The following is a 144,179-nucleotide window of genomic DNA, read 5'->3' as shown; positions in this document are numbered from 1 at the left end:
AGAAGATGCTCCACTCTGCGGACACACACACAATAGTGCTGCAAGAAACAATGCCCAGGACGCCCCGGGTCTGGGTGGACTATTGATCGCATGAGTTAATGACCCTGTGACAATGAGCCCTCTAATCAGGGCCCGCTGGCAGAAATACCACCCAGGCCTCCTGAGAAATACCGGTGACCCGTGCTTACTTACGTGAGATTTCTCGATTCATATTCGCAACCTCCAATGCAGTTTCAACAAAGGAACTTTCAAGTTCTTTAAGATTCGCCAGTCAGGACGCAGGCTTAGGTGGAGTCAGGGGAAGATGAAGTGAGGACAGGAGACACACAGGTGGGGGACAGAGTGACTGCGGAAATTAACAAGCTGGACAAGCCACGGAACCTCTGCTGGTCACAGCTCAGTGCCATCTCAGGGCCAAACCCGCACGGCCCTTCGCTCCTGAACCTCAGGAGGCTGCTCCTCAGTGAGCAGCTCCTCACCCGGGACCCAGTGCAGATCACCTTCCAGGCCCACAGCCTGTGTCCAGCCGTCTTCACCTGGTGCCAGGGACTCCGTTTCAATCACCTGGGTCGCCTGGCCTCGAGACTGGGTTGACACCCTGGGCTGCTGGTCTGGCCTCCCCTTGCAGAGGACTGATGGCCTCTGGGGTGACCCCACTTCCTGGTTGCTACCAGTCACTTTAACTGAACTTGATGCTTTAATTAAATACTACTCAGTGGCTTCTGGGTACAAACAGCCTACATTCCTGCGTTCCTGCAACCTAAAGTAGATTTTTGACACTGTACTTGTTGCTTATAGTCGAGTTTTCTCTGTGTAAGTTACTTAAGGTCTGTGGCCACTCCCCAGTGCGCCCCGCATAGGTTCCTGTCTGCTGTGCGGTGAGCTGTTTGCACATGACCAATAAGACCAAGTAGAGGTGGCCCACTCTAGACTCTGGAAGTCGTATTGCAACTTCGCGGAGTTCACTAGTCCCATAACCGCCCTGATCTAAGACGGCCCGAGACCAGGCACTGCGACCCTCCCTCAGGCAGAGCTCCCTTTGCTGACCTGCTGACCACTCCCCTGTACCCCAAGCCTTTCTGCTGCTCTAGTTTACCTAGGACTCCTTGGCCAGCATTTCGGTCAGCTGTGACCAAAAGACCGATGTGAACAATTAGGGGAGGAAATGTCTACTTTGGTTCATGGTCTCAGAGGTTCTGTCCATGACCAACTGGCTCCAAAGCTCTGGGTCCGAAGTGGGGCAGAGCATCATGGTGGAAGGGCAAGAAGAAGCCCACAGTGTGGCAACCAGGAAGTAGGAGAGCTGGACTTACAGGGACAAAACATAAACCCCAAAGTCACAGCCCCAGTGACCAGCCCCCTCCAGCCACACCACACCTGCCGACAGCTACCACCCCGTTAATCCACATCAGTCGATTAGTCTACTGGTTAGGTTACAAGTCTCATAACCCAAGTGTTTCACCTACGAAAATTCACACATTGTCTCACACTGAGCACCTGGAGACACCTCATCCCTAAACCACAACACCAGCTCTGTCTTAAGTTTTGGTGGTTGTGTTGTTTTCTTCTCCATGTGAAACGTGATCATGAGGCTTAAACCTACACACGTAGATATTCTAGAGCAGACAAAGAAAGAAGCTGCAAATCAACGGCCCTCGGAAGGAGGTTTTTGGTGAACTATTGAGGAGTTCCGCCTCCTAGACACGTCCGCTCCCTCATGCCCTGGGGAAATCATGGCATATGCCTTCCCCGACCCCATTTCTTAGTTCCCGGGTGGTAGCTGGGCAAGGTGATCCAGAGCTTTCTGTTGCTGGCAGTGGCCTTGAGATGGCCTTCCAAGGACACTAGCCATGCGGGAGTGGATAATGTGATTAGGTCAGCCCAGAACTGAACACCTGCAGCGGCCACAGCAGAATGGAGAACTTGGTGTGGTCCTGAATGGTCTCCCCAACGCTCAGTCTCAGCCTACTCGTTCCTGAAAGGGACCCAAGTCCCTGCCCATGGTCTTTTGAGAACATCCAGTGTGAGCACCGAGGTGGCTTGGGAGTGCTGTGGTACCAAGTAACCCTGGCCAGGCAGAACCAGAGGCACAACAAAGGGCTCCTCCTGGGTTGTCCAGCCGCCCTGATAGATCCACAGCTTCAGTACGGCAGCTGCCAAGTGGCCTGGCTAGCAATGGGAGGGTGTGGGCAGAGGAAGCCAGGTCCCTCTGCTGTGGACTGTGAGTCCAGCTCTGAACACGACGGGCTTCCTGGAGGACGTGGGGCCAGGTCAAGGTGCAGAGCACAGCCTCTATCACAGGCTGGCTACCTGAGTTAGCTGCCTGCATCCGTTTGTCCATCAGCACTCAAGGGCTAGCGATTTCTGAGTTGAATAAAAAGGGGAAACATGCATTTGTTTTTCTTGCTCCGCACAATAAAAGTACAGCAGAGAGGAGGTGATAGGCCACTCATGTGCAATTTGGGGAGAGAGTGCTTTAGAGAATGGAGGGAATAAATAAATGACTTCTAACTCAAAGGAAGGTGGCGAAGCCCTGGCCTGTGCTGGGCTGAAACCCGGCCCGGGCAGCACTGCGGGGAGGTTTTGTTTGCTGCTTTCCCTTCTCAGTCTCTCCTGTTCTGGATATCTCCCAGTGGATCGCAGAAGGAAATTGCTTGTGCTTGTCAGTTGATTGGGCAGTGACGGGATGGCGGACCACAGCTGCAGATCTCTATCCCAGCCTGGAGATTGCGAGCCTGCCACCGAACACGGGCTCAGAGCGCCCTGACCTTCTGCTCGACCTTGACCCGTGAGGGAAGATGAGGTGCACGGGCCAGGTGTGCTGCGCTCCACCTGTCTGGGACCCCTGCCCGGCTCCAGGCCTCACCGGGCCTGCTCCCCCTCTCCAGGGGACGGGGCACTGCCCAGTGTGACTCAGCATTTCCAAGGGCCCCCGGGGCCCACTGCTTGGATTCTGTTTGGCTTTTTGATTAGATAAAGCTCCTCTCTCCAGGGACCTAGGAAGGCTTGCCTTGGAACAAAATGAAAGGTCAAGCAGCCTACGCTGTTGCTACCCAGGAAGAAACACGAGAGCGAAGCGCCGGCGGACAGCGGGGCCAGGGCGGGCGTTGGCCGTGGTTCTGCGACTTTGGTGCATCCCTGGTGGCAGCGTGCCTTGGCGTCCATCCAAGTACACGTAGCGGATTCCTAAAGATCGATTTTCAGGTAAAATGACCAAAATGTAGCATGGCAGACCATCAGTGAGGTTTTTCTGCCAGAAGACAAAAGATTTGTTGCCAGAATCACACAATAGGTGAATGGGAGACAGGGTCCTGGGCCCTTCAGGTGGAGCACGTCACCTCCTTAAGACAAAATGCTCTTTCTGGTGGCTCCAGCCTGAACACCACCCCTCTAATGCCCAGTGTCACGCCACCTGACACGGCCTGTGGCATCTGGCGGCTCAGGAGTGGACAGTTTCTGAAGAGGTAAGAGAGCGAGCAGTTCTCTCGTGCTGTCTTCATGTGGGAGATGGCGAATGGGGTCTGTTTGGGTGACACGGGCCGTGGGGTGGAGACAGGCCGCTCCTGTGTAGAGCACCTCTTCTGCAGTGCCAGGAACACAGGACGGGACCTCTGTGGACACAGGGCATCGGCTCCACGGGTCAGAGGGCACACACAATCCCAGGTGGATCCGGGATCTCAGGGGCACCCGACACGGGCCCCACCGGGCTGGGACCCAGTTTCAGAGTGAACTACAGACTTGGCACAAGGTGGTTGGGGAGCAGTTTGAGAAGCACTCCTTTATAATTCTTTTATTAAATCGGAGTCCCCTAAAGGAACCCCAGATAGAGCAGGGTGCCATGTATAGAGTTCTCAGGGAGTGGAGACGAACAGAAATCTCTGCGATGGCAGGATCTCCAGAGACAGGACACTTCGGAGCAGGGCCTTGGCTGGGGACGACAGGACCCCGCTGGGAGGGCCGGGGCAGCAGGCTGCGGGTCCCAGCGCAGGGACGTCCCAGCCCACCCATCTCCCGCTCCTGGCCTTGCCTGGCTCCTTCTCACCTCCTCTCTGCCACTTTGCATGTTCCTGACTTGCGGGGCCAGAGCCTTCTGGTGCCATGCTGACAGTTACTCCAGCTGCATCCTGCATGCAGCAGGCACGTGGCTGGCTCATCGCACTGGGTCCATTTGGACAGGGTTTGCATTCTGGGGCAATTGGTCACTTCCCCCACAGGTGGGTGCCCTGGGGGAGGAGCTGGGCAGGCGCCTGGGTGGCACAGGACACAGCTCTGGGGCTCCTCTTGCAGCCGGAGCCTTCAGGAAGCATCCACGCATGGCCACGCCGAGGAGGAAGCAGCAAACGAGCCTCACTGGAAAGTCTGAAGTCGTAAGAATCAAAGTCCTTCTGCCCTCTCGATGCCGATCCGCTCCCTGTTCTGGTAGATTCTCTCATTCTCCAGCTGGTCTTTCTCCCTGTCCATCGGCCCCATGAAGCTTAGCTCCGTTCTTCTGTTTGGTTGATCACGTGTCACTGACCTAAGCACCTCTGCCCAGCTGCCCTGTAATCCACGTTCTGGGGCAGCGCTGAGCTCTGGATGAAGGGGACACGCCTTCCCTGAGTGGCCTGAACTCAGTGAGCCGCTCGTGACGATCACCCCGCTACTGGTGTCCTGGAAACGTGTGGCCTTCCCAGCCACCTTTGCTGCATGACTCCGTGGTCTGCGTTCTGCCAACCGGGCCCTCTGCTCTCCCCTCAGCTTCCAGACGTGACTCCATGTGAGATTTCCAGGGACGGTGCTGCACAGGACCAGGACCGTGCTCCTCCCGGCCCTCAGGAGATGCATCGCGTGGCCTCCAGCCCGGCCCCGGGCTCTCCCAGTGCCCCAGGAAGGCGGCTCCGCCCGGGTCGGGTGCCGGCCGCCCCAGGCTCTGCTGTCCGAGGTCTCGGTGGCACTCGCCCACACCGCTCACACGGCACCCCGCTACCAGGCAAGAACCACCGCTGCCGAGGCCACAGTGCAAGGACTTCCACGTGGCTGACGGCACGGCATTGGCCCTCGCCCCCGCTGCCCAGCCGCTCGGCACAGGGCTCCTGCGTCCCTCCTGCCTCAGTCCCGGCGCCATCGCCGCTGCCGCCCCGGGCCCCTCTCTGACTCTGCTCCACGCACCTGCTTCCTTTGGTGGCCCAGCTTCCTTCGGCCCCCTCCCCTGCAGCCACTCACCCAGCTCAGGACACGCCCAGCCAGAGCTCCCTGAGGAGCTGCAGGTTCACTTATTAACCATCTGCTCAGGACCTTTACTTTGTTGCTCACAGAATAATTTAGGAAAATTGAAATACATGACCCTCTCTGTGGGCAATATGGCTAATGTGTAGACACCACCACCTGTTCAGCAAGGTGGAAGATTATGTGGCTAGGAAGAAAGTTAGTGAATGACCAACACACAGGACCCCAGAGGCCAGAAACAGTGTGTGGAGAAAGGGAGCCCGAGGTGAGATCTTCCTGAGGTCTCTGACCGCCTTGTGACTCGGTCACCTTGGTCAGGCACCAGGAAGAGGGAGGAGCAGGGCTGCCTCTCCAGGCTTGGGTGGAGGCCAGCCTTCAGACTCCAGTGCAAAACCACGACCCTGAAATGCAAGAGCCTCAGTCCTTGGACTAGAACAGTCCTGGAGAAGAGGGAAAGGCATCTGCCCCTGAGCCTGGCTATAGGCTGGGAGCAAAGAAAGAAGGAAGAAAGAAGAAAGGGAGGAAAGAGGGAGGGAACAAAAGAGAGAAGGAGGGAAGGAGGGAGGACCAGTGGGAGAGAGGAAAGAGGAAAGGAGGAAGGGAGGAAAGGAGGGAGGGAGGGAGGGAAGGAGAGAGGGAAGGAGGGAGGGAGGGAGGGAGGGAGGGAGGGAGGAGGCCAGCCGGACCTACCTGCAGTTCTGATCCCACGAGAGACCAGACCCGCCTGGCCTTCTGTGGACCTGCACCAGGCAGATCCCCCGGGCAGTGTCACAGGATGAAAAGTCTGACGACGTGGACAGACCCAGCAAAGCAAAGTGTGCCTCCAGGTGTGAAGACAGCAGGAAAACTAGAGCAGGAACAGCCCTGGATCCGTGGGGTGCAGGCATCACGTGTGTGCACACATTACACTCTGAGCCACACGTACATCAGCACACTAAACAGTGTTTAAAAAGGCAGACGAGTGATTTTTTAAAAAGACTAACAAAATAACTGAAGAGATTGGTAAGGAATGTAATAGGTAAAGAAGTGGCGATTTAGAAATCTCCCAACTCATTTAAAATGCCAAGCCACAGATCCCAATAGATCTCAAATGGAAAAAAAAAAAGAAAAAAAATCACAATGAGAAAAATCATATGAAGTTATGTGTTAGTATGTTTTTGATGCTGTGGCAGAAGACTGAGTGCTGGGTACTTTACAAGAAAAGGAGGTTTATTTAGCTCACATTTTTGGAGACACAAAGTCCAAGATCAGGAGTCCCAGCTGTTTGGCCTCTGGTGAGGGTCTCCTGGCTGCTTCCTAACATGCAGAGTTCGAGGGGCCCGGAGGCATGCACAAGGACCCGCGCATGTGAGCTGAACTTCCTTTAAAACAGCCCCAGAGACCAGCTACTGCCCTTTCCAGGACCCCACTGCCTGCACTGGGCCTGCCTCCTGAAGATTCCCCCAACACCTGGGCCTCAGGGACACTCTTGAACCTCATCCTAGCCACAGCAAGTCTCAAGCACAAAGGGCACAGGGGGATTTAAGAGGAGCTGATGGCCTGGAAGTTGATCTCCATTAGCCAACAGAACAGCAGAAAGAAGAGGGTCTGAAGGGAAGACTGTCAGACTGCAGCAGAACATCTGGGGAGGGGCTCTTCAGGAGCTTCTGCATCCACGGTCCCTGCTGTGGCGATGTCCTGTAAGGCACAGGTAGAACTCAGGCAAAAAAATCATCAACTACTAGACTAGCGAGTAAATCTGCATATGTTTTAGAGAACTATGCATCACGGATGCCACGACAGACCCCAGCACAGGACAGGTGAAAATCACTGATCAAAATACAACATTTGCATGAAAAGCTAAAGCTCAGTTTCAAACACAGGTGCACACACATACTCTGGAATGTGGGTTGTCAAGAGCAATTGGAGTTGAAGTCGGAAGTAGGTGGAATGGAAAGGTAATCAACACTACTCATCAGAACGTGCACTGAATGTGTTACACACATAATTCTGGATAAAACAAAGGAAGCAGAAATGAAATCATAGAGTGCAGAAGTTAATAGTTCAATGATTCACAACAACAACGAGATGGAAAAATTTCTCCAAGATACATGACTTGTGAAAACTGCCTCAAGATAAAGTGAAGGGTGTGAGTCGTGGGCAGATAAGAAGCTGAACCAGAGGAGTACATGCTTCCTGCCCAGACAGCCTTCCAAGGCAGTCCGATCAAGCAAATGACTCTGGGCTCACTCAAGGCCATGCAGGAAACAGAAAATGAGGGCTCACCTCCATGCTCAACCCTGGGAAGCTAAGCCACCAGCACTCAGTAGAGGCAACCAAGAACCCAAACAGAAAGCAGTCAGCGTGCTGCACAAATGACCACTACGTCCCCTCAATGAGAACATTTCCAGAAAGGTTTAGAAAGTCTGAAATCTGGTCTACAATACAGAGACCATGACTAAATGCTGACTCTATTCCATGGGTGCCAGATGGGTTCAATGAGAAAATATACTAATTTCATTCACTAAGTCAATGGATCTTAGCAAAAACACAAACCTAAAATAATCTCTGTAATAGCAATTTCAGACACAAAGAACATGCCCAAAATCTTATCCATCATATTTTTCTATCATTAGGGAAGTAAAAATATAAAAAATTTCACAGAGTATTTCGCAAAGTTTACAATCACTCAAAACCTCAGAGATGGCAAAATGCTGCCTCCTGACAGAATTTTCATTCAAAGTTCACAGAGCTTCTTGCTAATGAAATATAAAATAGTAATTATAAAATTTGAAAAGAGAGAAACAAGTTAGTGATCACTTACCTATTAAAACCAAGATGCTGTAGATTAATTCCTAAAATTGGTAAGATGGTTTGAAGTTGATGTAAGACTACATTAACATACTTTTGTCAGTTGTCAGCGAATAGAAAAGTTAATTCCTGTTTCAAATAGCTACAAAATACTAAGAGGGCTAAGAATAGGCATGGTGAAGGGCAACGCCCAGGTGTGGCCTCCTGCAGGTGTAGCTGGGAACCACTTAAGAAGACAAACCAACAACAAAGCCTCTCCTATGGGAAAACCACCCTCATGAAGGACTGAGTTTTTCTCACATCTATTTGCAGAATCAACCCAATTCAGATGAAAATCCCAACTTTGGGGTTAAGAGTTAGCAAGGCTATTTCACAATTAAAAACTAAAAATCTTCAAGTTATTTACTTTTTATAATATGTTAGTACATTTCAAGACATCAGGAAAATACAAGGTGCTAAGACAAGAATTTAAACACATAGAACAAAAGTGAAATTAGATTCCGACCTCATACCTTAAGCAAAGAGCAACTCAGGGTGGATTAAGATTCTGATGGAACGTCACAACTCTGAGCCTTTCAGATAAATACCGCACCCCAGATGAAAAAGAGGAGTTATTCCTCAAGCCGACTCAAATGCAAATCGCAAAGGAAAAGAATGATGAATGTCCCTGCAGAAAAGAAAGGACCTCTGGCTAGTCACAGGCACCTCAGGGTAACGGGGAAGGTGCCTGGGAACCAGCAGGACACGCCACACGTGAGCACAGACAAGCTGCCTCCAGAGGGCACACAGGAGCCCGTGCATGGAAGAAAACTTAAAGGCCCAACTAAAAAGCGAGCAAGACAACAGAGACGATCGCTGGAAGAGTAAATTCATAGCCACCAGCCTACGAAAGGCGCTCAGTTGATTTTGAAACAAGGAAGTGGAAAATACAAAACTTCATTTCACGTCTCTCCCAGATCCACGCGTCTGGAATAGCAGGAATCCAGGAGAGTGGACGGGCCTGCGCGGCTGGTCGGCATGTGCACGCAGTGTTCTCCGGCCTGACCCCCACTTCCCACCGGCTGGGTCGGACCTGCCTCCGGGGGCCAACATCTCCCTTTAAGTGGAGAACGAGAGACTCTCTGGCCAGCGTCACCACAGGACTTGGTCCCTTGGCCATGGCCAAGGTCTGTGAGCGCTGCGATGCCCACCTGTGCTGGGAACAGGTGAGCTGTGATTCCTGCAGTGCCATCGCATGCACACGGCCGCAGGGAGCGTGGCTAAACACTGTGCACCTCCCCAGGAGTGAGCAAGAGCCCTGGTGCTGAGAACCAGACCGGGAGGCTGTGCACGGGCCAGGTCTACGGGGCTGGGTATTAAATGCCCTCACAACGGTGCCCTGCAGTATCGAAAGCTGTGTGTACCCGAAGCAAAACTTTGAAGATGTTAATCGATTTCCAACAGGGCATTCCAGGTGGAGCTCAGGGCTGAGGAGGAGCCAGAGGAAGCAGGAGCGCAGGCCCTCGGGCACCGGGGTGCGGCGGGGTTTCAGCTGTGCCCAGGCCTGGGCCGTATTCTAGAGGCAGCCCTCTCTCTCTCTTTTCAGTCACCTACTTATTGATTCTGGCTCCTGGATATCTGAGTCTGACCTCTGATCTCTGCTTCGTAGCCCCTGACCCAGCCAAGGGTCACCCTCCCTCCAGCCACACGAGTCCCCCTGGCCGGGCTCCCTCCATCTCCAGGGGCCCCTCTGCAGCAGTCCCTCGGGCTGCGGCTGGAGCGCTCTGAGGCAGGCGTCACGGCAGCCCCCCCGACCCAGCGCCCAGCTTGCCAGGGTGCGGCCTAAAGTGCCTTCGTGGCCTCCAGCCTGCCTTTCTCCTCCTGGCTGTAACTTGTCACCTACACAGCCCTTTCTAAAGTTCTTGAAAAGACCTGCTCATCCTTCCAGGCCTCCATCCTTTTCTGTGACTGTTTTTCTCTTGGCCTAACTAATTTTGGCTCATTATTCAGGTCCAGATTAAACATCACTTCTGCAGGAAAGCCTTTCCTTAATCTCCAGTGTAATTTAGATCAACCTGATATCAGGTCTTATAACATCCTACACTTGTTCCCAGGAACCCTCTTGACAACTGTAATTACCCATTAGACTGCCTTTCCCATTAGATGGCCACCCATATCTCACCTGAACCAGTCCAATAAGTGCCCAGATGCAATCCCTCCTGCACGGCTGCCTCTTGCAACACGCCCACAGCAACCAGGTTGCCCCAGCACAAGTGGAAAGTACAGCCGATCGCCATGGATGTCCACCCTTATGCAGAGGACCAAGTCCACGGTCCTCACATCTCTGCAGAGCTGTTCTTGCTGGCTCCTCCTGCATTGCCCACCCAAGCCCAGTCTCCCCACCACGTTCTAGGCCTCCTGGCTCCTTGGGATACCCTCAACCCCAAGCCACAGCTGGATGCCTCCCTGTGCCCATGAGCCTTCATGTGAGTGCAACATGCTCCAGTCCTGGTCTCACGTGTGCTTAGGAGCTTCCTGGGCCACCTTTTCTTCCAACAATTACTGACTGGAAGGCCCAAGAGTCCAGTGCCTCAGCTTCCTTGTTCACCACTGCTTACACAGTCTTTAAAAGTACCCAGAACGCATGGCCAGGGGTGGTTTTCCTGAAGAACGTGAGTCAGAGGAGTGCGGTGGGAATCTCATGGAATGTCAGAAGCTGCCCTGGCTCAGTCTGAAGCTTTACACAGGAGGACACTGAAGAAGAGCGGAGCCAGATGACTGGGTGTGGTAGTCAGATTTTCATCACTCTGGCCAAAACACCTGACAAGAACAACTTAGAGGAGAAAGGACGCATGGGCTCATGGGTCAGAGATTCAGTTCACGGTCAGTCAGCGCCACTGCTCTGGACTGAAGCAGAGACAGAGCATCATGGAGAAGGGCATGGTATAAGAAAGCTGCCCAGTTCACAGCAGCTGGTAAGCAGAGGGAGAGGAGGAGACGGGGACAGATTATAGTCCCCCATTGACATACTTCCTCCTAGGTCCTACCACCCAGCTCTCCAGCCTTGGGCGGATCAATCCACTGATGGGATCAGAGCCCAAAAGCCCTGCCTCTGAACACAAGTGACTTTGGGACACATTCTGGTCCAAACCACCTTTCTTGGTATAGCCAGATTACGAGTAAAATTGACCTATTTTCACTCACAGTTTGACAATCATCTTGAACTGAAACAGTAGGATCTTAGCTGAAGCACCAGGCAGCGTTCAGAGCACCAGGACGAGGGGATGAGGCGCTAGCTTGGAGGCAGTGGGATGTATTTGCCGTGAGAAAGTCAGGAGCCCATGTTAATTGAGTTAAGCTGCAAAAAGAACAAGGTGGAAAAGACAATAAAAGAACCAGGCTGCATGGTGGCCGACTCCGGGTGGGTGATACAGGAAGGGAATCAGCACGACTTTGGTCTTTGACTGAGGGAACTGCACTGTGAGTGGTTCCAGGGGTGGCACGATTTGGAGGAAGACAGGTTGAGTGTCGTTTTCCATATGTCATGGTGGATGCGACTGTGGGGCATGTCAACAGCCATGACGGGAAATTGAGGCATGCTTATAGCCTGTAGGAGGAGACCCACCCAAAGACCAAACATGCAGGTTGAGACAGATGGGTGGATTGCACGAACAGCAGATCAGAAGACTGTCATCTTCAGCAGAGCATCAGGACCCATGGGATCCAGAGTTCAAGTCAAAGTTACCCAACAACATGCGGACTCCTCATCTCTCCCTGCAGCCCCCCCACGGCCAGAAGAGTGGCAGCCGTGTGGCTCTGAGGCAGACTCTGTGCCCACTCCGCAGAGTGCAAACATGCACAGCGGCTGTGGTACTTCCTCCAGGGTCAGGGCACGGGGGGCTAATGCATGTGAGGACAGAAGGGCTTGGCCGTGGTCAGTGTTCAGGGACGACTAGCTGCTCTGGTCATGGACTCACTGCTCAAGCATATTAACCCCTCCACAGAAAACTCCACTTCAGCTCAAGAAGGGATTTTTTTTCCGTATGATAAATATTTTGAAGACACTGATACACATATTGGGAAATTCCCCTTAAGAAAACTGCACAGGAACAAAGTTCTCACCAGTAACAAATGAATGTACTCATCCCTGGTCATCATCAGTCTCCTGTATTGCTGGGTATTACAGTTTTTAAGATTTTTAAGTGTATATATGTGGCACAGTCTTAATTATGTAACTTCAATAAATCTTAAAATTGGATACATGGGTAATTTACCTATTCCTTTAGAAATTTGTTTTAGCCATTCTAGTTCCTCTGCAAAACTTTTTAAAAATTCTGTCTACATCTACAATGTTTCTTTCTGGGGTTTTAATTGGAATTGCCTTAGATTTGTGTATGAATTTTAAATGGAGCTGACATATTTGCTTTGTTGAGTCTTTCGGCCCATGAACATAGATTCTCTATTTATTTACTTATTTATTTATTCTTTGTATGTGTGTGCTACTGGGCACTGAACTCAAGACTTTTGTATGCTAGGCAGTTGACCACTGAGCCACATCCCAGCCCAAAATTCATGTATTTTTCAGTTTTCCACATAGATATGCTATGTCAGATTTGCCCTGTGGTATTATAGTATAACAAAAAGTATTCATTTGGTGTTCCTCTCTGATTCCTGTCACCAAGTTCCTAAAACCCCTGTCGTTTCCTTTGTGACGTGAGCATCATTTGATATCATGTTTGTTCTTTTTCCTGGGTTCTTAGTACATAACTCCTGAACTCCTGAAATTCCGGGAGGTAAGAGAGTCTTTTTGCAACCTAATGAGATGACAGGCAGCTGGATGCCCCTGATAGTGTTTGCATGGGCACTGGCAACCAGAAACACCTGGGAATGACTGAGGGTGGGCCTCCGCTCCACCCCTGGACCTCTGGGGAGAAGAAAGTGGCAAGGGGTAGAATTAAGTACCACAGGTCAAGGGTCTGACCGGTCATGCCCACATAATTGGACCTTTGTCAGAACCCTAACCCGTGGTTCACAGAGCTGCCAGCGGAGAGGGCCGGGAGCTCCTTGCCCCTGAACCCATGCCTCACCGTACGCCTTGGTTCTATTGGGTTGTTCCTGAGTTGCATCCTTAGGTAAACTAGTACTAGTAGGTAAACTAGTACTAGTAGGTGAACTAGTACTAGTAGGTTCTTCTAAGGTCTATGAGCCATTCCAGCAAATCGTGTCCTTCTAAGAAAGGGCGTGGAGACCCATGATTCATTGCTGTTTGAGAAGAAACGTGGGGGCCTGAGACTTCCCTTCAGCCTCAGAAGTGGGAGAGTCTGCGGGGCTGCCTCTACAGGGTCTGGTGCTCAGTAGAGTTAGTGTCAGAATTCAGCTGAACTGTGGGTCGCCGTTAGGGCCTGCACGTGTGCAAACCTCAGAAAGTCACATGTCGAGCCTCTGATGCACAGTAAGACAGTGTCATGAAGTGGGGCCTTGGGGAGTGCTAGGCACGAGGGCAGGCTCCCCACAGAGGTGCCAGCGACCTCCTACAGAGAAGAGAGCTAGCCTCTCTCAGCCCCCTGAGGATGCAAGGAGAGGTGGGCCGCCAGCAGGCTGGAAGAGGGCCCTGGCCGGACCCCGCGCGGCTGGCGTCTCGGTCTCAAACCTAGGGTCTCAGCATGTGGGCCTTCAGTCTCTGCTGCCCGCGGGACAACTCTCTGGTTCTTTGTTCTTGCAGCCTGAGCTAGGACAGATACCACGGTGGTGTGGGGAAAACACCCACGCACTGGGTGCCAAAAGCGTCTGAGTGAAGACACTTCAGCTCCTATCCCTTTGTCTCCTTTGCGACTTAGTACATGTTATTTTATTTTCAATTTTGGTGTCCACGTGTTCATGGCTACATGTAGAAATACAACTGACTTCTGTGTGTTTATCTTGTGTCTTACAACCTTACAGAATTCAGTTACTGGTTTAAGAAGGTTTTGTAGATCTTTGGAATTCACTAACTTAGGCTCTACAAAAACTGCAGAAAGGACAGGGTTTTTCTTCCTTCCTCCTCGGTGTGCTTTTACCTATTCATCTTCCATTTCCTTCTTGCAATGCACAGTGTTGAATGGCACACTGGGAACCTGCCTTCTGGCTTGTTCTCGACTGCAAGGGGAACCACCGAATCTCTTACTGTTCAGTCTGATGCTTGCCATGGGATTTTTGTTGATGTTCTTTGTCAGTTTGGTGAAGTTATCCCTCTATTTCTTTTACCTCATTTTTTGGAGTTTTCTTTTTTACCACAAATAGATGTTAAAATTGTTCAAATACTTTCTGTGCATCAACTGATAGGTCCTGGTGATTTTACTTGTAAATTTGCAAGTAACATATTTAGAAACAGAAAGATTCAAGAAAAACACAATTTTTATTTAATATATGTTGGTAAATATTATTTTGAAAACCTTTAAAATCATGTAACATTTTCATGGTTCAATCAACATATTTCTACAAAATGACATTTTAATGGCTGCATAATGATCCATAATTATTATAGAAAAAAGTCTCTCTTAATTAGACATCTAAATGACTCAGACTTTATATTTTTTCTAACTAACGCTTTAATTTACTATTTAAATGTCTCTAATATGTCTCTAAAGGGAATTTCTAGGTGTGGAATTCTATGAGAAAAAAACCCATATATTTTTCAATATTTTTTAGTTGTAGACAAACACAATATCTTTATTTATTTATTTATTTTTATGTGGTGCTGAGGATCAAATGCAAGCATTTTACCACTGAGCTACAGCCCCAGCCCCTCTAAAAATCCACATTTTTAAAAACTTATGACAGGTTGACATATTTGTGTACCTTAAATATGGTCCTTAATGATCAATCACGTTATTATTGAGCATGGAACATGAAACTGCTTCGCGTTCAGTGACCGTGGAATACGATAGTCGCCTTAGCCGGTTTCTGTGCTTACAGATTCACATCGGCGCAAGGCCTCTGGCCACCTGCTTTCCTGCTGCACGATGAGGTTGGTGGACATAGACCTGCCCGCTCACCTCTGCATCTTCAGTAACTAGTCCACTGCTTGAAACATGTCAGGGCACACACGAACGACTTTCTTAAAACTCACGTGTTTAAATACTCAGGAAATCAACAGATATTCCTAACGGAAAACACGGTTACAAGTTAACATTTAAATTACCTAAAAGCGACTCCTGAAAAGAGACCCTGGAGCGGCGTGGTGCGTCCTGGGCTGCTTCTGGTACGTGTAACAGGCACAGGAGATCAGCAGAGACGCAGAGGGAAGGGCGACCCGGGGCCTGCACGTGGGCCTGGGCACACCTGCAAGGTCCTGTCAAGGCCCCGCCAGGCTCGGTGTCTGCAGTCGGGGGCGCGCCGGGCCCTGCTCCTGCGACGGAGGTGGTCCTTTCAGAACGAAGTCTCCACAAACCCACCCCATTTGAGCATGCGTGGGGCTTCAGACACGCGCGATCCCTCCCACGGGAGGCCACACCCCTCAGCAGTACCGCTGGTGGCAGCTACTGAGACCGCCGGTGGGGGCTCTTGTCACCCACAGGCAGCTTTCTGCTGGTGGAGGTTATTTCTACTTGTGGCTCACGTGCATATTTATTTTGCTGATTTTTTTCAAAGGATGTGATTTTTAAGTTTAAGAGAGCGAAGCTCCCCGACTTGGCTCTACACTTGGCCCTGTGCTGTCCAGCAATGCCTCTCCTACAGGCCCAAGTCCTCAGGGACCGTCAGATTCACTGAGTCTTACATTAGAAAATGTAAGCTACAGTCTGATTTTTCTAAGTAGAACATGACCCCACTTGGGAATTTGCATGGTATGAAGGCAAGGCTATAAATAGATATCTATATTTAAATATTGCTTAATATTTATAAAGTTAAAAATGGCATAATTTGTGAATAACTGTGAATTCTTATAAGTTAAGAGCAATTTTAAGTTGGTTAAAGATGTTCTTGCTTGGTTTTCTCATTGCTGTAAACCTGTTACCTAAACAGCATCTGGCACCCATTGGACATTAAATGTATATCAATTTCACTAGGGAATTGGTGAGCTTAGAGATTGTCAGAGAAGGCTTCTGGAATGGGCCAGGTTTGGTCTGGTTTGTAAGGATAGGTAGAGTCATAGCACATTCACAGAAAGCAGCATATTCTGGATGCAAGGAAGGTAATTACGAGCTTTGAGGGGAAGTGGGTGTGCCTACTTAGGATGGACCAGGTAATCATGGCAGCTCATGAGCAGGAAGAAATGTGAAAGACCTCACATCTTTCACAGGAACTGATCGGCAACTACGCAGGAAACCTCATTTAATGAGGAACATAAGATAAAGATTCTATTTTTAAAGCAAATGGGCTATTTTGCAAGGATGTTCAGAGTGGTCCTAGAGGTTAATTTTAGTAGGCATTCAAGAGACTTTGTAAATTCAAGACCAGAAATGTTGTTAGTAAATGTTGCAGGTTAGAGGTAGGACCAGAAAAAAGGAAGGAAAAACACATAAACTCAGATAAAGGATGGTTCGCGATTCAGTGTCTTGTAAGGAGATCATCGATTTAAAGAAATCGTAATGCAATGTGAACTGGATAGGATAAGGAAATCCTGAGCACCTGGGGCTTTCCCTCGGGAGTTCTCCAGGGAAATTTCCAGAGGAATGTGTCACCTGATTCTGAGGTTGCTGCCAACTTGACGGCCTTGTCCAGGGGAGTGTCTCTCCATCAGCTTCATGTCCAGAGACAGGCGGCCGGCACACTCCCAGCTCCACGGACCTGACCTTTATTCCCGTAAGAGAAAGCAGTGGACTTTCTCCATCAGGCTATATTTGAACACCTCATGGAGAAATGTCCAGCATTCTTTCTTCATGTTTTTTTTTCTTTTTTAAACATTTTGGGGAGTGAATTTGCTCTTTAAATTAGTCTTTTGAAGGGTAGTATTTAATTCTGTACAGTTTAAGTCATGGGAAAGGGAAGGCCCACAAGGATGCTGACCAAAGGCACAGCCCCGCCCTCCCTGCCTTGGAAGGACTCTTGGTCCCCAGGGAGCTTGGGCAGACCAGCGCCCTCTGGGGGCCTGGGAAGGAAGCAGGGGTTATGTAGATGTTAGTGAGGTCGTTCTTCACCTTGTACCCGACTGAGGTCCTTTTGACCCACTTCCCCTTCTGCTTATGATTTTAGATCTCACGATGCTACTTTGTAGTTTTGAGTCATAGCAGCAGCCACTTAGGATCACTGTACTGACATGATTTACTTAGTGTAAAACCTACGCTGTTCTCCCAATAGCTATTTTGGGTGTTTGTTATGTGAGACAGCTGGCCAGCCAATAAAGACTCTCAAATTTGGACTTCTCAGTGGTGATTGGTCTGTTCTTAAGTTGCGCCCCACAACATCTGGAGGCCTTGGGAAGACCGGCGCCCTCTGGAGACCCTGGGCCCAGCTCCTGAGCACTCCTGCCGGCAGCGCCCGGCCTTCTCCTAGGCCTCTTCACTTTGGACACGTGTGGAACCTAGCTCTTGTGCTCATGTCTGCCACTGCCCCGTCCTCAGAATGTCAGCTCTGCTAGGTGGAGGCCTCTGCATGATTTACCCTGCAAGTAGCCCCCAGACTCGAGTTGTTCTGCATGCAGTAGGTGCACAATAATAACCAAATAAAGAAGCCTGGTTGCAGTATTGGCCATTTTCCCACTTTCCCGAGGACAAGCTCCCTGTCTCTCATAAGGACAGCCATCGCTGCCCTAGGTGCCCCAGGGGAAAGTGCCGCACAGTATGGGCCACAGGCCATGCTGCTGAGGGCCAGAGAAGCAGAGTGTGTCCACTCATAGCTGGCCTGGCTCCAGGAAACGTGGCACCAGCTCAGCATAGGCACAGAGAATCGTCCTTCCTGTGTGTTTGCAGAGCGACTGAAAGAAGCCAGGGTTCCGGGTGTCACTGGCACCTTGGGTGGTCTGTTTGCTGCCACTGTATTGTCCCACCAGAAATAGGGATGTGAACCAGGGGCTTAGCTCTGTGCGGGGAGTTTGATGATGCTTTCCCCTGCTCTGTGTGTGCACACACACGTACGTGAGTGTGTGTGTGTGTGTGAGAGAGAGAGAGAGAGAGCTTTAATTTATCTCCATCGACCCCAAGTGAGCAGAGTGGTGTGCAGTCTGGGAGAAGGGCAGGCCTGTTAAAATCAGGTGCCCAAATTTTCTCTTTTTTAACATTTCAAGTAAATAGAAGAACAAAAGGTTTTGGGTTTAACTGAGACCACAGGATGTGGCGGGGAACAATAGCCCTCTTTCTGGGGACATTTGTGCACCCCTCCCCTGCCTCCTCACTCCTCCCCTCTTCTCTGAGCACCTGCCTCCTGGGCTCTTTGCCTGGGCATGTGGAGCCCAGCTGGAAAACAACAAGGCAGAGGCGCCCCAACAGCTGGAAAGAACTTTTAGGCTCCTGAACACTTTCAAATTTTAAATCCTTTTATTAAAATAGAAATGCCACCCCTGACATTGTTGTTCACCATGTGCTGATCTGAAGGTAGAGCCCTAGAGCTCAGGGGTAGGAAGCAGTGGATCCACCAGTCCTAGCAGGAGCCGAGTCCTCCAGCCCATGTGTGTCCCCTCTGAATATCGTCCAGGGACTGAGGTCAGCACGCTCAATCACAGAAAGCACAGGGGAACCGAGGCTGCGGGACACACTCCGGCTGGGAGCAGCTTCCTCCTGTGCGTGAACCAGGGGTGGGCTGTACAGATTCCACCTGCTGAGGACACAGCTAACCTAGGACTAGGGGAGCCAGTCAGTGACACATGGAACCACTCTGCAGAGAGAGCCGAGGGGTGAAGGTGGGTCCCAGGCTCTCAGTGACATCACACCTCACCGCCTCCTCCTCTAACGAGGTCTCAGACCAAGTGGGGGACAAGGTGGACAACATATGGGAACTATTTTTAATTTCATAAATCAAAGCAAGTTTGACCTGAGCCGCCACTCATCGAGGTTGAAGAGAAGCTCAACCATGTTCTAGGAATCCATCCCAGGGCCCCCAGCTTCTGCAGGATGGCGTTCCTGAGGATCCTCCCCATCCTCTGCAGCGTCGGGAGATGGAAGTCTCTGACAGAGCACCAACCTCCCCCGTACAAGGGTCAGTCCTAGTTTCTTCTCTCTGGGAACTGAAGTGGTTAGACACAGGGCTGAGGGCTCACACTGGAACTATTCACCTGTCTCTTTTCCTCTGGGTGGAAGACCCAGCTTATGGGGCTGGTGGCTGTCCCCTGCACCACCCCTCCTAACAGCCTCCTTTTTTTTTTTTTTAGATATTTTTTAGTTGTTGATGGACCTTTATTTTATGCATTTATTAATATGTGGTGCTGAGAATTGAACCCAGTACCTCACACATGCTAAGCAAGCCTCTACCACTGAACCACAACCCCAGCCCATAGCCTCTTTCTTTAAAATCAAATCGACAAGGGTAAAAAAATTATCCCTTGGGATGGTTCATCCCTATCTGACTGGAAACCCCAAATTGCAGCTCTGGGTCCCTCATGCAAAGGAACCCAGGACTCAGCAAGCCGTGAGCCTCACTGACCTTCCATGGAGACCAGGGAGATCATTGCTTATTCATCATTCTGTTGACACTGCATAAATTACCAAGTTTCTCAGCCATCTTCTGCTATAAACACAGGTATTCGAGATACTTTCTATATTCATCATTTGAACTGTCAAATCAAGTCCTTCCAAGTCAAGGAGATGTCAAATCCTCCTCATTTATCTGCAGAGTGTGGGCATATCCTTGCATCCCCAGCTATAAGCCAATGGCAAGGGTCACCTCCTTTGCCCAGCTGCCACCTCTGAGAGACTGGGGAGGAGGGCTGGTGTGGCTCAGCCTCCCGAGATTCACACTTGCAGTCTGCACTGGAGTCTGAGTGGGAGACACCTGAGAGAGGAACGTAGAGAGGTTCCTGGTCTCCCAACCTCTCACCCTCGGCTCGAGCCAGCATGATCACGTCAGCACCCTTTATGAATTCCCACTACGTTATGCACACCTACAAAATGAATTTAATAGGGGATGACTTGCAAAGTTGTAAGAAGATTTGCCTCATTTGAGATAGTAAAAATAAATTTCCTGCACAGCGCCTTTAATAGTAGGCACCTGGGTAATTAGCACCTCTCTGCGCAGAAGTGGGAACATGACCCGCTGGGAGGGAGAAGGCGCCGAGCCAGGAGGTGGAGCCAAGCAGGAGGAAGCAGGCCGGCAGAGCAGGGCCCACGCGGCCTGCGGGGCAAGGCCCAGAGAGCCAGCCCAGGCCCACCTCCTGCACCCGAGAAACACCCAGCCCACACTGAGAGCCCAGGCTGGGAGAACGAGTCCAACCCCGTGCTTCGAGGGCCTGCTGTAGGCTGGGCAGCAGGAGGGTTGCAGCAGGATAGACTGGCAGGTCTTTTCTTTTCTTTTTTCTCTTTTTATTGGTTCTTTTTAATTATACAAGATGTTAGGACTCATTTTGACAAAATCATAAAAGCTCGGAATATGATTTGCTCTGATTCAGCCCCCGTGACCTCCCCTCTCCCTCCGCTCCTACACCCCTGTTCTCTGCCCGCTACTCTGCAGAACAGCCAGACTGTTCAGAAACCCTGCAGTTCTTTAGGCAGAGCTGTTTCCCTAGCTCCTTGCTGTGTGCCTTTGGGTCTGGGTGTAAGGAGACTGAGAACGCTTTGAAGAGCAGTTAATTCCAAAGCTGCCACAGGGCTAAGGCGGAGGCACTAGACTGTCCGAGAGACACAGTAGGAGGTGTCCATGCACATGCTGATGGTCACGCACAGCTTTCCAGAACTCAGGCAGGGCAGAGAGAATCGGCAGGACCCGGCCCCCCTCCCTGACCCTAGCCCTCCAGGATCGGAGGGCTCACTTTCCCAGTCCAGGAAGGCCAGGTTCACATTCTACTGTGTGTCCATGACTAGGTCCTCTGTGTTTCCTTCATGGTTTGAAAGGTGAAGAATGTCATTCACTTTACACTCTGTATCTGGTGTCCTTAGTGCCAGCAGGAACACCACCAAGGAACATGGATCAAGAGGAGGTCGGCACTAAGAGTAACCGGGAAGACTCCATTTCCTAAACAATGGGGAAGGTCTCCCCCGTCCCCCGAGACTACTCAACGCCACGGGTGCTGTGAGGACCAGGTTGGGAGCACCCAGAGGAGGGCGGGGAGTGGGGCTGGGAGGTGGAGCTCGAGAAGCACCCAGCAGACAGTTGCCGGGCTTCTCTTTTTGCTCCTATGTCCAGACAGGTGGCAGGAGGAAAGCACAGGACATGGCTCAGTCAGAGCGAGCGAGGTTCACAGGACTCGAGGATTAGGCCGTGGCCAGAGGAAACTCCACAGGAAGACTGCGCAGCACCCGCCCCTCCGTGTCTTGCTTCTTTCACTTAATATAACCTCCTGCAGGTGCAGCCACGTTGCGGCAAATGATGGAAAAGAAGTCGACAAACCTGAAAACAGAAAAAATTCAAAAAACAGTAGGTGAAATCAGGGACATAACGGTTCTCTGAAAAGATCGATGATTGGTTGACTTCTAGATAAAACTGACAGAGGAACAAGGAAAGCAGACGTGGCTGCTGACATCAGGGAGCAGTGAGGAGCACCCCACAGGACCTGCAGACCAGCCGCAAGCCTGCCCCCAGCCAGCTCCTCAGAACACACACGGGGTCTCTCCAGGACAGAGGAGAACGCCCGCGACTTCAGAGCTCCCGGGAGGGAGGTCTCCAGATGAAGACGAGCCTACAGGAGAATTTTAACATCAATTCTGATTTCTTCCAAAAGGTAGGAGTGGTGGAATTTTTTTTTTAATGACCCTAGTATTACCCTGATACCAAAAGAGAGATATTACAAAAGATAAAACTGCAAGTCAATTACCAATGATCTTCATGATATGATTGCAGAAATCCTTAGACAATGTCATCAGAAAGAACTCAGCAATAGGTAAAAAAAATTATATACCATGAGCACACACGGTTTATCCAGGGGGTTTAAGGCAGCGTCAGCACTGGGAAATCAGTCGATGTGAAGTCAGTCGATGTGATCCACCATATTAGCAGGCTAAAGGAGGAAAAGCTCATGATTATATCAATCACTAAACTCATGTGTCAACACTGAACTTGCATTTGTGGTAAAACTCTGAGGAAAAGTAGGAACACACAGGAACTGTTTCAATCTGATAAAGGATATCTTAAAAACCTACAGCTAATATTAAGCATTTTTGCTTATTCTCTAAAACTGAAAAACGGCAAGAATGTTTACTCTTTTCACTCTCAGCTTATTAGAAGTTCTTCCAGTACCAAAACCCGATAAAAGAAAATAGATGACATGCAGATGAGAAAGAAAGGACCCTGCTCCCAAGGGTCCATCCTGGTCTACACAGAAATATTAGGACAGCACCAGAAACATCCAGAACCGACAAGTGGGCTGAGCAATGTCACAGGATACCAGACCCACGTCGAAAATGAATTTATTTTTATTGAGTATCATGTGAATATCTACATTTACAATAAAATAGCATTTATTCTCATTCCAAAATTACTTTGTATCCAATATAACAAGTAGAGTACCTGTATCTGAAAACTACAAATGTTGATGACAGAATAAGAGAGGATCCACGCCAGTGTGGAGACAGCTATCCGTGGATCAAAGACTGCCTTGCTACAGCCCCTGGTCTCCCCCAACTGATATCATGGTTAGCATTGTTCCCAGCAATGATTTTTGTAGGTGTGCACCCGATTATTTTAAAATTTGCATGGAAGGGCAGAGGAAATCAAATAATCATATAAAATTATTTTAAAAGAAAAGAAATTGGGAGGCATCACTATAACTACAAGATTACTGTATAACCACAGTAATCAAGATGGTATTATTGGTGGAGTGATAGATGACCAACTAATGGATGTAAAGCAATTTAATCAAGAAAAAATTACCTGTTTAACAAATAGTGTTAGAAACTGAGTATCCTTAAGAAAAATGAGCCTTGACCTAGGTCTCACACCTACTTATTAAAAAAAATTAAAATTATTTAATATTAAAAATATTAAAAAAGAATGAATCATGGACATAACACAAAACATAAAACTATAAAACTTGTAGAAATACCATGAGAGAAAGTCTTCATGATCTAGGGCTAGCAAAGTGTTCCTAGACTTGACACCTGAAGTATAATCTATGAAATAAAAATGTGGCAATTTGGGCATGATCAAAAGGTAAACAGTGCTCTGCAAAGGACTCTCCGGAAGGACGAGAGAGAGGGACAGCCGCAGACACACGGAGGGCGAATCTGGCTTCTGTCTCCAGAAGGCAGAAAGCAACAGAAACGATCCCTTCAGAGCACGGGCCAAAGACCTGCAGACAATCTGCCAGAGGAGAGGGGCAGATTGCAAGCTCGCATGTGCAAACATGCTCACCACCACCAACTTTTAGGGAAATGCAAATCGAAATCATGAGACACCACCATGTACTTATCAAAATGACTAAAAAATAAATGGAAATCACTAAATGCCTGTGAAGAGGGAGAGAAACTGGACCACTCAGACATCACGGGTGAGAATATAAAATGGTATATAAAAACCAAATTGAATATTAAAAAAGAATAACTAAACCTTCACGAATAGACGATCCAACAATTGCAACTGAGCTTTCATTACAGAGAAATGAAAACCTCTATTGACAAACACTTGTTTGTAAATGTTTACTGCAGCTTTTTTGGTAATAGCCCAAAACTGGCAACAACAGAAGTCTCCTACCTCAGGACAAGGCATGGTGTGTCCACACCGTGGAACGTTACTCAGCAAGGACAAGGAGCAGACGATAGAGACCCCAACAGCTTTGGTGACCGGAAGAGCATCATGCCAACTGGACCTTCACCTGCAGTGGGTTGGATACTGTGTGGTTCCTTTTACAGTCACTCCTGGAGTAAGGAGGTGGAAGGTGGACAGTAGGCCATGAGACTTCCACTGTGGAGAGGCAGGGAGGAGAACTGGCGTGGGTGGGGTGGCCTCTCCTGTGGTGAGTGATCACACCATGTGGGCACCACGCCAGCCTCTGGGTTCAGGTGTCCCATGGTCCTTACCCAGGATGTGTCCAGTGCAGGAAAAGACCTCCCTGTGCCACCTTCATAACTTCTGTGAATCTATAATCATGTCTCAACTGAAAAAATTAACCAACAGAAAAAATAAATATTGTCAGAGGAAAGACAGGGAGGAGAAAGGGCCAGGCGTGGCCGTATTAGAGCTGTCTTGACCCTGCAGGAGGCCAGAGCAGAATGTCTGGAGATGAGGTGGGAGTCAGGCCACACCCAGAGAGCTCAGCAGGACTGGCTCCTAACTCTGGCCTCCAGGCGGGTCCCAGGTGAGGCACCTGGTCTCCTCGGGCACCCTTCAGTGTTACTCGCCTCTTAAACCTGTGTAGACACACGACCTTTCCAAAGAAGGTAAGAAAGGGGCTTCTGAGGGGTGTGCACCTGCCTCCAGGCGGCTGAGACCTGCTGCCATCCTGGTGCTGACGTCCCCGGGCCAGGGCCCTGCTCAGACAGAGCCGGGGCACTTTGCCTGTACTGCCATCCTGGTCTGTAGGTGGACACGTAGGGCTACGGACTTAACTTCCTTTCTGGTTTCCCCCATATTTCCTGGTCTTTGAGAAACCTCTTGTGCGTGTTTATAATGGAACGGAGTTGCGTTTGGGATCTCTCGTACTCATAGTTGAGTCTCCCTTTCCATATGCTGGGAGGACTCAGAATCACATTTACAATTGACTAAATTGCCTGAACCTCTGTTTCTTTTCAGTTTTCTTCTGGCCTTTGAGTTGTGAGCCGGCCTAATCTCACGGCTGGTAACACTTTAACCTGTCTAGTTCCACCCAAATTAATTTATAGACAGGGGAAATGAACAGAGTCCCAATTAGGCTGGAGGTCCGAGTAATTCCGGGCAGACACCTATTCAATTATCTAAGGTCGGGGACAAGCACAGGCTTACCAAGAGCAGTGAAGAGTTTGAGATTGGTTTCCGTCTCAGTTGTGCCAGCTTCATAGTTTTAGGGGAAGAACAGGGTGTGTTGTGAATCAGATTTTCAAAAGCCTTAAATCACCCCAAAGGCAGAGCTTCAAAATGGGAAGCGGGCAAGGTGGGCGCGGACGGGCACTGCCCAAAAGTCAGCCCCCACTTCAGAACCTGCTTAGATTAGGGATAAAAGCCTTTCCACGTGGGAAGATGGAAGCTGAGTATGGAGGACTGAATTTGAGAACATGGAACGTTTTGTAGACATGAGATGGCCCACACAAGTTGTATACTCGAATTTGCCAAATGAGTAGGTCTTAAGTGTCCTCTGCATGAAAAGGAAACAGTAACGACATGGAGAGATGGATGTGTTCACTATCCTGACTGCAGAAGTCTGCTCCTGTGTGCATGTGTGCAAAACGCCACACTGAACCCGTTAAATGTACACAACTATAAAGATGTAACAAAGATTTAAGTAAATAAGCTCAATAAATCACTTGGAAGAAATCATTCTTGATAGCTGTCAGTCCAGGTATTTGTCATTTAATTTCTATACCTTATCTTTATTTTTATTTAACTGAGGTTCATTTTTTTTTTTTTTTTTTTTTTTTTTTGGTTACCTGCTGGCTGCATAGCCACAGGCTTGGAATAGCACGTGAAATCACGAGCCTGGTGAATATTTGTGCATCCTAGTGGAACATTTCATAGATTGTGCTTTATGTGTTGATCTCAGAATGCTTCGCCTAGCCCTAGACATGAGGACTCCCTCTCTTGGTTTTTCTGAAGCTTTTATAGTTTTATGTGTTGTGCTATGTCTATGATTCATTCTGAGGAACGTTTAGAGTAGGTGTGAGACCTAGGTCAAGGCTCATTTTTTTTTTTTTTTTTACAGATACTCAATTACTATTGCTATTTCTTAAACAGGTCATTCCTCAATTAAATTTCTTTTACTTTGTAACACAATGAGTTAGGCATATTTCCGAGTTTCTAGTCTGTGTTCCTATTTTGTCCCTCTGATCTCTCTATCGCTCCATCAGTAACGCTGTCTTGAACACTAGGAGATTTTATTTTGATTCTCATACTTTTTAGTTATCTAAGTTCCATATGGGTCAGTTTACAAAAATGCAATGCACCCACTTAGATTTGGGTCTAGAATCTAGTCTTTTTATCATTTTAATTAAAATGTCTAAGACTCACGAGATTTTCCACATTCTCGAATCTGTCCAGCCAGCCCTTCCTCTGAAGCCCACCTCGACTCCGGGTGGAGCTGGCGTCAGAGTTGGACCCTAGCAATGCTCTCTACCTCCTGCCCTTTTCAGGAGAATGGGGCCTAGAAGTCTCTCCATTCAACCTCAGGAATCACTTCTATCAAGAAATTCACTGTTTGGAGATAAGTTCTGAGAGATTTCGGGGTACAAGTGACCGTTCCCTGGACTCGAAGACCATCACAGGAGTCACCTGTCACTGACCCCAGGAGAAGGAGCTTGAACCCAGGGACAAGGGACATCATCCTCCACCACCAGTCAAGTACTCAGCAGCCCACAGGTCTTGGGGTGACTGTGTACTGGTCAAAATAAAGTAAAAGTGATGTGTTTGATTAGCTTAATTTTCCGTGAAACATCACCTCAGAATCACAGAAGAGCAGAGGTCAGCGGTCAGATCACCTGAGTGAGGTGTCATCCACTTACTACAGAAGGGTTGGCTTTACTTTCAACCCAAGGACGGAGCTGCTGACTGAGTTGTGCCGGCTGAGTTGTCCACATTGACCTTTGGCATCCAGACAAGCCAATGCATAGTGCTGCACCCTTGTTACTTCATGTCATTACTTTTTAAATCATTTGCCTCTTGAACATAAGCTATTTCATCTCCCATCACGTGGAAGTCACGTCTTCCTGCCAGGAGGGGCGTCCACATGAGAGGTCTGTGTGGAGTAGGGGACTGTCCCAGGCCCTGGTGCCTCCCTTGGAGGCCACTGTGCTGAATCAGGCTTTTTGCTGTAAGTCAGGGTGGACATGGTCAGACATGGTCCATGGCTGTGCTCACCGCCCCTTGCCTCCTGGGCCAGGCTCCAGAATGCTAGCGTCTGGAACTCAGGCCTGTCCTCTTACACAGGACACCACTTACAAGGTGCTCAGCGTCGTTGGATCCAAAAGCATCTTCAGGAGAGGGGATAAACAGTCCAGACTCCAAGGCAGAAGCCAAGACTTTGAGACCAGTGGGCACGGACTCTCCTGTCCCTGACATGCCCTCTGAATACAGCAGAACCCTCAGAATGTTCAGCAGAGGGTCACTGGATCAGGAGAAGTGGAGGAGCACCCTGACCAGGCTGAGGGCGCCGGGAGCCAGGGCAGAGTGCTCTCCGGGCCTCCCTTGACTCTGCAGCTGGTGCTGGAGAGACGAGAACACAAGACACCACTGTGCAAACACCAAAGCCAGGAGAGCCTGCCTCTGACTGAAGATGGACCCTCCAGGGCAGCCCCTGGTGTCTGCCCCATGGTGCACACATAATCGAAGACCCACAGGGACAGCAGCAGTGCCAAAGACCCAGCCAGGGCCCTGTGGTGTCCCCAGCCCAACGCAGTGGGGACCTGCCTGCCCAGAGTCAGGCACAGCTGAGCATGAGTGGAGACACCTGCCCCTCCCAGGGTGAGGTGGCCCCATCTGCTGCCCCTGTGGCACCAGCAGACCAGAATCCTACAAACTGAAGCCAAGGACAGGAAGTGACCTGGGCCCAGTGCAGCCTTAACCTGACAGCCACCAGAACCAGCAGCTAGGCAAAGCATCACAGTTGCTGGGACCCAGAGGATCAGAGTGAAGCCGACCAGATTTACATCGAGGAACTCTGCAAATCATGCAGAACGCTTAATGGAAGGACAGGCCTTGGAGCAAGCCAGGGACTATAAGCTCAGCCCCAGCGGGGTGCATATGTGCAAGAGCAGAAGGTTGAACTGGAGTCCAGGACTCCGAGCATGACCGAAGTCCTTGGGAGTTGGGCAACCAGGCACGATCCAAGGGAACTGGAAACTATAACCCGAGTGACAGGAAATCCCACAGACCTTCCCAACATCAAGATGAATCAAATGCTAGTTGGTCCAGTGTGGATTGGAGCCTCTGACTAGACTCCTGTCGATTCTCTTAAAAAGTAAAAAGTAGCAAATATCATCAAACACACTTTATGAATTGACCCATGTGGAAATTATACAACTAAAAAATATAAAAATCAAAATTAAAACACTCATGGACTGGTCTCCATGGTGCAGTGGACAGGCAAGGTAGAGTCAGCTCACATGAGGACAGACCATGAAGCTCACCCAAGGGCAGCAGAGAGAAGACACCACAGGAGAGGGAAAAGGGCAGAGTCTGTCTCTCTGCTGGGCGAACTCGCACCTGTGCCATCCGGAGCCCGGGAGAGCAGGGATTGCCAGGCCACAGGTGCCTTGAAAGGATTCGAGAGCCACCGTGGATTACATGACAATACAGGACAACTGGACACTTCCCTAATGGGGTGAAAGACGTAGCTGTCTGTGGCCCAGAAGCCTAATGAATCACAAACCCAAGGGGAATTGGAACCAGCACAATAGCTAAAGTTTTGATATTTGAAGACAAAGACAGGTTTTAAAAAGCAGCTGGAGAAATGGCTCCTTTCTATGAAGGAAAGGGGTCTGCATCTAACAGACCACCCTGCAGGGGAAGGAAGCATTGCAGCGTCCTCACTGAAGGGACATTAGGAGAGATTGTCTCTAGCAGACCTATGCAAGACCATGGTCGCAGAAGGTGACTTCGGGCTACAGGAAGAAAACAGCAGCCACACACAGGAAGCACACCTCCAGTGGCATGGAGGATCATGTCCAACGACCTCTAGCACCCAATAACATTAGGCACAAAGGTGATACTATGAATCATTTGGTCCTGAAGCAAAAACCATACCACCACTAGCTGAGGTACTGAATGCACTGAGACTAAATTCTTAGCCATGTTAGAGAAGCTGACAGGGTGAGTGAGGACTGAATTAGAAGTAAGGCTGTGATACTTCAAGGAAAGGGGGACCTGGCCAGCACGCTGGGATGCATGTGTACACCCGGTGCCGAGAGCAGTAAGGGAGGAAGGCCTACAAAGCCACACCCTACAGCATCCGTCAATCAAATGGGATTCTAAAGCATGTCCAATGTCCCATGGGGAGTCAAGGTAATAAGAATCAGAGGAATAAGAAGCCGAAGCTACAAGACACAAAGTCAATACAATTATATTAATATCAGATACCCCAGACATTAGAGCAGGAAAATCACTAGGGCTGAAAGCAGGCATTGGATGATGAGGAACGGCTCGACCCCCGAGAAGACTCCTGAACTCCAGAGCTCCACACCCGGGAAGAAACAGGACCACAGAGGTGGACAGCCTGTGGACAGAAACCCAGCAAGACAGGGAGACACTGAGCAGCACCACCTGCAGAGGCCACTGGACGCTGGGCCAGATGCCCACAGAAACCAAGTATATGTGCCATGCAAGCACCCAGGGCACTTTTCCCGGGATAGAGACCACGTCCTAGAACACAAACCAAACCTTAGAGAGAAGGCGGGGGGACCAGAGCAGTCCTCCAACAATAGTGAAATTGAACTTGTGCTGAATAATGGACAGTGAACAGGAGCTGGTAAATTAGACAACACTCTTCTAAACAATCCACACGCCAAACAGAACCTCAAGGGTATGCGCCACACCACACATTCAGCAGGCTCAGGACGGAGACCGCATGCCAGGTCCGTGTGATGAAGCTCCAGTGCCAAGTGCTGACGTGGGGGAGAGCTGGGGTCCTGCAGGCATGCCAAATGTCCCTTCCTTGGGGACTGGAGGAAAGGAGCAAAGAGCAAAGCAAGTCCAGGGGAATGGCACAGGAAGGCAGAACTCCGTGCATTTGGAAACAGAGCCATAGAAAATCACTGAAGCAAAATGGTGGTTCTTTGGAGAAAAAAAAAAAAAAAAATGTTAAATCGACTAAACTCCAGCAAAATGATGAAGTTAAAAGAGAGAAGACATAAACCACCAATATCAGGACTGGACCAAAGGATATCCATACAGATTCTACAGCCAACAAGGAAAAATGAGGGATTTCTGTGAACAAAGTTATGCTCATGGGTAATAGCTTAGAAGAAAATGACCTATATTTTGTAATTAATTATCAAATCTCAGTCAAGGAGAAATAAATAACAAGAATAGTCCTGTAAGCAAGAAAAAATTGGGTTGCAATTAAAGGTTTCTTGAAGAAAAATCTCCAGACCCATGGGATTTCACTGGAAATTTTAACCAAATCTATAAAGATGAATTCATACCCCCACAAGATAGAGGAAATAGAGAAAATCACAGACGAGTCTATGTCAGGATCTTAGATACAAATCTTTCAATAAAGTAGCAGATTCAATCCAGCAGTATATATGAAGTAAGCACACAGCAGGCAAGTGAGTCACACTTTTAAGTACACAGGGCTGGTTCAGCCCTTGAAGTTCAAACTCGGTGACGTGTCCTAGAACTGAAGGAGAGAAACTGGGGTCATCAGAGCAAGTGACTCAGAGGCAACGGTAGACAAAATTCAACACTCAGAGTAGAAAACAATCTCAGCATACTAGATATAGAAGGAGCATGACTCCTACAAAACCTGCAGCTAACCTCACACTTGATACTGGAGGGCTGAACACATGTATTCTCAGATCAGGAATGAGGCCAGAATGTCCACACTCACCACCGCAGTTCCAGAGGACTGGAAGCTTCCGCCAGTACAGTAAGACAAAGAAAACCAGCAAGAGACCAATAGACCAGAAAGAAAGACACCCAATTGTATTAAGACTTAATTTTTCATGTAAAAAAAATCAAGGAATTTACAACAAACTTCCCAGAACTAGTGCATTCAGCAAGGTTAGAAGATACAAAAATCAACACAAAACTGCCAAATGCATTTTTATATACTAAGAGTGAATAAGTACAAACCAAAATTGAAAGCATGATTTTGTTGAATATACTACACAGGAATTTAGGCATAAATGTATCAAAACAGGACAGATGTCTATCCTCAAAGGTACAAAATGCAAATGAGAAAAAATAAAAGAACACCTAAATAAACAGAAATACATACTGTGTCCACAGATTAGAAGTGTCTAACTAGTAAACGTCTATACTCTTTCCAAGTTATTTCATAAGTTTATAGCAATTTTTATCAAAATCCAAGAAATGTGATTTTTAATTATACACATATTTATTCAAGCATTATTGGGAAAGAAAAGGCTCTAGAACATCCAGATAATTTGCAGAGGAATTATGCTTCTGATGTTAAGGCTTGCTCTGTAGCTGCACTAATCGAGACAGTGCGGCCAAAGGACAGACACATGGATCAATGAAACAGAAGAGAGAGCCCAGAAATAGACCATACAAACATGCCCAACTGATTTTTGACAAAGATAAAAAAGCAATTCAAAGGATGAAGGCCAGCTTTTAAATAAATGATGCTGTAGCAATTGGACTTCTATGGGCTAAACCACCAGCCTTGACCTAGACCTTATATTTAATAGAAAAGTAATTCGAGATGGACCATGGACTGAGAAAAGGTGTTCAGTGTTACTCACTTTCTCTGACTCACCTGCACAGTGCGGAGGAAAGACACTGACCCCATTGTACCTGGGCCTCCCTCACCAACTGTCCTATTTCCAGAACTGGCATGGTTTCTGCTACTCGGGTTTTCCTTTTGTCTCCCTAGCACTGTAGGGAGGAAGGCCAGCCCCAGGTGAGGCGGGAGGGCCCAACCCAGGTGCTACCCTGGGATCCCCTGGAAGCATGCTGTGCCCCCAGTCTGGCACCCTGAGCTGGGGCCTTGCCTTTCACCCCTTCCCTCAGCACTGCCGAGCAGCTGGCACCTAGCATGTGCAGCCACGTTGTCTGAGCTGACTTATACAATTCGCACAAATTTTAAATGACCTCTCCATGTTTGCTTGGAATTAAATGATTTCATTTTGAGGTAAATTAATATAAAGTCCAACAATAAGACTGAAAACTGAGATTCTAATAACTGAGAGCCACTAGCAGTTAAGCAGTAGTTTTGAGTCAGAGAGACCTGAGTTTTGATCCTGTCTCCAAAATCTGGTACATGGATGACCTTGAACAGTCTTAAGTTTTCCTTGGCCTTCATAGTTAAACCTTTAAAAAGGGGTAATAAGAGTATCTCCTTCCTCGGATAAAATTAAGTGAAATTCAATAATATTATCCATTAATCGATTCTATTATGACCATGTTGTTCCATCATTGGGAAGAATAGATCTCTCAAATGCTCTGGCTACATAGAATGATAGGTTTGGATCTTTGTTTACTGTTCATATTTGTATAAGATGGTAATTTTTGGACAAAGATTCTCAGATGTATTTTGTAGGCTTGTATGTGATATGTATGACTTGTGCATGTTTTAAAAATAAACCAACACCCATTCATGTGTAAAGGTGAATGTTGATTATCATAGATATCTCTGGAGAAGCTGATCTAGAAATTATGGTCCCCTGTTCATTGACGCATGTGCAATGTATCCTTGAGTTGATTTTGGAAGATTAGATTTGATACTTGGTATGATACTGGCTTTTAATTTAAGGTTAATACAAAGTGTTTGCCACCACCAAAGTAATGACATTTGTTAGGACTGTGAAGCCGTGAAGCTGGCCTGGGTTAAGCCCCACTACTCACCAGCCTCTCCTGTCACACAGACTGCTGGGCCCTTCCAGTTCAGATGCCACCTTCGACGGGCACTCCTTGTCATGTTCTTTCTACTAAGCTTACATCTGCTTGTTTTCTTTCCCACAATGAACACATTCCCTGGAACCAATAGACTGTCTTCAGTCTATATATGATTTTCTATTATTAATCATGTCTTATCACTTATGCACTAGTGAGTTAGACTCAAGAAGGCAGAAGAGGTCCTGGGATTAGAGATGTTTTCTCCAATGAGGGAAAGGTTAGAAGTTATAGCAGTCTATGTTCATAGACTTTGAGAAACTCCTAGGGCTTTGATTTTAAGATCTTGCTCTAGGACAAAGGATCTTACCCATCCTTCAAAGACAAGGTATGATCTATGCATTCATGAATTTGTCTCTCAAGTTGATGTTTCAGGGGCAAGGAGAGTGTTTTTTTTTTTTTTTTATATTTATGCTGTCCTTAATAAACTATATACAATAGTAACAAAACACTTTATAAATTGCTGATTCTAGACCCATTCATGCTCAGCATAATTTAAACTATTCCATCCTGTTTTATATACAATATAAGTTCATAGTATGTAAAGGTAAGTCCAACATAAATCCTTAAGATAAGTGGTATATTCTGCCCTTTTTAAATCCCTATGAAAGGAATTTTCCAGAACAAGAATAAGGAATTTCCTTTATCTCAAGGTGGCTATGGAATTAGGTACCTTTTTCTTTTTTCTTCACTCCTGACAACGCTGTATTGCTGCATTTGGATTCTATGAGTGAAGATTTATTGATCTCAGTTCCCCTGATGCTGATATTTTTTCCTAATAACACGAAATGCTTAACTACATGCTGGAGGTGTGTGGAGGTGAGCCTGGGTCTCCCTGCCTGGAGAAGAGGCATTTCCCTCTTCTCCAGCAGCACTCTGGTGTCATTGTAAAGAGAAGCACTGGAGGTGGGGCAGCAGGTGCAACGGAGAGGGTTTGGGGAACGTTGGAGTCCCGAGCACATCCATCTGCAGCTGTTTCTGAGAGGTGAACGGGATGTGAGATCCTGCATTCTGTCACCCTTACTGGGCGCTAAGCTGTCTCTGACAGCATGTACTGGGGAGAGTTCAGTGAGACCTGACGGGGACCAAGCCAGCACACTACAGAGCACAGTCTGCTTTACTCAGAGTCCACTGATTTAAGTCAATCACAAACTGGGTGCCGTGGTGCATGTGTGGAATCCCAGTGACTCATGGGGCTGAAACAGGAAGATCTCAAGTTCAAAGCCAGACTCAGCAATGTATCAAGACCCTAAACAACTTAGTGAGACCCTGTCTCAAAATAAAAAAATAGAAGCAGCTGGTATGTGACTCAGCAGTTGAGCACCCCGGCTTCAATCCCCGGTACCCACAGAAAGAAGAGAACATCTTCACAGCAGCATCTAGATTTGCTTTAGACAGAAATCAGGCTCCACAGCCACGCTGGCACAGAGAGTTTATCCTCAGTCTCCTAAGGTTCGAAACATGCATTTCTGAGCTTCCAGGTGAAGCCGAATAGTCCACAGGCCAGCGGAGATGTGCAGAGTGGAAGCAGACCTGGCCTCTCCCAGAGGAGAACCTGAAGGCCCATCACAAGGGTGAAGAAGGCAGGAAGTGGGCCCTGCTCGGCTATCTGCCCGTCCAACTCACAGAAGCTAGCTGCCCACGCCCGCACCTGCACTCAAGCCCCCGTGTCCCGCAGGCGTCTGTCGAAGCAGGGCTGCCCGCCTGCCCACGTAACCTCGCTGCCAGCAGCCTGGAGCTGCACCCACCCTGCTGGCCTTGAAAGTGCATGGAGCCCATTTATCAACCTGTGAGAGTCCCTTTGCTTTTATCTAAACATGTTCTCCACACATATTTATTATCTTTTTCAAGTACATCAACACTTTCTTGGTTAATAAAATGCATATCAATTTGCAGAAATATTAATTTTGGTGTAGTTTCTTGTCATTTTTATATGTTTTTGCAAGGAGTTGATATGCACCCAAGTGCCGTTTGTGAACCTGTTGGTGTTTTAGGGCCTCCTTATAGTGAACAAGGGGCAGAGGATTACTAGGAACTAGAAAGTGCGCAAATAATTTTAAATAATCTTTAAAAAAGAAGAGGAAAAGAAAAATGATCTAAATTCCACCTCTGCTACACGTTATGATTTGGGGCAGGATATGTACCTCCTGATCCTTGTTATTTCACACGTAAAATCAAACTCACAGTTCCTCCCATGAAAGCTGCGGTGTTGGTGTGAGCAGGAAGCATGTGCCCGTGCCGCAGTGGGTTCCTTCTGTGCTCGCAGCCCACGGCCACTCTAGAGGGGACGGTTCCCCCTGCTGCCCTGTGTGCTGAGGCAACAAGACCCCCATTACCTTAGGGAGTCTACAGGGACAGTGCTTCCCTGTGGATTGTGTTGTCACAGCCTCCCGCCAGGGGTCTGAGGCCCCGGTGGATGCGGGCAGCCTGAGGGGAGCCAGCGGTGCTGTGACCATGCGCAGGTGAGGTCCGTGCAGCCTGCAGGGGAGGAGAGGCTGACTCCACAGGAAGGGAGGGGGCCTCTCCTTCTAACTCAAAGCTGCCAAGCAAGTGATGGGCTCTCCACCTGCCATCCCCCAGGGTCTCCTCTGAGTGGAGAGCGGAAAGCCTGCAGTCAGCCCTGTGCCATCCTCTGGCCCATCCTCTGCTCCAGTCCCTGCTGACCTGGTTGTCCCTGTGCCTGGCCTTGGAGGCCTCAAACCTTCATAGACGAATTGCGGGTGGGCACTGCAAGCCCAGTATCTTCGTTTACTAAGACTTTCCAAGATATTACGGAGTCAGAGTCCCGTAGCCTTAGTCTTCCTAGTCCAGTACTGACCAGTGACCTGCCTCCCCTGAGAACACTGCTACCACTGCACCCATGTGTCCTTCCATTTGCATCGTGCCCTGACTTACCACGGGCAGCGTGCTAGCAACGGTCATGCAGCCTACCACAGCAGCTGTCCTACTGCCTGACCATCGGCAGTGGGTCCCGAGTGGATACCTCAGACCCCAGTCTACCTCTGAGGTCTGCTTCCCACGGTTAAGTCTCCAGGGCTGGGCCACGTCACAGACTCCTTAGTGCTGCTGCTACTGCCTGGGGTGCAAGCCCAGGGCACAGGGGCAAGGAAAGGGCCTAGGGCACCTGAGCCTGCACCTTGAGCTGGCCCAGCTCAGCAGTCCCAGGTGGTGACCTGGAGGGTAATCCAAAGGCCTCCTCCGAGCTGTCTGCCTGGGGAAGACTGACAAGCACTAGGCCTGTGCAGGACCCCACGTTCCAGGCAGTGTACATTCAGAGACCCTACCTGCCTCTCCTGCCCCTGTGCCACTGTGCAACCCGAAACAGGAGGCGCGGGCTCAGCTTGCGTCTGTGCTCACAGGGAAAGGCCTACCAGAGACTTGCTTCCTGCCCTCTGAGCTGGTACTTACAGGCCACAGAGCCAGGGCGTGTGGGGGTCCGAGGCTCCCTGGGATGCACTAAGGGAGTGGGCATCTCTGGTGTGGGCTTCCTAGTACTCGCAGGGCCTGGGTAATCGTCCTTCATTCAGCAAGTGATTTGGGGATGAGGGGCAGTTGCGGAGTCTTTTGTCTGAAGGCCACTCATCACTCCATGATTTTCCTCTCAGTGCGGACCCTGAGTGTGGCTCAGGACTGTACAGGGTCATTGGAAAGGGTGAGAGGAACGCGAGACAGGGACGTGCTTTCTGCCCGCCCACTTTGTCATCAAGGAGTGTGGGTGCCATGTGTCTGCTTGGCATGGGGGAGAGGCCACCTGCGTGTTGTGGGGGCCACTAACCTAATTTGCCAGGCCAAAGGATAGGCCCTGTGATCTAATTCTCAATCTACCACAGCACTGAGATGAGGACCAAATCATCTTAGAGGATCTGATAATCTTGTTTCGATCGATTGGCTTCTTAGGCAGTATCCTTGGGTTGAGGCTCTTCAGATGAGTAAAGAAAATGAGGTCACAAGGAGAACGCTTCCTCCACCGAGCGGCGCGCAGGCCGCCTTCAGCCTGGGGCCTCCGCCCGGCCCCTCCGGGCTGCAGGGCCCACCGAGGGCCGTTACTGTACTCCCGCAAAGCCCTCCGCGGCGCGGCTCAGTGGATAAAGCGCTGCCGTTTCTCCCATTGACTGCCTGAAATAAAATAATCTATGATGCATGAACAAGTCTAAATGAAATAATAATATCCTTAGCAGTGAAAAACGGATTGGTAATACAGTAATTGAGCAGATTTATTGCCATCTCCTTGAGCTAGCCTGCTGAAACAGCCGGCTATTTTATTTAATCTCATATCAGAGGAATTACTGGCTGGTAATCCATTGTTAAACATCATTTAGAATGATGGATGGAAATGTCAGCTTTTCCAACATAATCAATTCATATCTCATTAGCACATATTATTTATGATTCTCATAATGGGACCTGCAGGGGTCTCCAGGGGGAGATGGAGACCTCAGCTGTTGTCGAAATGAGATGAGGTATACTGTAGCTTATGAGTTAATAACTGCATATAAAAAACACTCCTCCGCAGTATCGATTGTTCTTGCCATTTCACGAATGGATCCAGGGACTGGCCGCCCCTCGTGCTAGGTGCTGCTCTCTGGCAGCATTTTCTTCTGTGATTTTTTAGGTTCATAATTTAGCTGAAAATATTCTAGAAATAATAATCAGGGTCCCATCCCAGAAGAACTTCCTCAGACCAGGGAAGTGAGCCCTTGAATGTCAAGCGCCAAGAAACACCTCTCTGCTGTGCGGCTGCCTGTTAAGGACCAGGCGCTCCTTCCCAGCACCTATGAAGATAAATCGACGCATTTCTGCGGCTCCAGCCCGGTTGCTTCTTAAGGACACTCCACCGTGTGCTACCTCCAAGACCAATGAAAAGCAAACCTTGATTCATGGTCCTCAGGCCGCGGGTGGCACATCAGTAATCATGGTTACAGTGTCAACTGCTGTCTCAATTAAACCACATTTGAGAATCATTTTATGCTTCAGCTCATAAACATCAATAAAGGAAAATGAGTAATAAATGACTGTCGAGAGTACAAAGGACCAGCTCATATTTCAGATGAAAATGAAGACAAAATGTAGCTTTTATTTGCCTGTGGAATTCCCATTAACTGCATCACTGACAAGAGAGGGCTGGATCAATAGCTGGCCGGCCACAGAAAACCGTTTCTGGCTGTTGAGCAGCCAGTGCGAAAGGAAAGCTGTCATATTGTGATCTTTATCAGGTAATCTTCATTACAGCAGAGCAGTGATATATGTATATGCTGGTCAGCTCGGGGCACTTCTAATTCTTGGACCTATTTGTGGTTTGAGTGGAGAGCGATCACAAATTATTTGTTTACGGCGATGAAAAATCTCCAATGTTCGTCCCTTTTATTCTTTTTATAGGTAATCTGTATCCAGGAACTTTCTCCCAAGACTACTTTATTCACCCAGGGTTTTTAGGAAAGTATTATATCAAACCTCACCTTCCCGCCCCTCCGAGTGAAGAAGAGCCCGTCAAGACGGTTATGGGAGCTCCATGTGCGATCCATAAGCTCCCTCTCCCAGGGCTTGACAGAAATTTTGTTTTCTTTGTGAGTTGCTGATCTCTCTTTAATTGAATGGGAAGCGCTGCTGGCTGTGGGGGAGAGATAGGAACGCTTCCTGAGACAGCCCACGCGAGGACCCCTTCCTCCTGGGAGGGACGCGGGAGAAGGGAGGCGCGCGCTGCCAAGAGGGACAGGGCCAGCCCCTCCGGGAGGGCCTTTCTCACCAGGGTCCTACCAGGGAGGAATTCTGAGCCAATCCTCAAAACAGGCTCAGGCAGGAAGACGTCCCAGGGAAAGACCGCGTGGGGCGGGAGCACAGCTCTCCACGGTTGCGAGGACGCAGCCCCAGTGTTGCCAGCTGCCGGACACCCCTGGTTCCGGGATCCCAGCGTGCTTCACGAATTCTGTTATATCCTCCGGAATCTTCCCAGGGGACCTTAACCGGATGACCATTCATTCAGACTTCTCCCCAGCTTTGATTTCCAGAACCAGATGGGGAAGACCCCAGGCCCCTGGCCCATCGGGAAATTGGTTGAGGTCTAGGTCATCACCGCATTCGAAGGGAGCACTCCGCTCTCGCACTAAAGGGCCTTTTGTGCAGATCCCTCTCTCTGTCACCACCCATGGCCACGTCCCATCTTACTGAACTAACATCAACGTGACCCAGCTGTCAGGCTCCCTGGAAGGTGAAATGTGGAGCTCCAAGGGCCAGGAGCACAGGGACCTGTTAGCTCAGGATGGCCTGAGAAGGCCACACTTAGTGGGGGATTTGCCAGCAGAGAGCCTGCCTGGGACTCTCCCAGGGTGTTTCAGGGTCAGCTCTCCGTTTTATTTTAATGCCCCATGGTGCTGGGATGGAATTGGGGGCTCCAGCTGCTAGGCAAGCGTCCACACTGAGCTGCCCCCAGCCCCAGCCCTCCCTACCTCTCATTCAGAGGTGTAAGAACAGAGGTAGATGTGGTGTCCGAACCCAGAGTATCGCCTCTGCGCTCTCAGGGAAGTATCACTAAAGGGGGGCATTTAATAATTTTTAAATGTAGCTTCTGTGACCTCAAAGACTACCAGAAGGACTTTGATGGCTTTTCCTGTCTTTTTTCTTTTTTGGCAGGAACAGTGATTACTAAATAAAGGGAATGCTGCTTCCTATAATGGGACTGCCTTGCCCCACCTGCAGGGTCAACTACCCTAAAGCCCAGAGCATGGCATCCAGAGCCCGGGTCACGAGCCAGGGCCGGACCCGAGAGGGTCTCTCACTGCACTCGTGCATGAATCCCACGCCTAAGATGAGCCGATGGACCTGACCAGCACTGTCATTTCCAAGGGACCTTGGAGAATCACCAGGCCTACTGTTTCCACTGCTGTTCTTAGATAAGCAACTTCTCAATTAGTTGAATATTCAAAAAAAAAAAAAAAAACAAGACCATTTGCATTTGTCAAAAAAAGTCAATGAAACCAAAGGCAAAGAGCGAAGCAGAGATCCTCAGCCTTGCAGGCAGGACCGTGAACTGGGTGGCTTCCTGGGAAACAGTCCGGCGTTTCTCAGCCTGTTAAACCCAGAGCTGCGTTCCCGCCATCACACTCACATGTAGGCCCAGGAGGAGGGGAGACCCGTGCACATCACAGCGGCCTTCTTCACAGCGGTCAGATGTCCACCTGCTGAGGGACAGGTGGCAAAGGTCCATGTGTCTTAGCACACCATTATTCAGCAATGAAAAGCAACCAGGGAACCGTACCGGTAGGATAGGGTGATCCTTGAAGACGCTATGCTGAGTGAAAGAAGCCAGTCACAGGGCCTCGGGTAACAGGCTGCCATCAGGAAGTGTCCAAAACAGACAGGCAGCAAGGCAGAAGGCAGCCAGGTGGAGGACGGAGAGCGAGGGGTAAGGGCTAATGTGGCTTCTTTGGAGACGAGGAGTAGGTTCTGGATTCACTGGCAGTACCTGCAGATCATTGCAGCTGAGAATGTGCTAAAGGCTGTGAAGCCACAGGAGAGCCAGGTGTGAAGGATCCGAATCTCAATAAAGCCGTAAATAAAAGCAACCAAGGACAAAGTCGGCCATTCAGTGACATGGGATGAAACGTAGGTGTGAATACCATCCAGTGCAACTGGAGGCGTTCCTTACTTTTCTACCATGACACAAATATTCCAGGAAAAATGTTCCTGCAACCTCCAAATTCAGGTTTCAGTGTTAAGTAGTCAGTTAGCTGGTCATTCTGTCAGCCAACAGGAAGTATCTTTGGTGCTGTCTCTGAGTACATAGAATTCAGATGGGCACTACTGACAGCGTGTCACAGGGACTGACTGTGATCAATCTGTGCAGCTAATGTGATCTGGAAGGCAGGTAGGCGGAACCCGCCCACCCTGACCTCTTGTGTGGTGGGTAGTAACGTGACTTCACGGAAGTCCACAGCAAGGGAGGTTGAGCACATGCCCACCAAGAAAGGCTAACCGAGGCTCTGTGCACACAAGGTGGCCAGGAGCAGAGGTGCCGGGTCCCAAGGGGGCGATGCCTGGAACACACTGCTGGGCCACTTACTCTAGCTAAATTGCCTTTCATGCACATGCTTTCAGTAAATGAGCACCTAATAGGCACCTGCTGTGTGCAGAGTTGTAGGCTGCACATGAGAAGGAGGAGTGTGTTTAGACCCTGGCTGGAGAGACTCGCGATGGGCTGACTGTGTTCAGAATGTGGGTCTGCACTGCCGGCTGAGGCCCTACTGTGCCCTTCACCAGTTGCACCCAGAGAATTCAGCTCCTGAACTTCTCTAAGCCCCAATTTTCTCATTATTTATAAAGAGGAGCTAATGTTATCTGTCCTGCTTATCTCCATAGAAGCAGTCTCATGGCCAAGTGAGATAATGCATGAGGATTAATTTTATTAGTGAAACAAAATACGCAACCAGAGGCATTTCCTTTGGAATCCAGAGGTAATGGCTTTCGGGAAGGTGATAAGAGATGTGATCCACAACTTGAAGGATGGTGTGATGTTTCCACCAAAAGAGGAAAAAGAACACGTTCTACGGGCGGGAGGAAGAGTAACAGCGAGCAGAGGGAAAGTGAAGTCAGGTGTCGGTTGCAAGGACACCGATCTCAGCCTGTGGAGGAGCCACCGCTCTGCTCAAGCCCAGCTCAGCCCAGAGCTGGCGGGACTCTGCTCTGTGCACTTGGGACCTCCAGAGCCCACCTTCCTCCCTGGATCCACGTGCCTCCGCCTAAGGCCCAGCCAAGTCCAATCCTGCTTCAGACCCAACTTCTGCTGCTCTCTGACTTTCTTTCTGCCTCTACTTTTGGGCTCACCCTGACAATCCAGCACCATCTCACTATTTTAATGTCTCCTGATAAGTAACCTCCATTACACATGCAAAGTTCCTTTTGCTGTGTAAGGTGACACATTCAAAGGCATAGCATTTCACCAGGCTCAGATATTAGGATGTGGCTTCTCCAGAGTTGTGACTCTTCCCAGGACAGCAATGAAAAGCGTCCACACTTGGAGTCTGTGCTGCTGGAGAAACCCCCAACCGTGGAGTCTGCACCCTGTGAGTGGGTCACCTTGCTGATGAGCTCCCAACTCTGCCCTGCTCTCTGGCTGCCCTTGCAGGCTAGGCACATGCCTTACTCTCGGGATGAATCAAAGTCTCTCTACCCTCTAGAAGCCCTTGCATGACCCACCCATCACTCATAGTTTGCAAATATTTTGCATTTTACTCAATGGGAGAGGTGAAGTTGACGGGCAGCCACCCATTCCCACTCCTCCTATCCTACTCTCAGTGTGTGGGTTTTGCCTGCTCCCTCTCCACACAGGAGGTGCTGCACTGCAGGGTGGCCCCTCGGGAGCCCCACACGCTTGCCCAGCTCCAGGTGCTGGGCAGGTCACTCCCTCAGGTGTGCTGTGCAGGTCGTTCTTCCAGATGCCTGGGCTCTGCCTTCCCGCTGCTCCTTCCGCAGCCTGGAAGGGGTGTTCCTCCCCAGGATCCACCCCTGGCCAGCTCCCTGTGGTCAGCTCCTGTCCCCTTTTCCACCTGTGCTTCTTCAACCGAGCTCCTCTGGCCGGTCCTTTCCTACCAGGCTCTGGCTCTACACCGCCTGACTAAAGTAATCTCCACCATGCTGGTCAGTGACCTGAGCGGCTTGCTCTGGACTGCTGTTTTACTTTGTTATTCTGCTGTCTGTGAGTTAAGGACACCGTCATCCATTGGGGTGACACTGCGTCCTTGGTGTTGGGCTGCTGTGGGCTCCTGGCCATTCTCCCATCTCCCCCTTGACCCTGGCCTCCCCTTGCTGGATGCTGCCCGCATGAGTACATCCACATGTCCACTCACAGGGGTCTGTCCAATGGGGCCGGACCCTCCTCCAAGCTTCAGAATCCTCCAGCTGCTTAGTGGCTGGCCACTGCGTCCTGGGATTCTGCTTTCTTCCTCCTGGGTTCTGGGGATGGAGGTCAGGTCCACCGCTTGGACCTGGCATGGTGCAGCCGCACGCTCAGACGGAGGCCTTTCCCCTCCTGCGCGGGGCCTCTGCCTGGGCCAGCCCTGCCCCGGTTGCTTCCTCCATCTCTCGAGTCACTGCTCCCCTCCTCCAGGGGCAGTTAGACCCTCTGTTTCTACTTTCTGAACGTCCCACCATCGGATCCGTCTTGCTCTTCCTCTGCCTGGGACACCATCTCTGACGAAGTCCAGTCAACTCCAGGTGCCTCAGATTAGCCCTGAGCAGCCGCAGCTCTTCACCATCTGCTGTCCCAACACCGTCTCCAGAGGCCGGCCAGTCCTCCTGGGGGAGTGTGTCCTCTGGTGTCTGCGGTTGCTCCCGGGGCAGGCTGCCCGCAGCAGAGTAGGCATGAGCTGGCCTTGCCGCCTCCCAGCCTCCTTCCTCCCAGGCGCGCCCTCCTCTCCAGTTTGTGATACGGTGGCTTCTTTTCAGTTTCTCAGCACCACGGGTTTCTCCCACTTCTGAGCATCCCGCCTGGAGGGTTTGAGAGCAGCCGCGCCCCTGCCTCTGCTGCCCCGCCGCCCGCCTTCAAGTGAGGAGCTGACCGTTTCCTTTTGGACGCGCTGCCCTGGTCACTGGCTTCACGGGCCTGGCTGAAGGAGCTGTCACTCCTCGGTGCTCCCCCACGCAGCCTTGGATTTGCCCCTGCACCTGCTCGCTCCCCTAATAGAAGGTGAGAAAGCTGCAAAGAGGACATAGTCACTCAGTGAGGCCATCAGGAAGGTACGTGCAACCAGTTGGAGGCAGGAGGAGGACACGTGTTGGCGAGAGCGGCGCCGTGGTGGAGCTGGCACCTGGGCAGTGGACCTCGGGCAACTCAGCTGTCAGGAGGAGGGTCCCACGGAGGAGGCTGTGGCCACTCTGGTTACCGGTTCACACTGGGAGAGGTAAGAAATGCTGCAAAGTGTGCCGTTGCGAGTGGCCTGCCTCAGCCTTCACCCCGTTACTAAAACCAGAGCGCGCGTCGACATCGCATGCCACCTTACTTATGGTGTGTTTATGCTACTCATCGTAACAAATGTCCCAAAAAAAATCTGGACGAGACTGAAGTGTTTTTAATCTATTTTGAGATCATCAAAAGTATGAGGAAATTAGAACCTATAAGGAGGAGATTAAATGATTCAGAGCAATTACTTACTAAATGTACCATCAGTAAAAGAATTTCGAGTGAAAACAAATTTTGGTGAGAGATGAATTTAGCTAGCGGTCTCACTTCCTGCAGCATATCCACGTGCAGATGGCCCTCAAGTTCCTACAGTGAATGACCCCAGGAAGAGTCCACGTCGACATGTTTTCACTTACACTTCTACCCATAAGTAAGGACATACTCTTAAACTTTTTTCTGCTAAGGGAGCCCCTTGTAAATAGATCCAGTTATGAGCAAGACCCTGCTCAACTGATGCACTCCGTGGCTGCATGTGGATCCTGGGAGCCTCACCTTCCCAACCTTCCCAACCAGGCGGAAGAGGAGGACAGCATCACTCCCCTCTCCCGTGCGGCAAGCCCAGCAATGTCGGACACAAGGCGGATAAGTGGGCACGTGCAGGTCTGGCTCTGGAGAGAACCTGAAATCAGCGATATTCTCGCTCCTTGCTTAAGAAGATCCCATTTGCCTACTCCTACTCCCTGTTCCTAGATTTCCAGCATGGGGTGTGTGTTCCCTGGTGGTGACCACAGACAGCAACACAGCAGTAGGTGAGATCTCCAGGGTTCATTTGAAGGGAATAGCTCTGTGTTTAAGAAGCACATTACGAAAGGAACAAAGCTTGTCAAATTATTCCCTTAACCCAAGTGTGGATGAGGAATGACTTGCCCAGCAGTGCTGGGTTTAGATCTGCAGTGCGGGGCCAGCGGAGGAAGAGGCCCCGCGGAGGGTCACTCTGCCCGGAGTCAAGGCAGGACCGTGCACGGCCCCACAGGCTGAGCGGTCCAGGAGATGCTGTCCTTGTCTCTGTCCAGCCAGAGTGATTGTATCCCCCTTTGCTTTTTAAGAGAGAAGTAGGGTTTGTCTAGCTGTAACCAGTAAGATGCTTCATTAACCAAATATTTATACCTAGCTTTTCCAAAATCACAAATAAACTCATGGAGATGTTCTTAAGAAAGAAATTTAAGGCATGGCCCAATTTCATACATCAAAAGAGACACTCCATGAGCATTCTCCTTGAATGAATTATCATAAAAATGAAGAAGTAGCTACTTCCTAAGGAAACACAAAGTTCTGCGGTGTCGGGCTCAAATAAATGTGAAGATGGCAGAGGACGGTGGTGACAGTCCCAGGGATGGTGGGGCAGCTGCACACACAGGCTCCCACCTGCTCTCTCCTGGCCCTGCCCTCTGGAGCGTGCAGGGCTCAGAGTGGACAAGATGTGCCCAGACTGATGTTTTGGGAGGTGGAGCCGGATGGCCAGTGGAGTTGGGCAGGACAGCAGAAGGTTCTGCTGGAGAGTGCTCTGAGAGCTGTTGGAGTGAACAGAGACCGCAGGCACAAACGGCGGCCCATGCGCGCAATGCTGTTTTGCTGAGTAGCAGAAGTAGAAGTGAGGAACATCTGTGTAGTGAAGAAAATCTTGATCTGGAAGTGGGACCCGTTGGTACCTGTGTCCTCTGGACCACCTCCCCTGTTCTATGGCCCCACAAGCACAGCCATCCAGAACCTAGCTGTCAGCCTCAGCCAGCTGTGCCAGGTCTAGGGCGGCTCCCAGGGCTTCCTGGGGGAAGGGGCGCCCTGCTGGGAAGACCACAGTGAGGCTGCGGGTGTACTGCGGCCTCTGACAGTGGAAGGGCCCACAAAGGAAGACAGCACCTCTCGGAATTCAGCGGCCTGGCCTTGCCTGCCTTCTGGTTCCATGGCACAGCAGCCTCAAGCCACCTGGTGCCACCCTGGGGCAAAGCAGTGTTCGTGCCATCTGCTGCCACAAGCTGCGGGGCTGTGCTCATGGGCACTGCGCTGGGCCCTCTGCCCACTTTCTATGGCATCACCTTGGCATGTGGTCTCCATTCCAAGGTCCACCTGCCTGTGGACCTTCCCGGGTGGGGTCTGGATGCTGGGCAGACCCTCAGTCTGTTCCCAAGGCCTGGTCCTTCTACTCACATCCTATTTCCACAGAGGAGTGCAGCACACGGCCCCTGCCCTCCAAGATCTTAATCAACCCCAGCAAAACAATGAGATGTGTTCTTCTTGGGTTTAAATTCCGATGATGCCAGCTTTGGAAATGTGTATACAGCAAGCTGCCAAGGGAAGAGCACCCTGCAAGTTGCACAGCCTCCCTGTGCACACAACCAGGAATATGCGGAACTAGGCAGCACCGGAGGGTGAACCACAGTGGCCTCATTCTGGGGTCCTGCAAACTCACAGGGCTCGCTGCCAATTCTGATATAGAACCCTTATTTCTGTAAGTGTCCTGAATACTAAAATCATAAGTGTGAGAATACCTAAGTTCACTGTCATTTCCAATCTAGGTTAGTCAAAACGTCGCTGGCTTCTAAACTCATTAACAAACTTTAATTAATGCAATTCATCATTATGTGTATTCAATTTTATACAGGGAGTGATGCAGCGCCATCTTTCAAGGAGGTATGGAAGTCACATTAGTGGGAACGTAGGCCACGAAGACCGCCCACTGCGAGGCGCTGTCTGCACATCCTTCTTCCCAGCCTCAGACAGCAGGGGAGGCAGGTCTAAGACCCAAAGCTGAAAGACAGTGCTGAACTCAATCAAGATGCACAGAATATTGACACACGCCTTCAGCAGAGCTCAAAATTTCCAATTATTGGTTCAATATTTGCCATCAGAAACCCCAGGCCGCACAGAAAACCTGGTCTCTGCTCAGGCTTCACGGCTGTGCTGGGCTCAGGCCTGCTGCAGGGTGCCCCAGGCCGAGCACGCGGAGGCCGCAGCGAGACGGCACCACCCCAGAGGGCGGGCACCGGCAGGACTGGCACGTGCCCCAGGCCGAGCACGCGGAGGCCGCAGCAAGACGGCACCACCCCAGAGGGCGGGCGCCGGCAGGACTGGCACCTGACAGGTTGCTGACACGCCCACCCGCTCGGGGCGTGGACTGCTCGCGGTGGGTGCAAACCCCCTCCCCAGCGAAGGCCGCATCTACGTGAAGAGCAAGCCTGGGTGGGGTCGGCCTTCCCCGCGCCACGTGAATCCAGTGAACCCAGAATGCTCTCTGGTCTGAGGTGGCCGCTGTCCCCATGAGGCCTGGCTGTCCCCAGACCCCAGCTCGTCCTGGAAGCACACGCACACGCTCCGGGAAAGAGCATGGAGTAGTGGATCTGGCCCGTCATAAAAAGCATGTGACGTCCCATCAATATCTAATTGTGTTAGTTATTCTGCTGGGGTTCCAAGAAAACTGATGGAGAGGACTCAGTATTGATCACCTTTCTGAAATCTCACATCCATTGTTTACTGAACTGGTCAATTATCATTGGATTTTTCATTTTGAGTTCAAATGGAAAATTCACAAAAATCAAAAAGTTTTGTGAAGCATCTGACTAATGAATTAGAGGATGGAGGTTTTAATGTCACAAACTTATGGTTTACTCACTGCTTATTTTTAACTGGGATTTTTAAATAGATGAATGTCACCATTACCACTTCAGTGGTTACGAGTCACCTCCCTTTGCCCCTTCCTATCAAATTAAACAGAAGAGGAAGCAACATTAATTTACATGCTACAATTACCTCTCTCAAAGTCAGAATCTTGAAAGTCACTATAAATGTTAAGATTATAAATTTTATTTATCTGATATAATAGGATGAATTTAAAACTATTTACAAAAATGACACAATTGTTTCAAATTTTTTAAAACTAAGTCACCATCTTCTAAATAAAATTCATGTATTGGTCTGAAAGCTGAAAAATAGAAAATCCATGAAAGGGGTTATTTTGTAGAGAGGGAGTCTCAGAAAGTGAAGCTTCCTGGTGATAAGCTAAGGGTGGAACTGGAGAACATTTTAAAGCACACATAGCCCAGAGATGCCAAGATGCAGGGACAGGATGCACAGGCATCCAGAGGGGTGGAGAGGGAGGTGGACTGACTTGACATCCCTCGCACTGGCCGAGGCAGAGAGCTTGCTGGGGCCCTAGCTTCCTCTAGCATCATATGCGTGCGGTGGGTCCGGTGATATTTCTCCACATTGTTTCTGAAGTGCAGTTGGCCAGAGCACAACTAGTAGATGAAGTCTCACACTAGGTCCTTTTTAATTCCCCAGGCAAGTTTATCAAAATCAAAAGAAGATGTGTGGCTTAGTCTTAGAACTCCCTTATTTCATCATTGCTTATTTTAAACCAAAATGAGCCTTTTTTTAAAAAAAAATATAATTGCCTACTGTAGCCAAAAGGAGTCAACAAAAAGAACACTCTTAATCGCTTTCAAGGAGTCCAATGGAGTTGTAATTTGCCTTATAAACCACGTCACTGTGCTGGAGATTTACAGCAGCGTGTGATCTTTAGATATACTGTATATCACGTTCCTGATGGTCATGCAATTAAGGATCCGGACATGAGGAACAATACACTACCAAAAAATAGTTCTCAAAAGGGAACTTGAAATGTCAGGGAAGATAAAAATAATTTAGGTTTCAAGGCAACATGATTTTAATGCTAAATACCTTGTGAAGATTAAGCCCCCAATACCCTTCCTCTGAACGGGAAGCTTTACTGTGCTCAGCGTAGGTGGAAGGGAAGGAAATGAAGAGAGAAACATAAAGAAAACACTTTAATAAGACAAAGAGAAAGACTATCATAGATTTAATAAAATGTGATTGTTTAAACTATTTTCTAGATAAGTGCCTTTAATAGTGAGATGCTGAATGTCTATATAAAACAAAACTGCAGCCCGAATGCTACTCGTCCATCCCTATTGCACCCAAAGTGGTGATTTGAGACATTTGATTCATTGACTAAAATTTTAAAATTTTATTCAGATACTGTCTTATGTTTGCAGAAACATTGCATTTTTAATTTTTATTACAAGCATTATCTTTTTCACTGAGGTTATTTAAGTCCATCTGCATGAAAATTTAGTCCATAGTATTCATAAAGATGAATACCCATGGTTGTTTACACTTCCAATATACTATTAATATGGAAGACTTTTATATGTATTAGATACATTATAAAATTGTTAAAAATATGACTTAAGCATTATTCATGAAATTATTGTTTCTCTAAGTTTTCAGCTCCATGCATTTGGAGATGAAGTTTGTTCATTATTTTATCCTTAACTTCTATTACAGAGACCAGGAAAGGGTAGATAGTTCATATAGACTGAATATATCTCCACATTTTTCTCCAAATATATCAAATATCAGGTTACCATACAAATCTTTCTTAATTTAATTTTGTTATTAGCATACTGCATATATGATGTGCTGGGTGTATATATATCTCCTGGGTGTGTGCTCTAGGTATTATAAGTGTGTGATGTGCACACACACATGGATTCCTAAGGATATATGTTTGCACATGTATACAAAGATCTACACTAAGAAGCAATTGTTGGATGTAATTATGCACATGTACAAGTGGATAGCCCCATGTAGCATTATGTATATGCTTACGTACATGTACATATGTAGTTTACATATATAGTGTCTTATCCTCAGCACATGAATATGAACATTTCAATTGCTTTTTACTTTCTGTACAAACTGGAGGATATTTGTGTGCAAGTCACAGGCAAAGGAATGATCACGCAGACAAAGAGCTTGAAGGAATATCAAGCAAGGGGGTTCCGAGTCAGTATTTTCCCTCAAGAGACCACCAGGATGAGCTATCTGCATGGCTGCTGAGAAATCCAAACAATCAAATCCATCAGAGCCAGCTCCAGCCCAGCGACCCGCCTGCAGCCAGAAGGACCATGCGGGGTTCATGTGAGACAGAAATTTCCAAAGCCAACCATTTTATTTCAAAATCCTGCCTGAGTTAAACCAGCAGTTAAAAGTAGCCACTTGCCCTCATTCTTGCCTCACCTGATGAGGCTGCAGAGGGCTGGCCTGCCACGGCTTAGGCACTGGGCAGCGGGGCCAGGCCTGAGCTCCTCTCCAAGCTCGGGAGGAGCCAGCTTCGCCTGAGCCCTTCGCCGCATCGCCTTCCTGCTCAGGCTCCTCTCTCTGGGCTCCCTGGGACCTGCTTCAGAGATCAGCACAGCAACAGCAAAATCTCCTCGCTTCTGTGCTGGTCTGATTCTGCTGCGCTTTGAATCATCAACACCGCTCTGTGGCTAAAAGAGCTGCAGTTTTGCACAGAACAACCTAATAAGAACTCACCTTGAGTTACTCTCAAAATCGCTCCCCCCCCCTTTTTTTTACATTAAACTCCAGTAACTAGATACAGGACTTACATTTTTGCAAGTTTTTTCCTTTGTTTAAAGAATAGAATTTGACTCAAATACTTCTCTTTTTTTCTTCAAATTATTTTATACTTTGTATCATTGTAACACTCAAAGCATTGAAATATTCCATGGAAGCAGAAACTATTGTGAGTTTTCCAAGATAAGATCCAAACCTTATTTCTTTTGACTGGAATCATATCAATAAAAAGCTAACATGCATTTTTAAAAGAAACAGTGAATCCGTGAATAAAGACTCTTCTCAGATGAGGGTCAAAGCACAGCATCTGGTAGTCGGTGCTGGAGGAGCACAGTGCTCTGGACCCAGCTGCAAATGCTTGGTCCACACGCCCCTGTCGAGATGCTTTGCTTTAATGCTTTCTGTTCTTCCATCCTCCTCTTATCAAGAAACTGATGAGCAGGCGGGCGAGAGTATGCAGCTCGCGGGAGTGCGAAGCTGAGCAGGGCTGGCCGCCTTCCCTCCGTGTCTGGTAGCCGGTTCTGAGAGGGAGTGAAAGACAGGGGCTCGGCCCTCGGTTGCATCAGGCGTGGGACATCTGCCTGTCTTTCTCCAGGGCCGTCATCTGAGGTTGCATTAGGTAAAAAATATTTCTCAGCTTGGATTTAACTACTAATAGCAGGCAATGTCAGAATTTGAAGTAAACACTTGAGTGGGTGAAAATATAATAAAACTGAACTTTGGAAATTAATAATTTATGTAATCAAAACATGTAATAATACACTTAGGTGCCTATTTCAGTGACAGCTCTCTTGTCTTCATTTATGTCTGAAATAAACTCGTCATTCATTAAAGCAAGTGTCACAGATACAAATTTTTTCCAAGTATTTCACTAAGTATAGACCACCTTTAAATTTTTATGAACCTACGTTGTTTGTTTCATTCTTTCATATAAACTAATTCCTGAGCAATATATATCATTTCTTTCAAGCACCATAAATGAGGTTGGGATTTTAAAAATGCGTTTTTAGTATTATTGAACCATGTGAAGTTCACTCTGCTTTGTCATTGAAATAACTCAGTGATAGAGACCTAAGGGCTGCTATATTTTTATCCTGTTTGAACATCTATTGGATTTTTGAAAAATGAAAATCAATGTCTGAATAAAACTGGTGAATACAGTGAGCCGGGCCTTCTGTTGGTGGCGTTGCTCCTGCTGTATACCTGCGTTAGCAGAAGCAGGACACCTAAGTTAAATCACCCTCAATGATTAAATTTGTGTTACAAAACACGCCACAGATTTAGCTCTGTGAATCTTCGTGGAGTCGCCCTGAGGAAACCAAACCCACTTGCTTCTGGAATCCAGCGAGGGTGGACTGGGGCTCCTACCCTGGTGCGATGCTGCCACCACGTGGCCGAAGTCCCCGCACAGGCCTTGAACAGTGTGTTTCCAGGAGGACTCAATTTCTCGGCAAAGGAATCTTTTCAAAGCCGAGATGCCCGCACACTCGCCCAGCACGCTGTGAGCACACGCCTCGTCTTCAGCCACGAGAAGAGGGTGGGAAGGTGAGCTTTCCTGGGGACCGCCTGGAGTGGGCCGACGTGCTGGCCACACCTGCCTGCAAAACCCCAGTGTTTCTCCAGAGGGAAAGAGCAGAGGCTGGAAATCACAAGCATAGGGCTGCTGCTGACATGGCAGCGATGTGCTTTCCAGGAGGGCTCAGCTCAGAGCTCTGCCCCACTGCCTCAGGCAGAAACTGGGAGCGGAAGCTGGCCGCAGGTACCAGGAGCACCGCAGCCTCCGCAAGGACCCAGGTGCCATAGGGTTCCCAGTGCAGGGTGTAGCCGGAAAGCCTCTCCAGTGTTCCTCACTGTCCTGCCACCTTGCTGAACAGTGCCGTCACCTAGAAAATCACCAGCTCCACGTCTGAATTTCCTCCAAGGGCTGAAGGCTTCTGTGTTCCCAAGCTTATGACGTCGTCCAAGGTCCAGGTGTGACAGCAGGTGAACTGACTGAGCGTCTGCTGTTGGAGCTGTTCTGCGGAGTGCAAGATGGTGCTTGCTGAGTATGTCCACAGCTGCAGCCAAGGAACGGGAACCCAGCTTACCATCTTTTAATGTAATGGAGCAAAGTTTGAGAGTCTGCTTTTTATTCATGATTATGGGATTTATTTTAGTACAGAACCATCACCTTGTCAGAGGTAGACACCTAGTCACTAAGTTTTAATGTAAAGAAAGTGCATTTTATTCATTTAATGATGAACTTCAAAAGTATGTTGATCATTAACAACGTTGAGGGAGACCTTTTAAGAAACTGAGCAGACATAAACAGTATTAGGGTAAAAAGTGTACCATTTAGTGATTAGAAACATAACAAGAACATGATGTTTACACACACATATTTGTTAAAATATATTTTAGCAATCAAATGTTTGTAGCAGTTATACATGTAATATTATACACTGTATTATCAACATTAATATTATAAATATTATATGTAGCCTACTTTTCTCAATGTAAATGTTTAATTTTCTATTAAAATACAATTTGTATGTCATGAAAATTGTAATAGAGCTGCAAATATTTTATGTTATATCTATATGGTTCTGCACACATAACTTAAACACTATTCTCAAAATCTACAAAATGATGCATTTGACCATGCTTGCACAGGTATGTACGTGGTTCTTATTCTTCTGTTGAGCTGTCTCAGCACCTGTGTGTCTCTGTGCCAACCACAGGGTGTGGGTGCCACAAGTTGAAGGAGAAGGTGCCCTCTCTTTCAGAGGTGCCGTCATCAGCCAGGATGGGCAACAGAGCAAGAGGCTACTAAGCAAATTACTCTCAGCCCGTGATTGTTCTGTCCCTCATCCTGAACTTCCCTTCGGTAGATCTGAGCCACCCACGTTGTTTCAATAACGTTCTGTATGTAATGCATGGTCCCATTGGGTGGGTGAGCCTGTCATGGCAGATGCCACAGGTCACAGTGACCTTGCACCGCACAGGAAGCTCCAGCTAGGTGCACAGCCCTGGCTTGAGCAGCTCCCCTGAGAACCGGTCTGATGGCGTCTTCACGTGGCCATAAAGACAGCGTTACCATGGCTGTGCACTCTCTTGGCCCTGCTTCTGGGGCAGTTTCCAGACCTTCCCTGGTGCTGGACTGGAGGCTCTGCGCAGGCGGGCCTACGTCTGTCTCACGGAGCAGGTGCCAGGACACCAAGCTCTCCTGACTCATCCGTGCTGACTTCATGCTGCTGCTCTGGGGCTGGCTTCCAAGCAGGTTCCTGAGCGCAGACTTGGCAGTGTTGTTGGGGGAGGGAAGTGGTATGGTCACAGAGCCCAGGGTGGAACAAGGGTCACTTGACACTAGCTCAGTCACAGTTCTCACAACGGGGATCAAAAGCACTTGACGGATTTGAAAAACAATACATACACTGAATCTATGACTTAGACTCAGAAGGAGCATTTGGATAGTCCAGTCTTTAATTCTAATTTTTGGTAGGATATAAAAACATTATCAGGTCATTCGTCCTAATAACATGCAGCTGCGTACATAGTCACTCCCACGTATTAGTGTATTTTAATGTACACACACACTTGCATGTTTAATATGTGCTTAACATTTTAATTGGGCAATGTTCCTTGTATTCTTAAAGAAAGACTGAAAGGAGCTCTGGTCAAAATAGCATCAGGGGTCACAGATGTCTCTGTGGTCCCTTCCTGATGTCTGCTGTTCAAGTTAAGAAATATCCCAGTAATGAGGACCAAGAGGCTATTTCTTTCCAAATTACAAACTGAACCCCTCTTTAAAAAACCTTCATCAGTTTGAACTTCACTATTTTCAATATTTAGCCACAATGACCATGTCCCTATTTCCAATATTTCCTGCTATCTTGTGCACTGTTGTGAATAATTTACACAACAAAGCAGGGGTTTTGATTGAGGTCCATTAGTGAACTTTCTGAGGTGTCTACAGGCCTCAGCTCCCAGCAAGTGTCAGAGTCTATTTTTACCCTGCAGCCTCCGTTCCACAGAAAGCCTGCAGCTGCGGGTGCCGCCGTGCCCAGGCAGGGCTTTGTTCCACCCACAGTGTGGTGGGAGTGCCCGTTGGTGCCATCCTTCGGAGATGGTGTTTGCGTTTCTGTTTGATATTCCCCGACGGGGGAAGAAGTTGCTTTTTAGGGCATGCAGGATGTCAGGCTCCTCCGCTCCTCCGCGGAGGGCAGGGAGCAGCACTGCGCTGATGCAGTCACTTACGCGGCTTGGAAACTCCACTACGAACAGGAGATGATCAAAGAAAGTCCCGTCGGTGGCTAGGCTGGGAAACTGGCTACTGGAGAGCCGGAGCCGGGCGGCACCTGCATCCCAGATCACTCTCCAGCAGGGTGGACTCGCTGTCTGTTCTACATCTTATTTGATGTGTTAAAGTGTGCATGCTTATGAATTTCAAATGCCTCTTTTGGGAATCATCAACACATTTTTAGAGATGTAACTTAATTTGAGAAAAATATTAATCATGTAAAAATTATTAGGGAAACTACAGGGTCCTGCTTTCAAAAGTTGAGGAAGTCATTTTTCATGTTTTAAATACATGTTGTCAGACTTTAATTTAAAATATAAAATTAGAAAATGCAGAATGAGATTCCTGGCACGGGGTGAGCACTTGGTGGCATGCATGAGGTTCTGGGTTCCATCCCCAGCACCATTAAACAAACAAACAAAAAGACCCCACCCCAAAAAAACCCCATATTCACAGGATAGTGTGGTCGGAGCGCAGTTTGGTGATTATTAATCTGGATAAAGACATTCTTGGACCATCACAGTGTGAGTCAGTCCATGGGAAGGTCATTCTGAAGACGTGGCTGTCCAGATGCCGTTAGTCTTTGAAGTGACCATGGTTGCTGGCGGCCCTGTCCTCGTTCTTCTGTGTCTGTGTTTGCTGCTCTTCCATCACGGTTATTCTTGAACAACACGGAGAGTGAACCTAGGGTCTGTCCAGAGACATTAAAGAAGGGAGAGAAAAGAAGACTGAAGGATGTCTTCACCAGCTCCTGGGGTCAGCCCAGGCCCCGTGAGCTAGGCGTGTGGGTGAGTTCTGGGCCTGCTGCTCACACGCCCTCTTCCAGCCTGCGAGGGTCACTGGCGTCCCCAGAACTGCCTGTTTCCTTGTTTCTCTCCCGTGCAAGGCTCCAGGGACCTTGGTGCCCACACGGGAGCCCGGCTTACACCCTGCCCCTGGGCAAAGGACGAACACTGCAGCAGGTGTTCAATGAAAGCCAGAGGCTCCCTGCTCTGGCTCCCCGGCACCCACACAGGAAGCCCTCAGAGCTACCACCTCACCCCGCCCTGCTCCTGGGTCTGGCCCGATTCCACTTCATGCTCATATCCTGCATAAGACCTGAGGGTGGCCGGGCAGTCCTACCACGGTCCCCCACCTGCCCTGACGCACTCTCCACAAGTCACCTGCCGGGGGCTGCTGGGCACCTTCCTTCCCTCCAGCGGGTAGACCTCTTGCAGCAGGTTCCTTGGGACCCACATGTGGGTCATCTGCTTGGCCCTAATTGGACTCATCAGTCCAGCACAGTCCCACGCTCTCCCATCTTAGATCGCAGCCCCTAATTGAGTCCTCTTATGAATGGACTATTCTCACTGTGATCTCAAATTACCTAGGCAGCTCACTTCACCCCAGCCATTAGCCTCTTTATAGTTACACTTGACTTTCTGAGATAAAGGATATGTAAGTGCTTTATAAACTCTAAAGCACTCACTAAAAGTAATAGATTCTTCACCAATCGGATGCCGTAATCAACTACTTAAACAATATCCAGACACTGTCTGAGGCTCGTGGGTCCCCTGCCTGCGTCCCATTTCCTGACTCACTGCCCGGTTCCCAGGCTGCAGAGTGCATTGCTTCTCCATTCCTGACCCGGACAAGTGGCTGCCAGTCAGTTCACTAAGGTGGCCCTCCAACCCCCACTTAAAATTTTCTGACTCCGCAAGAGGCCTTTCCAGCTTTCCAGCATCAAGCCCTCTCCTTGGCACACAGTAGGTCTTCACGGGATGCCTACTGTGGGGACTTCCTCCAGACCTGGGTGCCACCCACCTGCACCCCCTCAGCAATGCTGACTGCACCTGGGGCACTCGCCCTCCTCCAGAGCTTGGTTGGAGGCCGTCTCCATCTCAGGGGGTCCAATCCTCAACGCAGGCTGCCTCCGGCACGCTCCCAGGACCTGCGATGGCGCCTTCCCCGCCTCTCCTCCTTCCCCATGGGGGTTTGCCTTCGAGCTCCCTGTCTCCCAGGGTGGGGACCCGTTTTCCTGCCCTACTATCCTGGCTGCTACCGTTCTGCTTTGCTCTTCTGACAAACAGCAATTTCAGACAAAAGGTCTATACCCCCTGCTTCTATTTCCACGCTGGTCACCTTCCTTCAGTTCCTTCCACCCAGGTGGCGGCCTTTGCTTGAACCTCCCTCCCAGAGCTCATGGAAGTCCATGAGGTCAGCAACTCTGGTGGTCTCCATCCTCACGCCCAGGATGCTGCAGGGCCCTTGGCATTCTGAGCCTCCCTGCCTCCCCGTAGAGCCCACTCGTGGTCTGCTGTGCTTCTACCCTTGCTCTCCCCTGCTTTCTCCAGTTCTCCAGCTAAGGACCGTCCTCTCTGTCCATTTCTTTACCCTTCTCTCTCTTTGTAGGGTGAATTACTGACCAGAAGACTCAAACCGCCCGTCATTGTGAACCAAGACTCCCACCTCAGCTCCGTTGGCCTAGGGAGACGGTCACTGCAGTGGGTGTGTCCTCCGGCCACCCAGCTCAGGAGCCTGAGCTCCCTCACTCCTGGCCTCCACAGGCCCCGAGCCTCCACCGCCAGCTCCCACTCCTTCCCCACGTCCTCTCGCCCAGCAGCCGGGCGGCGGTGACTTCCCGGCATGTCCCACCCCACCCTTCCTTTCCACAGGGGCTGCCATCAGCCCTGTTCAGTCTTTTATGAATTTCTGCCTCTGTTATTGGATTAGGAGCTTAACTCTTATCCCAGTGCGTCCCTCAGATCACAGAAATTAATCTTTTGATGGAAAGGCATGACCACGCCAGAACCTGGCTCCAAGACACGTGGAGCTCGGAGTTCCTGAGCAGGAACCTGTCTCTGTCCAGCACCTGGCGTCCTCCACAGACCCTCACCTTGCCTCACTTCCTGTGGACAGCCATCTGCTCTCCCCCAGAGGGCCGCGCCTGCAGCTCTTGGGCTCCGCAAGCTCCTCCTGAGCAGAGGTCCAGCGGGTCCACACCAGGCACCTCGTTGGTGCCCTGGTCACTCCCCTACAGCAGCCCCCCTGGTCGTTTGCCGTCCGGTTGCTTATTATTATCTTCTGACGACGTAAGAATTCTACTTTTAATGAAGGAGCGTGGTATCATTCGATCCACAGGCTTGGGTGGGTCCTAGCTGATTTTTTTACCTGTGCTGAGTGAATGACTTGACCCTGTGCCATTCCTTTTCCAGACCCACCACAAGGCGCTGTCCCTCCGGGGCAGGCGAGGGCGGACCAAGGCCACTGCGTCCGAGCTAGGGGAAAGCGCCTGGCAGGCGGAGGGCTCTTCCCTTCCGAGCTTCAGGTCCTGCCCTCTTCTCAGGATCGAGCCCTCCTGCCCCTGCCTCCCTCAGCATCGCCGCCTCCCCGGCCCAGCACTGAGCGCTGAGTGTGCAGTGGAAACAAGTGCAAGCAGCATCCAAAGGAGGCCGTGGGGGAGGCACCGCGGGGGGCGGTGGCGACAGGCCTGTGCGGCGAGCCTGGGGCACACATCACGTTCTGGGGCACCCGTTCACTCCCTCAAACGAATCTTCAGATCATCACGAGATTCACACGTGATGCTGATATTTCCAATAAAAACCACCACAACAAACATTACAAAACCATAATTAAAACAGGCAAAAATTAAATATCTTTAAAGAAGGAGGAATTTAATCTTAGGGAAATGTTTTCTAATGATTCTCTTTAAATCAAACGTAATTCTGTAATAGCATAAGTTGAATCTATTATCTTTAAGGAACATTAATGCATCTATCCTTCCAGATCAAGAGCATGCTGTACAGAGTCATTAATCGTGTGTACCGATTTGATGTCTACTCCGATCTTATTTGGGAATTCTTTCTCATCTTTTGTTATGGAGCCTTGAAGTCCAAGTACATTGCTAAGAACCCTTCCAACCACTTCTGAAAGCGTCTGCAGCCAGCAAAGAGCCACCCTGAAGAACATGACCACAGCAAGCGACTTCGGGTAGCCAGCGAGGATGCCGGCCATGCTGGTCCTCCGTGGGGACCCAGGCCACTGCCCTGCCTCAGCGTCCCATGGCTCCCACACCGGCCTCGTTCCTGCCGGTGCACAGCCACCAGGGTGGCGCATGCCTTCACCTTTGTACACTCACAGGCCGTTGGACTCGAAGGCATGAGATTCATGTTGGAGGGATCTTTCAAACAACTGTGCAGTCAGCTCGCCAGGCGAGCAGAGGCGGCTAGACCAGTTGAGTATTTCTTCTATGACCTCTGTCCCTATTCTTGCTCTTGGTGGAAGGTCACGTGGGGCGGGTGTTGTTGCAGACGGTCTTCATGGGATCTCATGAAAGTCCGTGCACTGTGATGGGAGTGTTTTAAAATCTGGGTTGAAGAAGTTAAAAGGGCAAGTCACCTAGGTTTGGCACTTTAAACCTTGGCCACAACACACGAATCTCAGAAGTTGATATTCACTCAGCTTACTTTATTAGTCAAAGTACAAATAGAACCAACACATGGTGGATTTTTTTTTTTTTTTCAGTGCTGGGGATTGAACCCAGGGCCTTGTGCTTATGAGGCAAACACTTTACCAACTGAGCTACATCCCCAGCCCACACATGATGGTTTTAACCAAAGACCCTAAATTGTATTTTATTGACTTCAAAGAACAAAGGTCCGCAGATCCATTTCATGATTTCTACCAACCTCCTGAACTCATATCTGAATTTCCTGTGAGTATTTCCTGGGGAAACGGTCTGTTGTTGAAAGACTGGTGGACCAATAACAATCAGGCATCAGTGGATGATCAGCGTTCTTCAAAGGCAGAGAGGGCACTTTAAGACAAATAGAATGGCTTCATTCTCTGCACAGGCCTGGGGTCTCTGCCTCCCGCTGCACCCGCAGAGCCAGGGGCGACTGCTGGGGTCACCCAGGCAGGGATGGTGCTGAAAATAATCACAATCAAAAGATAAGGGAAGGGTGGCACATTCCAAAGGAAGGAATCTGATAAAATTAAAGTGTAATAGACACTTCAAACTGTGTGACCTGACCTAATAAGTTATTAATAGGCAACCATTACTCCTCATGCATTTTTTATTGGAAAGGCATTGCCTTTTTGTCAAGATTAGTGGATTATAAAATATTTGTGCTACACAATATAAATGACCCTACCTATTAATAAGTCTCTAGAAAGATATGCTTAAATTGAATTACACTAGGAAGAGAAGTGCCAACAGAAAATTAGGCATAATTAATGGGACACATAAATAAACCAGAGATGGAGGGGAAAGGACACTCTGCCCATTGATCATTTTGAGAATTAATTGCCTTTATACTCTGATGACATTCCAAATATTACTGTTTGCATAAGAGCTTTTCACAGAAGGTAAAACTCACAAAACTATGAATATGTATCATAATTTACAGCTGGGACTTGGCTGGGTTGATCATATGCTACTAATTAGTGGACATAATTTTGAAGAGCTAAAAGCTACCACTTAAAACACAATATTGCAATAAAGGCTCATTAAAATTTGTTCCACTGAAGCAGAATGGCATTTGCCTTCGAATCGACTGCTGGCTGTTCCCAGGAAGCTGGGAGCAGGACCGTGCGGGCAGTCCCTGTTGGGTGCGGGCTCCGGGTAGCAGCTCTTTGTTATTCTCTGTGGGTCAGAGCCAGCAATCCACTTAGCGTGGAGATACCTCAGTGATATAGGAAATTATTTTTCAAGACTCATTCACATAATGGACGGTGTGGCCTGTGTTAGGAGTGAGCGCCCAGATCATCTCTATTTGCAAACATGTATAAGGTTTCGCTCACTGTCGCTGTGCCTCCTCCAAAGAACTGTTTTGTGTAGCGAAGTGGATAATATCACGGCTCTGTTTCAGGAGGCTTTGGACAGGAAGTATTTGCTGTGGTCAAACATCTTAGACAGGAATCCTCACAGTTGTAATATTCTGATTTCATAATCACATGTATTTTTTTGCTCTAAAATAATGAAATGATTACATGTATTTTTTGCTCTAAAATAATTGTACACTATATCTTTCCTTTTGCTCACAGTAAGCAAATTTAATTTTAAAAATGTTCACCATCCAGTTTGAAATAATTGCCAATGCAAAACAAATACAGCTGACCAACCTTTCCTTCTGGTCCATATTATTCAGGTGGAATGCATGAAGCCATATTCAGGGTCAGAGAGCCCCTCACAGCCCAGGAGCACTGAAGCCCTGCCCACCAACAGGAGCTGTGCCCCAGATGGCCAGATGACAGAGGCAGGGAGCACAAGCCCATGGTGTGTGCCGCGGCGAGGGCACTCCCTGCCGGCGGGCGCTTCCTCTGTGGTCCTGCGCATTGCGGTGATTCGCCTGCTGCCTGCAGGGTTAGGAGATGGACTCAGCACAAGAGGACCCCTCAGCATGCAGAGCCTGCTCTCCACACCCCGCGGGGAAGGGCCCAGGTGGGGAGGCGGGGTCCACGCCCTGCCCCGCTCTCTCCCTGGGCTCTGTGGGGTGTGCGCATCCTCTCTGAAGTGCAGGAGGCAGGGGGACCTGGGAAATGGCTCTGAAATTGAACAAACACCAAAGCTGAGCTGAGGGGGTATGTCAGTCACAGAAGAACCTACTCACGATAGAGACCGGTGACAAGGACAGTGGCACGTGCCGAGGAGAAGCATGACTTGCGTTCAGGCATGACTCACTGCGCCTCTAGGCCACCGCAGCTTCACCTTGCGGCTTTAAGCGCTTTCTTTGTTTGTTCGACCTTTCAGCTTCCTATATCTTCACTCGGCAGTCCTGGGAAACACCCAGAGTTGGGTTCATGGATAGGAGCGCCAAGGAGGAAATACAGTCACGGTTGCGTCTTCCCCAGAGTCGCCGAGGTGTCCGAGGAAGGCTGTGGAAGCCTCGCCTTGCTCGGCCTCAGCGAAGAGCCCTGGGAGACCACCTCTTCCTCTCAGAGTCCCTCTGCTCCTTTGGCAAGTGGAGGTGTGCAGTCACTCTGTTCTAGAGTCACACTTCTATAACTCGGACATAGCCTCGGGCACTCAGGGAGGAGAGGAGGGGAGGATGCATCTGTGCCTCCACCTGCAGCCTCCAGGGGAGGAAGAAATACAAGCGGACGGACCAGGCCAGCTGTGAAGCTGAGCGAGGATCCTGAGTAGAAAGTGTTGGGCGTCCTGGCCACCTGTGCTCTCATCCCTGAGGGCACACAGGTGTGCTGAGGCCAGTGCACAAGGAGCATCACAGTTAACTCTGGGGCTGCTGCGCCAGCCCCTCCCCGTCCTGTGTGCCCATCCTCACCACGTGCAGCACTGGTCCCAGCAGCTGTGGACTGTGCACCTGCTCGGGAAGAGCGTGAGGACCCAGCTGTTCCTCAGGGGATGGGATGGCTGACCTCGGCTTCTCCCACCCCCCACAGTCTGTGTCTGTCTCTTCTGGAGATACCAGTCATGAGACAGGGTGCACCCTAACCCAGTATGGCCCCAGCTTACCCTAATCTACACCTGAAAGGGTGTTAATGCAAATAAGGCCACATTTGGCGCTTCTGGGTAGGCTTGGATTTGGGTGGCACTGTGCCCGGGATGGGATCCGATGCCTTCCTAAGTTCCCGGTCTTGTCTTTCCTCTCTCTGGAGCGTTTGGGGAGGTCTTCCCCTTGTCTGAGTCCATGAGGCGCTCTGCTTGTGCCTCCAAGGCCCGCTGCAGTGGGATGCAGGATTCCATGTTCACAGGGCACTTTCTGTCTCAGGGTCAGTACCAGTGACATTTTCATGGGTGAACTTGTTTGAAATTCTTCATTAGGATCCATGTGAATTGTATGTGTCGGATAAAATGCCCCAAAGGAGTGCACGAAGCAATTCAGAATGTGCTGTGCACTTGGAAAGAGTCTTTCTCCACCACTGAGTCACATGCACAGGGTCGTGTTCTGGCCCGGCCAGGCCCAACTTTGAGAAGGTATTTAGGACATAGGTTTCATCTATAGGAAAGATACTAAAAGGGTAGGTTTGAATCTTACCCTGTGTTTTGCAGAGGAAGAAGCAGAACCTCCCTGTGGGGTAACAATGGTCGCCGATTTGTGTGACACATTACTGGTGCCCTCCACACAGTTGACATTTCAATCCATCTAAAAACTGTGGCATGGAAAGAACCCATCCCTTTTCTGGAAAGAATGTGTGTGGGGAAGACTCAGTGTCTTGAAGGAAGACAGAGCTGGCGCTAGGGAACATGTTCCCATTCCTGGCCTTGGGCTCTGCTGCAGCACCTGCCTCCCTTCCTGGCGTGTGGCTGGAGGCCACCTTCGAGTGGCTCTCCCTTCACTCCAGGGTGTACCCTTTTGAGACCGAATTTTCTAATGATCTGCCTGCAATAAAAAGTGTTTTCATGTTGTGAGGCAACTAACATCAGCTTGGAATGTGGAACTATATCAAGAATAAGATAAGTGACACATTTAGCCACGGGTGTCCACGAGTGTTGAAACGGCTGTGCGATTTTTGCTTACTTCTTTTGGGGTGTCTCTGTGCATCTTCTACATTAGACTACCGTTGCTTTGCCGGAGAAAAAACTCCGTGATACATTTAGGGGTGCAGGGTGTGGCCAAGCACATGCTTCGCTTAGACCTGAGTCCAATCACCAGCACCAAAAAAATAAATGGAATAAAATAATAACAATAAACTAAAGTCCTCTAATCATTTCCCTACCCGATCTGCTCACAAGGCACAAGGGTTTCCGTAGCCGGCGCCACCTCACCCCACGGGTTGCGGCCCCTCTTGGAAGCCCCTCGGTCGGCTCTGGGGCCCTCCGCCCGGCAGGAAGCACCAGCAACGTGTCTGCGCCAGGCTCCAGGCTCATTGCGCACTGACCTTCTCCACCGCGTGATAACTGCGTAGCTGCTAAACAACAACTTGGTGCCAAACCGCTGGGGAAAATGAGCAGCTCGCGCCGTCCGCCCGCACACGCACACCGGCTGCAGCACGCTGGGTAGGAGGAATGGGGAGCAGGGGGTGCGAGGCCTCTCGAGGGCCTGCTGTGCGCTGATCGGCAGGTGACGTGGGGCGCGGAGGTGGGCTGCCTGTCTCCTGCCTGTGCATTCGGGTGGCTCAGCAGCGGAAGGCATGCCAGAGCCTCCCAGCACAGTACAGTGCGTCCTGGGAAGGCGTGTGTGTGTGTGTGTGTGTGTGTGTGTGTGTCAGAGAGAGAGAGAGGGAGAGGGAGAGGGAGAGGGGGAGAGAGGGGGGGAGGGGGGAGGAGAGGGAGAGGGAGAGAGAGGGGGAGGGGGAGAGGGAGAGGGGGAGGAGGGAGAGGGAGGGAGGGGGGAGGGAGAGGGAGGGAGAGGGGGGGAGGGAGAGGGGGGGAGGGGGAGGGAAAGGAAGAGAGAGGGAGAACTGGCTTCATACCCAAAAGTGTGACTTCATTCCCACTGGACTTCCGACTTTCTTGATTTGAGGAGACCTCTGTGCTGAACAGGATCCAACCATTATCAGATTACTCCTCAGATTCCAGTATATTTGTTTTGGTGAAAATATACAATAACTCACACTTGACACATAGTGTTTGCAATATACTTTTCTTTCCATGTTTTATTATTATGATTATTATTGGTGCATTGTAATTCTACATAACAGTGAGATTCATTGTTACTTATCTGTACACGCACACACTATAACAGTATAATTCAGCCAATATCATTCCCCAGTATTTTCCCTTTCCCTCTCTTCCTCCTTCCACCTGGTTCCTTTCCTCTACTGATCTCCCTTCCATTTTCATAGGAAAATTACATTCCATAAATGTAATTTTTCTCTGTAAGTGTAGTATCACATAAAACAGAAACTAGTATTAAAGTAATTTTAAAAGAATAAGTACATTGTTTGTGATAATTTCTAGCTTTTAAAATGCACATATCCTCATTTTGGTAAGAGTAAGTGTGAATTGTCCTAAACTCAAATGTGTGGGTCAGGAGTCTTCCCAGCTCAGCCCTGGGTCCAGTGCCCTCTGGTGGCCACTCCTGGCAGCGGGCCTCTGCCCTGTCTCCCAGTCTTAGGGTAGAGGTACCAAGCCCTTCTCAGCAGTTAGGCCTGACCTCTGCACACCTTTCCTGGGAACTCAGAGCCCCCTACACAGAGATGCTGGATTCCTCTCTTTTTCTTGCATGCACTAAATGCTTTGAGTCACGTGTAGAGATTGTTGTCTTTCAGCTGAAAACCCTCAAGGATGATATCTTAATTATATAGGCATATTATTTTTGTAAAATAATTATTCTTTCAATTTTATTTAACTGATACGTAAGAATACAACATTGTACATATTAATGGGGTGTCATATGACGTGATGGTGTGCCTATTGCATGGTATTTGAAATAGGTTAAACATATCTACCTTTTCAAGAATTTATCATTTCTTTATGGTGAAAAACATAAAGATCAAAGTAGTTAATCTTGTGTGCTACAAAAACTAAATTCTATTCAATAAATCGTGCTAGGGAAAATGTTTTAAATGCAGCTCAAGTTGACCTATGAAAAATTTAATCAAAAATGTTTTAGAAATAAGAAAAAACTATTGGCTTGGACTTTGGAAAAGTCCAGCCATGTTCCAGTGTAACTCTCTGGTAAGTTATCATGTTTCCTTTAAAATACTGCCCTTTTCTCTGTAAGTCATGCAGGGTGTTGTGTGAAAACAACTGCTTAAGAATGAGAAGCAAGGAGCACTCAGGCCTCTGGGATTCCGTCCACGTTGCTGCTCCGAGGAGAGGGAGGTGACGTGGATGACATGCAAAGCTGGTTCAGACAAGGAGAAGACTCCAGGCAGGCTGGGGTCAAGGGGCCACTGTGCAGATGTGGGCCCAGTAGGCCTGGGGATCCTTCCCGTCTAGAATGCAGCTCAGTCAATGCAGTGTTAGTTAAATAAGCAACACGTTACATGTTTTGCAGTTTCTCTCCTCAGTGTATCACAGAGAACATTTTTTTTCAGTGCTAACGATGATATCCAAGACCTCACGCAGACTAGGCAAGCACTCTATTACTGAGCTACATCCCCAGTCCTATTGTAGAGAAATAGGTACCTACACGATCCACAAAGAGCTTGTGTGTGTGTGTGTGTGTGTATGTGTGTGTGTGTATGTGTGTACATATCATATACATGGATATTTCAATTATTAATTGAATTGTTTTCATTTTTGTCTTTTGTAAAGAATCCTATTGTGGAGATATATTTGTTTATAAGAACATAAAATTAAAATGATTTATTTGCTGATTTCTCATTGGAGGGATGAATAGTTTGTGTATATTAATTCACCAGAATCCTGTATAAACAGAGGGGCAAATCATACAGGCCTGCCCATAACAACACTGAGGAACTTTAAAAACACAGGCTGCAAAATAAAGAAGACACACAATAATCCATTCAGAATGATTCAATTCTTGTCAAGAAACAGGCAAAACTAAATCATGATCCTCCTAGAATACTCGGGAACGCAGGGATCTGTGAAGAAAGTGAGGAAACCATCCAAAGGCCAAAGAGCGGCCTCCGTAAGGGGAGAGGTGATGTGACCCTGAGTGGGCAGCATGAGGTTCCAGGGGTGCAGAGTCCTGGCTGGACCTAGATGTGTCCTGGCGCAAGGCCCTTACCCCTGCTAACAGAGCCAGCAGAGCTCTGCGTGGGACACCACGACAGGCTCCCCTCTCTTCCCTCTGGTACCTCTCCGCCCTTTTGTCTCTAAAGCGAGCCTCTTGCAGATGCACACGGTCAGGTTCCCATTAGGCTGTTCACATGGGAAGTGACTGATGATATCATTTGATTTAAATCTTCCCTCTATCTAGACACTTTCCGTCTGTTCCATCTGCTGTTCCTGTTCTCTCTTTTCCTTTCTTCTCTTGGGTGCACTGATCATTTGCTATGATTTCATTTTACCTCCAATGATGTTTAATCATTTATGCCTTTTATTTTAAACGCAAAGGCTGCCTGGAGTTTACAATATACATCTTTAATTAATCAGAGTCAACTTTCAAGTAACATTGTACAGCTTCGTGTGTAACATGAGATCTCACAGCAGTAATGCTTGCTGATTTCCAAATACAGGCCTCTGTCCTTACATGAATTTTGCATTCCGGGACTCTCTCCCTTGAAGAGAAGTGCATCCCCGTATCAGTTTCAGTTCACATTCAGACCTGTCGCCTCCCAGCATGCCCTTTTCCTCTGCATCTTCGGAATACTCCTGTCAGTCATTCCTTCTCTGCAAGCCACCATCTGTTCTCCTTGCTCTCTTGACAGTGAACGCACCTGCTCTTCTCCAAAGTCGCGGACCTCCAACCCACAGGCTCCTTCCACTCTAACGTGGCCCTATGACAGCACATTCTTGTCTCACCACCAGCACTTCCTGCCAGTTTGTCAAAAGAAGTCCTTTCCACGCCACCTCCACCTCTCTGCCCCTCACTCTGAACATCCCGAAATCCACCTCCACATTCAGCATTAAGCTGTGACTTTTTAGAATGACTTACTTTCATTTCTGTTCTGTCTCCTTGCCAATACCTGAAAGTTATTTACTAAGCATATGTCACACAAAAGTTTTCTGAGTAGCAAGACATCTCTCAAAAATCTTTCTTCTATGCAACACCACAGCGGTCAGCTTTATGTTCTATACTCTGTGTGTGTGTGCATACTCCACAAACGACTTCATCTTGTCTTGCAAAACTTCAACTACTATGAATTTTAAGGTTCTATAAGATACTTCAATACTGTGCAGTACTGAAGATTACTAGTTTTTTTTTACCTTGTTTATGGGAGAAACTTTCTGTGTGTGGGACTTGGGATAAGATATCTCAGTTTCAATTCACATTTAAATTCTACTTCTGTGTTGTATCATCTACTCAGTGCAAACCTGCCTGCAGCCCTTGTCATGTAGTGAAGTCCTTTGTGTGGTGAAGAAGGGGATGATGGCTTCTGTAGGTACACTGGTCCAGCTGACTAACCCCAGACCTTTAACTTCACCTTTAACCTTAAACCCAGAAGCACCTTTCAGCTCATCAACTCCAAGCTCTTGTCCCCAAAACTCACTTGGTCAGTGGATGTGAGTGAAGTTCCATCTGACATCTCTCCCTGAGTTGCTCTTGTCTTGCGTGGGATAATTTTTGTGAAACCTTAAGTTTATTGGGGGATTTTGTTTTCTTCCAAAGACACTTTCAGTTACATTTTCAACAAGGCCTTTGTGAAGAGGTAGCTCTTTGAACATCTGCTTCACCAGTTCCTGTTTCAGGTAGATCTTGAGAGCGCCTGGGAAGGCCCGGATGGAGAACTTCTTCCTCTTCCAGCAAAGGTCTTCCCCAGCCAAGTCAGAGACCCTTCCAGAAGCTGGCAGGAGACACAATGTGAATGCAGACCTGAGGTTCATATTTCTAAGGTCTAATTGATTGGATGGAATGTTTATTACTATTCAGGAACAATTCTTTTCACCTAAAAGATCTCAGTGTGAGTCAAAAAAGTGTACTTAGCATAATTCCTACGACTTCAATCACTTTCTTCTGGAACGTATATATCAATTGAATTCTTGCAACTAAAGAAGTCTTGTTAGTGCGTGAAGACAATGACATTGTGCCTCTACGTTGATGTCAGTGTCCCCCTTGGTGTCCTCTTCTCAAGGCACAAGATGGTTTCTTGCATGAGAAGTGAAGGGTACAATTAGCTCTCCAAACTAGCTGGGGAGTGCATGCAATTCCAAGCGACTGACTCTGATCGTCAAACCCCAGTGCTGGAAGGCCTCTCTCCCAGGACTGTCCTCCTGCCCGCAGGCTTTGTTCATGGTCCATTTGGTAATTCGGGGCAAGTGTGCCTTTTCTTAGCTGTTCCTGCTTCTGCGTTTTGTTGATGCTAATTTCCTGTTCACTTTAATAGCTCTTGCAGAAATTCCGGAACCACTCATGGAATAAAACTAGTGTGCACATCCTCGCTTCTCTCAACTGTGGTCTCCTCCGTTGCATACTGCGCTTCAGTCCTTGCCGTTTGATACATTTCTACTGACGATTTTTCCAGCTCTTTATAGTGATTCTATATTTATGCCACCGTCATAATTTTGTTGCCTTGTTAGTTGACTTAATTATGACTTTAAATCTTAACAGTGAGTCAGTTTTAGTAGATTTATTTTAGAACACCCTGTGAGGTAGCAGTGTGTCCCTGATTCACCCATGTAATAATTTGTAAAATTATACCAGGGCCCATGTGACTCATCACGCTGTGAGCAGAGCCCGTTGCAAATCTCAGAATTGGAACTTGGCACTAATAATTTCTACATAATTGTTCCATCCTGTGTTCAACAAAACGCCTCTCCTGTTACTGATATATATGGCAACAAGTATGAGCTTCGTCAGTGTCAGTACCATACACGGTAGCAGGGTCTCATGGGCACATGAGGAAAAGCAACCCTGACTGCCCACCATGAGACTGAATCCTTGTAGGTGTAAAATACCTGCAGCAGAGTATGAGGACTTGACTCCACACTCACTCCTGCCCTTTGCTTTGATCGACCTATAGCTAAACCTGCTCTCCTTAGGAAGGTCTGCCTCTCGATGTCTTTCTTCCCTGTTCCAACTCAAGCCTTGCACTGATATCCAAACACTTTCACCCCTGTTCTCCTCCTCAGTCACAATTTAGTTTCTCTTTTAGAATTTAATTATTAAATAGTGCTGTAATAAACATGGGAGCAGATATCTCTTAAACATACTGATTTCATGTCCTTGGGAGATGCACCCAGGGATGGGGTTGCTGGATCCGATGGAAGTTCTAAGTTTTTTGAGGAACCCCCACACTCGTTTCCATAATGGCTTTGGTAATTTATATTACTACCTACATCACAGTTCCCTTTCTCCAAATCCTTGCCAGCATTTCCTTTGTCTTTTTGATCATTGCCATTTTAACTGAAGTGAGAGGATATTTTGAATCCCCTGAGGTATCCACTAGTGTGATAATGTGATACACATACACAATGGAATATTATTCAGACACATAAAATGTGAAACCCCATCATTTGCAGGAAACTGCATGGAACTTGAGAACATTCTGTTACGGGGACACATTCAGCCCGTAAAGTCAAGTGCCATGTGTTCTCACTTACACATGGAACCTAAAGTCGACCTCATGCAATGGGGGGGCCACCAGAGGCTGAGGATGAGGGAGGGGGCAGCAAACCAGTCGGGCAGGAGGGTGCGCTCCAACCTCTGCAGCACAGAGGGATCCCACAGGTCTGTTTCATGAAGAACGAGGAAGGAAGCATTGCACGGCTCCTTGCTCGGGAGGATGAAGGTTTAAGGAGACAGACATGCTCTTGGCCCTGCTGGAATCATGACACCTTGTATGCAAGTTTGGAACTGTCACACTGTGTCCCACAAATACTACAGTTATATGCTGATTTAAATTCTTTTTAAAGACTGAGCAGTGTTCATTTAAGCCAGGGGCACTTCTCTCCAGGGGAGGACTGCTTGCTGGGTCATCCTTCATCCTTCGTTTCATGAAGACCAGGGACACTTGCTGCTTCTGTGCTCGGGGTGCCTGGGAGGAGGATGCTGGGCATCACCTCTGGACATCCCAGTGAGAGCCCCTGGGTCCCTGTGAAAGACCCCCGCATGTGGCAAGGGGCTCCCCCTTCCCTCCGAAGCTTACTGGAGGCTCTGTGTCTAGTTGAGCAGATACCTGGATTTTTCAAATTTATGCAAGGCTGCATATCAGTACCTCCACGCAGCCGAAGAAGGAGGCAAGCAACGATGGCATCTGGAAACTTTGCTTGCATTTTGTGAATTTTCAGTAATTTCGACCAACAGTACGCTACACCACTGTTTTTATTTTCGTTCATTCACTTTAGTTCCATCTCTTTTTCAATGAATCCTCACCCCCAAAACATTAAAGGTCAGGTTCAGAATTTAGAAATAGTGTGAGTATTCTAAACAATATGACTCCTCTTGTCTAGCTTTCTTCTTAGTTCTGTTTTCTGAGATAAATATTCTCACATCATTTTGATGAAAACCTTCCAGACCATCTTCACAGAAGGTGCAGCGTGAGACCCACACCCCGACAAGGAGTCCCCGAACCTGAAGCTTGCCTGCCCAGGACTTGAGGGCATGGCCCGTGGGCGGGGAAGCCAGGGTCTGGCTGCGGTTCTCCCGCAGGCCCCGCCTCCGAGTTTCCCCCCGCAGGCCCCGCCTCCGAGTTTCCCCCCGCAGGCCCCGCCTCCGAGTTTCCCCAGCTCAGCGCCCTGTCCATGCTGGCACAGGGGTCCTCTGGGACGGCCCGGCCAGCTGTCTGGAGAGCAGGCACCGTTCGTTCTTTTTTCTTTTTAAGTTTGTTCTAATTTGTTGGACATGATGCACATGCATGTATACATTTTGATAGATCATACATAAATGGAGGACATGCACCTCAGATAAAGCATTCTTTTTTATTATGTTTTTCAACTTACAAATGGAGAAGTCCATACTGCAGCCCTCCAACATGAATGAATCCAGACCCCAAATGCTGTTTTGAATGAAGTGCTGCCCAAATGTGATAAAAGTATTTCTTTACTAGCTAAGCAAACATTATTGTAAATAACATATTGGATAGGTCTGAGAAAAATAGGAACTTTAATGTGATCTGAATAGCTTCTTGTCTGGTTAGTTTAATAGGATCTGATGTGGGTTTAGGCTCATCAGTCTTTCCAAATCTATGTCTAGATCTGTGTTTCAGATTCAGGAAATGCTACAGGGACACAAACGGTCAGCAGTTATCATACATCTGACTTCATTTATGAATTCGTTTATGTCACTCACGCCCTGAATTTGTTGTACTGAAATTGTGACTTTAAAAAATTACTTGATAATCTCTCCCCAACAACAAAGACCTGCTTTCCTCCCTCTTTCTGAGACATGACAAGTGTCACTGTACCTGTCCTTGTGACCCTCAGAACAGGATGGAGTAGCTTTAACACACTATAAAGGCAGACTGCTAGACCATGATGATATCAAGAATTTGGTGTCTCTGACATTGTTTCTGTTCACCGCTTGGGAGTGATTTTGCATGTCTGTTTAACTAGTGCACATTTTCATTACTTCTCCTGTCTCCACTGGCCATTCGTTTTCAAGCTAAATGAAACTCTCCATGGCGATTCCCATAACTGTCTCCACTGACCTTCTCTGGGGTTTTCAATCTTGGCTGTGTTTGGGGACATGGCCCTATTAATTTGTACTCTACATAAGTGTTGGATTATTCTGTCCTTAATTATACTATGTCAGTTTCCTGGCTTAGCGATCTGTAATTATGGAGGTCTTTCCTTATGGCTGGGTACCATGTTGGTGTCTTTCCATTCTCGAGAGAAACAGCTTCTATTCTCGGAAATGTGCATCTCCTTCCTTCCATTTCTGTCTCTTCAGGACACTTGAGTCTGGTAATTTAATACCCTTTGCTGACACCAAACTATGTGCTCCGGAGTTTTTCACTTCTTTGGGTCCAGCCTGGCGTCACAGTAAACAGGTGGGAATTCACCTTGGATACCCTCTGCTTGTTTTATACCCCTCAGTAGGCGCACAGCAGGCAATGAGAGCCATTGTCTTTTTTGAAGTTCTTCTTCTTATATTTTATTTTATCAATTTTAATAGGAATTAAGAACTTTCTACTTTTTCCAGAAAATAAATTGTAATGAAGAAAATTTTTGATCAAATGAACACATTGACTTTTTTTCCCTTTGAGTTTAAACTACATTTTTTAAAAGTTGGTTTGTATGTAGAAATAGGGAAGAAGTGAGCTATGGTTGCTTCTTACCCATTCCTACAAGATGTGACTTTTTGCAAATGCTGTTCCTAATTCCATACCTAGAGACACTCAAATAGGCTAATTTTCAAAAATAACTTAAATTTTCATTTTCCCTTATGTGGTTTTAGGGTGATTTGGCCAGTATTCTCATTTCTGACTCAAAGAATGAAAGATATTTAAATTACTTTAATTTTACAACATATTTTAGCTACTTACATAGTGCGCTTTTTATCATTCAGTGTTGAAATCCTAAACACATTTCTTGACAAAAAGAAAAATAACGATGACTGATTCAGGACACAGAATCTTTTTCATTTTTTTAACCTTCCCTAGAAAGCAGTGCTGGGTAGGGGGAGGGTGAGACAGTGCTGAAGTCCGGTGGACCCCGTGGTCCTCCTTTCTGCCATGGAAAAGGTTTGCTATTGATCTCAATGCCTATCTACCCTTCAAAGACGGCATCATATTACTTGAAGCTTTAAAAAAAATCAATATTCATCTTTAAAACCCAGGCCGACGTCCGTTACGTAGAGGGGACACACAGTGTGCAGGACGCACACACTTGCCCTCTCAGGTCCTGGTGTGTTTATAAGGTGTTTTGCTGGCTCTGTGGAGACGCCTCGCAGTGAGGTATCCTGAGCACCACATGCCCTCCCAGGGGCCGTGGGCACGTGACGATGCTGTGACTTTGTCCTGGAGGGGAGAAAGTCTCCTCTGGATGAGACGTTTTCTAGAATGTTCTGATGTTTCCTGGACACAAACGCTGCCTCGGTCTTGTTTTATTCTCTGCACATGCTCTTCATGGAACACACAAGGACGCGGCTCCTTCTTTGCTTTAAAAATTATCCCCCAGGGGGTCATAAATGGGCATTATGCTTCACACTACACAAAATATCTTGAATTAATACTTATCTTCCAAGGAGCTCCAGCTGTGACACGCAGCTTGCCATTTATATTCTCAGCAGGGCTATAAGAAGCTTTACAAGTGAGAAGCTGGAGGTTAAGTGACTTGGTCACTTTTCCAAGTCGTCACAGAGCTGAGGCTTCCCACTGGAATCATTTAAGAGTGCATTTGTTTTTGTGTGAGGATCCATGCAAAGCCAGAATTTGCACATAGACACAAAGCAAGCAGCCCACGCTTCCTTTACATTACTTCTGATGAAAGAGCTGTGTTAGAACATGGAAACACATTTCCATATCAAAATGGAGCACAGTTCACTGGAATGTACTCAGTCCAAGGTTTTCCTTGGTCATGCAAATCTGACAGTCCTAGGCAGGGCCTGTTAGCTTGTCAAACTGTGTGTGCTATGAAATTTTCACACAGAAGAAAGGATCATACTCTGTTTTTAGATGCTTCAAAATTTTTAGAAGCAGAGTGAATAAAATTGTGTAAACTAATAAACTTAATGTATGTATGTTTAAACGTGAGCAAAACTATGGGGTTAGCCTGTTTAGACCTCCAAACAGTCCTGCCGTCAGACCACGCAGTTCAACACCACTTTTCTCCACAAGATTTTTCATAAAGGTGCAGTAAGCCAATTAGTTTGATTTGTCATTTTTTATTCATACTCAAACAAATCTTCATGGTCACCAGGCCAGGGACAAGAGCTCTGGACTATGGAGCCATCTAGAACATGCTGGTGGGCGGGGGCTGTGGTTCAGTGGCAGAGCGCTTGCCTAACGCCTGTGAGGCACTGGGTTCGATTCTTAGCACCTCATATAAAATAAATAAAATAAAATAAAGGTCCATCAACAACTAAAATACATATAAAACACAACACCCGGTTACTCTTCCAAGCTGCACTGAGAGACATGCAAGTCCTCTGGATTCTGAAGTCCATGCACTTCTGTCCCCCAGTCCCTGAGCCCCACCCATGTGGTCTGGTTTTCAGTCCTTCTAACCCACATGAAGACAAAGAGAGGGTCGGGGGAAGGTGTGCAGACCCAGGAGAGGGGAGGCTGAGCCAGGACGGAAGGTGGTCTGGGCCACCAGGGAGGTAAGCAGCCCAGGACACAGACCTGGGGCCCATCCTCAGACCCCTTGGTCTTGCTTCCTCTCCTGGATGGAGGGCCCTTTCCCAGGATGCCCCGCTACATGGCTGTTTTTCTTGTGTCCACATGTTAGCAGGGAGTGGGTTTCTGAACTGTTTAACTTGTGAACTCTGATTAGAGCAGATGGAGACGCGAGAAGGCACGGCGGGGGTAAAGCCAAATGCTCGCCCGCTTCTGACGGCCGAGCTGCCCTGCCCTCCAAAGTCCTGGGGCCGCAAGGTAGCGTGTGGGGCCTAAGGGAGCAGGAAGGCAGGAGTGGAGGGAAGTTGCACAACTGCCCAGGGGCAGTCTGAGCTGGGTCGGGTACTTAGGAGCAGCACTCACTGGCCTACTGAGCTACAGTGCTGCCCTCTGTTTTTAATTTTTAAAAATGCTACTTGATTGTGGTAGGAACACTTAACATGAAATCCACCCTCTCAGCCAGTAAGCATGTAAGCGACACCACCCACCGCAAGTCCCAGGCGGGGCCCAGGTCCCCTGAGCTTGCGGAGGCTGCTCGTCCCAGGTGAACTCTGGGCTAGGCCGACTAGTGACTGCCCAGGTGCTGCTCTTCCCTGATTTCTTTTTAAATCAATTCAGTTTTGCTGCAAAAGATGATTGCTAACTTCTAAATGCTGGACATCTGTCTATGCCGGTCCAGACTTGCCACAAGAGCTCTGGACACCAGCGTGTTTCAAAGCTCGGTGCTCTGGGAGCGCAAGGCTCAGCTCTGTGACCGAGGGCCAGCCCTGAGATGCGGCTATGCAGGGGGGCCACGTGCGGCCGGGCTGAGCTCCTTTCCCTCCAGGTTGTCCCTGTGCTGGGGCTGACAAGCCATGGGGACAGTCTCCAGGTCGCTTCCCTCCTGCTTCCTTCCGTTTCGTTCTCCCCTCTGAGGCTTCCTTCCCGCCCAGCTCTCAGCCTGGCCTCTGAGGAGAGCAGCGGAGCTCTCCTGACCAGTGGCCTCCTTTGTTCTGTGATCACAAGGGTCAACTGGACAGTGAGCGTTCCTCCCAAGAACCTTTGCTTCAGATTTTTAGAATTTAAATGAACTGCCTTTTAACTGACACCTAAAAATGTAAAAATCGCACCTGTTAACAGGGTGTTTGTGACCTGTCGCACGGGTTCACGTTGTGTGATGTCTAAGTCAGGGTCAGCTCCCCGTCCTCGCGTTTGCCCTTTCTCCCTGGTGAAGGCCCTCAGAGGCCTTTCTCCCAGCTTCCTGCTGCTCTCCAGTCTCAGCGGCCACTGACCACCCTCTTCCCAACCCTCTGCCCTCCTGGCCCTGCTTCATTGATGTCATTTCCTGGAATGAAGTTTCCCCAACCACTGAGCGAGAGGCAGGGCCCCAGAGCAGCAGTGGGGGTCCCTGTCCTGCGGCCCACGGGATCTGAGGCACCTGGACTGGACTGTGCTCCTCAGGACTGGTGTCCTCAGAGAGAGGGTGAGAGTCTGAGGCTGTCAGTAGGACCTCTTTCATTTCTTTTTTCCTTAAACTGGAAGCAAACATTTTTCACTGAATTATGGAATTGGTAAGGTCGTTTTGTCACCTGAGGCTCTGAGCCTCCTGGTTCGGTTTTCCTATTGTTTCTCATTTCCTCCACACAATACTGAACTGACTGTGTTGGTTCACAGCTGCTGTTAGACCCACAGGGGCTGCTCCCCTAAGCCTTCTCTTTGGAGAGGAGCTTCCCTGGCTCCTGGCCCGTGCTTCTTGTGCTGACCTTGACCTTGAACAGACCGCGTTTCAGGATGCCTGTGGTCTGCGGTGGCACTAGCCGCAGAACCCAATCTCTTGAGTGGCCCTGGCCGTGTCTCTCCAGAGCTAATGCATGCCTGTGTCCCAGCGGGTGTGCATTACACAGCTCTTGTTTAGCATCGTTTTATCGTGAATAAGAAAAAGTATGTGAGTCTGAGCTGCCGGGAGGGGACCTCCCAGAATTCAGAGGCCTGGCCGCGGCCCGTGCCTGCGGGAGCCTTCGACTCGACGTGGCCAGAACTCCCGCGTGGTGACTCAGTGGGAAGCTGCAGCTTCGAGGTGACCTTCATCAGGGCCCAGCATCCGAAGCTGTTTTAATTAAAGATGCTTCACCTTTTTATAACAGAGAATGTATGTATACACACATCTGTGATTTTAGAATCTGTTAGGAGACAGCGTGGAACACTCTTAAGGAAGACTGGAGAAGTCACGTGTGTGTGGCAGAGAGGACGGGTGGCCAGGAGCCCCACCGGGGCCACCACAGCAGGAGTGCCTCTGTTCAGAGGGAGGGTCCTGGGCACACCGGTTCTGGCTCACGTGTCCAATGCAGGTGCGCCTAGGTGGCCTTGCTGCTGCAGAACCTATCGAAATAAACCCAGGCCAACTCTCCCCATGACAACAAGCAAGAAACAAGCCCCCCTCAGGGAGACTCCAGGAGAGCCTGTGCGGTGTCAGTTGCCGGCAGGTCTCGTGCATGGGAACCCGCACAGTGCCCCAGTGCTGTCTAGGCCTGTGTTTACCTTCAGGTCCTGCGAGTGCAACGCATCCGAGGAAGAAGGTATCCAGCAACGCCCGCATGCACGCCTCAGAGTGAAGGAGAAACCGGGAACTACTAGAATAAAAACATTCCTGCTTTCAAAACGTAATTACTTCTAAGTAAATATTGGACTCCAACTCTTTCCCCCAAAAGTAATTTATATTTTGATATCAACCTTTGGGTGAACACAGCACTTTTAAGTTGATATTTGTGGTAAGCAACAAAAGTGGAATTTTTGCCAGGTGAGAAGGAACCTACGTAAAGAGTGTAGGAGGGGCTGACCCCAGCAGACAGGAAGACAGCCATCTGTCCCTCAAAGGCTGATCCTGTGTAATTCATGATGGGCTGACTAACAGTGAATTCTGTGTTTCTTACAATCACCAACATCGGCTAAAACAAACCCTAATGAATATCACATTAGCTATTAAAAAGTTGATTTTTCTCAATATCACTTGTTCTGCCCTCAAACATCACTGGATAAATTACTTGAAGTGGAAAATTTTTGCTTCCTTTTCTCCTTCTAGGAGGGGGTGGTTTATTGGCTTTCAGGACCAGGAATTTTTACCTGTTTATATAAGTTATGTTTAAAATTATTCTCAATATTTGAGATTATACTGTTGAATTGTAATTGAAAGAATCTGATTATACCTAAAATGACTTAAAATCAGCATACTGCAGTAACACAGCCACATCAATGTTTATAGCAGCTCAGTTCACAATAGCTAGATTGTGGAACCAACCTAGATGCCCTTCAACAGATGAATGGATAAAGAAACTCTGGTATATATACACAATGGAACATTATTCAGTCATAAAGAAGAATAACATTATGGCATTTGCAGATAAATGGATGGAATTGGAGAATATCATGCTAAGTGAAATAAGCCAATCCCCAAAAGCCAAAGGCCGAACGTTTTCCCTGATAAGTGGGTGATAATATATAATGGGGGTAGAGGGGGTGAGATAAGAATGGAGGAACTTTAGATTACGTAGAGGGAAATGAAAGGGAGGAGGGGGGTATGAAAGATAGTGGAATGAGACAGACATTATCACCCGATCTACATGTATGATTACACAAATCTACATCATGCACAACCATAGAAACGAAATGATGTACCCCATTTGTATACAATGAATCAAAATGCAGTCTGTAAAAAATTAAAAAATAACTTAAAAAATGTGAAGCAAGTGTAGCCTAATAATGAGATTTCAATAAAGCATAAGGATAATACTCTAAAAATATATAGCACTTAAAATTTAAAGGGAGATCTGTGCTTGACACTAAAACCATCTTAGAAGAAGAGCAAACGACTGGGGGACACCTGCTCGGGATACCGTCTCTGTTGCTCATGGTGGGCTGGAGCCCAGCAGTCCACTGGTTGACCACTCTGGCCGGGTTTTACTTTGTATCAGAAGCAGAAATGTCCAGGCCCACAGAGGGGAGTGGGAGGCTCGGGCCAGCAGCTGGCGCTGGGAGCCGTGGGCGCTGCTGCCTCTGCCCACACAGCTCCCTCCCACAGGCTCTGCCCGCAGCGTCCTGCAGGCTGGACAGCTTTCCCCTGCACCACCCACCTGCAGTCACTTCGGTAGTCAATGAGTTAAGGTGTATAGAATATATCTTTGCTATTTTTCTTTGCTAGCTTCTATACTAGTAATATTTAAAAATATTTCCAAAGCACAATAGTTATAATTTGAGTAGTGAATCTACTGATGAATGGTGGCAGAAACTTTACCTTTTCAAGACTTTGAATAAATGTTCTAGGTGGATGTGTTTGAAAAATGCTTCCCCTAATCTCATGAAAGGGATATTGATAGGATATTTGAAGGCCCTTTAGATGCTACAAAGTTGTTCTTGGGCATTTTCTTTATCCATTATGCAAATACTTCAACTGATTAATAATTAAAATAGCAACACATTAATAATTAGGATTTCCATTACAAATCTGACCTTTAATTGAATTCTATAGGAATGGACTGAAAAATGAGCCTCTTGATTTATGCTAAGAATAAAGGTTAAAAACCATTTTCCTAATCAATCTGATTTTTTTCATTCTTGCTAAATCAGAAACAGCGAAGGGAGATTTTTCTATGGGCATATTTTATCCTACTCTGCTACTTTATCTAATGAGCTAACAGCTCAGAATTTGGGGCCTTTTCACTCTGTGCTCTGCAAGCTCACTTTTCTAGGACAGTTTGGGAAGTTAAACCTTCCCAAAAGGTCTGAAAACACAGCTCCATGCAGGTTACGTCTTCACAGAGCTCCTGTGCAGCCATTTTAAATGAGTTCAGTCGATTCGAGCTGCTGCCAGGGAATCCCATCCATCAGCTTGACTGCGTTTTCTTCTCATTTAATTAGTCATCACAGGGCAGAGATTGAGTCCCTGGCTTGCACGGGCACGGTGTCACTGCATAGTCCTGCTGGCAGACCCTGCTAAACGGGCTGCCCCCTGAACTGTGCAGCCAGCCACCTGTCCTGGAGACAGGACGGGGACCCCACAGTCACAAGCCTGCATGCTGGGGAGGGCCACTTGTGTCCTAGGGGACATCGTGGGGGCCTGAAACTCCTTGTTCCCCACATTGAGAAGCTTCAGGGCAGCGGAATCCTCCAGGGTCCTCCTCCCCAGCCTCCTTCCTGTGCTGCACACAGGCTCACCTGCAGGGGCTTCCTGGGTGGGGAAGGGCAATGTCTAAGGATCACACAAAAGCAAAGTGCATCAGCTCAAAAGCCAGTGCATTCAATGAGCGTGGAGAAGGTGGTCCAAGAAGGAGACCAGCATGGGTACTGCAGTTACTGGAATATTCCGGAAGACACACCACAGTCACTCCAATGACTACTCTTTCCTTTTCTTTCCTCCCCAGGTGTCACTGGAAAATTGTTATACACAGATGTTTGCTCAGCACACATGTCCAAAATATCATTTTATGGACAAAAAGTGAAAGATGTTGAGATTATGCTAATGAGCTCAGATTCATGACATCAAGAGACTGAAGAGTTTAAAAATTGCCACCCTACACACGTGTTCCGTGCTTCCCACATGGATCCTTGTATTTTTAAAAAGCTAATTTTCAATGTTCAACGTCAAGATATTTCACTGGACAATCTGGATTTCTCTATTCTTAAAAGAAAAAGAGTGGTTTAGCAGTAGAGGCACTCAGAGCGCCTACCAGCGAACGTCCTGCCCTGATCTGCCTTCCCTGCCTTCGGGGTCTTCACTTGGAGAAGTGAAGTGGCAGGCCTCCTGTCCCGGGTCAGCTGGGGACCTTGTGCTCCCATTTCTTCCCTGCAGTGGCATTTCAGCTGAACTGAATGCTCGGGCGTAGTAGGCTGCAAGTGCCGCGTGCTTGAGGGTAAGAGCGGGAAGGTCACTGTAGAGAAGGCGGTGGCTGGCAAGTCACCTCCCATCTCCCTCGGAGAGACAGCTCTGGGTTTACCTGAGCCAGTGACATAATGGCACAGCTGCATGAAATTGATATGAAGAGGAGACGTCTCTGCTGTTGGTTCCTTTCTCGTTCCTTCCCAATGTAGCTCCCAGCTGGGGTCAGCCTCCCCTTGAAGCATTTCAAGTGAACTGAATATGTCCTAGTCTTAGCCAATCATGCAGGTGCTGCATCATTACAGTTATCAATACTAACGTGGCATTTATAGAACACAGTCAGTTTTAAACGAGACCTCGGACCCAATGTCTTGGAGCGAACAATAATTTGCGCTGGGCAAGGAGAAGGGTGGTGTTTTGGATAAATAAATGGCGTCGTTGATGCTGTTCCTGTGTGGGCAGGAGGCAGGATCATGAAAACACAGAAGACGGAGCACCCAGCTTTCTGCCTTGCTGTGCACCTGTGCGACAGTGTGCGCTGGGTGGGGCTGAGGGAGGTGCCCGGGTCTTCTGTGGACGCAAAGCACCTCTTCATTCCAGTGTCTGGGACTGCTTGCCCTGAACTCTTCCCTCGCTGCTGGCCTGCAGCTCCAGAACGTGGAGAATAAGGACCCAGAAGACTGAGGCTCCATGCTCAGCCCCCACCCACTGGCCCTGGGCCTGGTGGGCAGCTGGGCAGGAGGTGGCCTGACCTCCCGGCATTCCAGTTTCCCATCTGTGAGGAAGCACAGGAGCGTGTGCTCCACCCTCGAGCTACTGTAGTACCTGCTCGAACACATTCTAACATTACAGGACCCTGAGGACGTGCCCATGCATTCCAGGGGATCAGCCTGGCCCAGGAGCTCACATCCAGACTGATTGGCAGAAAAATCCCTGGGAAACAACTGGATCTAATAAATAATCCCAAGTGCTCTTGGCCATTGTTGTCTTCCAGTTCCACAGTGTGGCCCCAAATGAGCAGGAAAGGAAGATCCTGGAGGCTGGACGTGTGTGGATGCCTTATTCCTAGTCTTTATTCCTAAACAATGCAGCATGGCAGCTGTTCAGGTACCATTTGCTACGTATTAGCTGTGTGCCTCAACTAGAGATGACATAGAGGTTTCAGGGGCATGTGGAGGTGACATGCAGCCTCTGTGCAGGTTGAGGACTTGAGTCAGGGACTTGAACTCTGCAGTTCTGGGGTTGCTGGGGGCCCTGGAACCAGCTTCCGGGATACTGAGGGCATCTGGAGTCACGTGGCCCCACATCCTAAGCACACATTGGGGATTCTAGGAAACTACAGCAGCATTGCTTCACAAGTCTTTATTTGGTGGAAGCTGAGCAGTCCACCAACATAACGTGTTCCTCTCCACAGTGAAGCCAGCCTCCTCCTGCTGCTTCTCCTGAGCCCCGCTTGTCATCCACAGCCTCCTGGGACTCCTCTGTTCACTCGTGCATTAGCATGTAAAGCTCAGTGGTGAGCGCTTGCCTGGCATGGACAGGCCCTGTGCTCCTTCCCAACACAAAAAAGTCAGTGAATTGAATTGTCCTGTCTTTACTTTCCAGATAGATAGCACAAGCTAAGCATTTGGACCTGGAGAAATTGCCCAAAGGTTACTCTACCAAAAGCTAGTGGTCTTCTGGGTGGCATTTTGGAAGTTTTGCATAGGGTACCCTGTTGATGTAACATTCCAGAGCGACCGAGGCTGGGAAGCCACCTTCTGTTCTTCCCTTCCCTGGGGTCACCACCTGACAGTCTCCTGATCTTAAGGGATCGTTCTCCCTCCTCTGCAGAGAGGCAGGCTCCAATCCTTTACTGGAAATCTCCAGTGGCACCTGGCATTCCTATGAGCCAACCCACTTCCGTGCAGGGATCCAGGACAGAGCAACCGTGCCTGAGGATTCTGAGCTTCTACACCGCCTGGGCGACTACAGTATCAACAAGCCTCTTAGGAAGCGGACACTTTGCTGTTCACCACATGGGCCTAGGAGGAGGTCTGAGGTACAGTCCTGCTTCACAGCGGTCACAGTGTCTGGTCATGACTTTCCATTCTTTGATCCGGGTGAGGCCTTTTGAAGGTGGTCCGTGTGTTTTGTGGTCTCCGTGACACGCACGTACCAGAAGCCCTCTTCAGGAGGCTCTGAGCTCACAGTGTTCAGAGGCACTTGGAGGCAAACAAAAGCTCACTTCCAAAATGTAGATATTTGTATTTGACAAAGCAAAGACGTTTCTACAGGCGAGGCGGAGGTGGGGGTGTGAGCTGCACGCAGCTGCTAGCCGCGCCTGCCCACCGATGCTCGCATTGTCTACCTTCCCCGTGCACGCCGGTTGCTTCCTCAGGGGTGTTGCTCTGCCGCGGCACGATTGTCTTAGGTGCGCTCACCCATCACTGAAAGTCTGCCCTCCTGTCCTCGGATGCTGAGAAGCTGTGCAGATGCCTCCGTGAAGGAGAGACGTCTTTGAGTCTCTACAGCGGCGTGAAGTTTGAGTGAACTCAGTAAGATTCGGGTTTTTCCAATTGGTAAACTGAATTTTTAGACCAGTTCTAATTCTATGAAACATCCGAGGGGCAGTGGAGAGTTCCGGGCCCCCACATTGGCACAGGGTTCCTGCGTTACTGGCCTCTTTCCTTGGCTGCCTCTCTCCCTTTCCTCCCACATCGATTCCCTACCACTGCCCCTTTAATTGAAGATTCCAAAACCACTCCAGAGGATATGGTGTCCAGGGGCCTCTAATCAACTCCAGTCACTGTATAAGCATGTGCATGTCACTATGTATATGTAGGTAGTGACTTAAACGCACAGACTGTGAGAGGAGCACCTGAGGGTGCTCTGGTGGGAGACTGCACCCGGGTGAGGCCAGGTGCTCACTGGGGTTCTGATTTCCAGTCATGCCAGTAGAGCCCCAAGGGCTCCCGACCCCACAGACGACTCTCCTAACTCCGCTGTGGTCACAACAAGCTCGTGCAGACTTGTTGAACCATTCTGAACCCTCCTACTCCACCCTGGGTCTGCCAGAGCATGCTTGCGCCATCGGGTAGGCCTGCCTGGGTTTCTCTGGGGTTGGTAGTTGCTTTGTCTTGTTTATGTGCAAAACTCTAGTCTGGGTGGAAGATGAGCCGCACCCAGTGGGCTCCACCACAGGCAGGCTGTCCGGGGCCTGCCCAGAAGGCTGCTGCTGCCCGCATCCCCGTGGTCTCGGAGGCGACCCGGAAACAGGACAAGGCAGGCGTGCCATGCCTTCTTGTTCTTGGGTCCCATGTGGACTATTGACGACAAGCTTAACAGACTGGTTAGAATGATTTCATTGATTTGGTTATCAATATATATAATTGGAAGAGTAAAGAAGGTAGAAAATTCTCCCCATTATTAAATGCATAATGATAGTCCCAGTATGGATTTCTGTTGAGCATTGTGGATTTTATCTGTGAGGTTAGAGAGTAATGTGGCTGAATGATAATCAACATCTGCAGTTCAAGCTTCCTCACATGTGCAATCTTCCTCACTGTACCAGAACTTTGAGTGAGTGAAATGTGATCCAACTCACCCTTCTGCAGCAGTGCCAGACGGCTGACCCTCCCTCTCCTGTTCTGCTCCAGTTCCATCTTCCCGCTGGCCCTGCATGCAGTGTCGCACCCGACCTGTTGTTAGCGCTCTCTGCGGGCTGGCCCAGGGATACAGAGCAGGAGACAGTAAAACCAGGAGAACTGTGTCTTCCAGTGCCTGTTTTCCAAAAATCAGCTCTTGGACACTTGTGCACAGAGGGCTTGATGTTTTGCAAAACCACTGTGTGAATCCACTAAAAAGAAACCTCCTGGCAGCAAGTTTTCAGTGTCCACATATTTACCAAAAAAAGCATTGAGTTGAGGTGAGAACAGCTGCTGCCAGCAGGCGCCGTGCCATCGACTTGCTTCCATGCTGGAACACACAGGGAGCCTGCGAGACGGATCCGGGCACCCGGCTTCACTGGTGAGGCGGCTTGCTGCCCCAAGCTTAGCAGCACTGGATCCAGCGGTGTGTGGAGACGGAATGGACGTTTTAGAGAAACTGAAACAGACAACACAAACAGGATTACATCAAGTGCCCCACCACAGCCCTGGTGGGCGTGTGAGCACAATGGGGTGCCTCCACAGAGCCCAAGCGTGCCAGGCTCGAGCCGGCTCCTCTGGAGAGAGGAGGTGAGGCAGAGCAACGTGACTCCAGAGCCGGGTCGCAGCCGCCCGGCCCAGGGGGGTGGGGTCAGCCTCCCTGAGACCCCATGGACCCCAGCAAGCTCAACAAGGAAGCAGATGTCCATCCTAGAACAACGGGATTCCTGACGCAGGGGCTTTGGGGCAGCTTGATGACGGGCAGCCCTGCGCTGCTCTGCTGCGGAGTCGGCAGCAAGAGGACCAGAGAGCCCCGCAGCCTCCCACACGGTGGTCAGCTCTCGGGGTCTCAGGGGGGCTCACTCTACCACAGTGATGCTCGTTGAAAGAGTGAAATAGAACGAACACTTTTAAAACTACATTCCTTATTAATGGCTGTTGTTTTTGTTCAAGAAATGATAAACCAAAGGATTCAGAATGTTTGGTAAATATGTCTTTAAAAGGAGCACCTGAAAAATAGGACGCTATTCACTGAGTGGACAGGAGGGTCCTATATTTTACACAAATTACTGTGAAGACTTTCGAAGTTAGGAAAACAGGCACTCACACATTCGGGTACCCAAAGACCTTATCGTCACATTCCGACGTGTTTATGGGGTCCTACTGTGTGCTCAGGACTGTCCTGGTGATAAGTTAGATGACGTAAGATCTAATGGGAAGTGGGGGCGGGGGATGCTAAGACAATCCCCTGGGTTTACAATGTCGACAACCTTTCCCAGACGGAGTTTCAAACGCCAGCCTCCACACACAGGAGCCACCGCCTGGACGTGAGCCTTCTGCCCTACCAGCTCTGAGGCCTGAGACTGTATAATCGGCAGCAGGAGCAGCCGGCCTATCCTCTGTTCCCAGGGAGAGGCGTCAGTCATTCACTGAGGCTTTAGGGTCCCAACTTGGTTAATAGCAATTTCAAGGGCAACTTGTTCTCACAAAAAGGAGCTTGCAATTCCAGCTAAAGATCATGAGGTACAAAACCCACATATGAAATTATTTTTGCCATGCACGTGAACGAGACCTTGATGAGTTGAAATTATTCATGTGGAACCCCTGACTCCTCTGTTCTTTTTGCTATTTTTTCTCAATACTGAATGGCCCCTGTGGGCAAGCTGCACTCCTTAGCCTGATAGCTGTGGGCTGCTTGCCAAAAAAGGCACCCTGCAGGATGAGCCCAGTGTGCCTGACCTTGCTCCTGGCTTGTCCCTGGGGACAGTCCAGCATTGCCCTTCAGGGTACCCATCATGGCCATGGCCGGGGCACCCAGGAAGGCTGACGGGGCCTGCCAGGCCCCACGCACCACCCTCCACCTTTGCTTGCCTGGGACTTCCTGGGCAGTGACCTCTCAGACCCTGGGAGCTTGCTCAAGTGCAGAATGGTGCTGCAAAGCGCGGCTTTTGAATTTGCACGTCCTTGCTGTGTGCTGCTGCTACCAATGGCACTAAGTGTGCACGGGGCTTGCATCACGGTGCTCAGCACTGCAGGGCAGGGAGAAGACAGCCTGGCCTCCCATGCCCAAATTTAAGGGGTCTCCTTTCAAAATTCTTCTCCTACTTTATCATATTAAAGATTAAAAACTCCTAAAAGTAGATTCTCTGGACACATGTGGTCTGCATGGTGAGCTGCTGAAGAGGTCGCACATCAAGCCCTTCAGATAGTGTGTCGAGACAAAAGTAAGAGGACGCATCCGAGGCAGTGTGCAAAAACTAGAGGAAAGGGTCAGCAAAGGCTAAGCCACACGGCAGGAAGCTGGTGCGCTCGACAGAATCTGCTGAGCTGTGGGGGACGCCTGGACTGCACACTCTCCTCCCGCACGCAGGGCTGAGCGGCAGGTGCACCGCAGAGCAGGAGCCTCCCCAGGCCCCCGGGTCCCAGCCCCTGACCAGCTGTGCTCACACGCCCATGGTTGGAGCCGCCTCCACTGGGTGCCAGGTCCTGTGGAGGACAGTAGAGCCCATCCATGAAGCGCATGGCCACCACCAGCAGGCCCTGGTCCTCCAGCTGGGAACTCTTACGGGCTTTCTGCAATGATGGGCCCATGGGTGTGACCAGAAGTCTGCTGAGGAACCCGCATCCCCGGTCAGCATTGACCAGAGGAAGGTGAGAGGTCATCCAGGCAGAGCAGGGAGCGGGCAGCAGAACTCCTCGTTCAGGTGAGACGCCGCACGGCCACTGGCATGGCAAAGGCAGCTGATGAACAGACGAAGCACATTTCCCATCAGTATCTGTACGGATTTTACCTTATTTTTGTCATGTATCATCTGCGTTTTCTCTTAAAAAGGGATGGCCATAACCTAAGAGTGTACCTGTTTCTTCTGTCTTTACCTTGTGTTACTTTCAGTCAGTATGGGCGTGTTGACTGTTGGAGGGGTTTGGAAACAAAATAACATTAACGAAGGATTGCTTGATGCAGGTCTAAAGTATGTCAGCCCAAACGCTCAAGATGTGAGTAAGATGTCACTCTGGTGACCTTACATGTCCACCCTTTCCCCTTGCTCCCAGGAGCATGGCCCAGGCTCAGGGGCCTGCCTTCAACAAGCAGAGTGAACAGAAGCCATGCGGCGTGAATACAAGCTGGGTGAGGGAAGGCGACAGTGTATCTCGGCTGCGTCTCTGGGGTGCTCTCCCTGAGAGCCCAGCAGCACCGAGCAAAGGAGCTACAGTCCCCTAGAAAACCTGCCTTCCTACGGCCTAGGTGTGGGCCAGCATCCACAGACAGACAGACAACCAGGCGGCCCCGAGCCGCCCAGCGCACCCGAGCCGCCCAGCGCACCCGTGACAAGCTGCCCTCTCACTGTCAGGCCTGGCTGCAGGCTCACGTGCCAGCTGGACAGCAGTGTCCCAACACAAGGTCCGTGCTCCTGGAGGGAGGTGGGATGTGAACACCGGAGTCCCCAGCTCCAGTGCCTGAGGCTCTGTGCCCCGTCTCTGCTCAAGAACCTCCAGGCATCCGGGCCCATCCAGACTCACAGTCCAGCCGTCTCCAAGCAGATGATCACCAGTACCCTCAGAATAACACTGGCCACCTGATTGCCATCAGTGACCTGCAGAAGCAAACGTGTTGAAACATCTATGTTTTTATCCTATGCAAAATCCAAGCTTCATCCATTTTGACCTGTTTTTAAATTTATAACCAAAGTGCAAGAAGGTATAATTTATTTATTTTGTATTTACACTTGCTTTACAAAAAAGATTTAGTATTTAAAATTTTATTATCAGAGATACCAAAAATAATTACGATTTATTTGTCTGCCAAGTTCACCATTATTTCAGAAACTGAAATTTGTTTTTGTAACTACATATAATAACTACATTTAAGAAACACATTTTGATTATAACAATCTAGGTTATCCAATCTAAAGAAAAAAATCTTAATGCCTAATATATAAATAGAAGAAGAAAACATGCTCTGGTATAAAGGTATGCCTGCTGCTAATGTTTAAATGTCAGCCTATGAAAATATCAATCACCGCGTACTTCCCAAGTGCAACGCCTATTATTTTAACACTTGGGAAATTATTTGCTTATTATTTCCTTAAAAAGAAAAGTTGTTATGGTTACGATGTGGTGGAAATTGGTTCTGTTTTAAAGTGAACTGGCTGAAGTGATTTCTGGGGGCACATTGGTTGCACTTTCAGAACGTCTGACCACCAATTAGGAGCCATTGTGTCTGATAAGTCGCTGACCCATTATGTTAATAAAATGATTTTCAATTACAGTGTCATTTTTCCAAATGATCGTCTTTTGTATGTTAATTATACCTTTTCACCTTTAAGATGGTCATGGGCTCCTGTAGCAATGGATTTTTCCAGAAGAAAATTTTAGGTAAGAAATGCTGCAGCTGGATGTTTTGGAGTTTTGAGCCTCATTCCGAGGAGGGTATTCACTCTGAATGTCTCAGATGTGTTTCCAGAAGTGTCCGCACAGCCCTGCTGGCACTCTCACCTCCTATGCTGGAGAGGGTGCTCTTAGGAGAGCCTGACCAGCAGACAAGTGCAGGTGGAGGGGGCAATTGCCCTGGGCACCGGTCAGGCCATGCCAGGGGCCCGGGAACCCCAGGCAGCCACGCTGGGTCTGCTGTCGTCTCCTGCCTGGAGGCCTCACAGCCCCTTCCACCTCAGGGGCCCCACTCAGAATGGTCTCTGCGCAGGGTGGATGACTGATGGCAGGTGCAAGTGCAGAGCTATAAGCAGCAAATCCCATAACTGAGAAAAGGCCAACCGTGGGCAGTCATTCCATGCTCCGTGGGAAGCACTCTGCTCACGTTCCACAGCTGCCGTGCTGAGTATCTATATTTAGAAAACAATCATAATCTCTCCTTTGGCAAATGTGCGTTGTTATTGGCACTTCTGATCAAACTCCGTGCTGTTTTATTTGGGGCCAGGCCCAGTCCTGGGCACAGAGCCATGGTGAGAGCACAGGTGCAAGCCCTGTGCCAGCTGCTCGAGATGAAGGCGAGCCGCAAAGAGGTGCCTCCTGTGATCTCAGTGGCTTAGGAGGCTGAAGCTGGAGGATTAAACATTCAAGATCAGCCTCGGCGATTTAGTGAGGCCCTAAGCAACTTAGCAAGACCCTGTCTCAAAATATAAAGTGCTGGGGATGTGACTCAGGGGAGAGCACCCTGGGTTCAGTTCCTAGTACCGAGAAGAAAAGAACGAAGGCGGCTTGCTGCAGAATGTGCTGCTGGGAAACAGCTTCCCTTCTCTCTCCTGACGGGTGCACTGCATGGGACCCGGAAAGCCAGACTCAAACTTAGAACCCATGGGGTCCTCAGAGCCTGCACCAGAGAAGGGCAGTGTGGCTCCAACCCCATGCCACCTTCCCTCGGGGTCTCTCACGCCCACCGAGGGCTGTGGAGACACCACAGGACGTGGCATGTCCGAGCCCAGCACATGCCACCTGTCCCCTCCCCACCCCACCTGGCGGGGTTCAGGTGATGGTGCTGGACCGACCAGGGCAGCAGTCCTGCACCTGTGCCTCCTGCTGGCCATCCCAGGGCTGCCTGCTGTGGGGATGCGAGGTCCAGGCAGACACTTCCTCTGTCTTTGCAGCCCTCTCTTACGTGAGCGGGCTGGTGGCCTGGGGAAGGCCCACAGGGCCCTCTGCAATGAGGGCTCAAGTTGCGTCTCAACGTGCTCAGCTGGTTCATGGCACAGTGGCCTCTCTTAGACACTCTATGCACACATCTACCCAACACGGCGACTTCAAAGTCACTCGAAGGCATGTTACTAAGATGGAGCTTGAATGACTCTTTTTAAATGAGCTTCCTGTGTCTGTGAGGAATGTCATCTGAGGAAAGCAGTATAAAACGCAGGTGCCTCAGCCCCGGGGCTGTGCCGAGCACCCTCGTGTCCCGGTCAGCTCCCAGAGTCTGCGGGGGGGGTGTCCCGGTGTCCTGTTTGCTTTTGCTTTTGGGGCTCAAGGATGTCACTTGCTGGCCTTCCACTCGCAGCCTTCTGCAGGGCTAGGAAGTGACAGAGGAACCCCGTGAGGTGCGCGGGGAGGGGCAGGGCAGCAGGAGGGAGGGGGCCGGGAGGGGCCCCCCTCGTGTGAGCTGTCCCCAGACCTGGGGCTGAGTCCGGCGGGGCCCGCAGTGGGAGCACTGGCACCTGCCGGGTCAGACGCCCTCTGCGGACACCCTCGTCACATGGTTTACATTTTATTGTTTGCTTTATTTATTTTTCCACTAAGAAAATATTTAAACTATATTTTAAAACCTTCATAGCACGTTGACTTCAGAACTTCTAATAATTCATAATCACAGTTTGAATTATTTGAATGTAATATATTTTAGTTCCCAATCTAGCACAGATTAGTAGACATCCAGCATTTGAAAATACAATACTTAAAATCCAGTTTTATCACGTAACTAAAGTTCTAATTTTTGTGTGCGTGTGGGGTGCGTGTGGTGCTGGGGATCAAACCCCGGGCCCCTGTGCGTTAGGCAGGAGCATGACTACACCCTGAAGTTCTTCACTCTACTGTGGCTTCAGAAATAATGAGTTCTGGGCACATAGTATCACTTGAATTGAAGGCAGCATTTGAAATGGCAAGAACCTGTTGTGCATGCAGAGAGGGATAAGCCCAGGAAGACTGTACGCATGTCAATTAATAAAGTCAACTCAGGAAAAGCTGAGGCGAATGTAAAGAGGGTGCGTTTCATACATAGGGAGGCAAGTTCCTGAGAGCACACAGCAGCCTGGGTCAGGAAGCGGGTGCCGATCCTGGGGACAGTGCGTCCTCTGTTTTGCCACCAACTTTTAAATGATGGCCATAGTGATCACATGTCCACCATTGCCCTCCTTGCCTCAGTTCAGCGTTATCTGAATAACTTTTTGATCCAAGCTCCTCTGCACAGAAGAGGCTCTGAACGGCCTTCTCAGGGAAGCTCTGCTGGGCGGTGGAAGTGCCACTGGGCAGCAGGCGTTTATTATTTCCTTTCCAAGTGCCAGGCTCTGTATGAGGGACCTCCCCACAGCAACGGTGTGGCCTGGCCTCAGGGCAGGAAATTAGTCACTTCAAAGAAAGCAGCATGGCTGGTTTGCTACGGCTGTGGGACGTCAGCACGGCCTCAAGATCCGTCCTTGCCGGATTCCAAAGTCGGGGCTCTTCTCCTTTCTCTTCCACATGCTGCCCCTCGGGGCCCCCAGAGGAGTGTGACTGTTCACAGGTGGGCCAGCATCTCTCCTCTAGGGCTTTCACAGGAAGCACACTCAGCTGGCACTTGCCTTACCAAAGCTAGCGTAAACCAAGGGCGGAAGCTTCGTGGCTGGCACAGAATGTGGCGGCCACCTGGTGGATTACACCCTGTTTTATGACTCAGTGTTGACCAAGAGAAAATGCAGAATTGAAGCCATTCTTACAGCTGTTCCCTGCTGTAAGAAACCCTGCTACTTGTGGGTCATTGGGGCGGCTTCCAAGTGCAAAGGATGTGCACGCATTTGACAGACCCAGACTCACGTCAAGATAGGACATGGTGGGGATAGCAAGGCAACAGGTGGGAACATGATTCTTCAGGGTTGCAGTTGACATATTTAAAAAAATAAATTTAATAACTTGAGAAAGGACCCAAGGAACACATGAATCATTATGTAAAAAAAATTATTTGTACAGTCACGTGAAGGCTAACAGGACTGTTCCCTCCTCCCACATCTCTGTCTTGCTCCATTACTTCCAGTCTTTAAAGTAGCATGCTTCTGTGCATTTTCTTCCAGACACGCTACTTTCTTTTTGCATTTTCAAAGATATGTGATGATCAAAATGTAGATGTGCATTATATTAATTTAATTATGGTATTTATATTGTTCCACAAACTCACTCTTTAATTTTATTGAAAGTACGTATCATAGAATTTTTGTGCTTTTACATTTAGTTCTATTTTATTTGTACAAATGGCTAAGTAGTGTTGTATCATATAAATGCGCTATATATTTTATTATTTCCCTATGGGTGAATTTTGCTTTTTTCTTGTTACAAAATACACTGAAGATAAATTAGTTCATTTTTTCTTTATAAAAACTAGACTGCAGAGAATATAATTGCACCTGATTTATTCTACAAATGTGCACACAATTTTGTAGAATATAAACGCAGAATTGAAATTCATTGGTTCAAAAATGACATGAATTTCAAAAGTTGATAGATCCTAGCAAATTTCCCTCTAAAACTCTTCCCAACATATACTCCCCAAACCATTGTTTGGGTGCAAATTCCCCAATACTCTGCCTCTGGAGCAGATCTGGATGCAAACTATGATTTTCACTTCCCAAGTGAAAGCTCTTGTTACCCTAACTTCCCTAAAAATTACCTCACATAAAACTTTGTAATTCTTCATCTGTGATTTTTGTCACTTTTTCTCTTGACTTATTTTTCTTGTTAATTAAGAATAATTTAATTACACAGGATGACCATCATTAGTTTGGTGTAAGTTATTTTCATCTGTTACTTCTGTTTTAACATTGCTGAGTGATGTTTTTATTTAAAGGATATTTTAGAAGTTTCCATGATATTAAATCTGTCAAGGTTGTTGGTTATGATCTCTGAGATTTTGTATTCCACAAGAAAGGCTGCCTTACCTAAAAATCAAAAACAGAGTTCCCCTGTTGTTTTTTCTCTTGCTTTTATAGTTTTTACTTTCTTTTACATCTGTATCTTCAATCTGCCTGGAAGTAAAAGATTTGAAGTGGGTTATATTTTTCCGGTGGATACTGAGCTTCCCCAGCAGCATTTATTAAGAAGATGGTCATTTTCTGTGTCTGTACTGTAGGTTTAATATGCATCAGATGTCCTGCCTGCTGCCGCGTGCCTCCGACTCTTCATTCTGCTTTGCAGACCCTTGCCTGTGCCCAGGGCGTGGCGTGTTGATAGCCCTCGGTGGTGAGGCATTGGAAGGTGGTGCCGGCTCTGAACCGAGGACGCTGACAGTCCTCCAGGACGTGTGCACAGCGAGCAGCGTGACGTGCAGAGACGCGTTTGAAAACACAAGATCCTTGGGAACGTCGGAGACCAGCGCCCATAGGCCTTTCTTCAGGGTGGGAAGAGGAGCTCGCCAGGGTCCACTCTGCTCGGCTAGGTCCCCAGGAGACACAGACCAGGGCTCCGGAGACCAACCTGAGCCCAGCTGTCTGCCTGTGTGGTGGGAGCGGAGGCTTCCTAGGCTGGGCTGGGCCCTGGTGCTGGCCCACTGAGGCTCCTCTGCACCAGGAGGCAAGCTGCCACTCGCTGGAGCAGATGTGAGAGGAAGAGCTTCCTCCAAGCCCAAGGTCCCCATCACCCCCGCTCGGCTCAGCTTCCTGGTGAACGTCTGTCACACTCGGTCCTTTAATCTTCCTAGGGGTTCTGCAAGCAAAGTTAGATCCACTCGAGGAGATCGACCTTGCCGGTGTCCAGTCTTGCTCAGTGCAAGGTGGTGTGGCTTCTCTGCCTCAGGCTGCTGGAGCCGGGACGTCCCTGTCACAGGCTTGTGCCTGAGTTCACCTCATGTGGGGACAAGAGCCTCTCAAAAGCACAGATTAACACAGCAAACTCCCTTCCACCTCCCGCTTTGTCTCCTAGGAACAGATGCGTATTCTGTCCTCTGAAGTTACTGAGGTCCACAGCTCATACAAATTGTTTGTTATCAGGCACACTGAATGGACACTCCAATTCCACATATCAACAAAGTCTTGAGTACTTCTCTATGAAAACATGTTTGATAGAGAAATAGATGATACCTTAGATTGACAGATGTATTTGACAGGTGGGGGACAGTGATCCCAATAAGCATAGATGGATAGCTGATAGAGGGCTAACAGATAACACAGACGGATCTATCATTCTATCAATAGATAGATGGATACACGGATGATGTAACTTATGTGGATCTGACCCAATTTTAAAAGGAAAATCAATTATAAGCAGATTGAAAAGGAATACTTTCATGCTTCTAAAAAATCTTGAATAGGAATTGTATTGGATATTCTGAATCCCAACCGTTCAAAGTCCACAGCAGAAATTTCAGTTTTAAGGAGGGTTAGTATTTACAGTGTTAATATTTTGGGCTGTCAGCCCACCCATGATTCCCACCAGCGTCCCCTGTGTGTACACGCTGTTTTATGTGAAGAGCTACACACGGCCTCACAGCAAGTTGCCCCCAGCTGGTGCAATGCAGGACTGTTCTCTGAGGACAGTTTCCAGGAGAATTTGCAACCGTCCACTCAGGAACAGGTTCCCAGCCATTTACTAGCATCTTCAGAATCACGTGCAGGAATTCCACAGATGCTGGGGTGGGGGGCTGTCAAGACCTCTTGATTCTGATGTGTGTAGGGGCTCACTGAGCCCTGGAGGACCAAGCATGGAAAAGGAGGGCCCCTCACGTGGGCAGCAGGCGGGGGCAGGAGGTGCAGGCCCTGGGAGGAAAGGCACCCAGGGCACTGTACCTAGAATGAGCCCGCAGACATTCTCCTGGCCCGGGTTTAACAAATGGCTGCGATGGCCAGAATGTAAGGAGGAATGCTGGGACAGTGGAGGGCCAGGTCGACTGCACCCCGGAGCAGAGGGGAGCGATATTCCTAGACACAGGAAGCAGACGGCAGACGGTGGGCCGCATGACTGATGGGCACACCAGTAAAAATAAGGGAGGGGAGCTTAAAGATGAACAGACTCGGGATTGCACTGAGTGCTTTACTCTAAGCTTGTCCAGTGCACTGTGGTGTTTTTGACGGAGCACAAACCCACTGATGTAACAGCACCTGAGACCTCATTACAAGGAACCTATTTCTCACCTGCAGGGATCCTCATCTTCTGGGTGGGACCTTCGCTGCCTCAGTCACACCAGGAGGGGCCCCCAGCTCCCAGAGCCAGTCGATATAGTGCCAGGCAGGAGGCCACTCTGAAGGACTCGCCCTCTCTGCAGCTGGGCAGCTTGCCCAGCCGCCCCAGGCAGGGCAGGGGAGGCCTCCAGCTTGGCAGAATGCTGTGGACACTGTGGAAGCAAACACACCTGTGTTTGGAATGAAATTGGGAGGGTTCAGTGTGTGTGTGTATGCATGAGCATGAGTGTGTGCATGCATGCATGTTTGTGTGAGCATGTGAGCGTGTTTGTGAGCATGTGTGTGCTTATGTGTGTCAGCATGTGTGTGACCATGTGCATGTATGTGTGTACATGTGTGTGAGCATTATGAGCGTGAGCATGTGTGTGTGAGCCTGTGCGTGCATGTACATGCATACATGAGCATGAGTGTATGCATGTGTGCATGTGTGTGCATACATGTGTGAGAGCATGTGTATGTGAGCCTGTGCATGCATGTGTGTGAGTGTGCATGTGAGCGTGTGTGAGCATGCATGTGTGAGAGCATGTGCATGCATGTGTGTATGTGTGTGTGCATGAGTGTGGGTGTTCATGTATGTGTGTGTGCATGTGTATGAGCATGTGTGTGAGCATGTGCACACGTGTGTGTGAGTGTGCATGTGTGAGTGTGTGAGCATGTGTGTATGTGTGTGAGTGTGTGTGAGTGTGCATGTGTGTGAGCGTGTGAGTGTGTATGCATGTGAGTGTGTGTGCATGTGTGAGCATGTGTGTGAGCACGTGTATGAGTGTGTGTGTATGTGCGTGTGTGTGAGCATGTGCATGCATGTGTGTGTGCATGTGTGTGAGTGTGTGTGTTAGCATGCATGTGTGAGTACGTGTGTGTGAGCATGTGTGTGTGTGCCTGTGTGTGAGCAGGTGTGTGTGTACAGTCAGGGTTGCACAACAACCTAAAGACAAGTGACCTGTAAGAAGCCTGAGGCTTGTGATCCCAGCCAGGGCCCCGGCTCCCTTGTCTCCACAGCTGTACTACAGGGATGGCCGCAGCACTCAGACCCTGATTTGGTCAGGGCTAAGTGCATTAGACACGGAAGGCTCTTGGAAGGCCCAGCACGTAGAAATGCCCAGCACAGTTCAGGCCAGTTTGTGCTGCAGGGAGTGTGGAGAAAAAACCAACTCTCGACCAAACAAACTACCGAGAAATAACTAGACTGCGCAAGAAATATATTTATACACACATAAACATATATTTTATATGCTATATGCAATGTTGTGTATGAAAATGCTACAAGTACATAAATATTACACAAAATATGTTAAATATATATTTAAAAGCATGTGTTTGCACATGCCCACCAGCATCCCAAGTTCACCTGCCCATCACCTGCAGCTGGGAAATGGCAGCTGGGACTTGATCCACACTGTTGTGCCTTAACATCCTCCCTCCACGGAGAAACAATCATTAATAGCACCAGCACATTGTTGTCAATAAGCTGAATTTGTAAAGCTTTTAGTTGTCTTCAATATGCCTTTGCAACATGACCTTGATAAGGTTGAGAAAATTGCATGGCGGCTTTGAAATGATTTGAGACCAGAGGGTGTAAGGTGGACTCCACAGAAGAAGCCCGTGGGGTCGAGGGTCAGCAGCTGAGGGACGGGCTGCTGCCCTCTGGGCCCCCCAGTTTGCTGTTGAGCCGCTCCTTTAGGAGAGGACAGAATGCAGGATGAGGGACTCTAGGAGTCACTGTGCTGGGCGGCTCTTGCTGTGAGGACCTCTGGGGACCGTCACTTGCAAGCTTGCCGTGTCCCTGACACTTCACTATGTCTCCCCAAGATAATAACTAGGAATAACTAGACTGTGCAAGAAATGTATTTATACACACATAAACATATATTTTATATGCTATATGCAATGTTGTGTATGAAAATGCTACATGTACATAAATATTACATATAAAAATGTTAAATATATATTTAAAAGCATGTGTTTGCTCATGCCCACCAGCATCCCAAGTTCACCCGCCCATCACCTGCAAGAACTATTTTCAATATTTTTTATGCTTTTGTTTGAGTTGTGTCACTTTCACTGTGTGGTCTGAGACTTTCGAGGAAATGGTTTTGGTAATTAAGCGAGGATGGCAGGCCCCCTGGGAGAGAACCCAGTTTTTATTTTCAAAACACTGCTCCTTCCTTAGTAAAGTGAGAGTTTGGTTTTAAGACAGAAAACTCCTGGAAGGCAGAACTCTGGCCCGTGGCACTTTGGCACTGGGCTGGTGGTCAGTGGGGCCCACCAGGTATCTGCTCACTGCCCCCTGGACTGTTGAGGAGATGACCCTGCAGAGGCAGCACCCCACCCTGGCCAGGGAGGCTCTTCCCTGGAAGTGAGCATGCCTGCTCCCTGGCCTCCTCTGCACTCTGAGGCCTCCTCTGGACTCCACGGTCTCCTCTGGACTCCTCGGCCTCCTCCCGAAAGCAACACCACTGCAGATCTTACAGAGCTCTGTCCGGAGCACCAGGGACCAGCACTGCTCTCCATCCTCTGCAGGTGAAAAACTAACGTCGCGTCCAGAACTGGCAGAGCCACAGCCTTGGCCCCGCCCTTCCTGATTTCTATTCACGTCACTCTCTGAGCAGCCATGTCTCACAGGTTCTGCTTCGGTGTGTTCGTCCTGTTCAGTCTCATTAGAAGATGGAGCTCGTTCTCTTTTTAAAGTTAGAGTAGCTGTTATGAGTTGCTGTTGGAAAAGAGAATGGGAAAACAAAGAATTCTCTTTAGCACAATTTATGTATCATGGGCTGGGGAGATAGCTCAGTCGGTAGAGTGCTTGCCTTATAAGCACACGGCCCTGGGTTCAATCCCCGGCACCCAAAAAAAAAAATAATAATTTATGTATCAGACAGTCTTTAAATCAGAAAATATATTAAAGTGTCACAATGCATTTTTAGAACTCCTAAATAGTATAAAATGGAATATCATACAAATTTAAATGTAAAAATGATCCTGTATTCTATCTTTTGGTGGAAATAAATGTTGAGAAGTGGGATCAGATATAAACATGGGAACTCCAGGAGGTCAGGAGCAAGTCGCCCCCTCCCGAGGTCAGTGAGGAGGGTGTGTTGAGGAGAGGTGCTCAGTGCCTGGCAGGGGCCAATCATCTTCCCTCACATGGTCACCTCCCACCACCTCCCGTAAACACCACGTGCATGAAACCAGGAGTCTGATGGGTGTCTGAAGCTCTTCCATGAAGCTCGGTGACATCTTTTCCTTTAATCTCCTGTTGCAGAATTACCGAGCTGTTCTCCCCATGATCTGTTCTAGAATAAAAATCCCATGTCCTCTGACTGGACACCTGGCATCTGGAACTTGCCAAAAGACCGTTCTGTTCTTTTCATAAGCTGAGTATTTTCAGGAACTAATGAAGTGCTGACTTCTTTCTAGGGACTGTGTTATGTCCAAGTAGGAGCCGTCCGCAGCGACCGAGCCTGCTGGTCCTTGTGGGGAGCGTGCCGCCTGGGGAAGACAGAGACACCCACCCGCAGGCTCCTTCCTGCACAGTCAGACAATGCAGAAGTCAGCAAGCGGGGCCGGGCTGTGTGGGGTGGGGACCGGCTGCCACTGGACAGCACTCAGCACTTCCTGCATGGACGGAGCCCCGTGGAGTCCCATCCAGTTATTTTATACTTTCTTCTTCCTTCATCTGTCCTGGTTCTAGCTGGAGCCACATGTCGTTCTAGAATAAAATACAAATTCCAACTGTAGATGTGGACCGACATGCCTTCTCTCTACTCCTGAGAGATGTGTATTTAGGAAAGGCGACTACATGACATGCGGTCTTGCTAGTTCTCATCAGTGACAGCTGCTATGCTTGAGCTGGGGCGTGTGCGGATGGGGCGGGAGCTGGGCTGGGGGAACTGGATGGACAGTGGAGCCCCTGCCCCTTGTGGGTGAGGTGGATCTGAGCCAGTTTTCACTCCATTTTTAATATCAAAATGACATGGTGTATCTGACGTCCAGAAACACTGCTTTGCAAGGCGACTCCTGTGCAAGCTGCAGAACTGGCCCTCGCCGGTGGCCGTGCGTGCGGCGTGTGTGGTCGGATGGACGCTGCGGAGGCAGATCCGCCCTCCCTTCGCCCTGCCCCTCAACTCCACTCAGCTTTGGAGCAGAGGGAATGCAAAATAATATTTTAAGGAAATCTGATTCTGGAAGCTGCTGTGCTTCCTTCTACGTGGATCACCCTTAACCACAGTGGTCATTGAAATAAAAATTCCATTTCTCTCACATGACAATTCCTCCAGGGGGGGCAGGCATCTTGCCTCCCAAGCAGGATGAGTCAAATTGGCCATGGCACCAATGTGATTATTACAGTCATGCTTTTTATTTTTAATATTTTCCTCTTGACAGATTTATTTCTTCTCAGATCAGAAATATTTCTTGTGAGGAAAAAGTACATAGCCCCCGTGTGTTTTCTGATACTGAAAATTACCAGACGCCAAGCTGTGAACATAAGGAAATTGAAGACCCTTGTGGGTGACCTTAAGGACTGCGGAGGGGAGGATTGTGAGACAAAGGCGTAGGCAATTTCATTGTGCTGCTTGGTTTGTGAAAAATGAGAAATGGGTTTTCTATTACTAAATATAATGAATTTCCTTTCTGCCTTGTCACAAATTGTCAAACTTCATTCAGTGGAAGAAAGATGGGACCAAACATTTGTGGAGGGGTGGTGTGGACACCAGGTCTGGGTGGAAGCTGGAAGAGTTCGGGTCATTTTATTTTAGCCTGAAATGTTTAGCAAAGGTGTTTGGTGACATGCGGTCACGCTGGACATACTCGAGCTGGTGCTCAGAGTCCTTGTAAGTGCCACATGGTCAAGCCGCGTGTGCGTACACTCCACACCTACTTGTATTAACGCATGCAGGTTTGCGTCCTGGGCCGGAGGCTCCGGGAAGAGGCTGATCACTTTCACTGATATCTGACCCCTGCCCTGCAGCGATGTGGGCGGCTTGTGCAACTATGTAAGATCCAGTGACCTGTGATGCACAGGGAGGATAACGAAGGCCACGAGGGGCCTGGACACCAGGTGATGTGGACCCTCCCACCAGGAGGTCAACACTGCCCTGCATGTGCAAAGTGGCTGCCCCTTCTCCATGTCCCCCACTCTGGCCAAGGTTTAGGGACTCGGCCTATCGTCCACTTTGATCGCCTCACGCAGCTGCAACTCCATCCTGCCCACATCCCACCTCCTAGGAAGGAAAGATGGGACTGCAGTTGGATGACAGGTCCAGTCCTTGGCACACCTGTGTGACCTCCAGGCACATTGCCTAGACTCTAGCTCCCTCCGAAACCAGGGGACGCCTGTGCCTCTCCTTGTACGGAGGACAGGAAAGACCCCTGGAGGTCCCACAAAGTCCTCTGTGCGCTGTCACGCAGTGGAGCACCTAAACATTCTTCAACTGGAGTCTACGAGCCAGGAGCAACCACACCAAACAGCGTAGGGAAGCCGACTGAATACAAAGGATCTACGACCCGTCCTTCTCAGACAGCAAACCTAGGAAACCCTCGTGGTTCTTGAAGGAACAGTGACGAAGCATTGGGTGGTGTGATGGTCTCGGAGGCTGAGGAGCACCCCTCATGTTTCCCAGTCATCAGCCCTGAGATGGACCTCGGACAGTGAGCACGTGGACACACAGACCCTCTGCTTGGTAAAGGCAGAAGGAACAAGGAACAGAGAAGCTGCTGCTCTGGCTCCAACAATGAAGGCTCTGAAACAAAGGACAACCCAAAAGAGAGACAGACAGACAGACAGTGAGAGATGGCTCTAAACTCGAAACGTGAGCCTACAACTGCAGATGAACGAATGACGAAGGAACGAATGTCCAAAGACATCAGCCTGGTGAGCCAAAGCAGCGTGCAGATCATTTTCTGCACACTAGCGGAGACGCGTTCCGTGCACAGTCTCACCCGGTGCCTGGACAAGAGGACTGGTTCAGCATTCTGCTGACAAGGTCAGGGATTCTGGCACAAAGCACAGGGACGACCTGCTGGAAAAACAAATGCAATCCCCTCGGTGCCCGCCTGGTGGCGCTCAAGGTATCACCTCTAAGACTGAAGAAAAAGACACAAAGGGGCCAGGACTGAAAATTTATTCCCAATGTTACGCTAGCATGTGAACTGGAGCCACTGCCGTGCTGCTGAGCCTCTGGAGAGTTCCGGAGGTGGCAGGGCTGTCAGCTCCTCGTGCCAAGGCTGAGATCTGGAGGAGGCTGGACCCTCCTCGTCAAGAGCCTCTCCAAGTCAGCTGGCCTCTGTACTCAGACTTCAAACATGTTATGAATTTTATTTCACCACGCCTCTGTCTCAGCCTCAGGCCAGCGCCTGCCTGCATGGCCGCACCTCACCCAGAGTGCCCGCCTCAGCTCTACCCTCTGTCCACCTGCAGCCCAAGGTTCCTGCCTGTTCCACTCTGAGCGCTTCCCGCCTAGGCCCACGCTGTTCTGCTCTCATTCCATTCACTGAGCTGCTATGGAGCTGCTAACTGCGGGCCAGGGTCACAATGCTCACAGTGAGAAGAGCTGAATAGTCGGCGTGCGTGCCCACACCTGGCCCGAGTCCTGTCCCCTTTCACTGGCTTGAGGACCTCACTTCACCAGCGACGTCCACTCCAGGTGATCTTCTCCAAGAGCCAGGACAGGCCCCTTTCCTTTTTGAAAGTCAGCAGCCACTACCTGTCCCTGCGCCCAACTGCCACACAAGTGTTCTGAACTGGTGGTCACCTCCGCTTGGCAGACTCAGGAAGCTTTCCCCCTCAAAACAAGGGCCGCAGCTGTCTGGAGAAGCAGTCAGATCTCTGCCCTGTGTGGTCCTGCGGGCCTTGTCCTCCTCCAGGTGCAGCACTGTGAGGGTGACCCAGACCTGGAGGGCCCACCTTCTCAGCCTGCATTCAAATGATCCTCAACGGCCACCTTGGTGCCCCAAGGGTAAGTTGTTCAGCTCCAGGTGATTGATAGGGTAGGTAGGTAGGTAGGTAGGTAGATAGAGATAGAGCACAAACACATTATATATATATATATTTGGCAGAGAAATCGCACACAGAATTCACAGGGTGGCTACAAGCTAACGACTTGGAAACAATCCAGAGAGCTCGGGAAGAGTCCTGAAGGGACACGTACCAAAGGTAGAAATCGTGGTGGAAGTCAAAACTCGAAGCAGGCCCAACACCACAGGTCACTTGGCAGAGTGAAGCTGCAGTACCTGCTTGGCAGACCCTGTCAGTGTCAAGACCAGGTAAGTGGAGCAAGCAGACACCCCGGCCTGGCTGCGGAAGAGCAGATGCAGTCGCTCGAAGGCACTGGACGCCTTCTTGTTTTTCCATATTTAATTGGTGCTTTATAATTATGCATAATGGCAGGATTCATTGCTACATATTTGTACATGCAGAAAATCAATATAATAATATAATCTGGTCAAAATCATTCCCCGGTATTTCCTCTTTTCCTTCCCTACTCCCTCCCCACTAGTCCCTTTCCTCTCCTCTACTGATCTCACTTCAGTTTTCATGAAATTTCCCCAACTTTCTTTGCTTTTTTCCTCTCTAGCTTCCACATATGGAAAAACATACAATCTTGACTTTCTGAGCTTAGTTATTTCACTTAGCATAATGTTCTCAAGTTCCATGTTTTTTCCTGCAAATGATATAGTTTATCATTTTTGACTGAACAAAACTCCATTGTGCATATATACCACCTTTTCTTCACCCATCCATCTGTTGATGGACACCTAGGCTGGTTCCATAGTCTGGCTATTGTGAATTATGCTGCTATAAACAAGATAAGCATGTATCACTGTATATGATGGCTTTAATTCTTTAGGATAAATGCCAAGGAGTGGCGTAGCTGTGTCAATGGTGGCTCCATGGCTTAGTCTCTTGAGGAAACTTCACACTCTTTCTGTAATGGTTTTATAATGGACTACCACACCAACAGTGTAAAAGTGGTCCTTTTCCTCCACATCCTCTCCAGTATCTGTGATTGTATTCTTGATGAGTGCCATTCTGACTGGGGTGAGATGAGTTCTGATTGCATTTCCATGATTACTAAGGATGTTGAACTTTTTTCATATGTTTGCTGGTCATTTGTGTTTTTCTTTTGAGAAGTATCTGTTTAGTTCATTTGCCCATTTATTTATAGGGCTATTTGACTTCTTGGTGCTGTTTTTTTGAGTTCTTTATGTATTCTGAATATTAATCCTCTAACAGAAGAGTAGCTAGAAAAGCTTTTCTCCCATTCTGCAAGTTTTTTCTTCACATTCTTAATTGTTTACTTTGCTATGCATGAGCTTTTAACTTGGATGCCATCTCATTTAATAATCCTTGGCATTATATTCTGAGCTTTGTGAAAGTCATTGCCTGTGCTTATATGTTGGAGGGTTGACCCTATATTTTCTTCTAAAAGTTGCACAGTTTCTGGTTTAATTCTTAGGTATTGGATCCATTTTGAGCTGACTTTTGGGTAGGGTGAGAGATAAAGGTTTAGATTCATTATTCTACAGGTGGATAACCAATTTTCCCAGCACCACTTGTTTAAAAGGTTGTCTTTTTTTTCAGCATGTGTTTTTGGCACCTTTGTCAAAGATCAGATGACTATATCTGTATAGGCTTGTGTCTGTCTTCTGGTTCACTGGTCTACATATCTGATTTGTGGCAGTACCATATAGTTTCTGTTATTATAACTCTGTAGTATAATTTGAAGTTAGGTACTATGATACTTGCAGAAATGCCTTTTTGGCTTAGAATTGCTTTGGCTATTCTGGGTCTTTTATCTCCCAAATTAATTTTAGAACTCCTTATTTTTCTAGCTCTGGGAAAACTATCATTGATATTTTGATGGGGATGGTATTGGATTTGTATATTGTTTTTGGCAGTATAGCCATTTTAACAATATTAATTCTGCCTATCCATGAACATGGAAGCCCTTTCTATCTTGTGTTTTCTTCAATGTCTTTCTTCAGAGGTCTGTAGTTTTCACTGTAGAGGTGTTTCACCTCTTTTGTTAGATTTATTCCTAGTTTGGTTTGTTTGTTTTTATTTTGTTTTGTTTTTGAGACTATTGTGAATAGGGGTTTTCCTGATTTCTTTCTCAGCAGGTTTATTATTGGTGTATAGGAAGATGCTGACTTTTACATATTGATTTTATAACCTGCTACTTTGCAGAATTTGGTTATTAGATCTAGTAGTCTTTTGGTGAAGCTTTTTGGATCTTCAAAATGTAGGATGATATCATCTGCAAACAGTGATAATTTTGCTTCTTCCTTTCCTACTTGTGCCCCTTTCATCCCCCCCTTCCCTAATTGCTTTGGTTAGAATTTCTTGTACTGTTTTAAATAGGAGTGGTGAGGGTGGACATCCTCATCTGGTTCCAGATTTTAAAGGAAACACTATCAGTTTTCCCCTTTCACCATGATGTTGGCTTTGGGTTTGTCATATGTAGCCTTTATGGTGTTGAGGCAGGTTCCTTTTATCCCTAATTTCTTCAGTGTTTTTATCAGGAATTGGTGCCAAGTTTTGTCAAAGGCTTTCTCTGAGTCTACTGAGATAACTAAGTGATTTTTGTCCTTAATTATATTTATGTGTGAATTAAATTTGTTTATTTGTGTATGTTAAAACATCCTTGCATTCCTGGGATAAAACCAATTTGGTCATGATGTGAAACCTTCTAAACATGTTGAATATGATTTGCTAGTATTTTATTAAGAATTTTGCATCTACGCTCATCCAAGATATTGGTCTGTAGTTTTCTCTCCTTGATGTATCCTTATCCGGTTTTGGTAAGAGGATGATTCATCCATAGAATGAATTTAGAAGAGCTCCATCTCTTTCTACTTCATGGAATAATTTGAGGAGTCTTGGTGTTAGTTCTTTAAAGGTCTGGTAGGGTTCAGTTGAGAATCCATCTGGGCTGGACAAGTTCTTATGAAGTGAATATCCATTTATTTTTTGATGCACATAATCCATTCCTAGGTATTAACCCAAGGAAAAAAATGTGTCCACTGTGAGACTGATACAGACTGTTCACAACAACAAAATGGAAATGTCCCAAAGGTTCAGCCACAGGTGACTAAAGTGAACTCATCCTCCAGGAATGAGATAGCCCTCAGCAACAGGAGGGCGGAGACTACCTCTGCCCGCAAGGGGCACGGACCTCGCAGACACAGGAGCGGATGAGCCAGACACCAGGCTTGATGACTGTGTGCCCTCCCTATCAAGTTCTAGCGGAAGAAACTCACCTCTGAAGAAAAAGTTGAAAATGAAAAAGTGAATAAGCACTAGAACGGGTTGCATCTGACACTGGGGGCTTTGAAGCAAAAGCGCTCTGGGGACTCTTTGGGGTGCTGGGGAAGTTCCCCAGCTTGGCTGAGGTGTGGTGCACACAGAGGTTCATGAGTCAAACTGGGCTTTTAAGGGGTGTGTCTTAATTTACCCACATTTGACCTAGAACAAAAGTGACAGGCAGGGACCCTCACCACATTCGAGCTCCTTCCATTTTCCCTGGTGGAGTCGGATGGCATTCTGGAGGTCGAGAGCGAGGACAGGAAACCAACTCTGAGCAGTGGGGAAGGCCCGGCTGGAAGGGACTCTGCAGGGCTCAGATGGCGTGAGTCCTGGCCACCCAGAGGCGAGAAGCCACGGTGCATGGCAGAATGAGCCCACCCGGCCACCCTGGATCCTGTGCCACCCCCACCGGGAGGACCCAGGGCCCCTGAGAGAAGATCTGGTGCCTGGCTGGACTCAGGGGACTGCAGTCAGCACGGGACCTCCTGCCCAGAGAGGGCAAGTGCCCCGAAAAGCACGGGGCCTGTGCGAGGGGCAGGGGCAGGCCTAGGGCCAGCCGGGTCAGGACAGGCCCAAGGTCAGGATGCTGGTAGGTTTGCACACCAGCACTGAAATGGATGGGTGGGCGGAGGAGAGCCCTTCCCACCCACTGGGAGGGCACGGAGAGATCGGAAGATCACTAAGAGCAGTGAAGCTGGTGGCTGGACGTTAAGGTGGACCAGAACGCCGATCCTCGGAGCACTCTCCTTCAAAGCACTCACCCACAGCAGCGGGGAAAAGGGAAACTTCACCGTGGGGAGTCCTGAGCCAGGCTTCCAACCCTGGCTTCGCCCACATTAGGCCAAACCCCATAACAACCTCTCTGCCTAATCAGAGGACGTGGCTGCAGTAGCTGACGCTGTCTGTCCTTAACAGGCAAAGGCTAAAGGGCTCAAGAAAGCCTGAGAAAATGTGCCAGATTCAAGGACAACAAAGGCACAGGACAACCAAACATGAGGCTTGATCCTGAATTTGGTCTTGAATCAGGAGGAAAAAACAAGGCTCTAACACGATGAATTGCAGCGATCGCGACCTTTGAACATGGATTGGTGCTGGATGGCGTCCCCAACCCCTGTTCAATGCTCTGACGCCGTCGACTGGTTTACGACCGTGCAAGCCAGCGCCCAGGCAGGAAGCACGCTTTGAGGGCGAGGGGCAGCACGCCTCGTGCCCGTCAACGCATTACGTCAGCTGAGAGGGAGAAGCTGGGCGCGGGCCGGGGCTTGCTGGTCTCCACCTGACGCATTCCTGGGTGGAAGCTTGTCTTTCTCTTCGGCGTCCGCCTGGGGCTGGGTGGAGCTGTGACTCCACACCCCCGTGGACACTGGTCATTGCCTCTCACTGAGGATGGCCGTGGAGGGCGGGAGGGCAGGTCACGGTGGTTGTGACCTGCACTTCCCTGAAGACGCATGATCCAGGGCATCCGTGAACACACCTCCTGACCACTCCTGCATCTTCTGTGAAGAAATACCTGTCAGACCCTTTGCACGTTCTTCAGTGGAGACGTAGTGGGGGCTGGGAGCAGGAGTGCCCTCCCGCTGAGCCTCATCCCCAGAACTTCCTTTGTTGTTTTGAGACAGGGTCTCGCCAAGTTATCCAGGTGGCTGACCCCAAAACTTGCCATCCTCCTGCCTCAGCCTCCCAAGTAGCTGGAATTACAGGTGTGCTCTTTCTCTTTTTACTAATGAATGTTAAGAATTCTCAGACATTCTGGATATAATCCCCTTGGCAGACAGATGGTTTGCAAGAGCTTTCTCCCCCTGTGCAGGTTATTGTTTTCTAAGAGGTGTCTTTTTGAAGTTCAATTTGCCTAGTTTTGCTTATTGCTTGGGCTTTTAGCATCACATCTGTGAAGCCACTTCAAGGTCGTGAAGGTGTCTGCCCACGTTCTGTTTCAGAAGTGTGGGAGCTTTATCTCCTGCACTTAAGTATTTGATGCATTTCCGGTAGTTTTGCACGTGGTGTGAGGCAGTGCCCAAGTCATCCCCCGTGGGACCACTGGTTCCAAGACGGTTTCAGTGCAGCCCTTGACTCTGCAATTAGATTACCTTCTTGTCTCCATTGCTTCTGAAGACAAGAAACCTTAATGCTTGATCCTTCGGGGTTCCCCTTGATGTGTTTTTCTTTTCTTCCTTTAAATCCTCTCTGTGCTGGGCTTCCGGAATTTTCCCTTGTGGTGCTTCCTGAAGTGCAGGATGTTTTTGGCAGATTTGGGGCCTCTCCTTCTGCGTCTCCCTCCCCTGCGCTCCCGTTACACGCAGGGCCTGCCTTCTCCATGACCCAGGTTCCTCTTCCGTTCCTCTTCTTCCTCTTTTCCTCTCCCATCCTCGGGACTGTAGAACGTCTGCGGGAGTCTGATGAGTCTCTCCTTTGCTGGCTCCCGTCTTCCTGAGCCGCATGGTGAACGCTCTACCTCAGCTATTGGGCTTTTGAAATCCAGCGCCTTCTTGGCCTCGCTCTTGGCAGGCGCTCCAGCCCTCGCCCCGCCCGTCGGCCGCGGTGGCCCTCTGCCTTCTCGCTTCCTCCCGCGTGCTCCCTCTGGTTCCTGGAAGCTCTTCCTGCATCACTGGAAGTCTGTGTCTCTGCCTGGCCTCAGTTCCCCCTGTTCAGCCGCGTCCACCTGCTTCCCCACCCGTGTGTGGGTTACGCGGCCCCTGTCTTCGCATGCCTCGCAGGTTTGCAGGTGCTGAAAACTTGACATTTTAGATAATATTTGGCAGCAACGTTGACCCTGACTCTGGCTCCTCCCTCTGTGGGGCTGTCATGTCTCTGGCTAACAGAGCAAACCCGCGGGTTATGAAGCAGGGCAGAGACTCAGGCGGCTGCTGTCGGTGTGCACGCTGTTCCCTGGGATCTGAAATCAGGGGAGAAGTAAATGTGGTCACAACACTAGAATTTCTCTGAGTAAACACAGATTCCTTCTAAGAGCCCATGATTTTGTTTTATAATGCTCTCATTATGTTTTCCAAAGTAACCTTGGAGTGGCATTAAATTGCAAGAATGCCGACCTCTGAAGTATCAGCTGGGCCCTGGGCTTATGAGAGGCTTTCCTGTTCAGAAATAGGCACCACCTGTAGGGTGTGCCAGCCATAGTGCCTAACAAGGACCAAAAGGTCAAGGGTTGATTGTAGTAGAACCATTTCTTGGAATTATCAGCAATGGATTAAATAATGAGAAAAAAGAATATCTGAAAATATTAATTAAACTGCTTTCTGGTTCCATCAAAATAAGTTATCTCAAGTAAAAAAAAACTTACCTTTTAAGAACCAAAATATTGGTGGGTTTTGATGCTCAGTGAAACATGGGAATTCAGAGGAGTGTCTCCTATGTACTTGGACTTGACCCCTAAATGTTTCTCATTATTGTATAGCTTTTCATTTAGCACACTTATGAATACAACTGTATACATAAGACTTGTTTTATTTAATTTTCCAAACCAAATTGTGTTTAGGTATCAATAATTCATATAAAGATTTTTTTGTTTAATTAGATAATTTAATTTTATTGTATTATGTGATCTGACACAAAATGAAGGTTAAAATTGCTTCCCCGAATCACACTTTTAATCAAAGGCTTGTTAGAAATGCAGGTTTCTAGAGTCCTCTAAAATTCTAATTAAATAAGTTCCTTGGAAACTGGAAAGGAAAAAAAAAAAAAAACTTACTGAGCGCCTCTAACTGGTAAGTGACATGCTGGGCCACAGCTACAGGAGCTGCTGCTAGGCGCTTTCTCTTATCTACAGAACCCTCTGGTGGAGCCCAGGCAGTCAGCAGAGGATCTGCAGAGAAACCGGCATTTCCCTTCCCAGGAACACAGAGCAGGGCTCAGGACTCATCTCTAGGTGAGAAGACATGTAAGTAGATAAATACTTTGTGAACGTTCTGACACGTATAAAGTATACCCATCACGGGGCTCCAGCCTGATCCATCCAGAGGCTGCTCGCCTCCCTGCGTGCCCACCCTGCCCCCTTCCTGCTAGTGTGGCGCCTTAGACCTCCTCAAGAGAATCAGCGAGAATCTTCCTCTCCTCCTTTCCGTCCTCCACTGCTGACGCTGGGCTCCACAGGGGCTCCTCACTGTCCCCACAGCCACCACACTGCCAAGCGCTTGCCCATGCCTCCCCGAGTCAAGTGTCCCACCAAAACTAAGAAGTCGCACTTGCACGGCACTTACCAGTGCCGAACTCCACGCGGTTTCCGCTGGTACCCAGGACGGGCTCCTGGAAGCAGGGGTCTCCAGGTCAGACCGTGTCCAGGGCGTTATACTTGGATGCTCTTGCTGGACGTCATTACGCGAGGACCCAGTTTGAAGTCGGAGAACCAAGAGTTGGGATGCGGCAGCACTAACTCGGAGTGCGTCCAGACACCAGGTCTGCTTGCATCTAGAAGCCAGCCCAGGTGGAGCCCAGTTTGACAGGCTCCTTGAGAATCTTCTGCGATTGACCGAAGTGGCAGAGAAGACCACCGTGGCTGTCTTTGGAGGGACTATTCCTCTCTCTGCTCAGGATGGCTTCCACACTGCCGGCCTTTTAGGGTTGCATGTGAACTTAAGGATTTTGTTTTCTCTTTCTGTGAAAAGCACCCCTGGCATTCTGATAGGGTTGTGCTGAATGTAGGTCACTACAGGTAGCATGCACATCTTAGCAATATTGATTCTGACGATCCACCAACATGGGTCATCGTCCGTTTGGGTCATCTTCAGTTTCTTTCATCAGGGTTTTATAGTTTTTGGTGCATAGAACTTTCATCTCCATGGCTAAATTTGTCTACTAATATTTTATTTTATTTTTCTTCTCTTGTAAATGGAATCGTTTTCTTAATTATCATTTAGCTGGTTTGTTGTTTGATTATTTTAATTGTTGACATTGCACGGCTCCATTTTTGTGAGGCTGCTTCCTTAAGTGCATTTCTCCCCACTCGCAGGGTGAAGGATGATTCAAGGCCTGCACAGCCTCCTGCCTCCAGGCTGCTGACTCCCAGAGCAAGCGGAGCACACAGTGACAGGAATCACCTGCTGCGTGGAGGGTGTGCAGCACACACAGAACCCACGGTACACAGAACCCACGGTGTTCCCACAGTCCCCTCGTTGCATTCAGCACAGCCCGCTACTGAGAAGGCCTGCAGACCAACGCGAGACCCACCAGGCGGGCTTCATGGCATCTCGTAAATTGCTGGGTGTGCTCAGGGCGGTGTGGGATTCTGTCCTTCTTGTCAAGCTGTGATAGCTGGGATGTGAGGTGTCCCTCAGAGCTCCTGTGTTGGTGAAGGAACATCCAGAGAGCAAACGATCAGAGCCTAATTAGTTCATCAATTTGTAAGGGCTATCTGGGCGGTACCTGAGGGCAGGTGGGCTTTGGCTGAAGGAGGAGGGTCTCTGGGGGCTCCCCTGGAAGGGAGCATCTCCCCTGAGTTCCTTCTTCCCCCCTCTCTCTGCTTCCCAACCCACCATGAGCACAGCAGCTCTCCCCCCTGGGCCCTTCCACCATGACGTGCTGCCTCACCTCAGCCCAGAGCTATGGAGTCGCCTTCTATGGACTCAGACCTCTGAAACTGAGCCCCCAATGAACTTTCCCTACTCCAAGTTGCTCTTGCCAGGTGTGTTGGTCACTGTGCCCCAGGGCTGGCTGACACAAACACTGTCCTTCTTCTCCTCAAGGTCAAGTTGAAGAGCATTTCTGGGGAGAGCGCTGGGTTGGAACAGATGCCTAGACGGGAGATGCTCACACTGGCCTCAGTGCTCTGAGAGGGTGAGCCGGTCAGTGTCCACACTCGGAAGGCGCTTGGCTGACCGTCCTGTGCCTGAAGCGCTTTCAGAATTGTGTGTATCATGGCCAAGAGGACAGCCTGGGTGAGGTGCCAGCGTCCTCCTGCCTCCCTCTGTCCTTTGCAGATCCCAGACATCACAACCTCAAATCTACGCCCTTCACATCTGGGTCCTGCCATCTCCGCCAAGCTGATTTTATATTCCCTAAACAAACCTGATCGTCAGCACAGAAACCCGTGGCTTTGGAAGGCCTGCCCTAGCTGGGAGGGCCTGCCTTCCTGTGGCGACAGCCTGGAGTGGCCCTGCAAGCCCATCCTGCAGCTGGGACGGCTGAGAGCTGGATCTGAGCTTTGCTGCACTGCACCAAGTCTCCTCGCCAGCCTTAGCCTCCCAGGACGGCTGAGGGTTCCAGTGCAGCTGCTGCCCGTAGAAGTTCTCCCTACGTTGGTTCCAGTCATTTGCTGTGAGGTTCTAGAACTAGATTGTTTCATTCAACTGTCACATAATTGGATCATCTAAGAAATATTGACCACTGAATACACAATAAATGATGGCTATTACTGACACCTAGTGAATGTGGAGATGATCCAGAAGAAAATTGGTTTTTAAAGATCAAATTAGGAGTTTTTTTACAGATCACCACATTTTCCCATGAAAACGCTTCCGTCTCTTACTCACTTCATGCTGCAAGACTAACCATGTCCTGGACACCTGCAGTCCCTGAGTCCTCACAAACAGTGGCTAGGTCCTCTTTTATTTCCTGAAATTCTCTCCAACATCCTGCCCTCTGCACCTCCCACCCCCAGTAGTACCTCAGAGAAAGCCCTCAATAACCTTGTCAGGGCTACTAGAAAGAAATGCCAACCGTGACCCAGACCACCTGTGACCCAACCTCTACCTGTGACCTGCAACCTCGAGCCTTGCCTGTGGAGTTATCCCTGAATATGCCACTGGAACATTATGGACCTTCTTCTCATCTGACCAGACCATCTCCCTGGTTAAAATGCTCAAGCTTCCCTGGTGTTCTCAGTCTGGTCCATGAATTATGCACTGATCTCAACGCTTAGTGACCGGCCCAGACCACTCCTTCAGACACACCTCCCTACCCCGAGCCCCACCTTGCCTCTCCACCAAAGGCCGTCCTCGGTCCCGTTATCCCACATTACTTCCTTCTCTGAAGACTTTGCATCCTCTGCACTGTCCTCACCCTTTTCCTCTCCCAAGTGGGAGGCAAGATGTGCAGGCATGGAGAACAGGTGCAGTGGACACGTCTCCTGGTCACCCTGGTAGGCAGGCTCCATGCTGAGATGTGAGGTCGGGCAGGGAGCTCTTGTGTGACCAGACCTGTGGCCCCTGGGCTCCTGCCCAGCCATGCCCTGCTGAGCTGTGGTGGTGTTGTCAGCTGCTTCCAGTGGGGACCTCCCAGTGGCCTGTGGGGCAGCAGGTCTCTCGAGTGTCGGGGTCACAGTGGCAGGAACCCCGCCCTTCCAAAAGCTTGAGCCTAATCCCCTCAGTCCCTGTATCACATCTGATCTGAGCTTGAGTTTTTCATGTTCCCTGAGATGGACGCTGGCTAATACGCCGTTGCTCAGATTTCATTTGGTGAAGATCCCTATGGTAACAGATTGCAGTACCACGGGAAGTGGAAAGTAAGAAAGGAGAAAGAGCAGCCAGGAGGGTGCAGCTGGAGTCGTGGAGAGTGAGGATCACAACATTCTGGAAACTCCTCTCTTCCTCCTGCCTCTGAAGCATCCTAGAGATGTGCCTGCTTGCCTCTGAAATGCTGGCATTGCTCAGGGCTGCGGCCTGGGCACAGCTGTGCCCAGGTGACTGAGGCCTCCAGACCCGCCAAGGCACTGTTGCTGATCAAAGCTGGGTGAGTGGGTTTGCTGCAACAAGAACACACCGGAAAACCAGGAGGCGACTCCACAGCAAACCCGTTTTCTGTCCAAGAACACTTTTGTAACCATCTTCCTCCATGATGTTCCCAAGTCAGCGAGTCCCATGGAGACCCACCGTCTCTGAGGGCTTCCCCCGAGACTTACTCAAAGCTCACTTCTGTCAGCAGAGTCTTTCAGAGACTGGGTCTTGCGCCCTGGACCACCTGGTGTCCTGGGCGTGGTCCCCTCCAGGTCCCCGTGGCAGGGCTCCCGGCCGTCTGGAGCCTGTTCTCCATGCCCGCACCCCTGCTCAGGGCCTGTCCTTGGGCTTCAGCACCATCTCCCGGATCCCGGTCCTTCCACTCGTGGTTTGCTCACCTGCCCAAGAGTGGAGACTGGGGCTCAGGGTGCCTCTGATAACTCTGTTTTCTCCCACTTAGAATATTACCTGGGTCATGGAAAATCCTACATAAAACAACACAGATGTCCCCAAAACATTTCTGGCTCTCTGAGGCAGGATGTTTGGGCTGCCATTGGTCCACACCAGTGTCCCCGCGCCCCAGATGCTCCCAGCGCCCAAGTTCCTGCTCCGCTCTTCTGGCTCCTCCTTGGTCCCCCTTGGTCCATGCACCTTTCTGGTTATGCTCCCACACCTTCCCTGTCACCCAGCATTCCAAGTCACCTGAGCATTTTATTTGTTCACTCTCGGGTCTCTCGGGCACCCCTCCCGCCACCAGGCCCTCTGCTCCCGCTTCTGTGCCCAGGCCACCCGCTCCCTTTAGCCCTGCCTCTCCACTGCTGCGGCTGTGAGCATGCCCCGTCTCAGGAGAAGGCTTGGGGTTACCTGAGCTCACCCCAACTCTTGCCGACTCCTCTTTGTAGACAACAGAGAAGTGGGCTATTCAGTTTCATGACTGTACCCGTGACACTCAAAAGGCATTACCTAGCCCATGCACAATGCTCGATGTTAAAGACACTTTATATTAAGTACCCGATGTAAATTCCACCCAAGCCACTGTCTTGTGATCTACTCCACCCTGTTGTGTGGCAGGATTTCCTAAGGATCACCGCGAGTGCCCTGGAGGCACCGTCAGCACCTCTCCATCTGGTCAGCCCACGTGTGGCCACTGATATGTTTTACGATATGCTGCTTCCTGTGAAAACTTACCCAAGGTCACTCTGTTTGGGGCTGGGACCAGCTTTCTGGAAGGCAGGTGGGAGCCCAAGTGTCCACCCTGTAGTGTCCCACGCCAGCAGGTGGCAGTGGACTCACATGTTTGGGGATCAGAGGCTGAGTGTGACCAGCTCTGAGCTGAAGCTGCCTTTTCCAGAAAGTTTCCATGCTGTTTACACTGACCACAGTAAATTTGCTAATGTAATTGTGTGGCAATAGATTACACACAAGCAGCAGTCAGACCACATGGTCGTTTGTTATTTGTTCAATTTCCATTATCTGGGAACAAAATTAAAAGATTAAAACCTACTTATATCCTAACTTTACAATATTTACCATTAGTGTCTGCACGAAATCATATTATCTATCAAAATAAACAACTAGATTGATACACAGTGATGCACAGCAGTCAGTTTCCAAATCTTCTTTTTCCAGAGGGGAAATAATCATGGAAATGTGTGCTGAGCATTCCCAGAGAGGGAGACGGAGGGTCCCGCTGTGATCATTTGTTCTGCAAATGACATCTCAATCGCCATACCCTCTTGACTTGGAGTCTGAGATGCACCTTGGCAGCAGTCAACAAGACACTCTGTACTGATATCCGTGTTCTTAAAGAACTGGGTGTCAGAGAGCGCACTCAGGACCTCGGGAGGGCAGCTGCGTCTGCAGCATAGGCAGCCCTGTGTGCACAGTGCTTCCCGTGCGGGCGCATCTGCTCTCCCAAACATGCTCAGGCCCACCTTCCATCCTGGGCTCCTTCCTCCTCTCACCCACGTGAATTCCCTAGTAGATTTCATCCCTCTTCTAACTTGGTTTCCACACTAGCCTGAATTCAATTTGGAAAGTTTGTTTTTGAGTTTTCTTCCCAGCAATTCAGGGCCTTTTGCATGGGGTGAGGTTCCCCTGTCAGCCTGACCAGAAACATGTCTAACCTCTTTGTTTCAGTTTTCTCTTTCTTGGGCTACCTAGATCTTTAACACTTTCCCGTGTTCTTACTTGGCATATATCTATCTATACGCATATACATGTATATGTATATATACACACAAATGCATTTGGTCACATTTAAGTTAAAACAAAAATCACTGTATGAGTTAAACAGAACAGTAGTGAACTGGAAGGCAGAACTAGATAAATTTGCAGAGATAATGAGCAGGAGGCAGGGAGGAGGAGGCCACTGAGGTGAGATTGAGGCTGTAGGGAGACCCCCACCCCCACTGCTCAGCTCCCGAACTCTTACTGGAGCAAAAGCCGGAGAGTTGATGCTGAGTAGTGATGCTGAGCTAAGAATCCCTTCCTGAGTTTTCTCCCCAGCAATTCACGACTGGTGGCCAGGTTTCTCCAGACCCCACCTCGCTGGGTAAGGCTACAGAACCCTACAGCTAAAACATTGTGAGACGCTCTCCGAAGACACCCATCAGCCAGGACCATAATCACAGCTGGAGAAACTAACTTTCCTTAGGAAGAAAAGGTCTCCGAGCTCAATAAACAAGGGTTGGAAGACAGCGTGATCCCCAGTCTCCACGGTGCAGTGAGGAAATGACCGTGAACCTCCAGTTCTAAACCCAGAGAGAAAGGATTGCAGCTGCAAACATTGCCCAGTCTCTTCGCCCTCCCAGAGGAGGGAGGGTGGGTGAGGCCCCTGGAGGCAGAGGCTCAAAGAGTGGTCAAGCTCAGGGCTCATGCAAACCAGGCCCTGTCGTGGGCAATTCCAGTCACCCAGCTGGAAGCTGCAGTGGACCATAGAGCCCCAGGTTCAGAATGCCGACTACAATGGAGAGAATGCAGATGGTGAGCTGTCCAGCTCCCTAAAGCCACTACGCACCATCTAAACTGACCAGCCACCTAACGCAGACACGGCGATGATCAGCCTGTGGGAAAGGAACAGCATGAACATGCAATTGAAAGTGTGTGTGTCAGAGCAGGTGATTTGTTTAACACCACCTCGGGTGTACTTTGGGAGAAGAGAAGGACGCTTTATTTCAGAGGAGACATCGGCTGCTGCACTGGAGAACCCTCTTCCCGTGAGGGAGAGCTTCCATTCTCCCAGAGGGGCTGTCATGCCACAGGGAACATGGGAGATTCTGGGTAGGCAGCTGCAATCAGACGTGTGGTGGTTGAGGAATCTGCCTACCTTCTAAGAAGCAGGCAAACAGACACCTGCCATTGCTGTCATCTATCCTTTTAGCATTTTGTATCGTCCTCATGGCCCAATGTTACATATTGTTTGAAGGATCTACATATGACTTTTGTGCCAAAGTTGACGCTTAACCTCTTTTTCACCACTGACCTAAACGGAAGCCTTCACTGCTCTCTGTGGTCTGGACGGGGTCTGGACAGTGCATACCACCTGGAAGGCTCTACCTGCGTATTTGGGAAGCTCTGTTCAGTGAGCACAGAGCTCTCATCTTCAGAGCACTCTCACTTGGCGTTAGGAGATGTTTAATGAGTGGTGCATTTGTAGATGGTCAGTGTGGGCTGGGCTAGGCTGTCAGCTTCATTAGGTGGCTCCTGAATTTCAACAGCTAACATGTTCAGTGAAAGTCAACAGAACTCTTCACACAAAAGGCCTTTGTTTTCCAGCAAATACTGAAGAGAATGGAAGACAAGGACACGAAGAGGAGCGTGACCATGCGGGTGGTGACGGTGACGGTGATGATGATGGTGATGGTGTGGTGATGGTGGGGGGGGATGATGAAGATGGTGGTGATGATGACAATGACAGAAATGACATGACAGTGACAATGACCACGATGGTGTGGTGATGGTGACAATGATGGTGATGACGATACAATGGTGAGGAAGATGGTGGCGATGGTGACAATGACAGCAATGCATTGATGGTGATGATCATGGTGATGGTGTGGTGATGGTGGGGGGGGGGATGATGAAGATGGTGGTGATGATGACAATGACAGCAGACAGCAATGATGTGGGTGGTGGTGATGGTGATGTCCATGGTATGTGATAAGGAGGAGGACCATGGTAGTGGTGATGGTGATAGTGGTGATGGTGGCCTTGACGATATGATGAAGAGGAGGAGCATCATGCAGGTGGTGACAGTGACAATGATGATTATGTGACAATGATGGTGATGGTGGTGAAAATGGTGAAGATGGTGGTGATAGTGACAACGACAGCAATGGTGTGGTGATGGTGATGATGGTGATGGTGATGGTGGTGATAGTGACAACGACAGCAATGGTGTGGTGGTGGTGATGGTGATGTCCATGATGATGTGATGCAGAGAAGCAGCATCATGGAGGTGGTGACAGTGACAGTGATTATGATGATGGTGGTGATGGTGATGATAGTGATGGTGATGGTGATGGTGTGGTGATGCTGATGATGTTGATGGTGATGGTGGTGATGGTGATGATGGTGATGGTGATGGTGATGATGGTGATAGTGACAAGGACAGCAATGGTGTGGTGATGGTGATGATGATGACCATGATGATGTGATGAGGAGAAGCAGCATCATGGAGGTGGTGACAGTGACAGTGATTATGGTGGTGATGGTGGTGATGGTGGTGATGGTGGTGATGGTGATGGTGATGATAGTGATGATGGTAATGGTGATGGTGATGGTGGTGATGGTGATGGTGGTGATGGTGATGATGTGGTGGTGATGGTGATGGTGATGGTGATGGTGATGGTGATGGTGATGATAGTGATGATGGTGATGGTGATGGTGATGATAGTGATGATGTGGTGATGCTGATGATGGTGATGGTGATGGTGATGGTGGTGATGACGATGATGGTGGTGATGGTGATGATGTGGTGGTGATGGTGATGGTGGTGATGGTGAAGATGTGGTGGTGATGGTGATGGTGGTGATGGTGATGGTGATGGCGATGGTGATGGTGGTGATGGTGATGGTGGTGATGGTGATGATGGTGATGATGATGGTGAAGACGATGATGGCGATGGTGATGGTGATAATGGTGATGGTGATGATAGTGATGGTAACAGTGGTGATGGTGATGGTGACAATAGTCATGGTGATGGTGATAGTGATTATGGCAATGGTGATTGTGATGATGGTGATGGTGTTGGTGGTGATGGTGATGATGGTGATGATGATGGTGAAGATGATGATGGTGATGGTGATGGTGACAATAGTCATGGTGACGGTGATAGTGATTATGGCGATGGTGATTGTGATGATGGTGGTGGTGTTGGTGAAGATGATGATGGTGATGGTGATGGTGAAGATGATGATGGTGATGGTGATGGTGAAGATGCTGATGGTGGTGATGATGGCAATGGTGATGGTGAAGATGATGATGGTGATGGTGATGGTGAAGATGCTGATGGTGGTGATGATGGCAATGGTGATGGTGAAGATGATGATGGTGATGGTGATGGTGAAGATGCTGATGGTGGTGATGATGGCAATGGTGATGGTGAAGATGCTGATGGTGGTGATGATGGCAATGGTGATGGTGAAGATGATGATGGTGATGGTGATGGTGAAGATGCTGATGATGGTGATGATGGCAATGGTGATGGTGAAGATGATGATGGTGGTGATAGTGCAATGACAGCAATGGTGTGGTGATGGTGATGATGATGGCCATGATGATGTGATGAAGAAAAGCAGCATCACGGAGGTGGTGACAGTGAAGTGATTATGGTGGTGGTGGTGGTGATGGTGATGGCAATGGCGATGATGCTGGTGGTGAACGTGATGATGGTGATGGTGATGGTGGGGATGAGCTGGGTGGTGGGGATGATGGTGACAGGAAGGATGGTGACGATGACAGGTGGAGCAGCAGGAGGAGCGCACAGCTGATGTTTCTGGATGTCATGTTTTGTCGTTCGGGGCACAGAAGGCACCATGTCTGTAGCCATCTGGGTCCTGCCTTTCTGCCTTTTGCCACGGACGGCACAACACAAAGGCCCTGGACAGACACAGTCCCTAATACTGGACTTCCCAGCCACCAGAACTGTGGAAAAGAAACACTTTTTAGAAGTTACCCGGCTGTGACATTCTGTTTCAGCAGCACAAAATGGACCAAGACAGAAACCGGATGTTGCATTTACTTATTTCATCTTTTTATGGACATGTTCAGCTTGATGATTTTAGGAAGGAAATAGCAGAAACCAGCAATCCTATCAGTGCATAACTGTGGATGCGACTTGAAGTTTTGTTTTATTTTTGTTTTGAATCGTTGCCTGTTCCTCTTTAGTATTTTATGCTGCTTAGACTAATGGTGCCTTACAGCTATTAAGACAATCATTTGTGTCTAGATGCGAGGGAACATGGCATTATCATTTCGCACATGAGAAATCTATGATAGGAGAAAAACGTGATTTGCCTAAGGTCACAAACCAAACCAGATCTGGAATCTGAAAGAGCATATGCTTGTCAGAGAAGCTGCGTCCGTATTATAGGGAGAGGGGGACACACATTAGGTTATTAGGTTCTAATTGATTCAGGAGTTGCTCACATCCTGTGCCTACTCAAGTCTGCAGCATGTGCGGGCGATTTGCACGACTCCGGGCTGTGTGGTGACAGGCTCGAGCCCATTTCCTCAAGCCACCTTTCTTCTCCAAGTCAAGTGGTTATGCATTTCAGTGATTTCATCTAATCATTTCGCAGCGTTCTTCATTTAGAAGAGAGTTTAAAGATTTGATGAGAAAAAATGATGTTTAATGCTTCAAATTTTTTCTGAATTTCCTTCGAAAATGAAGCAAAACTTTTCAGAGTTGCCATTTTAGAAAAATAAAGTTCAGGCTGAAACTCTGAGTTGTTGTCCAAGAATGTTCAGTTTCTGGGGCTAATGCAGAATGGATTAGAATCACAGGGTTGAACCCAAGGGTCACTTCTTCCAGCACTCTGAGCTCTTCCACCTCTACTCCACAAAAATAATATTGTATAAACTCCAGTTCCAAGTGATTGATGTGCCAAGTTAAGCACCAATTTCTATTCTTTCAACATATTTCAACTCCATCAGAGAGAATGAAAACAGCCCAAAAAGGTGGTGTGGAAAAACACAGGAGCAACTTGAGTTCATGATGAGTAATTGGAGTTCATATATTTTGGATGTCCCAAGGGCAGGAAGCCACCTGTACTTGGATAAAAGCATCAAAACTCTGTCACCTCATGTGTATTGGGATTAACAAGGTTGAACTTATTTTACAACAGCTTTAGTGAGGTGCCAATGTGTACCACATTCTTATGTTACAATCCAAACTTCCAATCATGACCCAAAGCAGATGAATGGAGCAAAAACAGCCCACGTATCTGGTGTGTGTGTGAACATAATTTGAGTGTCCCAAAGGATTTATATGACTTGTGGTAATTTTGTCATAAAGAAATAATACAACTACAGACTAGAAATTACTCTTTCCCAATTAGCTAGTCAAAGATGGTATCTTCCCTATTATTACATCAAACGGTGTACTCACCTAAAAACATGGGAAGCTCCACATTCTCATTCTTTTTAGATTTCAAAATGTGAGGAAATAAATGCTGAACTCATCAAGTAGTATTTGAAGATGGCCAGATCCAAACATGAACACTCTCGTATCTTTCTATCTTTTTGCACCAGAGGGTCTATCTTCAGAGAAATCTTGGAACTTTTTCTCATGTTTCCTATCCCAGCCATCAGGAGATATTATTGCTCCACCACCTCCATTCACGTCCCCTACCACCAGTGGACACAGCTTTTAGTCCCTGCCCACACTCTACTGCCACATCTCAGAAGAGCAGCAGGAAAGATTCCTTTAATTCATAACCATGGTGCAAATCCCTCTGCTCTCCACCTTGGAGGAAAAACAAGCTTCTGCTGCTCAATAGGTCCAACAGAGGCCTCCTCACTGCCTCACTCTCCACGCCTTCTGCCCTCTGTCCAGCCTGCTCCAGGCAGGGTGCTTCTCAGAGACGCGAGTACACCTGCCTGGACACCTCCCTCTTTGCTGAAGTGCCAGGGCCCGGGGCCAATTGCTCACTTCTCCTCTCTGTGCTCCAGCAGATTCCACTTCTGCTCCAAGAGCTTGCTCTGTTTTATCCGCTGCTGAAGTGATGCCTGGAAATGTTGATTCAGGAAATGTTGCATATGAGGAGATCAGAACACACCAGGAGTACTTAGTAAAGAATACCCTAAATCAAAGCTGATGCTAGGATGTAAATTATTGATACACTGATATAACACAATGCATTTATCTCTTCAGAGCAGTTTAAGGCAGAACTTTAAATAGGAAACTTTGTGAGACATACTAAAAAAAAAAACAAAAACCACTATCAATCTTTACACGACCATTATAGTAATGAGTTTTATATGCTCACTGTAGTGGTCTCTACTGAAAGCTAAATACAAACTGGGGTGGGGGGCACTGATTCATTAAAGCCACTGTCTTAAGCAATATGATCCAAGAAATCAGACTTCAAGTTTAATTGCAACCTTGAGGGATATATAGGTACCATGTTAATCAAATTATCCTCTATAAATAACAAATTACTCAGACTGAAATTTGGTAAAAGTTGTGAAAGGAATTTAAAACTGCATTATAAAAACAGGCTGTTGCTTGAGGGTCTGTATAGCTACTTAAAAATCAAACAATGTCACATTCAATACATTGGTAGAAATTGAGCATCTTATCCTTGACTCTTATGCATATACACTTCTAAGCAATTGTAACCCTTTGCAAGGGATATTTCGTGTGTCCGTATTCTTTTAGATATTATTACATGTGTGTGATTTCTGCGATAGACTGAATGTGTGTGTCCCCCCAAATTTGTGTGTTGAATCCTAACCCCAGGTGATGGCACTGGGAGGTGAGGCCTTTGGGTGTCAATCAGACCATGAGGGTGGAGCCCCGGTCCGGGAAGGAATGGCTTGTAGAAGAGGCCCCGCCCTTTTCTGCCAAGTGCAGACACATCGAGGAGATAGCCGTCTGTGAGCCAGAAAGTGGACAGTGTGGGTCCTTGCCTGGAGCTCAACCTGCTGGCACCTTGATTTTGAAATGCAGCCTCCAGAACTGTGAGGAATAGCTGCTTGTTCCTTAAGCCACTGAGTCCCTGGTAGCATGTTGTGGCAGCCTGAGCTGAGATAGAAACCGGTGCCCAGAAGTGGGGGCTGTTCTAATGAACACTGCAGAGCTGCAGGCATCTCTGGGCCAGGCAACGGGCAGAGGCATCAGGGTTTCCAGGTGCATGCTGGAGAAAGCCGAGGTTGTCACAGGAGACTGTAAAGAGGCAGTTCTGGGGATGCTCGGAGGGAAAGATGAGCGCTGCAGAGGGAGCTTCATCTTCTTGCAGAACCCTTAAACACTGACGGACAAAATGCTGGGGAAGTGGACGGCAAGCCAGCCTCACTCAGCAAAGAGAGCCGCCGTTTTAGACTGAGGAGAGGCAGTCTTTGTGAAGGGTTGAGATCTGGCTGAAAGATGTCTCCCGTGCTCTGTGGAAGGAGGGCTGGAGGGCGGTGAATCTGGTGCTCAGCTGAGCGGATTTCCAAGCAGGCATTAAGCAGCACCAGGTTCCTCTTGATAGCTGTGGTCAACTGTGAGAACCAGAAAATGACCTGCAGGTGCAATTATGGGCCCAAAGGAGCCAGAATCAGGTGAGTCGTCCCCACAGTATCAGAAAGAGACTGCTCAGACGTTTATGTGACCTGACCGCTGAACGGAAAGTTGGCGTGGGCATGAACCTTGCTTCACCAGCCAGCCCAGGAGCAGCTCGGCCAGCCTGCACCGAAGAGAGAGAAAGGGAAGGGGAGAAGGAGCTGGCTTCTGGAGTGGGCGCGAGGAGCCCTCGGGCTGTCCTCCTGCAAACGCCACTGCCCTTCAGAACAAGCTCGGAAGTACCCGGGAGAAGGACGTCCAGAGTACACCCGAAAGAAACAAAGCAAATGTGAACAAATAGAAAGACAAACCATGGATTTGGAAAGGAAAGCCTAAAGAGATGTCCATCTTAGTAAGTCAATTTAAAATTTAATGTGATCCCAATGTTCATACCAGTCTTTTTCTCTGGAATTTGACCATCATTCAAAAATTCATTTGTTAACGTACACACGTATATTTTGAATAACCTTGATAGTTTCCCTGAATATTTATAATGAAAACATCAACAAGCCAGGCGCAGTGGCACATGCCTGTAATTCCAGCAGCTCAGGGGGCTGAGGCAGGAGGATCGTGAGTTCAAAGCCAGTCTCAGCAAAAGCGAGACACTAAGCAACTGCGTAACCCTGTCTCTAAATAAAAAACAAAACAGGGCTGGGGATGTGGCTCAGTGGCTGAGTACCCTGAGCTCAATCCCCAGTACCTGCCCCAAAAAATAGAAATGAAACATCAACAACCTATTTAAAACTATACCAAAGAGATGAATAGACAGTTTAAAGAAGAAAAATGAAAATACCCTTAAAATTATGAAAAGACTGTCAGCTAAACCATAAGATACATACAAATGAAAACTTCATGAATACACCATTTTTATTTGGCTGTCAAAGCCCCAAAACTTTGGCAGCACATTCTGTTGGCTAGAGAGGGCGTCTCGTCTATGGCTCCAGGGAAGCCGTCGGGCCCAGCCCTGGGAGTTCACTTTGCCAGGGCACAACAAAGCTCAAGGGTGTTTGAGTTTCAGCTACCAACCACACTCTCATTAATCTGCTGAAGTATGCAGCAGAGAGAATAGGAGCTAACCTAGGAAAACCTATTAACTGTCTCACTGCTTCATTTTGACACACTAATGGAACCCAGATGCCCACCAACAGGGAACAATGAGGTGTTATGTGGTTATGAAAAAGGAGCTGGAGAGATCTCTTCCAATGGTTGGGGATGACCTGCAGGACACGTTGCTAACGAAGAAGTATTCCATCTCTGTCTCTAGCTATGTCCACATTCATGCCCCTGAAACTAATTACCCAGATTAAATTGGAAGGTCACTGTGGCAGGAAGAACAAGGGGGTGAATGGCGGGGTCCTGTTTACACGTCAAGCTACACGTGCTCTTTAATTCTGAATAAAACAGACACTGGGAAGAAGAAACTAAACCATGGAAATACTTACCTGGAAGGGAAAAGATTGAACAGGATTACATTTTATGCACATTTATTTTTTAATAGAACCACAAAAATATTCACATATTTAAAACAAACTAATTAGATCAAAATAAAACAATCAAGGCCTAAAATTAAAATTCAACCTAAGGAAATGATCCAGTTTATTAAATTGGTTACATAATAGGCAAGTGACCCACGACCCTAGGACATGGTGTTTGGGGTGCATGTCCCTAGTGGAATATATTCCAAAATCAAATAGACTTGCAAGTGAACTCAAAACTCACGTGGCAGTTTGTACTGTTTATAGTACTAGCGTATGCTGTAGGTAACATATTTCATAGCCATCATGTACATTTTGAGCAAGAAAATTAACATGAAATCATTACAATAAACGCTGTTAGGACCCAAGACATTCAGGAAGTTGACGGGCATCCACAGTATAATCGAAGAACTTACATTTAAAACACACACCTCAGAGTTAGCTGCTTCAGGCTCTGCAGATGACTGGACTTTTGCTTTGCCATTACGGCCATCTTCTTTCACCATGTTCCTAATGAATGCAATTCACCTTCTGTGTCTCTTATGAGTCACAATTTTGGTCTGAATTCTTTTTAAAAAGGAATTCCATTCTTCTGTCAGTCCTTTGCTTGGAAGGATGGGGACGTTAAGTGAACACATGTGCTGTTTCTGTGACAACGGCATGGCCACCCTGCTGAGCGCACTGCAGCGAGACATGGTCACGGTCCCTCCCGCCATTGGCAAGCGCTCCTCTCCTCCTAGGCTGGGCTTCCAGGATTTCTCCAGCAGATGACTTCTTCCTGTTCTCCTCTGTCGATGTCCACTTGACATGTTTAAAGGGCCTTCCTTCTAACCAGGAGAGGGTGGAAATACTTGTGTCCCAAAAGTTAAGGGGGCCGTGCAAACTGTTGCATCATAGGTCAGTGTGACCCATTAAGGTCACACAAGGCCACTGTCCCAGACAGGAGCACAGGTCCAATGGCTGCAGTGATCCCAAGCTTGTGGCTTAAACACTCACCAGTGTCTTAAGTGATGCAGGGAAAATTAAGTTAACACATTAGGAAATCAAATTCTCAAATTCCTTAATAGATCATGTTGTCAAGGCTTTCTCTGAAATTCGAAAACTACCAAAGATACAATATGGTTTTAAGAAATGATCACTTCATACAATGCTATCAGTTAAAATATCTGAATGTCATCATGGGTTATTTAGACTTTATAGACCCAGTGCGTGTTATCCAGACTTGTAAATAGACCTGCGTTTGGATCTTTACTTCTTCAGTAGAAGTTTGAAAATTATTTTCTCTGCCCCATAAATTTTAAGTTGAATGGAAATAAATGTTCTCTGGAGAATTGATTTTTTTTTTCAGAATTAAATATAGATTCTTAGTAGCATTGGGAAAATTACCAAGCTGGAAGGAAAGTCAGGTGTAGACGTTTGCAGATTAGACAAAATCAGCTACAAATCTGGATCGATCGAGAACTTGTGTGCGATGCTCCGTCAACTCAGCCATTTGGAGGCTCTGTGCCTGGTGCAGGGAGCAGCCCCCTGACAGCTCACACCAGATGACGAGACCCCAGAGTGAGGCCTGCAAGGCTCAGACATGCATCCTGGCTGAACGTTTCAATTTCCCTGAAGTCAAGTTTATAAGTCAGTGTTAAACTGGAACAGAAAGATACACTTCCCCAGCTAGTTCAATTTTATTATTATTTCCAAAGTCATTTCCAATAAATTCACCCTGTGGAAACCACCTATTAATCATGCACTCGCCTCTGGGTGGTCACCGAGCAGGTGCCAGGTCTCGGATTTTCTCTTCACTTACTTTTGGAGCCCGTTGCTTTTGTAGACATGTCACTAAGCAGAGACTAAATTAATGTAGTTTGATGCATGTGCAACTTCTACATCTCTAATGAACTACTGTCAAGGGCTATAACTTGCTGAAAAATCCCCATGCAAAATCAAAACAAAGCATTTAATGGAGCAGCAGTTTCCAAGGACTGACTATTATACAAATTCAGGGTGCTGTAAAGCTCTCCACGTCAATATCTCGTTAACATTCAAAAATGCTGCTTCTGTGCTAAAGACATATTCTGTCACTGAATATAGATGGGAAGCTATATAGAACTCCTTTAAATAAATGATATTTTCTAGCCATGTGAGTCTATAGAACAACCAGAAAAGCATGAAGAAGAAAAAGTCTTCCTACCGACCGGTCATTATTATCATTTTTGCTGTCTGCCTGATGATTTTCTTCCTCTGCTCAGATATGTACATACCCTAGAAACACCATGATTCTGAGAAGAAACTGTGAGTCCTGTCTTCCATGTAAGGTATCGTAGCTCTTCTGCATCATCATGGAAATCATTTAAATAACTATCTAGCATTTTTGTGTAAGAAAAAAGACATTGACTTTATTTTGTTGAATTCAGTAATGGCATGATAATTCTACTTGAAAAGTTCCTGTCAGAGATGCACTTTGGGAAAATATTCAGGAGTGGAAATATGTGATGCTTGGAATTTGCTTGGAAAACACAGCAGAAGAAGGAGGATAGATAACTGAGACTGGCAAAATGCTTACAATTGCTAAAACAGAAGGTGAATCCACATCCTTGGCAGGTCCGTGTTTTCCAAAGCATTGAATATACTTTCCAAAGTATGTGGAAGTGGGAATCCAACCTCACCACTACCCAGTATGTTGATGCTTTAAAAATAGTATTCTAAAAATAACGGTATTTTATTTTTTTTCACTTCTGCCTCCTTAATCGCACGCCAAGCCCTTGCATATTCTGCAGTTAATTTCTGCTGCTCTGCTCCGAGCCGCCGAGCGGTCTGTGCTGGCAGCAATGGCGTTCGCTCCTGATGATTATAGGTTCCAGTCAAGGTCGCTCGGATGAGAGGAGGCCCCACACCGTCAATCGCCATTTACTCTCCGATTTGGTTTCCATGGAGCATTTTCTCATCTTGCCTGTCTCCATTTCCGTCTCCTCTGCTTCTTAGTATGGATTTCTGCTCTTATTTCATACAGGTCATGCCTTAATGTATTTAGGGTGATTGACAGGGTATTTCTAAAAGGTTCTTCTGCTTAGAGCAATAAATTGTGTCTCATGAGCTTTCAGGGCGGTGCTGTTCCACTTCCTGCGTGGAGATGGCTGGATAGCCTTGTTTTCGGAGTCCTCTTAATCGGAGGAGGAGAGCTCTCCTCAGAAGCAGGCCTGCAGCTTGCATTCTGTCTCAGACCTTGAGTCCTGTGGTACTGGGCGAGCACTTTGTCCTGGGGAGGCCTTGCAACCTGAGGTGCCCCCTGATAAAGTCCAAATCCCTGAGTCTCTTTCAGCGGCTCCTCTGGACAAGAAGAGATGTCTGTGATCCTGCCCTGGCTCTGTCACTTCAGACAGGTGGATGACTTGTGAGCAGCCATGTCTCCGCAGCTCAACACTGTCAAAGGCTCTCTCTTGGACTCGACTCTACTGAGTAGTCTCTCTGGTTCCATCTCAATGAGGCCTGGTTAGGGGTTCTTTGCTCTTCTCTGCTCTGTCCACTTGCAGCAAGAATCCTGGTAGGTCGCCTTAGCTGGGATCCCACCCTTGGTGCCAGATCGGACTCTGCACCCCAGCCCCAGGGGGTGCCTGACCCCCTCAGCTAGACCCCTGACAGGGCGGTGCAGCCAGAGCCCTCCTGGCCCCTGATGCTCCCTCACACTGATGTTCCAGCCACTGACGCGCTGCTTCCTGGGCTGCAAGTCCCCACCTGCCAGGCTGTGTTTGGAGCAGGGCTCAGCCTCTCTTCCCCTGCAAGACCCCATGGCTGTGCTCCTGCACCTACTGCAACGGCCACCCCTGGGGAAGGCCATGCTCCCTGCACTGTGACCAGTCACAGAGTGACTTTTAACTTCCTTATTCTCACAACTCTGCTACAAAGTTGCATAAGGAGACCTACCCCCGGGGACATGGGCACTGTTGTCTTGTCTCCCCTCTGTTGGTCCAGGGAGTTACAGTGTCCAGTAGGCCTGTCTTCACTTCCTCTTTCTGTGTAATAGACTGTCACAAATCCAGAGGCTTTCCAAAGTGGCCAGTGAGCCCCCAGTTCTGTGGTCAGCAGTCCGAGTGCCAGGAGAGTGGGCACCGGGGTCTGCTGGCCCCGCCTGGTCTGTGGTGGAGTCTCTTCAGGCCATTTCTCCCTGCTGCTCAGGCTCGTCCTTCAGGCCTGCAGGGCTGGGCCTCGCTGGTGACCAGGGAGGCCACTGCAGCCCTTGCATTTGGGCCCTGGACTTTGCTCCAGGCCGGGTGCCCTGCCTGCCTGCTTCCTGGGGTATTCGCATAAGCCCACAGTGGGGGAGAAGCCCTGCGTGGGGTGAGAAGCAGGGTGGGAGGGAGGCCTCTGACATTTCATCCTCAGATCATCAAGACTCCTGGGCAGGTGTGACTAACAGCTCGGGGAGATCCCTTCTGAGGTCATGGGCCTTCCTAAACCACAGCAATCCCATGGCAGGGCACGGACACCGGCCAGTCCAGACAGGGAAGCTTGCCCACCCACCACAAGACCTTGAGACCCCTTCTCCAGCCACCCCACGGTGCCCCACCCGCCCCTCCGCAGCCCTGCAGCCAGGGGCCTGTTCGTGTTTGTGGTTCCCAGGAGCACAGTGGGGAGGGAGGGAGGGAAAGCCAACTACGGGATGGGCTTGCCTCACAGGACGGGGTCTCTGCAGATTCACCCAGATCCCCGCATCAGGAACGTGCCCCTGTTTATGACCCTGCACTGCACGCTAAATATTTGTTTTCATTAGTGGAAGAATGTCTCCCTGCAGCGCATTTGGCCATGTGCACGCTCCACCACGGTCGCGAGACCATTTCCCTGCTGGGATCTCCTCCTCCAGGGACCAGACTTTGGGAGAGGGGATGTCAGCGGCAGACCATCCGGGTTCGCCTGGGTGGGAGCAGCACGCCCGCCCCTGTAAAAGCAGTGAGTGTGACGTGACGTGAGACGGGACGTTGGGGACAGTGTCTGTCCCAAACGTGACCTCGCCACAGCTGCGAGGGAGGTTGACAGATGCTGGCTGAGTGACGAGCCCAGCACGTGTGACCCGCCGAGGCTGGAGAAGGGACCTGTGCCTGGCTCGCAGGTCACAGGGACTGTAGTGCAGTCGAGGCAGGTGGCAGGGAGACATGCGAGCCCAGCCGCGTGGCGACCACGCTCCACCCCTGACTTCCAAGGCCGGAGAGCTTGTCTGAAACTCCCGATCACCTGGGAAAAAGAGTCCGAGGTAGGTTTCCTCATTTTAAAGGCAGTAAAATTGGACTGGCGACTTGCCTCGGAGTTTGCAGGAGCAGGAAGGCCTGGGGGACACAGGCAGTGACGCTCAGCTGTTCAATACCACTGGTCTGCCCACGTCTTCCTGTCTCAGTATTCTGAGAGTAAATAAGGCATTTTCTGTGGAAAATTAGAGACTGATTTGAATTTGAATTTCTTGAATAGAAAGAAACAAAGATGTGCAAGGCTCTGTGGTACATGCCTGCAATTCCAGTTACACAGGAGGCTGAAGCAGGAGGATTGCAAGTTTGAGGCCAGCCTGGCCTACATGGTGAGACTCCATCTAAAAAAAAAAAAAAAGTTAAAAAATAAAACAAAGTAACAAAGAGTTCTTGGGAATTAAAATCAAAGACAGCCATAAGAAAACCAGCTGCTGTATGTACACTCTCAGGTAACCTCCGTGTGTATAGGTGCCGGTCAGTCCCGCCGCGGTGTGCAGTCAGGAATGAGGAGCACGCTCACACGTGTGCACGGGAGGGACTGTGGGAGCCGTGGGGAAGTTCACCGCATCTCACGAGCGCGTCCTAAGGACCTAATGGAGTAGCAAACCAGTGTGCAGGATCCCTTCAGTAGGACAGGTGAACTGGCAACGGCACGTCCCACACCGCAAGCCAAACTTTATTCTGCTCTTTTTAAACTGAAAATGAATAAAACCCAACATAAAATGTGTTAGAATATTATCATCTTCAAATCTGAAGTGTGAAGGGAAATTCTCGTCTATTATGTTCTGTTGGCCCTTCGCTCACAAAATTCAATAAATATTCAATTATTAATCATTTGAATGTGTGGACCTTGGGTCATGACCTTCTGACCACGAGTTTGGGTTGTGTCCTACCACGTGCTGGGCGGAAGCCTGGCAAAGGGTACTGATCATGATGGACACAGCTGGCAGAAGAGCAGCAGGCTGTGGAGGCTGACCACTTGGGGGTTAGAGAAATGACCTCCAGCTAAACTCGGGAGGTGGACAGTTGGCTACGCATGCGGCCACCGTACAGAATTCAAGGATTCAATGGTCGGTGCCCTTGGCCACGGGCTGCCATTTGTTTTTAAAACAGAACCTCCTCCTCCACTTCCTTCTCCCAACACACCTACAGGGGACACCTCAGCAACAGTCACTGCCCTCGTAATTGGAGAAAGATAAGAGCCTCTCCCTGGGAAGCGGGGACCTTGGCTGCTCTGCCCCTGTGGCACTGTCTCGGCCAGGTGGAGCGGCAGGCTCAAGAGAAGCCCGGGGGTAGAGAGAACACTGCCCTAGGACAAAGGGGACAACAGAGCCGGTCTTCCTCTCCAGAACCCACCAGCGACAGGAAGTGCCTGCTCACCACAGGCTACGCTGCTGAGGGACTTCCAACCCTTGGGACTGTAGCCCCGCAGGCTCAGAAGCAGGGCGCACGTGTTCACGATGTTTGACCTGCAGAATGTTCTCAGTTGGAGGAAGGCTCTGAACTCTCTGCAGCTGCCCAGGAAGCAAGCCCCTGCACTAAGGAGCTGAGTGACCGGAGCACACCGCGCGTTCCCTGTGCCACAGGAGGCACGTTAAGCCGGAAGGCCCGTCCCCACCAGAGTGAGACCTTGGGGTGCGGTGAGGCTGGTGGTCAGACCGCAGAGGGGACAGTGAGTGAACTGAACGCCTGTCGTCAGGCCGTGAGACAGGGAGGCATCTGCAGCCGGTTGGCAGGTGCATCGTTCCCTGCTTGGGGTCCAGGTCTTCCCTTCTGAGAAGAAAAGGCTGCGCTAAAGCAAAGACAGAGGAGAAGGAGCCGAGGCCCGCGGAGCCCTGAGCGGAGCCCTCGCAGAGCCAGCGTGGGGCCTGGGCGCCCGGCGAGTCACTAGGCGGGAAGCCATTTTACTCTAAGGGTGGGGGAAGTTCTCAGGTTTCTAGGAATGTCTAGGTGGACAAATGTCAAACTCTTGCCAGAAGAGACACCTGGTGCGGCGTGGGGACACCAGAGTGAGTGCAAAGCCCTCACTGCCCAAGCTCCCAGAGTCCCGGTGCGCACACCGAGTGACCTGAGCCCATGCTGCCCTCCAGCCAGGACTGGACAGCCTGTGGTCGAAGGCCAGCAGTCCAGTGAAGAACACGCCTCAGGAGCAAGGCACAGCCCGCTGCAGAGAAAGGGCACGGAATTCCGCTTCTCATGTGAGTTTCCAAAAACACTTAGCGGTCCTCGAAAGTTCTGGCTATAGTAATTTCTCCGGAAAATATCAGTCGCCAGGAAAACCTTTCTGTCTTCTCATTCTCTTGCCTTTAATCAAGTCAAGATCTCAGTCGAATTCCCACAACTGTGAAGGTTGGATGGTGCCTCTGCAGGAACACGGCAGCCGCCCCTGCTGCAGGGTGGTCACTTGCTGCTGGGCGGCCTGAGTAGTGAGTGCTGTCCCCTTTAATGGGAGAAAACTCAAGACCTCACGGGTCCTCATTACTCCAAGGTCTTCCGTGTTCTCTTGACTCACTCGTTTTAAACAAATCCTTTTCTCTTTCCTCCTCTCCCTCTCTCCTTCTCTCCCCCTCCCTCTCCCTCTCCCTTCCCTTCCCTCTGTCCCTCTCCCTCCCTCTCCCTCTATCCCTCTTCCTCCCTCTCCCCCTCTCTGCCCCCTCCCTCCCTCTGTCCCTCCTTCTCTCCCTCCCTCCCCTCCCCCTCCGTCTGTCCCTCTCCCTCCCTCTGCCCCTCTCTGCCCCCTCTCTCCCTCTGCCCCTCTGTCCCCCTCCTTCTCCCTCCCCCTCACACCCTCCTATCATTCCTAGCAGTTCACAGGGAAAGATGAAGGGCCTCCCTTGGAGCCTCCTCTAGGGTGGATGTGCGCTCTGTCAAGAAGCCATGAATTCTGGGGCTGCAGAGCTCTCCAGAGACATCTTCCTTTTCACTTTGGTGAGTCTCAGAAGCACATGGAAATCTCTCTTCCACAGTCAGCCAGTGCTGACACAGTCAGGGGAGAAGGGCTGAGAGCGAATCCTTCCTCCCTCAGTAACGGGCCTGTAGTAGTCAGACGAGAAGAAGGAGCTCAGCACATTCTGCAGATGGGTGCAGAGGTAGAGGGCCTCGAAGGGAGGAGGACGGGCCAGAGGCCCTCGCCTGAGGCTTCGCGAGCGCCACACCAACAGCGTCCGTGGACTGACAGCGAGGACGCCTGCCCCTTCCAGTAGCTGTCCCTGCGTCCACAGCCAGCGCTGTCCCTGAGATTCAAACGCACCCAGGCTGGACTTGCCGTGCCCTGCTGGCCTCTGTCAGGTGCTGTCTGGGCTGTGCCAGTCCCTCTGCCGTGTCCTCCATGCTGACATGACTAGTGACAGTACCCAGTCCTCTATGTGTCCTTCACACTGACATGACTAGTGACAGTACCTAGTCCTCTATGTGTCCTTCACACTGACATGACTAGTGACAGTGCCTAGTCCTCTATGTATCCTTCACACTGACATGACTAGTGACAGTACCTAGTCCTCTATGTGTCCTTCACACTGACATGACTAGTGACAGTACCTAGTCCTCTATGTGTCCTTCACACTGACATGACTAGTGACAGTGCCTAGTCCTCTATGTGTCCTTCACACTGACATGACTAGTGACAGTACCTAGTCCTCTATGTGTCCTTCACACTGACATGACTAGTGACAGTACCTAGTCCTCTATGTGTCCTTCACACTGACATGACTAGTGACAGTGCCTAGTCCTCTATGTGTCCTTCACACTGACATGACTAGTGACAGTACCTAGTCCTCTATGTGTCCTTCACACTGACATGACTAGTGACAGTACCTAGTCCTCTATGTGTCCTTCACACTACATGACTAGTGACAGTACCTAGTCCTCTATGTGTCCTTCACACTGACATGACTAGTGACAGTACCTAGTCCTCTATGTGTCCTTCACACTGACATGACTAGTCACACTACCTAGTCCTCTATGTGTCCTTCACACTGACATGACTAGTCACACTACCTAGTCCTCTATGTGTCCTTCACACTGACATGACTAGTGACAGTACCTAGTCCTCTATGTGTCCTTCACACTGACATGACTAGTGACAGTACCTAGTCCTCTATGTGTCCTTCACACTGACATGACTAGTGACAGTACCTAGTCCTCTATGTGTCCTTCACACTACATGACTAGTGACAGTACCCAGTCCTCTATGTGTCCTTCACATTACATGACTAGTGACAGTACCTAGTCCTCTATGTGTCCTTCACACTGACATGACTAGTGACAGTACCTAGTCCTCTATGTGTCCTTCACACTACATGACTAGTGACAGTACCTAGTCCTCTATGTGTCCTTCACACTGACATGACTAGTGACAGTACCTAGTCCTCTATGTGTCCTTCACACTGACATGACTAGTCACACTACCTAGTCCTCTATGTGTCCTTCACACTGACATGACTAGTCACACTACCTAGTCCTCTATGTGTCCTTCACACTGACATGACTAGTGACAGTACCTAGTCCTCTATGTGTCCTTCACACTGACATGACTAGTGACAGTACCTAGTCCTCTATGTGTCCTTCACACTGACATGACTAGTGACAGTACCTAGTCCTCTATGTGTCCTTCACACTACATGACTAGTGACAGTACCCAGTCCTCTATGTGTCCTTCACATTACATGACTAGTGACAGTACCTAGTCCTCTATGTGTCCTTCACACTGACATGACTAGTGACAGTACCTAGTCCTCTATGTGTCCTTCACACTACATGACTAGTGACAGTACCTAGTCCTCTATGTGTCCTTCACACTGACATGACTAGTGACAGTACCCAGTCCTCTATGTGACCTTCACACTACATGACTAGTGACAGTACCTAGTCCTCTATGTGTCCTTCACACTGACATGACTAGTGACAGTACCTAGTCCTCTATGTGTCCTTCACAATGACATGACTAGTGACAGTACCTAGTCCTCTATGTGTCCTTCACACTGACATGACTAGTGACAGTACCCAGTCCTCTATGTGTCCTTCACACTGACATGACTAGTGACAGTACCTAGTCCTCTATGTGTCCTTCACACTGACATGACTAGTGACAGTACCCAGTCCTCTATGTGTCCTTCACACTGACATGACTAGTGACAGTACCTAGTCCTCTGTGTGTCCTTAACACTGACATGACTAGTGACAGTACCTAGTCCTCTATGTGTCCTTCACAATGACATGACTAGTGACAGTACCTAGTCCTCTATGTGTCCTTCACACTGACATGACTAGTGACAGTACCCAGTCCTCTATGTGTCCTTCACACTGACATGACTAGTGACAGTACCTAGTCCTCTATGTGTCCTTCACACTACATGACTGGTGACAGTACCCAGTCCTCTATGTGTCCTTCACACTGACATGACTAGTGACAGTAACTAGTCCTCTATGTGTCCTTCACACTGACATGACTAGTGACAGTACCTAGTCCTCTATGTGTCCTTCACACTGACATGACTAGTGACAGTACCTAGTCCTCTATGTGTCCTTCACACTGACATGACTAGTGACAGTACCTAGTCCTCTATGTGTCCTTCACACTACCATGACTAGTGACAGTACCTAGTCCTCTATGTGTCCTTCACACTGACATGACTAGTGACAGTACCTAGTCATTATGTGTCCTTCACACTGACATGACTAGTGACAGTACCTAGTCCTCTATGTGTCCTTCACACTGACATGACTAGTGACAGTACCCAGTCCTCTATGTGTCCTTCACACTGACATGACTAGTGACAGTACCTAGTCCTCTGTGTGTCCTTCACACTGACATGACTAGTGACAGTACCCAGTCCTCTATGTGTCCTTCACACTGACATGACTAGTGACAGTACCCAGTCCTCTATGTGTCCTTCACACTGACATGACTAGTGACAGTACCTAGTCCTCTGTGTGTCCTTCACACTGACATGACTAGTGACAGTACCTAGTCCTCTGTGTGTCCTTCACACTGACATGAATAGTGACAGTACCTAGTCCTCTATGTGTCCTTCACACTGACATGACTAGTGACAGTACCTAGTCCTCTATGTGTCCTTCACACTACATGACTAGTGACAGTACCCAGTCCTCTATGTGTCCTTCACACTGACATGACTAGTGACAGTACCTAGTCCTCTATGTGTCCTTCACACTGACATGACTAGTGACAGTACCCAGTCCTCTATGTGTCCTTCACACTGACATGACTAGTGACAGTACCTAGTCCTCTGTATGTCCTTAACACTGACATGACTAGTGACAGTACCTAGTCCTCTATGTGTCCTTCACACTGACATGACTAGTGACAGTACCTAGTCCTCTATGTGTCCTTCACACTGACATGACTAGTGACAGTACCCAGTCCTCTATGTGTCCTTCACACTGACATGACTAGTGACAGTACCTAGTCCTCTATGTGTCCTTCACACTGACATGACTAGTGACGGTACCCAGTCCTCTATGTGTCCTTCACACTGACATGACTAGTGACAGTACCTAGTCCTCTATGTGTCCTTCACACTGACATGACTAGTGACAGTACCTAGTCATCTATGTGTCCTTCACACTGACATGACTAGTGACAGTACCCAGTCCTCTATGTGTCCTTCACACTACATGACTAGTGACAGTACCTAGTCATCTATGTGTCCTTCACACTGACATGACTAGTGACAGTACCCAGTCCTCTATGTGTCCTTCACACTACATGACTAGTGACAGTACCTAGTCCTCTATGTGTCCTTCACACTGACATGACTAGTGACAGTACCTAGTCCTCTATGTGTCCTTCACACTGACATGACTAGTGACAGTACCCAGTCCTCTATGTGTCCTTCACACTGACATGACTAGTGACAGTACCTAGTCCTCTATGTGTCCTTCACACTGACATGACTAGTGACAGTACCTAGTCATCTATGTGTCCTTCACACTGACATGACTAGTGACAGTACCCAGTCCTCTATGTGTCCTTCACACTACATGACTAGTGACAGTACCTAGTCCTCTATGTGTCCTTCACACTGACATGACTAGTGACAGTACCTAGTCCTCTATGTGTCCTTAACACTGACATGAATAGTGTCAGTGCCTAGTCCTCTATGTGTCCTTCACACTACATGACTGGTGACAGTACCCAGTCCTCTATGTGTCCTTCACACTACATGACTAGTGACAGTACCTAGTCCTCTGTGTGTCCTTCACACTGATATGACTAGTGACAGTACCCAGTCCTCTATGTGTCCTTCACACTGACATGACTAGTGACAGTACCTAGTCCTCTATGTGTCCTTCACACTGACATGACTAGTGACAGTACCTAGTCCTCTATGTGTCCTTCACACTGACATGACTAGTGACAGTACCTAGTCCTCTATGTGTCCTTCACACTGACATGACTAGTGACAGTACCTAGTCCTCTATGTGTCCTTCACACTGACATGACTAGTGACAGTACCCAGTCCTCTATGTGTCCTTCACACTGACATGACTAGTGACAGTACCTAGTCCTCTGTGTCCTTCACACTGACATGACTAGTGACAGTACCCAGTCCTCTATGTGTCCTTCACACTGACATGATTAGTGACAGTACCTAGTCCTCTATGTGTCCTTCACACTGACATGACTAGTGACAGTACCTAGTCCTCTATGTGTCCTTCACACTGACATGACTAGTGACAGTACCCAGTCCTCTATGTGTCCTTCACACTGACATGACTAGTGACAGTACCTATTCCTCTATGTGTCCTTCACACTGACATGACTAGTGACAGTACCTAGTCCTCTATGTGTCCTTCACACTGACATGACTAGTGACAGTACCCAGTCCTCTGCTGTGTCCTTCACACTGACATGACTAGTGACAGTACCTAGTCCTCTATGTGTCCTTCACACTGGCATGACTAGTGACAGTACCTAGTCCTCTATGTGTCCTTCACACTGACATGACTAGTGACAGTACCTAGTCCTCTATGTGTCCTTCACACTGACATGACTAGTGACAGTACCTAGTCCTCTATGTGTCCTTCACACTGACATGACTAGTGACAGTACCTAGTCCTCTATGTGTCCTTCACACTGACATGACTAGTGACAGTACCCAGTCCTCTATGTGTCCTTCACACTGACATGACTAGTGACAGTACCTAGTCCTCTATGTGTCCTTCACACTGACATGACTAGTGACAGTACCTAGTCCTCTATGTGTCCTTCACACTATATGACTAGTGACAGTACCTAGTCCTCTATGTGTCCTTCACACTGACATGACTAGTGACAGTACCTAGTCCTCTATGTGTCCTTCACACTGACATGACTAGTGACAGTACCCACTCCTCTATGTGTCCTTCACACTGACATGATTAGTGACAGTACCTAGTCCTCTATGTGTCCTTCACACTGACATGACTAGTGACAGTACCCAGTCCTCTATGTGTTCTTCACACTGACATGACTAGTGACAGTACCTAGTCATCTATGTGTCCTTCACACTGACATGACTAGTGACAGTACCTAGTCAACTGTGTGTCCTTAACACTGACATGACTAGTGACAGTACCCAGTCCTCTATGTGTCCTTCACACTGACATGACTAGTGACAGTACCTAGTCCTCTATGTGTCCTTCACACTGACATGACTAGTGACAGTACCTAGTCCTCTATGTGTCCTTCACACTGACATGACTAGTGACAGTACCTAGTCAACTGTGTGTCCTTAACACTGACATGACTAGTGACAGTACCCAGTCCTCTATGTGTCCTTCACACTGACATGACTAGTGACAGTACCTAGTCCTCTATGTGTCCTTCACACTGACATGACTAGTGACAGTACCTAGTCCTCTATGTGTCCTTCACACTGACATGACTAGTGACAGTACCCAGTCCTCTATGTGTCCATCACACTGACATGACTAGTGACAGTACCTAGTCCTCTATGTGTCCTTCACACTACATGACTAGTGACAGTACCCAGTCCTCTATGTGTCCTTCACACTGACATGACTAGTGACAGTACCTAGTCCTCTATGTGTCCTTCACACTGACATGACTAGTGACAGTACCCAGTCCTCTATGTGTCCTTCACACTGACATGACTAGTGACAGTACCTAGTCCTCTATGTGTCCTTCACACTGACATGACTAATGACAGTACCTAGTCCTCTATGTGTCCTTCACACTGACATGACTAGTGACAGTACCTAGTCCTCTATGTGTCTTTCACACTGACATGCCTAGTGACGGTACCCAGTCCTCTGCTGTGACCTCCACGCTGACATGACTAGTGACAGTACCCACTCTGCTGTGTCCTTCATGCTGCATCTTGTCTGCACTTGGAGCTTCACCGGGTAGTGTAACACACTGCAAGTCAAGCTTTGGAAGCCACTAAGCCGTGGATCCTTGCCTGAAATAGTATAAACAGTCCACGGTCACCTGATTCTCCATGGAGCAAAAGGACAACGAGGAGATAAAGAACCGAAACAGGGACTTACGGTGCCCGGTAAACCCACCTGGAAGTCCCTAGTCCCAGGAGAAACCCACCTGGAAGTCCCAGGGCCCAGAAGAAATCCACCTGCAAGACCTGGGCCCCAGGAGAAACCCACCAGGAAGTCCCAGGACCTGGGGAAACCCACCTGGAAGTCCTGGGGCTGAGGGGACGAACCTGGAAGTCCCAGGGCCCAGGGGAACCCACCTGGAAGCCCCGGGACCCAGGGAACCAACCTGGAAGTCCAGGGCCCAGGGGAACCCACCTGTATTCCCTGGGAATACATGGTCAGCTTTGCCAAGAAGTCAGCAGAGGCTCAATTCCTGTTCCCTCATTCGTCTGTAAGTCTGCCCCTGACATTAGCATGTAAACACAGGGCATAAATTGATGGGGCCATTTTGGATCCACTGCTTTACAGGAGTTCTTCCCAGTGGAAGGAAGAAACCATCACCCTTGCTACTGTCTGGGTGCTCGGGGCTGTGACTGGACTCAGCCAGAGGCTTCCTGGCTCAGAGTGGACAAGACTGAGCACCAGGCCATGGCCGGCCTTCTCTAAGCACACCTGCCAGCCTGGGAGCCCCATCAGCTGAGCCACTGAAGCAGAGACCCCAGGTGCCCCCTGGCTTTCTCTCTGAATCTGTATTTCTCTCTCTCTGTTTTTCATGGTTCTTTTTGGGTTTGTTGTTGTTGTTGTTGTTGTTGTTGTTTGTATGATGGTCTCAGGGAAGCTCAAGGAAGCTCAAACTCTTAGATGGCTCCCAAGCTCCCAGAGATTTTCCCAAGAGAAACCCACTGAATCCCCATGCCCTCTTCTAGCCTGGCCCTTGTCTGACTCCCCTAGACAGATTCTTGGAGCCACTGCCAAGTTCAAGGGCAGGTGTTTGGACTCTGCATCAGGATTCGCAGGTGTGTTTTAAAGTCACATGAACACACATGACCCATAAGTTAGGCCCATGTAGAGCCCACCAACTGCCTACCTGTTATTAGTGCAAAGAAGGTGCAGCCCAATCAACTGTTAGGTGCTGTGCTGAGCCTGTGCAAAGGGCCCAGGACACCACACAAGTGATGGAGAGGGAGCCGTCTGCTGTGCGGGTGAGAAGCCTGGAGCCATGTCCTCAAGTGGAAGCGGCCAGTACACCTAAAGAACTTACATGCATTATAACACACACTTATATATGCAGGTATGTAAACACAGTTAGAAATGTAGAGTCATATTCACAGAATGCAAATGAAATGAATATACGCATGCTCAAGAGTCAGTAAGAAGAAATTAACAATACGACAGCACACTGAAACGTGCCACCGAGGCAGGGAAACACATTTGTGGAACCTGCTAGAAATCCTTGATTTATGAGACCCAGGGGAAAGGGCTCAAGTGACAACGCAGGGCCCCAGGAGTGGGACAGGCTCAGCACGGCCGACCGCCAGCTTCCCACCTGCCCCTGGGCTCTCCCTCCCCAGAGCAACCTCTCTGATTCTGCTCAGGTCCGTCTTCCTGGCTCCTGAACCAGCCTGCACCTCGGAGCCCGTGTCCTCGGCTCTGCAGCTCCCAGGCCCAGGCAGCCTCACCCTGAGAGTGCACAGGCACCTGGAGAATATCGGGGCAATTCCTGTACTCCTCAGGATAGGCCGTCTACCTTAAGGTGGTTCCCCAATCCCAGGGGCTGCGCCCCACAGTTCCTCCGACTCCCTCTGTCCTACAGACTTGGGGGAAGGGCAGGAGGGGTGGCCGGCATGCAGCTGCTCAGGGCCCAGGCTCCTTGCTCCCAGTGACTTCTCTGTCCCCAGGGCAGGCCACAGAGTCCTCCATGAGAGTCTTAGTGCTAAGTAGACCCAGAGGATCAGGAGGTCCCCTGTAGCCACAGGTCAGCCTGGTAAAGGCAAAATCCACCTACACGGCCTGGACCAGCTGCCCGAGACAGGCTCACTGAGGACCGAGAGCCAGGAGGGGCGTGCACACCCAGCTTCATCTCCCCACGCCACACAGTGCGTTGGCGCACTCATGCCGGGGCTGCCAGAGCCCATGGCCACCCTCTGGGAGCCGCCTGACTGGGAACTGGTCATGGGGACCACGAGGACCTTCTGGTTTTGGCCAGCCAGTTGGACCCCACTTCCAGTGCTGGGCACACAGGGTATCACAGCGTGTGAGTCTGCAAGGCAGCCGAGTCACAGGGCACCTATTCCACTGTCATTTTCAACTAGAGCTGTCCACATGGTTGGCCCTGGACAGCACCCGTTCCTCAGTGGACACACTCCTGCATTCAGTGCCTATTGTGTGCCCATCGCTATGCCAATGGACAGGATGAAGGGAGCCAACTTCCGAGTCACCTGCGTAGAAATGCAAGTTGCAAAATAGAACATATTGTATTATTCCTCTTCAGTAGCCAGGTTAAAGACGCACACACGGAAGCTCATGGGAGAATTCATACTAACCGTGTTTCCACCCGGTCAGCGGCTGCCTGCGTCCTGTTATACTTCAGGTCTTCCTTTCTTTCTTGCTGTCGTTTTCTAACGGAACAGGCTCGTGCTCAATTTGTGATAAATTAGATTAGTGATGATAAAGGGATGAGAATGGAGGAGGTAGGGAGGGCAGAGCGGAGTTCCGGGAAGAGGAAGGCAGGTCACAAAGGGAGAAGGACAGGGACCCTATGGTGGAGGCCACAGCAAGTGAGCCCTGGGCAGGCACCCACCTCCAGCTGAGCCTCCGTGGTGGCTCTGGGAGCCCTGGGGTGGCCTCCTCACAGCCACAGCAAGGCTGAGCGGCACGCGGCAGCTGCCCCATGCTGCTGTCCTGGCGTGCCCAGGTGCCCACTCCTCCATCCCCGGCGTGCCTTGACCTGGGTGGTACCCCGTGGAGTCATGGGTTGTCTGCGTTCTCTCTGATGGAACCCCTGAGAACCTACCGCCTCCTCCAAGTGATGCAGTGGGATCCTTTGGGCTTTTGAAAAATGGTCCAGAAATCACGGAAGATGGATTAAAGCACCTGCTGTGTTCCAGACACAGGGTGGGATGTGCACACCCCAGACTCCTGCCCCAGCAGCTCCTAGCCCTCTTTGCCCAGGGGCAAAGCACACAGAAAGTCCAGCAGCGCAGGGTCTCTGCCCAGCGCAGACAGCTGGGGCTCTGCGACTGCCGTGCACTTCCCTCTGGCCGTCCTGAGCGCTCGCTGTCGCCTTCCACCTGGGGCTTCACAGCATTTTCCCACAGGAACTTTGGCCCTCGTGAGCGGATCTCTTCCACTCCCTGGTCAGTCGTGAAGTCTCAGTGACACTCAGGACACCGCAGAACAGCTGTGCACCTGCAGGGCTACTGTACTGCCTGCTTGCTGCACAGGCGTGGAGAGCGTGTGGGAGGCGCCCTTCAACTCAGTGACCTCACCCAACGCCTGGGATCACGCTCAGGTACGCTGCTTCTGGTGCCAACTTTGCCTGGGACACCAGCTGCTTTTCTCCTCTTAGGGATTTCTCCACCCATGCCCACTGCCGGTCACACGCGTAACACTCACCAGATGTGACTGTGCGTTGTGGTTCCAACACCCACGAGACACTCTGGCTCTGATTGGACTAACCCACATTTGCCATCAGGTCCACAGAGGCTTTGGTAGCTTCTCGTGATCCTTGTAGCCATTCCGGGCCTTTCCTCCACGTGGCAGGGTATGCTGGAGTGTGGAAGGGTCTCCTCAGCCCTTTTCCAGGAGGAAACCTCTCCAGTGCCAAGTGCTGCGCCCTCAGGGAGAATCAGGCTCCTGCATGCTCCCTCTGCTAGTGCCTTTTTCACTTTCTGGAACAAGTTGCCCACTCAGGGCCTTTTCCCTTCCGAAGTTAGCTAGCCTCAGGTCTGCAGGTTACTCTTCCATCCTCCCCCTTGACGGGGGTCCCAGCGAGAGGAGGTGCAGCTGCTCAGGTCGCCTGCTGCTGTTAACTCCTCCAAAGTCTCCACCAAGTGCAACACTATCAATCTCACAAACCCCATATGCCGTCCTGATCCGTAGCATCTGTCCTCAGGCTAACTGATGTCTATGATTCTAATTAAAGTTCAGTTCAATTAGAATATCTGGTTTGTCTATAAATTCACAATGATTATAATTATTTGTGATCTTTAAAAGTTCCATGAACAAAGCAAATTACTTTTGGCTAAATCTCAAGAAGTAAAGAATTACTTCTAAATAGAGAGATTCAAAAAAAGGTAGTGTTTGAGCAAGGTCTTATGAAGTCCAGTAAATTATTCCTTCAAAATAATCTTAAGATGCAGTAATAGCAGATCCATTATGTAATTTCTATATGAAGTGGTGCGTAATCACTCCAAGATTTTTTAGTATCACAAAATCCATGTTTGCCCATGGATTTGTCAGCTTCCAAAGGAGAATTCCATGTCCGAATGGGGCAAACTGCTAATCTGCGCAGCCCCAGTCCCTCCTGGGACTTGGCGCGTGGCTGGGCACCTTCTGCAGAGCAGGGCGACTGGGAACTCCCGTAGCGCTGCAGCGCGTCCTGAGTGCTCCCCAGCCCAGCTCCTCGGGAGTCCACATTCACTGGTGGAGGGGCCTGCACTGCACTCTGAGAGCACTGTGCTCAGTCCACCAGACCAGGTGACAGGCCAGGTGAACTTGTGTGCCTTCTGTTCCCAGCCGTCCAGTGAGTCCAGCCCGATGCCCCTGGAGACGAGGACTGCCTTGGAATCAGTGGCTTCTTCTACTTTCTCTGTACGGGTAAGAGATCTCTTTATCCACCTCTGAGGGCCGCGCATGCCGAGCCACATGGATACCTCCCACTAACACCTTCAGTGAATTAACCCAGTGAATTATAACATCATCGCCAGCTGTGGGAGACCTCAAAGAGCAAGATCACATCCACAGTGCAGCGCTGAGCAGGCCAGAGGACTTTCTGAACTCCTGGAAGAAGGTGTGCAACCAGACCGAGTGGGTCTTGCTGGGGCCGGGCCGGCGTGGGGACGTCCACCCTTGCAAACATGCCTCAGAGCAACCTTGCAGCAGGGGACGCTCAGCCACTGCATCTACAGACAAGCAGACCTCGTTCAGGACACGCACGCACCCGGGACCACGGGCGCAGGAGGCCCAAGGACCAATGCCAGTGTGTTTCACAGACAGGCCAAGCGGGAAGGTGAGGAGAATAATTTGAACATGCTCAACTAAAGAGAGCAGAGTGCTGCACGGTCTACGTAACACTAGAGCTTTCCTCGAAACTTAGATTTCACAAGTGTGCTGTCCAGGCTCTGAATAGTATAGATCATTGTCCCCACTTGCCCTTCACAAGCTTGCACAAGAACAGCTTTATTCAAACTGGAATGCAGTTACATGCAGTGTCCAAGTGGTGTCCACATGGAATCCACGTGGCATCCATGCAGTGTCCATGTGGCATCCATGTGTCGTCCAAGCAGCGTCCACATGGTATCCACATGGTGTCCCTGCAGTGTTCACATGGAATCCATGTAGTGTCCATGCAGTGTCCACATGGTGTCCACGTTGCATTCATGCAGTGTCCATGTGGTATTCATGTGGCATCCATGCAGTGTCCACACAGAATCCATGTGGTGTCCAAGCAGTGTCCACATGGTATCCACGTGGCGTCCCTGCAGTGTTCACATGGAATCCACGTAGTGTCCATGCAGTGTCCACATGGTGTCCACGTTGCATTCATGCAGTGTCCATGTGGCATCCACATGGCGTCCATGCAGTGTCCACATGGTTGTCCACGTGACATCCAAGCAGAGTCCACGTGGAATCTATGTGGTGTCCAAGAAGAGAACATGTGGAATTCTTGTGGTATCCACCCAGAGTCCACATGGTAGCCACGTGGTGTCCACACAGTGTCCACA

At 49.0% G+C, this 144,179-nt stretch overlaps 1 non-coding gene across 1 annotated transcript; it reads right to left on the bottom strand.

The window, feature by feature from the left end:
• Positions 1–58,830: 58,830 nt before the first annotated feature.
• Positions 58,831–58,900, bottom strand: Trnam-cau (transfer RNA methionine (anticodon CAU)). Its single transcript has one exon. It is a non-coding gene; the product is annotated as a tRNA-Met (tRNA).
• Between the last annotated feature and the right edge of the window lie 85,279 nt (positions 58,901–144,179).

This window comes from Sciurus carolinensis, chromosome 15 (assembly GCF_902686445.1).
Source record: "Sciurus carolinensis chromosome 15, mSciCar1.2, whole genome shotgun sequence".
In the NCBI taxonomy this organism is placed as follows: Eukaryota; Metazoa; Chordata; class Mammalia; order Rodentia; family Sciuridae; genus Sciurus; species Sciurus carolinensis.
Note: the sequence above shows the minus strand (reverse complement) of the source record. Positions and strands in the feature narration are given on the sequence as shown.